This window comes from Trachypithecus francoisi, unplaced genomic scaffold (genome assembly GCF_009764315.1).
Source record: "Trachypithecus francoisi isolate TF-2019V2 unplaced genomic scaffold, Tfra_2.0 Contig00320, whole genome shotgun sequence".
Lineage (NCBI taxonomy): Eukaryota > Metazoa > Chordata > Mammalia > Primates > Cercopithecidae > Trachypithecus > Trachypithecus francoisi.
Window position 1 is genome coordinate 182 of NW_022680567.1, and position 122,293 is coordinate 122,474.

Sequence of the window (122,293 nt, forward strand, 5' to 3'; positions counted from 1 at the left end):
TCCTGGGTTCCTTTGGAGTATTAGGAGAAAATTTGGCATATATTTTGAGTGAAATGGGAGGCAACTAGAAGTTTTTAACCAAAAGAGTGACATAATGTGACATGTTTTAATAGGTTCACTGGGTAAAGCATTGACGAAAAGAGGATTAAACATGGAGAAACAGAAAGACCTATTAGCAGTCTATTACACTACTCTAGATGGCCAATCAGATGATAGTGGAGTGGCTTGGACATGAAAGATGTGCTGGGTTTCTGGATATTTGTGAAGTTAGACCTGATGAGATCTGTCAACATCTTAGCTATGGAGTGTCAGAGATGGGGGTCGGGGGAGGGAGAGAGAGAGAAGGTGTGAGTCAAGAGGACACCAGGCAGAGCATTTGCAAGAGTTGTTATTAATGGAACAACAAGACTACATAAGGGGCAGGCAGGAGGAAGAACATCAGTAACCAGATTTTGGACCTGATAAATTTGACATACCTAATAGCTAATCAAGGAGAGATGTCAAGTAGACAGGCTGATATACAGGTCTGAAATTAAGGAGAGAATGGGCTGGAATATAAATTTGAAAATCATTAGCATATACAAGCTGGTAAAAGTCAGAAGATAAAAGCTCAAGAACTGAGCCCTGGGTCACTTTAATCTGTGAAAGGTAGAAGACGAGGAGATGTAACCAAAACAGGCTAAGATGGATGGACTAGAAAGTCAGGAGGAAAATCTAGGCCAGAGAGTGAGATTCTGAGAGCCAGTGAAGAAAGTGCAAGTATTGTTGATAGGTTACATAAAACCAGATCTAAAAAATTATATCTAGATGTGTCACAGTGAAAAATCAGTGACAACATGGAGAATAACAATTCTGGAGAGTGGTGAGAGTGAAAATTATGGCAGTGAGTTCAAGAGTGAATGGAAAGGAAACTTGAGTCCATGAGTACAAGCAGTTTAATTTTAAGGACATCATGCCCACGTGGCATTATCATGCATGATCTAATTTTCTTCTTGTTAAACTGTATTTTTCAATCCTTTCATAATGATTAAGGATTAATTACGTGGTGTGTTTTAACACCTTAATAGTTTTTAAAAATTATATATATATGGCATTTTAAAAGCCAGACAAAGGTAATAAATAACATCATAAAATTATAGAACTAGAAACCCCTTGAACACTTCTATATTATAAAGCTGGTTATCATTTTGCTCATGCTTATAAATAAAGACCACAGAAAGGCTAAAGGGCAGTATTTCCTACCTGAGAAAAATCACCCAACTCAGATATTTTGCACTCACCAAATATACAAAATGGTTGGTCATATTAAAATATTAAATTCTATGAGATGAAAAAAGATGAAAATTCAAATAATTTTATTTTGTCAACGGAATTTTTGTAAATTATATCATAGGAAGTCACTGTGGTCAAATATGGTGCCGTGCATGCTGAAATGTCTTTTAAAAGGATAATGGCAGGCATTCAGAGTGCCTCTCGACAGGAGGTTCACTGCATTAGCAGCACCCTGGTTTGGCACAGGAGTCAGCAAATCAGTACTTGTGAGCAAATTCAGCCCACTGCCTGTTTTTGTAAGTACAGTTTTCTTGGAACACAGTGCCACCTATTCATTTATTGTCTGTGAAAGATGTCAGAGAACTTCTGGTCCAGAAAGCCTAAAATAGTTACTATCTGGCTCTTTACAGGAAAAAACTGGTCAACTCCTGACTCGGCAGATCAAAGATCCTTTGATATAGTTTAACAAGTTTTACCAATGCGCTGAATATTTACATGGAGTACAGATCCCCATGTGCAATCCCTTGGGAATATTCAGATTATTCTGAGAATTCAATATTTGAGCACTCATGCATTGAGAACAAAAAAGCAAATGTCGTAACTAGCAATTTTGTGGGTAACGTAAAGTGCCAAGGTAGCATGTAGTTTCCTTTTGCAACTCAATAGATATTACAAGTATTAAGAAATTACAGGCTGGGCACAGTGGCTCACGCCTGTAATCCCAGCACTTTGGGAGGCTGAGGCGGGCAGATCACGAGGTCAGGAGATCGAGACCATCCTGGCTAACATGGTGAAACCCCATCTCTACTAAAAATACAAAAAATTAGCCGGGCATGGTGGCAGACGCCTGTAGTCCCAGCTACTTGGGAGGCTGAGGTGGAAGAATGGCATGAACCTGGGAGGCGGAGCTTGCAGTGAGCCGAGATCGCACCACTGCACTCCCGCCTGGGCAACAGAGAGATTCTCCGTCTCAAAAAAACAAGAAATTACAATATGATAATCTAACAAAATTTACTTAAGATGTGTTATCAAACTAAATGTTTTAAATATATTTTACTGATGAAATAATCAGTATACTATAGCTCCTACCTCATTTTTAAAAGAGAGTTTCAAACTACATTATTTAATGAGTATGACAATTTAGCCATTTCCTCATTAATGGGATTTTAGACTGTCTCCAGTTTTTTGATATGACAATGCTATAATGAAAATTCTTAACATATGTAAGCATGTAACATATATTAATATCCTTAACAACTTTTGTCATACTTGAGATGTTTTATAAACATGTTACAAACACACACATAGAAATACATAAGACATATATGCATGTGTGTGTATGTATGTCTATATGCATGTAGCCTATATATATAACATACAATAGGCCAACGTATATATATAACATACAGTAGGGCAACATACACACACACACACACAGATACACATATCAGAATATATATGTTGGCCTTCTGTATGTTATATATAACATGTAATAAATGTCCATAACTTGTGTGTATGTGTAAAGTCATATTTCCTGCAGGATCCAGTCTCAGAAGTAAAGCTGATATGTTAAAGGAATGACATATTTGAAATTTTGACACATGCTACTAAATTACCCTTCAATAAAGATTTACCAAATAAGTGTACGAGAGAACTTTTTTTTCCCACATTTGCCCACACTAGTTATTTTTTAATAAAATACCAATATGCTTGGAAAAACTGTATCTAATTGCTTGTTAATTTGCATTTTTCTGATTACCACATAAGACAGAATATCCCTAGTGAAAGTATAAAATTCATTAACCATGCATATTACCTGAAATTAGAATTCATGTGATAGTATAATAACAATAATCTATCAAACATTGCTATAAGCTTACCTATTATACTCTTCACTCTTCTGCCTGGGAAACTGATGATTATCAGGTTTTCTGCCTCTTCTTTCTTAAATTAATTCATCATCATCATCATCATTGTCACTGTTATCAGCATGTAGGTTTCTTGCCACTTCCATTTTCTTATTTCTGCACTTTCTCATTTTTTCTGCAAGCTGCAATGGAAGTTTGATACTGAGAATAATTGTCATTATTTTAACCAACAGAAAGAACTTTTTTGTCTTCATTCATTTTGTAACTTCAGTCTGTCATAAGTCATTAAAATACCTTCTGCTTGCTTTCATTTTATCATTATTAATATAAGTTATAGTGTGATTTTTCCTTTGAAAGTCATATAAAGTCTGATTTATTTCTGTTTGAGTGAATACAACACAATTTTCCAAACTTTCAAAAAGGGCCCGTTCCAAATTTGTGCTGTTGTTCCCATCCACTCTTTGCTGTCTAATGTAAATTTCACCCTCTTGTGACGAGCAGAAGCAGAGAAATAAAAGGACAAAGCCCTGAAATCTGTCCTCTTCTATCTTTACCTCCAGGAGTTTACACTGAATGGCCAGATTTAGAGGATGTGACATTGTGGGGCTTCAGGAACAGAAAGGAAGCTTTTCCCTCTCTGGGGTAAGCTTTCCCCACTGTCTTTTATCTTTCTTTTTTCATTCAGATCCTAGGACTTCAAAACTGTGAAGGTGCCTGCTGAAATACAGGAAGCAAAATTCGAAACCACAGAAGCAGCAGAGTGAAACTGCTGAGGTGCTAGTAGAGTTCTGGAAAATGAGATGCTTTCCAAATGTCACATTCACTAACCATGACATTTTATAGCTGAGGAATAGACAGTGAAAGTAATTATTTATTTCAGCTGCTTTATCAAAAAAGATTAAATGACTCATCCAAAGCTTCTAAAGTGGCATTTCCTAGCATTTTATGGTACAAAAACCAATAATGCTATTTCATAATGCTGAGTCACATAAATTACCTGATACATTCATCAAATTAAATCACAAGAATTCAAAGTATCACTCTGGGAAAGTAACTTACTGCCTCAGCAGGTGCTGAGAGGCCTCATCTACTTTTACTTTTAAAGGTGGGTATCACCAGATTTTTGTCTTTCTTTAAAACTCGATGTACAGACATCAGGTTTCTACTCTGGAGTCAAAAACTAAATTTTTGGCTGAGAATCTATGGTACTTGTATGATAAAGTTATACATCCAAAAACGTATACTCTATTAAATAAAATCACATTATAATCTGATTTGACAGAAACATGTAAAAGTGGTAATTAAAAAATAGATATATCTATATACATTTGTTTTCAAACATATTTAAGGTGGTCATAATGAAATTATAAGGCCCAACATATTGAGTGAAATGAATCAACTTGCACACCTGAAAGCAAAACATACAATATACTGATTCCTCTGAGTATAAATATTTGTTCCAACTCTCAAGGAGAGATAAATTTTTATGTCACTGCTTCTTTCCCATTGATTTCCAACTTTATTAAGTAAGTGCAATTCATCTTCAATAGGGAAAAATTAGATCCTAGAGCTCATTACATTGTTTAAGCAATTTCCTGCATGCTTACCCTAGTTCACAAGTATCCATATCCATGGCATATGAATAGATGAGTTTCCCTGTCCCTTTGCCCCTTGGAAAATTGATAGATAGACTTGGGTTGATTAAGAAACAAAGACTGGCCTGTAATCCCAGCACTTTGGGAGGCCGAGACGGGCGGATCACGAGGTCAGGAGATCGAGACCATCCTGGCGAACACAGTGAAACCCCGTCTCTACTAAAAATACAAAAAACTAGCCGGGTCGGGAGGCTGAGGCAGGAGAATGGCGGGAACCCGGGAGGCGGAGCTTGCAGTGAGCTGAGATCCGGCCACTGCCTCCAGTCCCGGCGACAGAGCGAGACTCCGCCTCAAAAAAAAAAAAAAAAAAGAAAGAAACAAAGACTGTAGAATGTTCTCCTGAGCTTCTATCATTTACATAGAAAAATAATCTATTTCCACACACAATTATGTATTTAGTAGCCCCATTTTACACAAGAGCTTTTCATAAGTAAAAAAGTAAAATGCACCAGATAAGTGATCAAGAGAAAAAAACACGTAGCAGCAAGTGAGCCTCTAAGTCTTTCTCAAGTTGAACTTTTTCTTTCTTCGAAGTCAGGAACTCTAGTTTTAATATGCCTACTTCATTCTTCAGTCTTTGGATATTGTGCTGTAACTGTTCTTCCAGATGTACTTTTGATGCTCTGTCACTGTGTGGTGGAGAGGAATGCACATTTTCTAATCCAAGTTCTATTCTTTTATAGTTATTTGCACTGCAATTATGATATAATGGTTTCTGGAACAAGTTCTGTATTGGTTTTGTATTATTATAAACGTCTGTTAACAAGAGAAGCACCATGCCTTTTTGTTTACTCACATGCTCCATTTCTCTGGAGGAGGTAAGCCACAAATCTAAAAGACTTTTTGGATCACTACACTGAGGCAGCGTATTTCTGATGTCCTATTTGCAATTAGTGTTATTTTGGTTATTTTTTTCATCATGTGCCTGTAACACTCTTGGTCTTCTTTTATTTCAGTGATAACCACTTCTGGGTTCCTCGCTTTTGTACTTTCTGGGTCATTATAAAAATTCTCCTGGTCTGTGTTGAAAATATATACAGTGTCTGGTTTGTTATTATTTTCACAGCATATTTCATTTTCATTTTTAAAATAAAAATCAGAAGGTGACTGGCAAGCATATTCCAAGGACCCAGAGTAGAAATGAAAAGGAAAGATATTTATGAGACTGAACTATTTTTGTTCAGAAAATATCTGCAATACTACACATAGGATGCATAGGATGCATACTACTCTAGATGCATTTTTTCCTAACAGTCATGTATATTATTTGTCAAATTAGAGGGTATATTCTTTACATTTCTTCTTCCTGTAGTGGCTCTTCCTCTGAACAACAGAAGCTTTGGATTCCTCACAAATTTCATTCAAACTCTCCTTCAACTCTATTGTGATGAAGTTTCAAAGTTTTTTCCACCCTCATTTGCCTGGTTTGACCCATGCTTTCTCCTATTTTGGCACACAAAGGAGTCCTGCATATAGAGATATATGCTGTCTATTATAGTACTTGTTCAATTCTATTTGTAGAGACATTTTTTGCAGATGCAAACTGGAAGATTAATTTGTTAGTTTTATTTGTCAGATGTCTTTTCTGTCAGGGTGCATGTTTTAAAGGTAACTGTCATTAAATAATCAAGTATGGAAAAATAAAAGATAAAAAATAATAAAACTTTAACTGTTAAACTTCTTAATCTATGTTTATCTACTCCTAATCACTGGATGGTAATTAGTAAGTTAAAAATAATTTGCATTAGCCTAAAATAGGGGAAACATATCAACCATCAACATTAACTTTGTAACTGTTTGAACTAAAATTAATTCGTTATGTGTTTAATTTACCAAAAATGAATTAAAAGGTGATTTGCAGTATTACAAAGGCATCCTTCACTTAGGAACATTTTATCTCAGTGTACCTGAAATAGTGATACTCAACAAACAGTGCATACTTGAGTGCTTTTTTCCAAAGATTACTAACTGGTGAGTAGGCAATCAAAATTGACACTAACCAGAAAACAAAGCCAAATTCTTACCATTTAATTCAAATCACATACTATAAAATGATAGTGTTATATACCTGTTCTGCATAGACTATGGTCTTAAGTCAAGTTTCAATATATTCTAAGGTCCACTAATAACAGGTTAAAAAATTTTTAACAATAGATACAGATTTGCTCTATGAAATAAGTTAGAAAGTTACTGTTTGTACCCTCACACCAAAGCTCCCATTCTGCAAGTCTGGTTCTCCTGACAGGCAGTTAGATTGACTTTATGACCGCATTCTCTCTCTGAACATAGATACTAAAGTCAATTAAAAATCACGAGCCAGGCGTGGTGGCTCACAATTGTAATCCCAGCGTTTTGGGAGGCCGAGGCAGGTGGATCATGAGGTCAGGAGTTCAAGACCAGCCTGGCCAACCTGGTGAAACCCCATCTCTACTAAAGATACAAAAAATTAGCTGGGAATAGTTGTGCACACCTATAATCCCGGTTACTCGGGAGGCTGAGGCAGGAGAATTGCTTGAACCCGGGAGGTGGAGGTTGCAGTGAGCCAAGATCCAGCCACTGCACTCCAGCCAGGGCCACAAGGTGAGACTCTGTCTCAAAAAAAAAAAAAAAAAAAATCACACTGGAGAATACATTTTTCATCACAGTATTAGTGACCCATATATAAAGTTGCAAATTTTGACCCATTAGCAATGATTACTCCTTTACATGAACCCAAGTCAGCAGCCATCAGTGTTAAATTGTTCATAATTTTGATTGCTTACAATTATAATTCAATATTTGATGTTACCTTTTTTATTATTTAGGATGTTATAAAAATGAACAGCAAACAACATTCAGGAACTTTTGGCTTCATTTCCAAGGGAAAAGATTAGCTGTAAATCACTATAGATTCTGAGAATATTTTCAGTTTTACAGCCAATTAAAATGTTTTCAAATTAAATATTAAATTATAATCAACTGATTCTAAAAGGACAGTCCACGGGTAATTTCATTTGAAGTGTGCTAAGTTACCAAAGCAAGGAAAACCAGAAATTTGAAATTAAATTTTTACATACCTGTAGCTGGTTGTTTTCACATCCTTGAAGCCTGTCTTGCTCTCCGTCTGATGTCATTTTTAGTCTTGTTCCGCTCAAAAAGCTGTACATTTCATTAAAATGAACTACTTAGAACAGTTAGATAAAAGCTATAGTCTCTATAAACATGAACAAAAAAACATATTTTTCTTTTATAAAATGAGAATTTAAAGCTTAATCTTCTTTAAAAAATACTTTTAATTCTCCAAAACTTCAACAAACCACTTGGCAAGACACTAGATGTCACTAGAGTCAAGCCATACATTCATCTCATAGATTCACTCACAATTTCATCCACCCAACATCAGTGAACAAAACCACCAGAAACAAAAAAAATTAAAAACCCAAAAGAAACAGATAAAGTAATACTGTATATTTTCCTTCACTTTATAATAGTACCTTTGTAACAACACACTAAGCCTGTTATTTAGTACTAATCATTTCCAATATGACTTTCTCTTTACCCCTTCATCAATGTACACTCCGTTCTTTATATCTGAAATGTTGTCCTCTACTATTCTGACAAATTTCTATTCATCTTTTTTGTTTTGTTTTGTTTTGAGACAGAGTCTCACTCTGTCGCCCAGGCTGGAGGGCAGTGGCGCGATCTCGGCTCACTGCAAGCTCCGCCTCCCGGATTCCTGCCTCAGCCTCCCGAGGAGCTGGGACCACAGACGCCCGCCACCTTGCCCGGCTAGTTTTTTCTATTTTTTAGTGGAGACGGGGTTTTCACCGTGTTAGCCAGGATGGTCTCAATCTCCTGACCTCGTGATCCACCTGCCTCAGCCTCCCAAAGTGCTAGGATTACAGGTGTGAGCCACCGCGCCCGGCTTCTCTTCATCTTATAGGTCAAACACATCTATGTGATGTCTTCCTTGATTCTATCTTTCCCCAGATACAAGTTTTATGTAATGTAAATTTCATAAGACATGCAGTTAAGGTGTCAAAAGTGAGATTATATTCCAACTGACTATAACTACATTACAAAAGCGCACATACTCCAATTGTTATCCATTTTTCTGTCCAGAATATCCTCCTTTTAAACTTTCACAGGGCTTGCTTTTCCTCAGCCTCTAACAGGAAGCTTAAATGGCACACAGAAAGATCTCTGACTACACAATTCAATTCCCACTCCCATCCCAATCCTAACTACAGACTTCCTCCATTTTCTGTCATTGAACATTTTCTGTTTTCTTTATAGGAAGCACTTATAGTGACTTAGGCGTTTGTTGTTTCCTTGTTTTTGTGTTCCTACTACTCTAGGATAAGCCCCCATCTTGTGTATTCAGTGTCTTACTGCCTAGCACACAGTCCGTACACAATGACAGAAATTTATTCCAGGTCAAAACATTTAAAATCTTATTAGGAGGTCCTGGGTGCCAAATCACCCTATTCCCGTAGGATGTCACCAGTAATAGACCACTAAAACTTACCCTACTCCAATCTGGAAATCCACATACCTATGTTATACTTTCTCATTGTTCTCTTGTCAGTACTGACTACTTGACAGTACTCACTAAAGGTTAAAAAAAAAAAAAAGACTCGCAGTATGTATTAAGGCACTGAATCCCACTGTGCTTCATTTTGTCCCATATTTGCATACACACATTCCAGTTTACAAAATGTTTTCACATTTCTTGCCACATTTGTTCATTACATATACCTAAGAGCTAGATATCAGTACCATCTTTATGAAAAAGGGCACTGACATTCAAATAAGTTAAATAATTTTTCCCAAGGTTCCATAGCTAGTAAGTGACAGGGCCAGGACACTAACGTATCTTTTGACTTCCAGTCAGTGCTGGTACCACTATGCACCAGCTGCTTCTACCTAAGAGGTGAGGCCATTCCCATCTCTTTCCACAGTTGTGGCCTTAGGATACATCATTGTTATTTTCTACTTATGTTACCACAAGCATGACTGCCACAAAGAAACTCAAAGCATTCTACTGTTAAAAATAATTAAAACACTATTAAACCAAATTGTTGTTTTTATACTTCCACACGTAGACTATTTCCCATGCTTTTCCTTCTCATAAAATGTTCCTTGCAGATCTACACTGATGACCCAAACATATCAATACTTTCAAGTCCTAGGCACTATCTTTTCAAGTCCAAGTTCTAAAAAAACCCCTACAGCTTAGACTCTTTATCTCTGCATCTCATTAGGATATTTACACATCCAGATATACCATAGAATTGTCCACTTGCTCCTAGGTTGACCTGGAATAATTCTTTAGTTTTTAGACAAACTCATCTTCAGAACCTGAAGTGATTCCCTGTATTTTCTTTTTTCATTATACTATGCCAGCTTCTTAAATGAATTCTGCAAATTAGCAGAATTGTACTATGCACCAGTAAATCCACTTAGCACATAATTATTGTATTCATTATACACTGAAATGTGAGAAAATAATTCCTTTATGGGAGTACACACAGGTGAGAAAGTAAAGCCCAAGCATCCCATTGTATGATTTAATATCCCTCGATACTCACAATGACAGTAGACAGTACCTTAGAACTGCAGGATGATCCCCTATCTTCCTCTTCTCCTGATCCTGCTGATGACTTATCTATAAAATGTTATTCACAGATGCATTCAGGAGACTATGAGTTACTGTAAATTTCAAATACACAAAGTCTATCTCCATTGACGAATATTTAAATAAAATAAAAATAATAGAAAAAAATAACTTCAGGTTTGATATAGTTTCAGAAAAAAGGAGTTTGTAATATGAGAAAAATAGCAAAAACAATATTATATTTGGGTCTACAACTTTCTGTGTTTTTTCTTTTTTCTTTTCTTTTTTTTTTTTTTTTTGAGACAGGGTCTTGCTCTGTCACCTAGAATGGAGTGCAGTGATGGGATTACAGGTCACTGCAGCCTCAACCTCTTCAGTTGAAGTGGTCCTCTCTCCTCAGCCTCCCAAGTAGTTGGGACTACCGGACTGTGCTACCACACTCAGCCAATTTTTGCAGTTTTTTTTAAAACAGAGACTGGGTTCTGCCATGTTACCCAGGCAAGTCTCAGACTCCTGGGCTCAAGGGATCTGCCTACTTTGACCTCCCAAAGTGTTGAGATTACAGGCATGAGCTGCCACACTTGGATTTTTTTGTTTAATAATAGCATTTAAGCCAATACTTTTTTGGAAATATTCACTAACTTACCACCTCTAATTTTTGTACACAAAAAACAAAATTATTATAATTTGTTTGCTTTCATGGAGCACTTTAAATAATACCATTTCTATTTTTGCTAGTTGATGGTTTTGTTGCTTCCTCCTATTAAAAAAAAAAAAAAACAACTTCAGAAAACATTGTATTTCTTTATTCCCTGCACCTATAAAATCATGGCATATCCTGAGAGAAGCCGAAAATATAAACAAAAGACAGATTCCACCCTCTATTCAAGTGGGGATATGTGAAAAGAAACAAGAACAGAAACATATAACACTAGGTCTACAATTCAAATGAATAAAATATGGTGAGGGCATAAAGAGAGTAGTCATAGACTGCTAATTCCACTCTTACCCGCTTCCATTAAGGTTCACCAGCTCGTTCCATTCTCATCCTCTTCCACGGGGATCACTAGACCCACTCTCCTTTTCTATTATTCAAACACTCACCGACAGGATGATACACAAGAGGACTAGGCTTTGAATGAAGGAATTTCAGTTTGAATCTCATTTTTGCTACAAAGTGTACCCAAAGAAATCATTTACTCTCTTTTGAGTTTCAGATTCTTCACCTGAACAACCACTTGACCCAGACGTTCAACACAGATAGAAATACTAAAGAATATTTTGGTTGGTCTCTAAGATCCCTTAAAAATCCTGAAATTCTATGTGCTTTTGATTCTGTCTGTTGAAAAATGAAGAATATTTAGCTGGCATGAGCACAGTAATAGAAGAAAAAACCACCAAGAAAAGCAGAGAAGAAACAAACAAACAAAAAAAATCAAGAAAAGAATACAGAAAACTCAAGGAAAAAAAAGGACTCCAGAGAAAAAGAAAAAGCTTCATGGAACTAGGCAAGCTACTTGCCTAAAGGGAAAACCACATCGAGAAGTCAGAAAGGAGAGAAATCAATTAACATTTCCTTTGAATGTGAGCAAAATAAAATTAACATAACATAGTCTATATGCAGATCACCTGCAGCAAACTAGTCCTCTCCAGGACTTGCCTGATGTTGCTTATGGAAAACCTAGGGCCCTGTAGCCCAGCTGAGTGAGATCTGCCCTAAAAACGTTGATGGTAACAATAAGGTGCTGGTTACCACTGCAATTGTCAAGTACGTTAGGACAAATTGCTGAACTAACCAAGCTTCTAAGAAGGACTCTAAAGAGTGTTAACGTAAAACAAAATGTGACTTTCTGAACTGATCTGATTTGGACCCGTACCTTGATCCCATTGCTGCACAGGTCTCAAGAGAAGTGATCTGGGGGCCAGGCAGGCTCATGTTCAAATCTTGGGTTGGCTACTTGTTAATTATGGGATCACGGGCTCATTACGCAACCTCTCTGAATCGTGGTTGCCTAATTATTTAAAATGAGTGGAAAAAAAAAGAAGAGTGAGATAATATGCTGACACTCACACCTGGCTCATGCGCCAGCAGGAGGAGGGTGCCCTGCAGAGACTGCAGGAGAATGGGGAGGACTTCTCCTTGCCCTGGCTGTTCCTCCCTCGCTTCCACTGAGGCCCTTGGTACAGAACCCAAAGCTTCCTACTCACCCAAGGACCGGCCGGGCAAGTCCCGCAGGCTCCTACTCCCCCTTCCTGGCCCCCGGAAGTGCTGCTGCTGCCACCACTAGCGCAGATGTCAATACCACCATCGCTGCTGTTGCCCTCAATGCACTAGCCCACCCCACAAAGCTCCTACCACCTACCCACCACCGCTGCCGGCTGTCCTCATACCACTCTGGCACGCTGCGGTCTCCGTAGCCGCCACCAACCACAGCAAGGCGAGTGGCAGCCCCAGGCCATCGGCAGGCTCCGGCCTCCAGTAGGCGACTCTTCCTCCACCTGGCACGGAGCAGCTGGGCAGGCAAAGCCAAAAAATCCTAGAGAAGAAGGCAGGGAGTGGTAGCGTTAGAGCCTCACCTTCTCATGCTGGCGCGGGTGGCAGGGGCCAGTCTCGGGGAAGGCGCTCATATTCCCCCCTCCACAGTCCAGCCTCTCTTTTCGGCCCAAGCTGGCCAGGAACTGGGGCCTGGAAACACCACATTGCCTGGCTCCCCAGTCCACAGGAACCGCTGGGCCCACCAGGGCGACGCTCCTCCGGGAGCAGAGCCAGCAGGGACTCAGACCCAGCCGGCCCTCCCACCCAAGTGCAGCTTCCCGATCCTGATGCCTCCACCCACAGGGCCGTGTCCCCCTGTGGTGGCTGCTACTCCGCGTCCAGCGTGCCTGGGGGTCACAGGCGGTCTCCGCAGCACAGAGCGGGAGCCAGAACTAGCGGGCCTCGCTGTGCGCAGGGTTCCGGAGGAAATGCTGCGCGCGCTGCGCTCCAGCAGGAGCCGGCGGAGTCGCCCTCTAGAGTCCGGAGTCCGGGGAGAGGAGGAAGCCTCCTACCTTGGAGACCGCGGCTGTTGCTGCAACCTCTGCCGCCAGAGCAGGGCAGCCCCTGCCAGCGCCCCTAACCCACCGCCCGCTGTTGGCCCGGGGATGGTGCCCTTCACACCCCCGCTTCGCCACTGCAGTGTAGCACCCAGTCACGCGCCTAACCCGTGCCCGCCTCGGACACTGCAGCACCAATGACTCCCCCAACCTGCCCGCTGCCGTGAGCCATGCAGCCACAGATTGGATCCCCAGCCAACCCCCTGCCGCGGGCAGTGACACCCCGGAGAGCGCTGCAACCTGCTCCCGGCCGTGAATAGTTCAGCCACGGATCTTTAAGGCCCCCAACCCGTTCCCCACAGCGGGCATTACAGCCCCAGATAGCGGAGAGCACCCCCAACCATCCCCCAGCCGTGGGGAACGACGCCCTGGAGAGCGCACCCAACCCCGCTGCCGGCAGTGTAGCCCCCGACAGCAGCCCTAACCCATACCCCGCTGCAGGCAGTGTAGCCCCCGACAGCAGCCCTAACCCATACCCCGCTGCAGGCAGTGTAGCCCCCGACAGCAGCCCTAACCCAACCCCGCTGCCGGCAGTGTAGCCCCCGACAGCACCCCTAACCCAACCCCGCTGCCGGCAGTGTAGCCCCCGACAGCACCCCTAACCCAACCCCGCTGCCGCAGTGTAGCCCCCGACAGCAGCCCTAACCCAACCCCGCTGCAGGCAGTGTAGCCCCCGACAGCAGCCCTAACCCAACCCCGCTGCCGGCAGTGTAGCCCCCGACAGCAGCCCTAACCCAACCCCGCTGCAGGCAGTGTAGCCCCCGACAGCAGCCCTAACCCAACCCCGCTGCAGGCAGTGTAGCCCCCGACAGCAGCCCTAACCCAATCCCGCTGCCGGCAGTGTAGCCCCCGACAGCAGCCCTAACCCAACCCCGCTGCCGGCAGTGTAGCCCCCGACAGCACCCCTAACCCAACCCCGCTGCCGGCAGTGTAGCCCCCGACAGCACCCCTAACCCAACCCCGCTGCTGGCAGTGTAGCCCCCGACAGCACCCCTAACCCATACCCCGCTGCAGGCAGTGTAGCCCCCGACAGCACCCCTAACCCAACCCCGCTGCAGGCAGTGTAGCCCCCGACAGCAGCCCTAACCCATACCCCGCTGCAGGCAGTGTAGCCCCCGACAGCACCCCTAACCCAACCCCGCTGCCGGCAGTGTAGCACCCGATAGCACCCCTAACCCATACGCCGCTGCAGGCAGTGTAGCCCCCGATAGCGCACCAAACCCGACCCCTACACCACCGGCAGCGCAGCAGCTGATAGCGCCCCTAATTCGCCCCCACTGACCGCAGGGCAGCCCCCGACGGGTCCCACAACCCACCCCACCACCCCGCCTACGCCCCGCGGGGTTCACCCCCAAACCAGCCCCTTGCCGCGGACAGTGTAGCCCCCAGTAGCACACCCAACCAGCCCTCTATCATCGGGTTTAACCAGGATTTCCAGTACTGTGTTAAATAACAGTGGTGGCAGTGGCATCCTTATCATGTTCCAGATCTTAGAGGAAAAGCTTTCCATTTTCCCCATTCCGTGTGATTCTAGCTGTGGGTCTCTCTCGCCTGGTTTTTATTATGGTGAGGGCTGTTTCTTCCCTACCTGGTTTTTTGAGGATTTATAGCATGAAGGGATGTTTAATTTCATCAAATGCTTTTTTAGTTTCAATGGACACGATCATGCGGTTTTTGTCCTTTATTCAGTTGACGCGGGTGTATCACACTGATTGTGTGTTGAATGGCCCTTGCATCCCAGGGATATGTCCCACTCGGTCATGATGAATTATCTTTTTAATGTATTGTTTTGAATTTGAATCAAATGTAATGAATTTGATGTGCTGGTATTTTGTTGAGGATTTTTGCACCAATATTAGAGATAATGGCCTGTAGCTTCCTTTTTTGATGTCTTTGTCTGATTTTGGTAATAATGGCCTCAGAATAAGTTTGGAAGTACTCCCTCCTGCTTTTAAAATAGTTTGAGTAGGGTTGGTACTGGGTCTTCAGATGTTTGGTGGGAAGCCATCAGCAGTGAAGCCATCAGATTCTGGGCTTTTCTTTACTGGGAGACTTTTTCTGATGGCCTTGATGTCATTACTTGTTACTGATCTGTTCTGGTCGTGGATGTTTTCGTGGTTCAACCTAGGTAGGCTGTATGCCTTCGGCCTGGCCCTGCTCGACCTGCCCTACCGTTACCTGGGCTGTCGCGGCCCTGCCCTGCCCTGGCCCTACCCTTGCAGTGGCCCTTCACTGGCCCAGGTCCTGGCCCTGCCTCTGCCCTGGACCTTCCCTCAATCTGTGCTCGCCCTGCCTTGGCTCTGGCCCCGCCCCTTGTCCTGACCCTGGTCCTGCCAATGGTCATGGTCCTAGTCCTATTAGGGCCCTGACCTGGCCTTGGTCATATCCTGGCCCTGATTTATCCCGGCCCTGCCTTGGCCCATTGCTGCCCGGGCCCCACCATGGCCCTGCCTGTTCTGCTCTCCCCTGGCACTGACCTCGCTCTGCCATGGCCGAGTGGTGCCCCTGCCCTGCCTTACCCTGCCCTGGTTGTGCCTTGGCCCTGCCTGGCAGCTGGTCCCTCCCTGGATCTGCCCTGACCCTGCCTTGGCTTTTGTGCTACCCTCACTATGGCCTGGCTCTAACCCTGTCCTGGCCAAGCCCGGGCCCTGGCCCTGCCATAACGCTGGTTCTGGCCCTACCCTTATCCAGGCCCTGCCCCTGCCACTGCCCTGGCCCTGCCAAGGACCTGCCCTGACTCTGCCATGGCCCTGGCCCTGCTCTGCCTGACCCAGACTCTTTCCTGGCTCTGCCCTGGCCCTAGCCTTTCCTCGGCCCTGAACTGACCCTGATCAGCCCCTGGTCTTGCCACCACTCTGCCCTGCCGTGCTCTGGCTGTGTCATCACCTGCCCTGACCCTGCCCTTACCCTACTCTGGCTTTGACCCTACCCTGCTCCTAACTTGGCCCTCACCCTAGCCTTGGCGAGGCCCTGCTCTGGATCTGGCCCTAACCCAGGCCTGGCCCTGGCCCTGGCCTTATTCCAGCCTTAGCCCTTTCCCTGAACTGGACTTGGAGGTGTCCTGGCCCTACCTTGGCCTGTCCCTGGCCTGCCCCTGCCATCATCTTCCCCTGTTCTGCCCTGTCCCGGCACTGACCCAGCCATGCCATTGCCCTGCCCTACCCTGCCTTGGCTGCGCCCTGGCTTGGCTCTGGCTCTGGCCCCGCCCTGGACGTGCCCTGACACTGCCTCCGCCCTGGCACTGGCCTGGCTCTGCCTTGGTCTCGGCCCTGCCCTCTCTGTGGACCAGCTCTGGTCCTGTCCTGTACTGGCCATAGCATGCCCTGCGCTGACTCAGCCCTGGCTCAGCCCCGGCTTGCCCTTTCCCTGGTCCTGCCATATTTCTGGCCCTGTCTCTACCCTGGCCTTGCCCATGAGCCTTACCCTACTCTTGCCCTTCCCCTGTTCTGGCCGTGCCCTGGTCCTAACCCAGCCCTTGGCCCTGTCCTGGCCCTGGCCCTTCCCTGCTTGAAACCTTACTGTAGCTCTGCCCTGGCCCTGACCCTGACATGCCTGGCCCTACCCTTGCCTTGCACTGCTCTGGCCCTTCCCCTGATTCTGGCCCTGTCACTGTCCTAGCCCGAGCCCTGTCTCTGATCTTGCCAGGGCCCAGACCCTGCCTTGGCCCTGACCCTGCCTTGGCCCTGCCCTGACCCTGTCCTGGACCCTGGTTGTGCCATGAACCTGCATTGTTCTTGCCCGTGTTTTGCTCCTGCCCCAAATCTGGTCCTGCCCTGGCCATTTTCTGGCCCTGCCGTGGTCTTGGCAATGTCCTGGCCCTGCCCTGGCCCTCTGCTTTGACCCAGCCCTGGCCCTACCTGGGCCCTCACCCTAGGCTTGCCTGGCCCTATTTCTTGTCCTGCCCTATTTCTGGCCCTGTCCCTACCCTGGCCTTGCCCATGAGCCTTACCCTGCCCTAGTATGGCCCTGCCCTGTTTTTCGCCAGGCTCTATGCCACTCCAGCCCTGCCCTGGCCCTGCCCTTCCCTTGGCCCTGCCCTGGCCTTTTCCTACCCTGGCCTTGGCTTTGCCTTGTCCTGGTCCTGGTCCTGGTTCTGCCCTGGTCCTGCTGTGGTTCTGGCCCCTCCTTGGACCTGCCTTGCCCTGGCCCTGCCTTGGCCCTGTGCTATCCTAGTCCTGCCCTGGCCCTGACCTTGCCCTGGCCCTACCTTCACCCTACCCAACCCTGCCCTACCCTGGCCTGGCCCTGCCCTGGCCCTGTCTTTGGACTGCCCTTGTTCTGGGTCCTCCTGGCCATTCTTTTTCCATGGTCCTTCTCTGGCCTTGACCTTGCCCTGGCCCCTTTCTGATCCTGCCATATTTCTGTTTCTGCCCTGTCCATGTCCTGGACCTGACTCTGGCCCTGGACTTCCCTGTCCCTGCCCTGACATCCCCTGGCCCAGTCCTTCCTCTACAATAGCCCTGCCCTGTCTTGGCCCTGTGTGACCCTAGCGTTGCCTGGCCCTCCACTGGCCCTGGTCCTGCCATGGCCCTGGCCCTCACCCTGCCTTGTCCCAAGCCCTTGTGGTGCCATATCCCTGCCCTGACCTTGGTTCTGCCCTGCTTCTGGCCCTGGCCTTGGTCCTGTCATGTCCCTGGCTGTGACCCTGCCTCTAGTTTTATTTTCCTGGCCATGACCCTGCCCTGGTTCTGGTCCTGCCCTGGTCCAGCCCTGACTGGGCACGGCACTACCCTGGCCCTGCCCTGCCTAAGGCTGCCAATGCTGGGGCCCTGCCTTGGCCCTGGTCCTGACCTGGCTCTGGCTCTGTCCTGCTTCTGGCCCTGTCCTGGACCTGGCATTTCCTTGGCCCTGGCCCTGTTCTGGCTCCTACCTCCCTGGCCTTTCCTAGTCCCTTTGCTACCCTGGCCTTGTCACACGTGGCCCTGCCTCTTCCTTGGCCCTGCTCTGGACACGGCCTAGGCCTTCAGCCTAGCCCTGCTCTGCCCCTGCCCTGGACCTGCCCTACCATTACCTGGCCTGTCTTGGCCCTGCCCTGCCCTGGCCCTGCCCTTGCACTGGCCCTTCCGTGGCCCAGGCCCTGGCCTTGCCTCTGCCCTGGACCTTCCCTGAACCTTTGCTGACCCTGTCTTGGCTCTGGCCCTGCCCCTTGTGCTGACTCTAGTCCTGCCAATGGCCATTGTCCTGGTCCTGTCCTGGCCCTGATTTGTCCTGGCCCTGCCTTGGCCCGTTCCTGCCCTGGCCCCACCATGGCCCTGCGTGTTCTGCCTTCTCCTGGTGCTGACCTTGCCTGCCATGGCCCAGTGGTGCCGCTGCCTTGCGTTACCATGTCCTGGTTGTGCCCTGGCCCCGCCTGGCGCTGGGCCCTCCCTGGACCTGCCCTGACCCTGCCTTGGCTTTTGTCCTGCCCTCACGATGGCCTGGCTCTGGCCTAGTCTTGGCCCAGCCTGAGCCCTGGCCCTGGCTGACCCTGGTCCTGCCATATCCCTGCCCCTGCCGTTACCCAGGCCGTCCCTGCTGCTGCCCTGGCCCTGTCCTGGAACCTGACCCTGACAAGGACCTGTCCTGACTCTGCCACGGCCCTGGTCCGCTCTGCCTTGGTCCTGGCCCTGACCCAGACGCTTTTCTGGCTCTGCCTTGTCCCTGGTCTTTCCCCGGCCCTGAGCTGGCCCTGAGCTGCCCCTGGTCTTGGCAACATCCTGCCCTGCCGTGCCCTGTGTCATCACCCTGCCCTGGTCCTGCTGTTGCCCTGCTCTGGCCCTGGCCCCGGCCCTGGCCTTTGTCTTCCCATAGTTCTGGCCCTGGCCCTTAACTGGACTTGAAGGTGTCCTGGCCCTGCCTTGCGGTTCCCTCCCTTGCCCCTACCATCACCTTGCCCTGTTCTGCCCTGTCCCGGCACTGACCCGGCCATGCCATTGCCTTGCCCTACCCTGCCTTGGCCGTTCCCTGGCTCAGCTGTGGCCTTAGCCCCGCCATGGACATGCCCTGACACTGCCTCAGCCCTGGCATTAGCCTGGCCCTGCCTTGGCATCAGCCCTGCCTTCTCTATGGAGCAGCTCTGGTCCTGTCCTGCGCTGGCCATACCATTCCGTGGCTCAGCCCTGGCTTTGGCTTTGCCCCTGGTCCTGCCATATCCCTGGCCCTGTCCCTACCCTGGCCCTGGCCCTGACCCTTAACCCTTCTCAGGCCCTTCCCTGGCCCTGCCCCTGTTTTGGTCCTTCCATGGCCCAGCCCTGGCCCTGCCGTGGCACCGCCCTGGCCCTGCCCTGGCCCTGCCCTGGCCCTGTCCTGGCCCTGCCCTGGCCCTGTCCTGGCCCTAGCCCTTCCCTGCTTGAGATCTTGCCCTGGTTCTGCCCTGGCCCTCACTCTTTCTTGACTTTGAACTGCCTGGCCTTGCCCTGGCCTTGCATTGCTCTGTCTCTTGCCCTGAATCTGGCCCTGCCACTGTCCTAGCCCCAGCCCTGTCTCTGGTTTTATCATGGCCCAGAGCCTGCCCTGACCCTGTCCTGGGTCCTGGCTGTGCCATGATTCTGCACTGTCTTTGCCCTTGTTTTGCCCCTGCCCTGAAAGTGTTCCTGCCCCTGCCTCGGCCACGGCCACGGCCCTGGTCCTGCCCTGGCTGTTCTCTGGCCCTGCCCAGGCCTTGGCACTGCCCTGGCCCTGCCCTGCCTTGGCCCCCTGCTTCCCTGGCCTTACCCTCCCTGCCCTGGCCCTGACTTGGCCCTACCCTAGCTTTGACCCTGCTCTGGCTTTACCTTGGCCCTCACCCTAGCCTTGGCTTGGCCCTGTCTTGGACCAGCCATAGCACAGACCTGGCTGTGGCTCTGGCCCTGCCGTGGCCCTATCCGAGACCCTGGCCCTGCGAGGTACCCGTCCTGGCCCTGCTCTGGGCCTAGCTTTGCCCCTGGTCCTTAGATGACCCTGCCCTTGCCCTTTCCCTGGCACTGGCCTTGGACATGACTGTGGTCCTAACCCTGGCCCTGCCCTGGAGCTGCCACTGTTTTGGCCCTGCCCTGGCCCTATACCTACCCTGCTCCTGGCCCTGGCCCTGCCCCCAGCCATAAACCTGCCCTGGTTGACCCTGTCTGCTCTTCACCCTGTTACCCTGGGCCTGATCTGCCCTGCCCTGCCCTGACCCCGCCTTGGCTGGAGCATGGTGGGTGCACAGCTATTCCACGGGAATCCTGGGCATGGCAGGGCCCCCACACCTGCCGCGTTTCCTGGGCCCGTGCACTCTGGGTTTGTGCTGCAGAGACTGCTTGTGACCCCCAGGTACGGAGCAGTGGACACCATGGGGGACAGTGTCCTGTGAGTGGAGGCGTCAGGAACAGGAACTGGCAGTTGGGTGCAGGGAGCTGGCTGGGTCTGAGTTTCTGTTGCTCCTGCTCCCCGAGAAGCGCAGCCTGGGTGGGCCCAGTGATTCCTGTGGAGTGGGGAGCCTGGCACTGTGGTGTCTCCAGCACCCACTCCAGGCCCCATTTCCTGGCCAGCTTGGACCAAAAGGAGAGGCTGGATTTTGGAGGGTGGGTGTGAGTACCTTTGCTGAAACCAGGCCCTGCCACCCAGTGGCCAGCATGACAAGGTGAGGCTCTGATGCTACCATCCCTTGCATCCTCCTCTAGCCTTTTCTGGCTTTGCCTGCCCAGCTGCTCCATCCCAGGAGGAGGAGGAGCCTCCTGTCACACGCTGGAGGCTGGAGCCTGCGACACCATGGCTAGCCTTGCTGTGGGTTGGTGGTGGCAACAGAGACTGCAGCACGCTGGAGCAGTAGGAGGGCGGCTGCAATAGGAGGGTGGCTGGCTGCAGCCAGGGCGGGAGCAGGGCTGCAGCGGTGGCCAGGCTCTGGTGGTGGCCAGGTGGTAGGAGCCTTGTAGGGAGGACCGATGCATTGAGGGCAACAGCAGCGGTGGTTGTATTGGCATCGTGCTACTGATGGCAGCAGCAGCAAGTCTGGGGCCAGGAAGGGGTTGTAGGAGCTCTGCAGGGCTGGCCCGGCCTGGTCTGGGGTGGGCAGGAAGCTGCGGGTGCTGTATCTCAGACCTCTGTGGCAGCTGTGGAGGCGCATCTAGGGCAAGGAGTCCTTCCCCTTCTCTTGCAGGATCTGTAGGGCGCCCTCCTCCTGCTGGCACCTGAGCCAGGCGGGAGTGGCAGTATTATCTCACTCTTAAAATTTAGGGGATGACTATTTGTGTATTTATCTGCTTGTCTTTTGTTGATAGTCTTGTATGTTTTCAAATTTCATTTTCTTAATGTTTTATGACTTTTGTGACCTAACATATGGTCTGTGCTTGAGAATGGCCCATGTGCTGAGGAAAATAATGTGTGCTCCGCAGCTCTTAGAGGCTGAAATACTCTGTAAATATGTATTTGATCGCTTTGGTCTATAATTCAGATTAAGTTCATTGTTTCTTAATTTTCTGTGTGGAAGATCTGTTCAGTGCTGAAAGTGGGGCACTGATGTGCCCAGGTATTATTATATGGAGTTCTAGCTCTCTAACTATAGTAATATTTTCTTTATCTATCTAGGTGCTTTGGTGTTGAGGGCATATATATTTACAATCGTTATGTCTTCTTGCTAAATTGACCCCTTTGTCATTATCTAGTGGCATTCTTTGTCTTTTCTAATAGTTGTTGTAAAGTTTATTTTGTCTAACATAAGTATAGTTATTTCTGCTCTCTCTCTTCTTTTTTTTTTTTTTTTTTTTGGTTTCCATTGGCAGGGAATCTTTTCCATTCCCTTATTTTCAGACTATGTGTGTCTTTGGAGGTTAAGTGTGTTTTTTGTAGGCAACAGATAAATGGGTCTTATTTTTTTTATCTATTCTGCCACGTATGTCTTTTGATTGGCGAGTTCAGTCCATTTACATCTGTTGTTATTATGGATAAGTGAGGGCTTGCTCTTACTATCTTGTTTTTTGGTTGCTTTGTGGCCTTCTCTTCCCTTTTGTTCCTTCCTGTCTTCCTTTTAGTGAAAGTGATTTTCCCTAATATGCTTTTAGCACTGGGTTTGACACATGAAATCATAAGAGGAAATACTGGAACACTATTGATATTATTAGTCTCGCAGCTCCTGAAACCATCTCCAGCAATCTTTCTCTGCCCCTGAACATGGAGTAAGGGCCTGGGTGCCCCTTATTCAAAGCAATGTAGACTCTGAGAACCAATCATTTCTGGGCACTGTTTGTACCAAGTGCTTTTATGCCAAATCTAACTTGGGCAATATAGTTTCAGACTGTTTTCTGTGTGAAATTTAACGTATTCTTCTCTCATTCAACACTGTTCTTATAGACTCTGCGTAGGGGAATTCTGGGCCGGTAAAGGTAGTGCGGCCTAGGCACAGTTCTATCTGGTTTTCCCTGAACACCTTAAAGAAACTCCAGTGGGGTCAGGTCCGCGATGCTAGCATAATTGCTGAAGTTCCTCTGTCTCTTCGAACTTCCCTCCAGGACATTCCCTCCGTGAGCCTCTCTCCCCTTCCTCACCGTCTGGTTTGCTCTGATGCCTACACCTGCCGTGCTTCTGGACGTCTGCGACAATCCTGCTGCGAAGGTCTCAGGTACAGAACTTAGTCTTACGTGGAAGAAAACACAGGGCTTCCCAAAGGTCTTACTGCAGATTTAAACTGTAATGGTGTTAGAAGTATAAATACTACAAACTTAGAAAAGGCCACATCGTAAAGGATAATGATTTAAACATTTAAGATACTAATATCTTTGCTATGGACATTCAAGCCAACCACTGTCTTGTGCTAGTGGTTCTAGTCCATTTTCAAACTGCAAACACAGAGAAGCAGCCACGGGAAGGTTGCCTTTGAAGATCCTCCAAAGAACATCCCGCGATAGAAGGCCTGATGGAGACTGCCAGTGAACAACAAGGCCTCTGCCATGCTGTGGCTCTGGGTGAACATCTGGATGCCGTCTCACATGCAGCCGAGAAGCCGAAATGTAATACTCCTATCTGCAAAGCTGAAGAAATGTGGACTATTTAAATAAACTTCTAAATGATGAGTTCTCTAAGTTTGCAGCATTTATACTTCTGATTTCGGACACACTATAGATAGCTCAATACTGAGCTATATATCCAACCCAAAAGGTCAGAAGAAGAATCCCGAATAACACAAAGAAGTGAAAAAAATAAGAAAGATAAAAACAGATTTATAAACTAGAAAGCAAATAAACAATAGGGGAAAACAGTACTCTGAAAATCCTAATAAAATAGGTTGAATAATAGGCAAGTGTGTTCAAAAAAAATATGTGGGAATATAAGCACAGGTACCTATGTCTTAAGATAACACTTTAATTAAGAATAATATTTTAATTTTTAAAAATGCCCCTTATTCAAAACCAATGTAGACTCTGAGATCCAATCATTTGTGTGCGCTGTTTGTACCAAGTGCTTTTATGCCAAATCTAACTTGGTCAATGTAGTTTCAGACCGTTTTCTCTGAGAAATTTAACATATTGTTCCCTCATTCAATACTGTGCTTACAGACTCTGTGCAGGGGAATTCTGGGCCAGTAAAGGTAGTGCGGCCTAGAGCTTGGCACTGCCTCAGTCACTCCCTATCGCCTCCCCCACAAACAAAAGAAATGCAGATGAGAACTAGACCAGGACAGATCTGGACTCCAAAGAATGACAGGACACCTGCAGGAGAAGCCCATCACAGGTGGGAGAGGAGAGGAACGAGGACGGTCTTGCCAGGCAGAGCTGGGGTCAGTTCACCCACACAAGAGATGGCCCCTGGACCCTGGAGGATTTTTCCCCATGCTCATGGGTGGGTGAGGGGCTGCACAGGGCTGGGCCTGTGAACTCTCCAAAGTGACAGGTTGAAGCTCCCTCCCAGGACCAGGCCCCGTGCGGCATCAGCCCTGAGAAGAAGCTGCTGGGGAGAGTCCCTGCGGTGCAGACGAGTTGCCACTGGGAAGAGAGGGCTCAGAGTGGGCGGGGGACAAAGCGGAGGTCTGAGGAAGGAAGGGAGCACTTGGGAACCAGTGAAAGCCACAGCGGAGGGGCCTCCAGAGCTGCGATGCTGGAAGAGCTCCCTACCCTAACGTCAGGGAAACAAACGTCCCCTGCAAAGGAGCAAGAGAAAAGGGCTGTGCCTCAATCCAACACCAACTGTGGCTGGTGAGAAAGAGTAAGGGGCGGGCTTGTGGCCTTTGAGACTGTCCACGTTTGCCAGAAAGACATGCTCACCAATGGGTGGAAACCATAATCCAGTGTTTCAAAATGAAGTAACATAAATTCAGAAAAAATAGAAGACCTGAATGAACAATAAAAATCAGAATTAGAAAACTCAGAAATGAGTTAGCATTCAGGAAATTAGCGAAAAAGTAAAACATGGTTTCAGAAGGGATGACTCAGTCAGAAGGACAGTAAAGGCACAAGTGCCACAGATACGGCAAGGCAAGGGGTCGCCTTACTGACTGGGCTCATCGACCCAGGTCAGCAGAACAAGGAGGCTGTTGCCACCCAGCCAGGCGGGAAGAATATGTGGGTGCTCAGGGGATCATCCCTCTTTGGTGCTTGGTGCCTCATGTGAATGACAAAGAGGCAAAGCTGCAGCCAGGACCTGAAGAGAGCTTGAAACCAGGACCTTGGGCCCCTCAGCTTCAGAGTCTAGCTGACCCCACCAGGGCTGCTGGCCAAGGGAGAAGGGATCTCGTAATGGTGCCAGAGGGATGGGTGATGAGTCTCACTTTGGCCTTGAAACCAGCTGCAGGTGGGCCTGTAGCTCCTTTCCCTCTGCTCTTCCCTTGCAAGAGAGGTAAGGCCTCACAAGCTTACTGTAGAAGTCAGTGTCCAAGAGTAGACAGCGATGGGTAATGCAATCTCCTAGGATTCCCTCTGGACTCCCACATGCCCATGGCTGGCCCTGTCCCTCAAAGGCAAAAACCCCCAGCCTGCAGGGAGGTGCCTCGTGAAAGGTTAAGTCCTTGCCCGGGGGATGGCCATGACAATGGCTTGCTGGTATGGGATCCAAACACCCCTGGCTTAGCTTGGAATAAAGGGAAGGCTACCCCAGCTCCAGGGCTCAGTGGCAACTGCAGCTTCTCTCTGCCTGGTCCTGCCTTCCTCCGTGACCTGTATAACCTGTGATCACTGCCCGAAAATGACCTCATGTGACTGTGTCTCAGAGTTTATCTCTAGAGAACCCAATCTAAGGTAGCAGCAGGCTGCTTGGCCGGGGTGGGCGGCCTTTGAGCCTTAGCATGTTGTGCAGAGCCTGATGTGCAGAGCCTGATGATCCCTGATGGTGTCAGATAAAGGAGGCTTGAGGAGGGTGAGAGACCCCTTTGCCCAGGTCTCCCAGCCCTACAGTGCTGGGCCAGGACCAGAAGCCAGGCTCTGGCATTCTCTGTGTGATTTCCAGTCCGCACACGCAGTTCTGGAAGGAATGCCTTCTTTGGCCAGCACTCTTTCCTGCAATATGTTCCTCTCTTAACGCATCTGGAGGCTTTTGCCTTACACCCTGCAAATTGTTTTCTTGAGGAATATTTCAATTCTGGTATCCTCTAATCTGTACGTTTTCTTCTCACGAGCATTTTCCTATGCCTCATCTTTTCTACATGAGCTACAATTTGCTTTCTGGAAATTTCTTGTTGACTTTTTTTTTTAAAGAAAGAACTCACAACCAGATATGCACCGCGATTCTTTCTGCTGTTGGGAAATTAGACCTTCGTGCAAGAGTTCCACTAAGTGGTTTGAGTTTATTGTTGCAGTGACGAAAGCAGTTTATCTCCGCAGGGGGAAGCGTGCTGGCTTTCACCGTGTAAGAATAAATATGCACTAATTAATTCTGTACAAGACACAACATCATTTGAAGTCTGCTACTTTTTTAAAGCTCCATATTCACTGTAATAGTTTCCTTTTTGGAAATTATTTATTCATTGTTTTCTGTTTAGACGAGGAAAACAAAACAGAACCAGCAAGAAGTGGATTCTTATTTCAGTTGATTAAAAAAATACTGTACACTGTATCAAAACAATCCGTTTTCTATTTCATGCAAAAAAGCAAAACAAGGAGTATTCTTAAAATGACTTTGCAGGATGTGCTTTATTTTAAGTCAGCCCTGAACCCAAACTACACAGGATCAATTTTTGACATATTCTAGTCCATTCAATGATTCTTCTCAGAAACTGTATCTTAATATGGAATGAAAACTACATTGCAATCATACATTTTTCATGCTACATTGTTATTTAATGAAGAGGTTGTATTACCAATAATAATAATTTAAGAAAAGGCCATTTTTATTTTTATTTATTTTTCTTTTATTATACTTTAAGTTCTAGGGTACATGTGCATAACGTTTATATCATGTATAACTCCCCAATGCAATCCCTCCCTCCTCCCCCTCCCCATGATAGGCCCCAGTGTGTGATGTTCCCCTTCCCGAGTCCAAGTGATCTCATTGTTCAGTTCCCACCTATGAGTGAGAACATGCGGTGTTTGGTTTTCTCTTCTTGTGATAGTTTGCTAGAATGATGGTTTCCAGCTGCATCCATGTCCCTACAAAGGACGCAAACTCATCCTTTTTGATGGCTGCATAGTATTCCATGGTGTATATGTGCCACATTTTCTTAATCCAGTCTGTCACAGATGGACATTTGGGTTGATTCCAAGTCTTTGCTATTGTGAATAGTGCCGCAATAAACATACGTGTGCATGTGTCTTTGTAGTAGAGTAATTTATAATCCTTTGAGTATATACCCAGTAGTGGGATGGCTGGGTCATATGGTACATCTAGTTCTAGATCGAAAAGGCCATTTTTATTTCCCCAAGCTCAATATACATATTTCTTTCATAATTATGAACTTAAAAAACCCGTCTCAGATGTAAAAATGTGAATTGGAATATGTAAACTCTTTGATAGACCTGAAAAACAGGAAGGAAAATGTCACATACTGGAAAAACCCTTGCCTTAAACCATGGAAATGGGAAAAAGCACGTTGAGGGGCGGGGAAGGCAGCAGAGCGGTCCTGACCTCAGTTCTTAAAGAGTTACAAAGTATTCCAGGTCCCTCTGGGCCGGCCTTTTTACTCTTCTGCCTCACGTCTGTTTGCACAGGAGACCGCAGCCCTCCAGAACGGTTCCCTTCATTGAAGCCGGTCACTGCTGGACCACAACGAAGCAGGTGTCCACACCATTTGTTTTGCTGCTTTTTTTTTTTTCTTCCTGAGAAGTCGGTCACTGGTGTTTAATGGAAAGGTATCTTATTAGTCCGTGGTTAAGATAAGGCAGTAAGAGTATCACTAATGTTATGTTTTTGCTTAGAATGAGGCTGATCCTTCCACTGGCGTCTTCATGGGCAATTAGTTCCCTCTCTTTTGCCCCTAGAAACACAGTAGGAGCTGTCTGCTCCCTATTGCTGTTGCATATTCTGAGTGTGTTGAAGGCTCATCTAGTCTCATCACAGCAGCTTTCCCAGTGGGGATGGAGCGCTGTATATTGCATTGTAGCATCTCTCCAGGAAGGGCACGGGCCCACAGAGGAAAGCATAGGCATCTTTCCATCTGACTCCTCTTCTGTTTCTCTTAGGGACGGGGCCCATACATGATTCCTTCACATGGTCAATCAGAATGCAAGACACTGTTGACTAAAACATAAAGCAAGTAGCCCTGATTTCAGAGAAATGGAGTTACAAATAACATTTTCAACAGTGCCTTAACTTGCAAGGTAGCTTTTACTGCAAAAGGATGTCAGTTCCTTTTGTCTACCTCTCAGAAGAGAAACAAACCATTTCCATCGAACTAGAAATGCTTAGCTCTTATGAGAATATTGTGCTTTTTAAAAAAATTCAAATGTTAACATTATCTGCAGTCTGTGTTCTAAGGTTTCAATTTGTTTTCTCTCTAGTCCATTTGATCATTGTCTCTGGTGAGCGATACAGGAATATTAATTTGGCATAGAGATCTTCTTCTAGTTCCAGTTCTCCTGTCTCTCGAACTAAAAAAATATCTGTGCACAACTTCAAAATTCGATCCACATTTGGAAGCTCTTCAAACATGATGGAGCCGGGCGCGGTGGCTCAAGCCTGTAATCCCAGCACTTTGGGAGGCCGAGACGGGCGGATCACGAGGTCAGGAGATCAAGGCCATCCTGGCTAGCATGGTGAAACCCCGTCTCTACTAAAAAAAACACAAAAAACTAGCCGGGCAAGGTGGCGGGCGCCTGTAGTCCCAGCTACTCGGGAGGCTGAGGCAGGAGAATGGCGTGAACCCGGGAGGCGGAGCTTGCAGTGAGCCGAGATTGCGCCACTGCACTCCAGTCTGGGCGACAGAGCGAGACTCCGCCTCAAAAAAAAAAAAAAAACATGATGGAGTGAGAAATCCCACTGAAGAATTCTCGGACAAATTTCCCAATCACAAGCACAACGGAAGCATATAATCCCATAATACTGAAGAAAAACAGTGAGTGGAAATTGCATATAGCAGTTAAATATAGTTAATAAAGCATGTCTAAAAGAAAAAAATATTATTTTGTCTCAAATTCCATAGAAGAAATAAGCATATCAAATCTCACATTTTTTCCCTTTCGTTAAAAAGTTGACTTTTTATAATAGAATTATTATAAATAGAAAATAGAATTATGTATTACAGAACTGTTACACTTGAAAAATAAAAGTCCTTTACAATCTCACATTCTGGAAATAATCAATGCTAACCATTTCATGTATGAATTTCAGGTGGTTTTATTGCATACATTAAATGCATAAATCATATATTTGGTAGAAATGTGATTATATATGATTTTCTGTGGCAGGCTCCTTTCTTTTTAGCAATACTGTCTCTCAGATTAATTTTTTATCAAATTCTGGGTGAAAATCATTTCTTATGAGGCTAACTTTGAGAAATATAATACTTTATATTTGTGTCTTGTGGGGATGTGCATGTCCTAGGATTTAAGCATCAGAACATGATGCGATGGTTCAGAAGTTCAAAAGTGGGATGTCTGATAGATCAATCTGCTAAGGATTAGAAGGAAATCTAAGCAGAAAAGTGGTATTTCCATGCCAGTTTCTAAATGTAAACACCGGATTGCATTAAACTGTGCCGTAACAGGAAGACGTGGAGTGAAGAAGCCATATGCCTGGGCTGTGTGAGTCACACTGGGCATTTTCATCTCTTTGGGACTCTGGTGCCTAATTTTTTGAAATGATGGGCCAAGGACGTGTGCATTTTAATATTGCAGCTCTAAAATTAGTGAATTCTAAGAAGAGAAAAGGTTTCCCACTCTCAACTTTCTATGATACAGAAGTAGACTCTTGTAACTGTGAATTGTTCAATGAGTCCTTACCCATAGCCAGCCAGGAACCCCAGACTTGGGGGACTGACTTTGTCATTGAAGACCACCAGTTCCAGGGCCTGAGAGTTCGGATTGTATATTCTGTTTCCAGTCAGGTTGAGAACCCACCACTCACTGTTATATTTCGTTGTATTGTCTCTGGACAAAATGATGGTAATATCCATGAAATTATTTTCTAGAAGGGTAGAAACACAAAATCAAGTCAGCATGAGAATTTTAGGATTTAATGCAAAAATGTTTTCAGATGGCAAGATCTGGTGACTAACGGTAGCTCAAGGTTCCAGGATGAAAAGGATGCATGGACGTGCTAAAAGCGGGAATGGACAAGGAAGAGTGGCCCTGGGTATCCAAGTGATTTTTCCTTTTCAGTGAGAGAGGTCAGCTGCTGTTGCTACTTGGGCACGGCAGCGAAACCACAGGGCAAAAGTGGAGGATCCACCACCTGAGCGGCTGAGCTGATAATCCCAAATGACTCTGTAGACACTTAAAAAACCACATCGCTGACTTGTGATCGAATCAACCAGTCCATTCATCTTAGCAGCATTTGCTCAACGTCTCATGGGAAGAAGGCACTCCATTAGGTGCTAAACGGCTCCAAAACTGCATATAACATTGTTCCTTATCTCCATGGGAAAAGACTATGTACATGAGTAGACTTGTGATCGAATCAACCAGTCCATTCATCTTAGCAGCATTTGCTCAATGTCTCATGAGAGGAAGGCACTCCATTAGGTGCTAAAGGGCTCCAAAACTGCATATAACATTGTTCCTTATCTCCATGGGAAAAGACTATGTACATGAGTAGACTTGTGATCGAATCAACCAGTCCATTCATCTTAGCAGCATTTGCTCAATGTCTCATGGGAGGAAGGCACTCCATTAGGTGCTAAAGGGCTCCCAAACTGCATATAACATTGTTCCTTATCTCCATGGGAAAAGACTATGTACATGAGTACAATTTATGAGCACATGACAGCCACCATAGGACCAGCATTGACAAGCTCTGTTGGCTTAGAGAGCCCACTTCTGGATAGCATGCTCCATGGGTGCCTCACAGAGCAGATAACTTCTGAGCTGAGATTTGCCGAGTAAGAACCTCAATAGGTGAAGCTGGGTGAGGAGGGAAGCTCACAGCTCAGCAAATCTCTGAGAACCATAATATCGGGTCAATGATTACTTTTATTGGAGCTTAGGGTAAATGCAAACGAGCTGTAAAAGATACAGTAAGAAGCCTGTAGTGACACTGTACAGGTCTTTTCGAGAAGATTCTACTCCTGCCACCGATACTGGTGCTTCCCCTGAGAAACATGGTGGCGACTATAAACTAAACTCTGTGACGGTGGGAGCCACATCAGCATCATTTCATACTGAGTTCCTAGATCACGGGTGTCCAATCTTTTGGCTTCCCTGGGCCACACTGGAAGAAGAATTGTCTTGGGTCACGCAGGAAATATACTAACACCAAGGACAGCTTATGAGCTAAAAAAAAAACAAAAACAAAAAAATCTCATAATGTTTTAAGAAAGTTTACGGATTTGTGTTGGGCCATATTCAACACTGTCCTGGGTCACAGGCAGCCCATGGGATGCGGGTTCGACAAGCTTGTCCTAGATGGTAGGAATCCAAGAATGGTACTTGACAAAAAATGTCTATGGCATGGAAGGATGAATCAATGAAGAAGAGTAAGGCACAGTATGATCCTGCTAGAGCCAAAGTCCTTTTCAAGGAAGAGGGTGAACCATGCAGAACACACAGGAGCAGGAGGAATGTTGGTTCTGGAGTCGGGAGACAGCTGTAAGGAGGAAACACAGGAGCCTGCAGCACAGTGTCCGCTCAGGAAGAGCTTGTGGAGGGACAGAATTATTTCCTGGGGAATGACTGATTGTTGAGCAATCTGCATGCCCAGATGAAACATTTCTACAATTATTCCTGACTGAAAGGGAAATAGCAAATTTCTTAATGCGTCTTGCAAATACCTTGCAAGAGATACTTATTTACTGCTGAGGAAGAAACGTGTGTGATATGGAGCCTGGTCTTTTGCCCATCCCCAGGGCCCTCCACTGGGCCTCTACCAGGCCAATCTCTGGGTAGCTTTCCAACTCTTCACTTATGTCTGCGTCTTTCTAGCTAAACACAGCAGCACAGAGCCCAGGCTCCAGTGCCTGGCCTATTGCCTAGTACGTAGTGAACGGCCCATGTTGGAGAATGAATGACTGTGTGCCAGATAACTGCACTGGTTTTCCACGTTGTCCAGATCTATACATCTGTTTCTGGTTCAAGTCATGGAATCAAGCAATTCTTGATAATTAATAGAATCCAGAAACATGAATTTATACCATCCAAGTTATATTGGGAACATTAAATCACTAAAGTGCCTCTAGTGATACTTACTAATTCTTGGGCGGAATCAAGTGCATTTCATGCTATCTTTTTACTGTTCTTATTGTGAGGGGCAGACATATTTAACAATGTATGAGGCAGTTTCCTGTCAGTAATCTGGCTGCTAATAGAAACAAGTTTATAATCTGATGAATCAGTACTATAAGAAACTTGGTGTGAATTTAAGTCAATCAAGTTCCGTATCAATGAAAAAGAGAAAATGAAGAATGTGGGTCCCAACTGAATGAGTGACTCCTTTGGGCTAGTGAAGGCAGGCAGAGGTTTTATACGTCTTGTCACACAGGAAGAGATAGCTAAAAAGTAGTCTGATGAAGGCCCAAACACACACTGTTGAAATTGAATAAAACTAGGATTGAAAACAATTCTGAAACAAATTTTTCTCATTCTTACCAGATAAAAGTTGCTTTATAGGTTTTGAGTTAGAATCACTAGGTGCTTTCACATAATATGGATAAATCTTTTCTATGGTCCTGTACATTAAGAAAAAAAAGATATAATTACATTTTAATTGTTTTACCCATCTAAAATTGATTTTTTATTGTTATTGTTGACCTTGTATCACCAAATAATGGTGGAAATTTCATATATCTGTACAATGTGTAGACATCATAATTTATGGGTTCCTATTACAATCAGAACTCTCTGATGTGGAGCAAATTCACTGAGCTTTATCCGGATCTGCATGTAAGTCTGTACAACAAGCTGGGTGATGGCTTACAAACAGCCACAGGCCTTTTCCCAATTCTGCAGCTTGTTTCTGAAGCTAAGGGGCACTCTTTCTTACTAAGATCCTCTAATTCTTAACCATACCATTGAGCACACTTCAAATTTTAATTTTTAGGTTTTCAAACATATCTATAATCAGACTGATATGGTTTGACTGCGTCCCCACCCAAATATCATCTTGAATTGTAGCTCCCATAATCCCCACATGTCATGGCAGGGACTGGTGGGAGATAACTGGATGATGGGGGCAGGTTTTCCTCCATCATCATGCTGTTCTCATGACAGTGAATAAGTCTCATGAAATTTGATGGTTTTATAAAGGTCAGTTCCCCTGTACACGCTCCCTTGCCCACCACCATGCAAGATGTGCCTTTGCTCCTCCTTCGCCTTCCGCCATGATTGTGTGGCCTCCCTAGCCGTGTGGAACTGTGAGTCAATTCAACCTCTTTCCTTTATAAATTACCCAATCTCAGGTAAGTCTTTATTAGCAGTATGAGAATGGACTAATACACAAGTAGACTGCATGAACTGATCTAGAGGGGAGTGAGAGGTGAAGAGAGATGGTGGCCTGGACCTCGAGTGACCTCTGCCTCCCACAAGCCCAGTGCCTTGAATACATTCTTGAGTAGACACGCCTTCTCATCTGGGAAGTGATGGGAAAGGATCTGACAATCTCCAAGGGCCCTTCAACTTTAGTGAGCTGCAAAACGTATCTCAGTCTGAGAATACTTCTAAGGCCTGCACCCTGGTGATCTGTATATTCCATGCATTACAATGGGGCCAGGGCAGTCTGGAAGACAAAACTGAGGGCATCACTGGTGGATGCCTGAACTATTATGTTTAGCAGTTTTAGATCCATATCATTTTTTTCTTGCTAGTTCATATATTAGAATCTAAACATCTCAGCTTGCATCTGTTGGAAGTGGAGTACTTAAGTGGCAGGATAATATTTTGAGATATATAATATTTTTTTCCCAAATTTCCTTTTACCCTTTGTACTCCTTAACCCTGTATGCTCTATCCCCATTCAGAGACCCAGGGGCAGGAATAATAGTAGAAAAGGGTCTCACAGGGTCTTTGCCTGGCTTTTGGTGATTATGCTCAGAGAAGAGCAAGGTTTGTCATCCAGAGATGAGATCAATACTTTTTGGGCCAGGTGGACAGAGAGTGGGAGGAGAATGTGCTTGACACTAGTGGCTCTCTAAGAAGGAACCTTGAGCCCCACCTCCTTCCACTGAGGGTGAACGAGTGAAGTGGGTGCCCACGATCAGGTGGCAGACGCGAATGACAAGAGGCTTGGGTCATTTTAGTGCAGTCCCATGTCACATTCCTGAATAGGGCCCTTAGAGGCACCAAGAGCCCAGTACCTCCAGGGGCGAATGAGGTACCACTGGGCACATATTATATTGGGTCAGGTGAACCCAGGTGGACCTGCCAGAGCTCCCCCACCTCCAAATTGCATGAGAATCAGCATGATGATTTCTAGTGTGCCCCAGAATGGGTCCCAATAGCTGACGGAGACAGCTACTCTGCAGACTGAAGACAGACCTGGAAGAATAATGTCTCTCTCAATGGAAGCCCAGCGGGCCAGCACTTTCCATGCACTGATGAGCTTCCTGGAGCCTGGCACCATACAAACGCTCATTCATTTGTTTTTTATTATTTATTTGTTTATTTATTTTTGAGATGGAGTCTCGCTCTGTTGCCCAGGCTGGAGTGCAGTGGCGCGATCTTGGTTCACTGCAACCTCTGCCTCAAGGGTTCAGGCAATTCTCACGCCTCAGCCTCCCGAGTAGTTGGGATCATAGGTGTGCACCACCACGCTTAGCTAATCTTTGTATTTTCAGTAGAGACAGGGTTGCACCATGTTGGTCAGGCTGGTCTTGAACTCCCGACCTCAGGGCATCCACCTGTCTCAGCCTCCCAAAATGCTGGGATTATAGGCATAAGCCACCATGTCTGGCCCAAACCCTCATTCAGAACAGAGACATAACCCTGGGGACAGTGGACAGAAAACTCCACAGCTGAGATTAAGTTTCTTTAATCTTACAAAATGGGGCCTCCAAATAGAAGTTAACTTGGTGTTACCAAAGAATGAAGTTGCATTCCTCATACACATGAATCTGTAGATGGACATTTTGGACCAGGTGCATATACTTAACAAAGCTCTATTAGTAAGAAAAATAAACTTACACTGGTGTTTTTGAACCTTCTGTGCTGTTGCCTGCAATCATTTTAGCGATATTCTTTCGAGTAATATTTTTAAGAGGAAAAGAAAGCTTATCTGTTGCTATTTCCGATTTTGCACCCAGACTTAAGTTTCTGCGAAGAAAAAAAAAAGCTTAATGTCAATGATTATTCAGAAGTCTGGAAAAGAGATTTACAACATATTTAACTCTTTTTTTTTTTTTTGAGACGGAGTCTCGCTCTGTCGCCCAGGCTGGAGTGCAGTGGCCGGATCTCAGCTCACTACAAGCTCCGTCTTCCGGGTTCACGCCATTCTCCCGCCTCGGCCTCCGGAGTAGCTGGGACTACAGGCGCCCGCCACCTCGCCCGGCTAGTTTTTTTGTATTTTTTAGTAGAGACGGGGTTTCACCGTGTTAGCCAGGATGGTCTCGATCTCCTGACCTCGTGATCCGCCCGTCTCGGCCTCCCAAAGTGCTGGGATTACAGGCTTGAGCCACCGCGCCTGGCCCATATTTAACTCTTAATGTGATTAATGTCACCACGTTTTCATTGGGTCCACAACTGTCAATCCAGACCCTTTCAGTCTGCTTCACCTCAATGCTCAGCTTCTTAGACAACTGAGTTAATAGAGCCCAAGGAGGCCACGAACACTTTTAAAACAGAGTCGAAGGTGAGAAAGAGGAGGAACCTGCTCATCAAAAGAGAACCCATCTTGATGTTTTAATATGAGTTTCTAAAATATTCTTCTATCAACCCAATGATGTTAGTCTCTACGATGATAAACAGACTCCATGTGTTAAAAAGAATATTCAGTCAGAAATTGAATTTTAATTGTTTTGTTGGTTTCTATTTTTTTGGTAGCTCTTTAAAGAAAAGGCTAGAAAGTAAATTTTTGGTAATTTATACAGAGTTGGACATGAGGAATTTGGGACCCTGAAAAGGAGAAAATGGGATTGACAAGAGTTCTTTACATTCTGAACAGCCCCACTTTGAATTTTTTAAAACTATTTCCTTGTAAATTTTAGATGCTAGAAGGCATTCTTCTGTAACTGTCGTGCTTCTTTCTTAATTCTAACGAGTCGGTCTCATGGACCCAAATGAATCTACTACTTGCCTGCCCAAATAAGCTTGCTTAGGGTTCTAAATCTCAAAACTGATGAAAGAACTAAGTTAATCAACTGGTGTATTATGTTGAGGTTCCCAAAACTGCATCACTAAACTATTGGGCTTTGGATGCAGTATTCGGATGTGAGAACTTCTGCTAAGATATGCTCTTTCTACCAACACAAGGAAAAACAAAGCAGGGGCCATGTGCTGGCCACTGGCTCGGGCTGGGCAGAGAGGACTCTCAGGAAGTGTCTCCCTTCAGAGACGGCCAAGCTGCCCTCGCGTCTCACACTTGGGAAGGGGTCAGGTAGGGCTTCCCCAGTATTGGTGGAATGCAAGTGATAATCTGGGCCTCCAGAGGCTGCAATTTCTTTTCCTTTTTCTTTCTTTCCTTTTTTTTTTGAGACGAAATCTTGCTCTGTCACTCAGGTTGGAGTGCAGTGGCATGATCTCAGCTCACTGCAACCTCTGCCTCCCTGGTTCAAGCAATTCTCCTGCCTCAGCCTCCTGAGTAGCTGGGATGACAGGTGTGTGCTACTACCTTCTGGCTAATTTTTGTATTTTTAGTAAAGACGGAGTTTCGCCATGTTGGCCAGGCTGGTCTCAAACTCCTGGCTTCAAGTGATCTGCCCACCTCGGTCTCCCAAAGTGCCAGGATTACAGGTGTGAGCCACCGCAATCAGCCTGAAATTTCTTTATCATTAAGACCAAACTTCACCCTTTCGTGGAAGTTGTAAAATTCACCCAGACTGTTTCATTTTATAAGTCATCACCTTGCCTCTCTTCTCTCTACCTCTGTTTCTTGCTCACAGAACTCACTGCCAGCCTCTCTTTAAAAACTAAAGTTATTATCTAGAATAACCCAACATTAAAATGTGAAATTTATTTGGATTTCAGTTTAAAAGGAGCAGGATATTGATTTTTTTGAGATTTATAGTTACATTCAAATTTTTTTTTGCATTGAAAAAGTTTAGATTTTCTGAAACCACATATTAATTTAAAACAACTTTCAAATCACTTGATGCTCTGCCTTCATTTCTTAGTGTTTATGTGAAAGCACATGGTCAGTTCTCGCTGCATCAGAGCTAGCCTTTCTGTGTCCAGCGGGCATCATTCACTTCCTTTTCCACGGAAGATGATGGACAGCGAAATGTAAGATGCACGAGGAAAATCTAAGTGGAGAGGCTCCCTGTGGTAGATGTATAATAGTAATGTAAGTGATGCACGAGGGAGGTGTTCAGAGTAATACTCTTTTGCATTATAGTAAGAAACATTTGAAATTTAAGTGTTGTTTCACCAATTGTACATTAAGGTAATAAAATACAATGGATTTTGAAATGCAAAAATAAACAACAGCAACAACAACAAACCCCAAAACCAAAAAACTAAAGTTAGCTAAAAACAACAAAAAAGGAAAACTAAGAAGTTCTTAGTCTGGTTAGTGATTCCTAGGCAAGTCATTATTTAATACACAAAAATGTTAGCTTTGGCATTGAAGGTAAGTTCCCAAGGCGGTCATGACAAAGTAAGATCCACATTAATCTAAAGTTTCCATTCTTCCATCCCACCACACCCTCCATCCCCCAACTCCATGTTTAGACTGGGGGAAGGGATAAATTATGCATGGAAATACAGTAACTACCTCTGAATACTCCATGAAAAAACAACAGAGAAGCTACTATTGGGATCCAGGAGTTCGTGTATCATTTTCTGCTTACTGGGTGGGCTGATGGTCCACAAAGAATTTGAGTTTCCTTCCAGTTCTGCTACTGTTATGTCTTCTTTTTCATAATTTTCCAGAAATTGCATAGCACCCTGTATGTGCACAAATGCACATGCATAAATAGATTATACGCATCATGCTGTATAAAGAAAGCAGTTACTCTTCCTTTTAACTGGCAGTATGGAAAAGGTTTCTCCCTTTGAAGGGAATATTTTTATAATGGATGGTCTTGAGTGGTCCATCGCACTCATGTGGCTTCCTTACCCACAGGCATGGGCAGTCTCCCAATCCCAGCGGTTGCTACCATCAATGCAGCTGTGGAATCATTCCAGTTAAACCATAAAGGAAAAACAGATCATTTAGTGTCATTTTTCCTTTCCACTAAAAAGGAAATTTATCACCTATCGGGGAATGTCCCTCTCATGAGGGAGACCAAACTTAACCTGCTCAGGACATCCCAGCCCTCTCTGAAGAACTGCTCATTGTTCCAGATTAGTGTTGACCGTGTGCATTATAGGTGATAATTTACAGAAGAGAGAAGCATCTCCTTCCTATTCACTCTCTTCAATAAAAAAAAACTATTTGTAAGACAAATTTTAATGATGAGGATTATGTGATATTATTAAAAGTGTGGAATATAGACAAGAGAGTAACATCAGCCACCATCCTGCTACCAGAACATCATCACTGTTTTAAGTTTTAGGGGATGTATTTCTTATGTTTTGTAATTTAAAAAATAATAGCCTTTTTAAAATTTATGTTTCAGCTTGAGAAATTGTCATGTCATTTATAGTCTTAGTCTCTGTAATGAATTTTTTAATTACAAAATAAGTTGCTTAGAAAATCTTTGGACAACATGGCACGTAAATAAAATGGAAAGTAGAAGCTCCTTCTCCCATTAGGACCCCTCTAGGGTATCCAGTGCTAATCAAATTCATTTCATACATCTGCCTTAATTTCCTCAACCAGCTCCTGTTTGCTGAGCCTCAAACTGCCTCCACTTCTGCTAATACAGAGAATGCACTCATAAGCCAGTGCCTAGATAGAGCTTTCTCATATTTTGAATTACTTCTTAGGACAGATTCCCAGAGTAGGCCTACTAGTCAAGAGATGAATATATACCACAATTTAAAAAGTTAAACAATTTTTAAAATAGATCAATATTTAAATGTTTATTACCACTAATGTCCAATAACAAAGACATAACTTCTTAGATTCTCAAAGTGAATCTGCTGTATGTAACTGATCAACCCTGAAAAGTCCTTCTTCCCACCACCTCAGGCCATGGCAAAGCATGACACGACAACGAGTGAGCTCCCCTGGATGAGAGGCCTTCAGAGAAATCTACTATAGGGATTTACTTACGGTGTCCCTAGAAAAAGCTTGTATAAATTTATTAAAGTTCTGCTGGTCCATAACTTTCAACTGGCTTTGTTGGGCACTCATTGTGAAAATAGGCTGGAAAACAAAGAGAACAGTGTTGTCAATATTCCCCAGTTCTTCTCTCCATCCTGAGTCAAAAGAAAAACATTTATGTAGGATATTAGCCCATTTATGTAGGATATGTTTATCCCATGACAAATGGCATCCGAGATCTCTTTTTGGAGTCATTATTCCCGTGCTCAAGACCAGAGGGGAACCAGTCTCTCAATGTCTTCGGCACCTCATTTCATACATCACGTGTTTGCTGAGCACTCAGAATATAGACAGGACAGCAGGGTTGGCAGCTCATAACTAAATACCCTACAGGCATCTATCATAAAGGAGTGTGGCGTGGGGCAAGGCTCTGGTAGGCGGGGTGTGCACAGAGATCACCTGATACCCTCCCAGGGTAATTGTGACGGAGACGTCCAGGGGCTGGTTGATGACCCCAGCCACAGATTTGATCAAAGACATGAAGAGAAGAGGAAACCAGACGATGCAGATGAGCAGGACGATGATCATTCCTCCCATGCCATACTTCACCACTTTCTTCTTCTTCTGGCCCCGCGGCTGAGGGTATCTCTGCAACACAGAGTTCAGACAAGGCTCAAGCTCGGGTGCTTTCTCGCAGGCAGCGGGACTGGGGGATGGCGAGTGCTCTGACTGCGGTGCTGGGAACATGGATTTGGCCCTGAATCTTCTCTGTGTGCTCTGACATGGGGACAGCAACCTTGTCCCAATCTCGAAACGAAGTTAGGTAGTGATGTGAAGCTGTCCTGAGGTCGCTCCAGCACCCCCTGGTGCTTCCACAGGGGCCAAGAGGACTTGCGCGGCCTTCTCCCTTCAAGACTGTGGGTGGGTTTTGCTGGTGATGAACTCATGGACCAAGGGATCAAGTATCCGGCCGAATGAACCTTCTGGTTTTAAGGGATTATGCGAGAGAAAGATACTTTACTTTCAATTCCTGAATATTTAAAATCTGTGCCTTTCAATTGACCCTTCCCTGCCCTTGGAGGGTGGAAAAACATGATTTTTACTTTAATTAATGATACGTGTTCTTAAAGACAATGTTGTTCGAGTCCTAAAGTAAGATTTGTATGGGACAGGTGCAGTGGCTCACGCCTGTAATCTCAGCACTTTGGGAGGCTGAGGCGGGCGGATCATGAGGTCAGGAGATCGAGACCATCCTGGCTAACACGGTGAAACCCCGTCTCTACTAAAAATACAAAAAATTAGCCGGGTGAGGTGGCGGCGCCTGTAGTTCCAGCTACTCGGGAGGCTGAGGCAGGAGAATGGTATGAACCCGGGAGGCGGAGCTTGCAGTGAACTGAGATGGTGCCACTGCACTCCAGCCTGGGTGACAGAGCGAGACTCCGCCTCAAAAAAAAAAAAAGATTTGTATGATGAGAAAAGACCCCTCTGGGCGCTGGCTTCAGGGAATGGGGAGGGGCAGGTGCCTGTTGCAGGGGCTCACTCTCCTACAGGAGCCTGTGCACCGGTAAGGCTGGGGGCGCTTCTGTTTGCTTTAATAGAGATTCATGAAGGACCCACTAAGCCCCCTGCTTAGAGACTATGGACAAGGGGAAGTTGGAGCTGTGCTGTCTGGCATTGAAGCTGCTCCTGTTCTACATGTGTGTTCTTACTTCAGTGTTGCTGCTCCATGACCTCTGTCCTTTCAGGGTTACCCCTCAGGCCAAGCTACATGCAGAACATGGGGTCAACCCCACTCCCCGACGTGGCAGTGTTATTTATCTTCAGGAGGGTTCCATTCGTTTCAGCAGATTAAGATAAGGAAAAATAATCTACCATTTACCCATAGGCACTAGCTGCAGATTACAAACCAGGAGAGAGGCCTGGGACTCAGTATAGGACATGACTACAGTGGCTTTTACAACCCATAAACACAGAGACCACAGTACAACAGGCCCCATCACTGTAACGCTGAAATTCCCAGGGAAAGCTGCAGAACACAGCAGGAATCACACAGAGGAGCCTTTTCCGAGGAGGATGTTTTGAGATGAGAAAGAAAGACATTTCATGCCACCCCAGCTAATGTTTGCTGGGTGTGCCTATTGCTCTTATGCAACGGACTCTTCTTTCATATATTAAACTTTTGAGAAGTGCAATAAATAATAGTAATCTAGACATATTTAAACCTTAACATTCAACCTAGCAGAATAAGCAGATATTTGCACTTCAGTTTTCTTTGCACAAAGAGGTTAAATTGTCCATCCCTCTTCAAAAAGTGAGTCAGAAGTAAGCATGAGTCCAAACCACTACCAGCCCCACTTTTCTCTACAACATCACATTCTTTTCTGCTCCCAAAGGAGCCATTTAAGAGTTTTTGGGATATATCAAGCAATATACCATTTTTAACAAATAACTACAATATGATGTCGCCAAAAGAAGAAAGCATCTGGATGCTATTGATGACTATGGCGGCAGTAAGTCTAAAATTCTCAACTCTAGTTGGTTGGAAATCACTGGGACATTTATAGGTTGAGATAGTTTTGCCTCATGCCTTCATTGTGAGCAGAAGCTCACATTCATCTTAAAACCAGCCTATATCTAAGAGAAGTAGACAGGAATAAGGCACATCTCCTGGTTTCTTACCTTCTCCGACTCCCGCCAACACTTCAGGATGAATATGTGGGCATAGATGTCCTCCACACAGATCCAGCTGGACAGGCTCAAGGTCGTGTCTGTCCACACCCAGTCCATCACTGCCCTCAGCTCAGTCAAAAAGGGCACGAGGCGAAACCTGGCAGGAAACACATCTCGTCAGAGAGACATTTGTCGGTGGCCCCCACCACCCTGCTCACCCGGGAGCTCAAGCAGTTCCTTACTGCTTTAACCTCATGACTCAGAAAAAGTTCTCCTGGTGACCCTTCCAGTAAAACCCAACTTGGAACACAAATGCTTTTCATTTTATAAGTGGAATCTATGGATTTGTACTTTTTCATTCTTTTCCCTTTCTCTGATTATCATAACCAACTGGGATCTCACTTTTACATAAGTGTGAAGGTAACTCAGCTTCTTTCATATTTATTTGTTCATGTTACAAGACTCTTGGCCATGGGGTGCTGAATGACTGTGGCTCTGCTGCTGGATGAGTGAAGCAGGGGTGGTGCACCTGGTAGGTTAAAGATGAGGGCAAATGGATGAAGGCAGAGGGAGGAGGAGAGGTTGTGGGGAGCCAGGGCGTGAGGCCCCTCAGCCGCAGGACTTGCTGGAGTACCAACTTGATGGTCTTGGCTCAGCCTCTGTGGTTCAGTTGTGTTCAGAAGGGATTAGCCTGGACTCCTCCAGGCTCTGAAGAATTTTCCTTGTCTCTTGACTGACACAGAGCGTCTCCCAGCCTGGAGAACCTGGGTTCTCCCAGGGCCCTCACAGCAGTGTGGATCGCCACTCAGCAATTCTCCCCTAGGCTGCCTCAGCCCTGTCACGTGAATATAAACCCAATCCCCGGAAGAAACATCAGGCCCAGTCACAGGCTAGCACTGTATGAAACACGACCCTTCCGCGCTTCACAGCATCTGAAGGCGCTCAGCACCTCTTCTGTCTGGGGCTGAGGGGAAGCCAGCAGTGCCACGGACTGTCTCACTTTTTATGCCGTGCTTTAATTTGCGAGAGAACAGAGGGGAGATGCTACCGCTGAACTTGTCACATAAAACAGCACATGTGCTTTGAGTGGTTAACTTACTACATGAGCACACAGGTCATGGCATGCAGGTTGGTGTTTGGCAGAAAGAACGCCCCTCTTCAATGGAGGAACTTACTGAATACAAAAAATTCTAAGGATAATTTGGAATTCCCAAGGTATCTGGAACAGTCCAGGCTCCAAATACTGTGTTCTGTTGTGCCCAGAAGTATATAAATACTTACAGATCATGTATCCCTAGTTTTCCTTCTCAAATATTATCACAGTCATTATGCAGGATCCTAACCCATGTGGATGAATGTAGAACAGCACCTGGACAGGCTCGTGGCCATGAAACACAGAAAGGTGCTTCAAGAGGCAGGCATCTTCCTTTGCCAGCATTGTAACAGTTCCACAATGATTCCCACTGCTGAACTCGTCCTCTCCCCCTTCCTTCCCAGGTGGGAAACAAAACGCCTTTCCACGGCTATTCTTCCCCCATCAGTGACTGTGACAATGCAGAGCGTCCCTACCCTTGGAATAAGAAGAGGTTGACGTAATTGTAGCTCTTGGTGAGGAAGTTCCCCAGGACTCGCGTTGGGTAGCCGCAGCGGATCTGGTAAGCAGACAACCCGAAGTAAACGCACTTTGGGTAATGGGGTGACACAGCTGAGGCGGGATTTGAACTCTGGTTTCTCTGATTTCAAAGCCCTTTTCTTCTCACATAACAATGTCTGTCTCTTGATAGCACCCAATACACTCCCTTGCCCCAGACCCACAGGCACGAGAAAAACGAGGCCACCTGGGGGCTAACTGCAGCCTAGATACATTGTGTTGACAGATACCTCTCTGGGATCTGTTTGAAGAAAAGCTGGATCTCTGGGATGGCTCGGAGTTGCTGCTGGAGCGCTTCCTCCGGACAGCTGTCTGCTGCTCCGGGAAGGTCACATGCACTGACTCCACGGACGCGGCCAGGTTGATGGACTTGAGAGAATCCGAGGAGTCCCTCCTGCCATGACCGAGGGAGAGCTCATCATCTGATTCCTCCTTGTCCATGCCACTTTCCGTCATGTCATCTTCATCCCATAAGCCGTGGCACTGAGAAAGCAAGGACAGGGACAAATGAGGCTACTATTTCAGGTGGAACCCTTGGTATTCTGTCTTACAAAATCTCATCCAACAAACTGTCCTTCAAGATTAGAAGAAAAGGTGATAGGGTTTGGCTGTGCCCCCAGATCTCACCTTGAATTCCCAGGTGTAGTGGGAGAGACCCGGTGGGAGGTAATCGAATTATGGGGGCAGGTCTTTCGCGTGCTGTTCTCATGGGAGTGAATAAGTCTCACGAGATCTGATGGTTACAAAAAGGGGAGTTTCCCTGAACAAGCACTCCTCTCTTTGCCTGCCACAATCCAAGTAAGATGCGACTTGCTCCTCCTTGCCTTCCGCCATGATTGTGAGGCCTCCCCAGCCACGTGGAACTGTAAGTCCATTAAACCTCTTTCTTTTGTAAATTGCCCAGTCTCAGGTATGTCTTTATCAGCAGCATGAAAATGGACTAATACACAAGAAAAGAAAGCTTGTCTAGAGCTTTATGAGGGTCCCAGTGGGGAAGAGATGTGTGGGTGTAGACAGTAAGATTTTAGCTGATAATTAAGATGGAGACAGATAGCTTTTGGCAGATGGACTTAGGATGAAATTATAGTGACTTGACTTATTGGACGGAAAGTCACCCTGATGACCTTGCTGCTGTCGGACGGAGCTCTCCCCTGAACTCTTTGTCTGGCTACGCATTTGCTCCCCAAGACATTGCCTAGTCCCCTCTCTGACTCAAGAACTCCGTGGAGGACAAGAGCTCCAGGCCAATTTGTCAGAAATCAGTCAGTCAAAACCAACTCAGAGAATGATCAATGCACCAGTCACTCAATTGACAGATGATTCTTTTTTTTTTTTTTGAGACGGAGTCTTGCTCTGTCGCCCAGGCTGGAGTGCAGTGGCGTGTTCTCGGCTCACTGCAAGCTCCGCCTCCCGGGTTTACGCCATTCTCCTGCCTCAGCCTCCCAAGTAGCTGGGACTACAGGTGCCCGCCACCTCACCTGGCTAATTTTTTGTATTTTTTTAGTAGAGACGGGGTTTCACCATGTTAGCCAGGATGGTCTCAATCTCCTGACCTCGTGATCCGCCAGTCTCGGCCTCCCAAAGTGCTGGGATTACAGGTGTGAGCCACCACGCCCGGCCTGACAGATGATTCTTAAATATTTATTTGTAAATGTGTTATTCTTAAACATATTCAGTGAATATTCTTATAAACCTAACAAACATTTTAGCTTTTCATAATGGGATTTTTCAGTTTATATGGATTTCTTTCCAATTATTTTAAGAGTTGTTTCCTCTTTGGCCAACATTCATATATTTAGATTATTTCACAACTTTCTTGTAGTATATGTACTTGTTTGCCAATTCTTCTAATTATTTATCAAATATACAGCAATTTGTATTAAATAGGATGGTTTCAAGCACTTTTGAAATTTCTTCAGTTTTAATTGTTTGGTTTTCATGGCAACATTATATGAAAGATTTATTTTCTCAAAAGCTATGGGTTACCTTGTCTTCTTAAAAAAAGATTTATCATTCTAAAAAGTATTTTTATATCTTTAATTAAAATTTTAACATAATGCCATTACCTCAAATCTCATATACATTCACATATTTGAAATTTTCAGAAAAAGAGTAAGAATATCAACAAGAAACACTAAGATTTTATATGTTTTAAATATAAAATTGCAGCAGTTAAGCCATTTGAACATTGATGAAAAGATAGTAAAAGTGCCTAAAGAGTTACAATAATTTTAAACGATACAAAAGAATGCAAAGGTTGCAAGAGAATTCTGAAGTGGTCAAAATTATACCGTCAACTATTAAATACCGAAATTTAAAAAATGAATTTCTAAGACTGAAAAAATAAGGTTAATACATTTATTCATATGTTCATCATAAAAATCAGTATACTAAATAAATTCAAGTAATTAACATATCCATCAAAAGAACGGTGGCTAACTGGTTTCCTCAGATACATAGCTTTAAAAAACCTGCCACAACCCAACGACCCAGCAAAGGCTCCCTCCAAACTGAGGTCTTGGGTACTTTGCAAAGTGATGGAAGCTAGAGTGAGGAGGTTGACCAGAGTACACTCAGATGAAACCGAGTTTGAAATAGTTCACTGAGCTAGGGCAGAAGAAGTTAAATACACCGTTACATATCTATGTGTGCATGTATGTATATGTATGTGTATGTATTAACTTATGCCAAGCCTTGTTCTAAAAAGGATTCTAGGGACTAAGAAAGATACTCCTGGATAAAAGGAATTTACAATATTTTATATAAGACACAAGGTTAAGGCGAGAGAAGGAAAGTAAGGTTGTAACAAGAGGTACATTCATACATAAAATGTATGCTATGCAACAATTTCTATTTATTAGAATTAAGTGGCATATTGACAGGTTTAGTTTATAGTTCACAGCATGTGAGAAGGAAAAACACATGAAGTTGCTCAGAAGAACAGGAGTCCCTGAGGCTGAGGAAGGGCCATGCTGTATAAAGGCCCTCGTCCAGCAGGATCATGAGCGGCCTCCTCCACAATAAGCAGGAGAAAGCACAGCTCTGGGTTCCACTGGGCAAGTTAATATGTGGTCTCCCACCAACAGCTAATGGTTTCATGAAAAGAAACTACCCAATGAAAGCAATTCTGCTAGAAGAAGGAAGGCCGAAGCTGGGATGGAGATGAGACAATATGATCCACGCACATTGTGGCTCTCCGATGCTCTGACTTAAACTGGAGGCAGAATTTAGTGTATCTGGCCTTAGAATACTGCACATCATTCAAGCAATGTTCCACAAAGGGGATTCATGATTATGCATTTAACCCAGGTTGGAAACATGGGAAATATTCTCCCAGATTTATTGTAAGTTCCGTTATTGAGTACCATAAGCGTTGGAAAAAATGTCCACTAAATGAATGTAACTTTTTTCTTTTCTCTTTTAAAAAACAAACAAACAAACAAACAAACAAACAAAAAATATGAGTAGATGCCAACCACCGACCCCTCAGCCTCATCACCAATCCTGATGTCCAGGTCACCTAGGACGATTACGGGGACTGCAACGGCCTACTTGAACTGATTAATTATTAACATGCAGTACCTTCAAAATTGATCGATGAAAGAACAAAGCCAGGAGCTGGATGAGGTCATAAAGGACATAACCTTCCTTCTTCTCCACTCCTATGATGTTTGGGGGGTGGTACGGTTTATCTTTGTTCACCTCCGCGTTCTTATTCCAGGGAAAGAACCCAAATTGGAAGAAATATTTGACTACAATTGCCACCTACACACAGATGACAGAAATTTAGAAAATCACTCCTTCTTTTAGGAATAGATATACCTGTATATGGGAAAGAGCAATACGACAGTTAAGAAAGAGACCTGCATTTCACAGTTTTGATGGTAGGAAAGCACATAATTACGTGGAATAGTAAAGTATCATTCTCGCGGACTCTTGACTTCACAACAGAAGCAGGGCCTGACTGTCGCAGTGTCTTTCACTGTAGGTCTAGCAAGGCCAGTCGGACGCCTCAGGCTCCTGCTTTGATTGGTCATTTCCTCTTCTTTTGAGGTGTTGGCATTTACACTGATTTAATTAGATATTGATGTAATTACACAGCTGTTAAATATGTTACTTAGGGAAACCTGAACAGAACGTACTCGTATCTTTCTGGTTTCTGTACTTCTTTAATTTGCAATCTATAGATGCCTATCACGTGGTTATGATGTATGCAGTTTTCACTTTCCTCCATCATATCTGTATGCCACGTTAGTCTGGGAGCCAGTAAAAAACAGAAATGCATATTTGCTTTCTGTTCATCTTTGTATTCTGGTGTGTAGCAGGGTTCTTGGTTTCTGACATGTGGTTCGTATTATAGAGCAAAGCAACATCAAGAATTCCCACTTACTTCAGTCCTCAGTGCAATGTGACAAGAAAAGGGAGAGCCTCAACTTAACTTATATAGAAATATTTTATTTTTTTTTAGAATGAGGTCTCAATCTGTTGCTCATGGTGGAGTGCAGTGGCACAATCATAGCTCACTGCAACCTCAAACTCCTGGGTGCAATCCTCCCACCTCTGCCTCCCAAGTAGCTTGGACTACAGGTGTTTGTACACCATGCCTGCCTAATGTTTTTAATTTTTTTGTAGAAATGGGGTCTCGCTATGTTGCCCAGGCTTGTCTTGAACTCCTGGCCTCAAGTATCCTCCTGCCTTGGCCTCTTGAAGTGCTGGGGCTATAGCCAGAAATATTTTATTTTTAAGGTGAAAGCTATACAAGAATCTCTTGTTCACTTTTCCACATTCTTGGCACTTCCTTTTACTTCAGCCCTAGGTAAGAAAGGGAATCTGATAAATGTGCTCACATTGTTATAGACTGGCACCCATTCTCTAAACAGGCAGTCATTTACATCCTGAAGTAATGTTACCCTTTATTTTCCTTATGGAAGTAAGATGCATGCTATCAATACTTTAAACCAAATACTTTTGAGATGCTTTACTGTATAGCTTTGTTTTAATTTTGCTACTGAATTACTTATAACCTACAAAACTTCTAGGCCTTGGGTGTGCATCCAGCATGAGCACTGTCATTGAAGAAGTAATTACAGCACTATTGAAAGTGAAAACTTTTCCTTACAAGTCAGGGAAGAAAATCTGTCTCTTCACAAACCTGAGAATACAAAGCACCATGGTCGTCCAGGCACCAAGAATATCGAGCTTTTTTGTTGCTTAAGTCCCTGTATAGTTTTCGTGGGCATTCGTGATCCTGTCTATGTTGAACAGGTCAGGACAGAAAGCAGGAACATAAGAGTGAGCAGAAGCCTCCTCATACCCCACGTGGGATGAAAACGGGCTGGCGTCCACCCTTCAGATGCTAAGTGGGTGCTTATACAATTTTGTGTTGCGACGTATGCATATTTGCTTTTGCGTTTAAAAATGAAAAGTATGTATGATATATTCAAACTATGTCCAAAGTGCCAGACGGTATCATTTAACACAGGGTCCATTCATTGAACCCCCGAGATGCCAGGCCTTGTGCTTGACTCTGCAGAAGCCCGTTAGCATCTCAGTGGTTAATACTGTAGGCCAGGTAACCGGGCTTCAAAAGTGTCCCCACCCCTCACCAGTTGGGCAACTTTGGCCATTTAATCTCATTGATACTGTGTCCTTATCTGTTAAATGGGAATGATGCCAGTATGCACCGTATGTGAGGTGTGACGTGTGAAAAGATTTTTAGAATTGTGAGTGCTACGTAACTGTTGCTGCTGACGATTTGTGTATCTAAGAATGTCTATGGAACTGCACGTTCCATGTGAAACTGGCATCAGGGTAGGCCCACCTCGAGAGAGGGCACAGGGACACAAGGTACGCTTGACGTTGCATAGCCGCCTGAAGCCATCCACAGGGGTCTGCGTCCAGGCCTACCTCGGTATAGACAATGGCCATCATCCAGAATCGGCGGCTGGGCCTGGGGACGGACAGCATGGCCCAGAGGAAGATGAGGATGGGAAGCAGGAGCGTGATCATGGAGGCAGAGACCATGTGGTTGAGGATGATCACGAAGTAGCACACCATCTCCGAGCGGGCCACCAGGGTATTGTACATGGCATAGAAGAGCAGCAGAAATCGAGGCTGCCCCACGTAGAATTTTTCTGACTCTTCAAGCTCATCATCGTGAAACATCCTGTTAGAGTAAACCACATGATAATATGTCTATCTTTTTTTTTTGAGACGGAGTTTTGCTCTTGTTGCCCAGGCTGGTGTGCAATGGCACGATCTTGGCTCACGGTAACCTCTGCCTCTCAGGCTCAAGCAATTCTCCTGCTTCAGCCTCCTGAGTACCTGGGATTACAGGTGCCCACCACCATGCACAGCTAATTTTTTTTTTTTTTGTATTTTTAGTAGAGAGGGGGTTTCGCTATGTTGGCCAGGCTGGTCTTGAACTCCTAACCTCAGGTGATCCACCCGCCTCAGCCTCCCAAAGTGCTGGGATTACAGGCGTGAGCCACCATGCCCAGCCATGCCTGTCTTTAATTTCTCCAAATTACTGATTTTCATTTAGCACCATCCTCCCTGCTGTGTCCCCCACTTCCTATGTCCCCGTTTTTCCTTCAGAGACAACCTAATATCAGACTTTATGATAGAAAGAAATGTCCACACAAGGCTCTGGGTTTTGCTGGTTCTAGAACCAGTCATGGAGTTTGCTTTGTACTTGCAATGCAAGGAGTCTTGGAACTGTCTGTCTCCTCTCAGTGTCTAGGTGAATTTTTTTTCTGTATATGAATTTTTCTGTATACAGAATAAGGGTGTATATTTAAGTGGCGATTCGGGATACGTGTCTGACCTGCTCGCTGGACCCTTACTTGTTCAGCAGCAGCTCGCTGGCCGTCAGCTCGTGCGTCAAGGGAGGTAAGATGCTGGACCCCAGCTTGTCGGTGCGGCTGTCGTCCGGGCTGACTGCCATGTGGTTCTTGCCTGCAGAGTCGTCCTGCGAGCCGAAGGACAGATGCTCGAAGCTCACAGCCTTGCTGTAGGAGGGTGGGGCCTCCACGTCCCCATCCAAGGTGGAGAACTGTGTCAGCTCTTCCTCTGGGGTGAGGCTGGCCTCTTCAGCACCCATGGCTCCCACATCGTACCCGGCGGCCTCGTACTCCTTGGCCTCCCTGGGCTCAGGCACCGTGCTCCCTGCCTCCTCCTCCTGCTCAGCCTCCACCTCCTCAATGGTCTCAGTGGTCCCCTGGCGTGAGTACAGCATGGTGCACTGCGTGGGCTCACTGTTGGGAGAAAGGGTGGGCACAGAGCCCCTGTCTTAGCATCCACACTCCTGGGGCTCTTTCCCATTCCTGAGAGACCTCATCAGAACTCCTAAGGAAATGCCCCAGTTTTTCCCCCTGCATTCCATCTGCTTTGTTCTTTTGGGATAATCACTCCTGTTCTGCAGACACTGCAAGCAGCAGCCTCTCCAATGCAAATGTTGACAGTGCACATCTGCAGACACTGCAAACAGCAGCCTCTCCAGTGCAAATGTTGACAGTGCACACACACAGTTTAGAACCAGAGCCAGTCACGTGGCTCTCAAAGAGCAGAACCCGCCCCCGTAACAAGTGTGGACTATCTGAATTCCCAGCCTCGGGTTCCAGAGTCTGTTTCCATATCAACAAAGTACAGTTTACCCACTGCTCTGTCTGCTTCCGGGGGGGCATCCCTGGAGGGGAGAAGCTCTGAAGGCTTTGACCAAGAGCTAAGTCTTAGCAAATAGCTATTCTACCCTGCATCCTGCACAACAGACCCACCCAGACCATACGAGGGGAATGGGAATGATTACATATTGGCTACCCTGGACAGCTGTGTGCTTGATAAAACATGCCAGCCTTCTTTCATGTTTATTCTTCCTGCTTTTCCATCCTTTGCCTGTTCTGCATTTCTGTGCATCCCGTCTGTGGAATCGCCACCCTCGTCCCAGCTCCCTGCACTGTGCCCAGGGCTTCCCCTTCCGCACGGGGCTCCAGCCACTCTCCCCACGCAAGCTCCCCGCACTGTGCCCAGGGCTTCCCCTTCCGCACGGGGCTCCAGCCACTCTCCCCACGCAAGCTCCCCGCACTGTGCCCAGGGCTTCCCCTTCCGCACGGGGCTCCAGCCACTCTCCCCACGCAAGCTCCCTGCACTGTGCCCAGGGCTTCCCCTTCCGCACGGGGCTCCAGCCACTCTCCCCACGCAAGCTCTCCTCGACCCTTCTCCCTTCCAGCTGCCCACTCCACCCCAGGGCGCGCTTCTGTTCCTTCCTCCCGACAACTTCACTTATTTTCTCCTACCAGTTCCTCTTCGAGTGCTCCTTTTCCAGAAGCTTCTCTACTCTCATCCTCACTTCCTGCCTTTGGCGTTCTGTTCTTTTTTCTCGTATCCTTTGTCTCCTTCTTTTGTTCCTATATTCTTTTAACTTTCCCTGTCAGGTCCGTGCAGACAAGGTTGGCCAATGACAAGAGGGCAGCCAGTGACATTCATGGCTTGCTCTGCCTCAGACACATCCAGCCATGGAGGGGAGAGGGGCAAAATCCACCTGGAGACTGGGACTCCGCCTTGGATGTGGGAGGATGTGTTAGACTCTGAAATATGTACTCTTATCTGAATGGTATGTGTGACCACCTGGGTTCCATAAACACCGAGATTCTCACATGCATAGACTGTACCCATGTTTCTTGTCACAGACACCAGTATGGACATATGGATGAGTGAATGAATGGACGAACCTTGGCACAGCCGTTCACGGCATCCTGTGACTGAAGAACCAGACGGGCCTGAGCTTTTGATGCCCGCTCAGGTGTTCAGAATCCCCAGGGCTGTGTCCCTGAGTGCGCACATCATGGAGGGGCTGCTGAAATGCCAGGCCAAACCCGATTTTTGCTAAGACTTACCTCAATTAGATACACCTCCTAGGAAGGCCATGCCATTGACCCATTGCCCAGGGAACTTCCAGACTACTGGAGCCAACCCCACACCAGGTCTCACGGCTATTAAGACTGTCATCAATCCTAATCATGCTCGCTTTGGTTTGGATCTCCTGTGGCACCAAGGGGCGGAGAGTACCTTCAGAGGTCAAGAAAATGGGCTGGCATGGCAGGCACATGCCCGCCAGAGGACTCTGTCAAATGGCCAAGGCATTCCCATCAATGCCAGTGCCAGCGTACCACAGGGCTGCACGGAGATACACAGCTGCCAGAGAAAAGAAGATGCCCTCTGACTTGCCACTGTGAGCAGTCAAAATGTAACTTGTTTTGGATTGGGCTGTTTTCATGTTAGGAGAAGCACAGTGTAGCTGCTGAGTTCAGTGTCTCCCCCGACCATCCTAAGGCAATTCAAAAAGAGTTTTCGGGTTGTATGCCAATAATTTTATTTCTAAATGAATACTGTTTTAGGGTAGGATTTCAGAGAACTTAAGCCACAGTAATTTTTTCCCCAAAATAAAAGTTATAGGCTACAAAGGTGATGCACTCTGCTGCATAATATTCTTTTTAAAACCAATGGTAAACTATATTCTGACTTTTATGTCAATTAGGCAAATAACATGCAGACTTATTCAATATTCAGTAAAAATGACTACCTATGACAGATTTTTAGTTTTTTCCCTACTGCATGCATCTTTTGATCAAATGATGAGAAGACGTTTTCTACCTTTGCAAACAGAGTTCCCCCTTTGAGTAGTGCCCACAGAAGCTCTCAATCATGGAGGAAACATGCGTATGTCTCCGAAAATGGAAAGTGTGAAATACTGAAAACATGGAGGAGAATGTTTGTGATAAGGATTTTTAAAGAAACTCCTAACAGACAAAAACTAAAGAGCTGTTAGTTTAATATAATGCTGTCCTGAGAACAATTACATCTCAGAGAGGGCAGTGGTTATGCTTCTGTTAGTCATGCAGATTCTTAAAATAAAAATGAAATAAAAACATACATCACAAGAACTTATATTTGCAATGACATAAAGGAGGAAGAGGTGATAAAAATGACAGAACAAAGCATGCACAAGTTAAGCACCTTGATGCTAAACTGCCAATGTCAGCTGATGAGGAGGACATATCCATGCTGAGCATTTTACGGAGCCTAGGCCGAGCACGCTCACTTGTTTTAGGAATTTCTTGTCCATCTAAATCATCAAGGGTGGACTGCCTTGAGAACAGCATGGTTGCTTCAGTGTAGCAGCTAGCAGCGCAAACAGTTACAGAAACAGTGTTAAAACACCAAGTTGTACACATCGGGTTACACACGGATCGACTGACCAACACACTGCCATGCAGCAAACCACACATGACACCAACACCACCGACAAGGAGGCCACCGCAGCGGGGCTCGGGCACGGGGAAGGACCTGTGTGCACGACCTGGAAACACACGAGTACTGGATTTTAAAAAGCATACTGGCTAGTGACACATTACAAAATGGCACTTTCTGGGTGGGACTAAGAAATAGAAAAATGATGCGTCCCAATATTTTTCTCACAAAGTGTAATGTATGTAATTATAACTTCATAACAGAGGGCTTTTTTAAATGAAAGAAAATATGCTTTATTTGGAGCTTGCAGTCCTGAGTGAAGAGCATTTATTAACCAATTTGCAAAAGAAATAACTGCTCATATAGAATTTACATAAAATATTTCAATCTTTTTTTTTCTTTCTAAAACACAATCTTCAAAATTAGAGAGGGGAAACTCAGGAATGACAACAAACTGAATTTTGCACCCCATTTTTGGAGTGATATTCAGTTAAGCCAAATGAGATGCTCTGCATGTAGTTGGGATGCTGGTTTAATATGCAGCGGATATAAACCAACATCAGAAATAAAATAAAAGGCTGTAAAGGAAAGCACAAAGGAACCTGAGCAACGGCAGGGTCATTTTGTCTGTTAACTTTTCATTTTGCCTAATTTTTCTTCTGGATCATGTTTTAGGGCTTGGTGGATGCCATGATGCAGAGAACCCACTGCCTAAAATCCTCATCCTCCTGTACCCAAAGGAGCAGTGACTGGTGAGGGAGGATGGCAGATCCAGGCCTAGGATGCTGCTGGGTGAGGATGCTCATGAGAGGAAGCACACAGAGGTGTGACACAGGCATCGTTTCAGTTCCCACACATGGTTCAACCCCAAAGAGGGACAGAGAGCCCAAAGATCCTCTAGAGAAAGCAACTGGAATACTTATCTTCCAACTTGAGTGCTCATGGGCTGGCTGACCCAGGGAACAGAAACAGACCCTTAGAGATATAGGATTCCTGATTTCCAGGCTGAACGTGGTAGGCTGAATACTGCCATCAAGTGAACTCACTAGGAGAGTGGTAGGTGCCTGGCCTGCACAGCCATATACTGTCAGTCAAGGATCCTGAGGCAGGATGGAAGCTGTTCAGGATGCAGTGACCACTGCCAGCCTGGGAGGAGCGAATTTGAGTTATTCACTCACGGAACCTGTTAAAAGAGTTTTTCAGGTCCCATATGCTGGAGCACAAGCCATAACTGCTCCAGTGGGGCCGGCCATGGGGCTGTGCATGTCACAGCTACGTGGCCAAGACAGGGGCAGGCAGTGAGGGCGATAAGCCTGTGAGCAACAAAAATACTCTCTAATAAGGGCATGGAGGCTGGTTTTGCTTTGTTTTGTTTTGTCCCAGCTCCTTTAGATGTCACCATGTCACCATGTCCTGGACAAAATAAGGAGACAATGACAGGATAAATAGAACAGCATTGGATGAACACAGCGAGGATGAGGATGCTGACATTAACTGGCTGTTGGGTTTTAGACGAATCAGTGCCCCTTTCTGGGGCCCTAATTTTATGTTTCTGCATGAGGGGACTTTGCACTTCGGTATTTCATTTAATATTTACAGAGATGTAACCCCATAGCCTGTGCAGTCGCCTGCAGCTTTGCTCAGGTTTTCCTCATGGGAACTGATGGTTCTAATTCAAAAGCCCTGTTTATCTTGTTAACTCTTGGATGGAGTTCTCAGAACCTACAAAATCCCACCCAGGTGGGTTCCCTGTAGGACAACTAATACGTCATCCAACCCAGGACAGTTTAAAAGTGAATAGGAAGGGGAGGAAATGTATACAAATAGGCCCAGACAGCAGGCCCAAGGGGATGGCTGCCATCACCTGCCTGATGGGCCCCCACTGCGAGCACCCCAGGAACACATGGCAACCCCTCAGAGGACATATTTAAAATATTAACCGCCTCCTACCTGGGAATGCCCCTCAGAATGTTAACTAATGTTTTCTGTAGCAATTTAAGCTAATATAGTTTCTAGGAAGGTAGATGTTATCTGATTACCTAAAGCAACCATTAAAAAATGTTTGCCATTTTACGTCTGGATTTGAAAGAAAGCGTGACTCTTCTCTAAGTCAAAGGGACTACAAATCTACCTGTTAGGATCCCACCCAGACTCCGTCTACTGTCTGCTTGAAGGTAAAATCCATGCCACTGGTCTCGCATCAGGGGCCATGAAGGGCGCTGGCCACACTGGGTGAGCATAACCTCACTGGGGAGTGGCAGCCTCCTGGCCACCAGACCCTTCCCAGTGCAGAACCTCTTCTAGGGAGGGTTACTACCATTCCAGCAATCAGCATGGCTTCCTGGAGACTACAGTGTAGACAAACAATTATTTGGAAATTTGAAAGTTTCTAAAGCCTAGAAATATGGCTCACTGCAGAAAAGGGCAACTGTGGTAACTCCTTTACTGGCAACAAGATCGGCCCTATTCTGTCTCCCCTTTCTTTAGGCTGAGAAACAAAATACAAATACATTAAAACCTAATTCTAAAGGTGCTGGTTTCCTACTAGTTATTGTATTTACTGACTGACCATTTTAAAATTGGGGGGAGGATATTCTGACAGTCTTTGTCAAAAAGCAATTGATGGATTTAAATATCTCCTAACTCACAATTTTTTATCAAGATTGTGGTTTCCTATTTGCAATCTTAGGTCAGATTTAAAGGCAGTTACTTGATTTTATTTTAACCAATTGTTTTTCCTGCTTAATTGTGATTTATAATATTTAATTTCTTAATGGGACATATTGTCCATTGTTACGCAGTTAAATGTCATAAAGATGGGATTCACCTATGTTTACTTTATGAAAAATTTATTTTCTTTTTTTTTTTTGAGACGGAGTCTCGCTCTGTCGCCCAGGCTGGAGTGCAGTGGCTGGATCTCAGCTCACTGCAAGCTCTGCCTCCCAGGTTTACGCCATTCTCCTGCCTCAGCCTCCTGGGTAGCTGGGACTACAGGCGCCTGCCACCTCGCCCCGCTAGTTTTTGTATTTTTTAGTAGAGACGGGGTTTCACCGTATTAGCCAGGATGGTCTCGATCTCCTGACCTCGTGATCCGCCCGTCTCGGCCTCCCAAAGTGCTGGGATTACAGGCTTGAGCCACCGTGCCCGGCTGAAAAATTTATTTTCAATTCACCTTCAAATATTCTCTGAGGCCACTGATTCAGTTTGGTTCTAGAGCATCTGTTTTCAAACCAGGCTCACGTGTGATACTCAGGAGGTCTATAAAATCCTTGAGATGGTGTGAAAAAAATTTTATCTTTGTATGATTTTTCCCTGTGGGAGACTACTTCATGAAATTTCAAAAGAGGTTCATTAAAAAATGTCACCAATTACTGTTAGAGTCATCACAAATTAATGAAAAAAGGCTATTCTATTCATTACCCATTTCACTTGCCACATTTGGAGATTCAGGTAACAAAAAAATCTCTGTGTATTACAAAATGAACCTAGAAGGGAGGTTAAAAAAAGGCATTTGAAAAATTTTACAAATCACATGATGGGGCAGCATATTTTCTTGAAGAAAGATGCAAAGGTGCAGTATTCAAAGTCAATGCTACGCATGTATATGATCGTATTCTTCACTGCGTGGGAGGGAACGATTCCAGTTGAATATGATCATGACTTTCGGTTAAGTTCCCTAGAGCTGTCTGAACCTTTTATTTTAGAATTTAAAAGGAATAAAGACATAGTTTGGATCAGATCCAGTCCATATTGGATATATACAGAGCAGTACAGTCCAAAGCTGAGAGCAGTGGGATGTGTGTGAATGTTACGCGAAAATAAATGAACAAATCAAAGAAACATCATTTGGGACGTGTACATGTAGAGAATCTCAGCATTTCTTTCACTCTATCATACTCTTGTTTTTCGAAAAACGGTTGTTTGATCATGAATAGTTTCTACAGTGGGTAGATTTAGAAATGTTTAGATACCCAATATCCCTTTGTTCACCCTGTAACTAGGAAGCAGCACCCGTCAGCATCTCGAATGCTCACTACATTCGGACAAATCCTAGCTCCCCACCCACCCTGCTGCACAAACCTGTAGGCCGTCCCAGACCTGCCCATGCAGGGTCCCTGTAGGATTAAGGCAGGACCTAGCTGGACTACTTAAGGACTTAGGTAACCTGGGGCTAGACATGGATTTTAAGTTTTAGCATTAAAATGAATTAAGTGCGTTGAATTAAATTAAAGAGAGAATGATTCAGTTTAAATACAATGATCAATAGATTGTTGCAATAAGAATGAATTTAATACTTCTGGAAGCTTCCAAGTAGAACAGTTATAATAGCTTTCAAAAAATAAAAATAAAATTCAAACTGAAGAATGACCTTTGTCTGAATGGAATCTGTCAAAGAAGAAGACAGAAGCTCCCCTTTCAAAATGTTGATTGTGGGAGGTTTCCAGGAAGACACAATGAGACTCTGGTAACACTCACCAGTGGAAGGACATGATATTAAAAGTTCTCTTTGTAACTTTTGATATTACTAATGATTTCAGAAATTAATAATTGAGAAATATGCATATTCTTGGGTAGAAAGAAACTGAAAAATACAGTTCTATGATGACATAGTTTTCTAATAATCAATTATTTTATTCTATGAATTAAAGCTTTAAACTGAATCTCAATTGGGAAATAAATGTTTGACCTTGAAATCATAGTTTCTGTCCTAAACGTTTCTTCTTTCCACAAAAATATACAATAATAGATGAAATATCTGTGTCTTTGAAACTCATCAATAAGCAAAGATTATTAACAAATTAAAAGAAAAATCTAGTCTCTTTTATTATCCCTCAAAAGACTTTAAAAGAATCAGTACCTATTTTAGGGGAGCAGGCAGGGATATATCCATCCACAGTGTTATTTGCACAAACATTACTTCTAAATCAATCTAGGCATGAATGCATATATTTTAAATTAGGCTTAGCATACATCTTATTTTAAAACTTGGATTTTTACAAAATATATGTATATATTTTATTGTGTATCTCTCTCACAAAGATCTTTTCATACCAATAAATACGCATCTGTATCAATAATAATTATTGGGTAGCAAAATAATAGGCATAATTAGAGAGGCTCAAATACAGGAATGCAGCAACAGTTAAACAGCACTTTAGAGTAAAACTTTTTTATTTTTTTTACCCACATCTCCTCACTCAGTCCAATGTCCAGTTGTCTATTTTGGGTTTGGTATCAATACAATGGTCTCAGCTCCCTCTCCTATTTCATCTGGAAATACATCCAGCAATTGTGAAGGACAAATACTTTTCCAGGTCATTAGTGCCTTGCTATGAAGTGTGACTCTAAAGCCATCCAGGAGTTTCTGACCAGCAGCCGGAGACACCAATCTCTACTGTCCTCCCCAGGGCAAGCATTTTAGGAGGTAATGGCCTTATCTCAGTTCTTCCTAGGCTAAACCGTTTAGGGGACTACTCTTATCTTTATAGGCCTCTCCCAGAATCGAGGCCAGGGCTTGGCACAGAATGGCTGATACTCAACATGTTTCATGAAAAAAGTAAAACATGAATGTTCTCAGTGATACAATTCTTTACCTGTGAAAGTGGCTATAAGGTGAAATTCATTCGGTCTAGTTCTTCACCCTAAACAAGGCAATTTTACCTCCTAAGACAGGGACTTCTGTTTTAACTTAGAATCTAGCTCTGCCACCAGCTATCTAGAACACTGTGATGCAAAGAATTCTGAGGCTTTTCTGGGACAGGCAGTAAGCTGGCCTGTGGTGCAGGAAGAGGCAATGAGAGACAGCACACGAGGGTGGTTGAGAGCTTGGGTTCTGAGCTAAACCACATGATTTCGGATTATGGGTCCACTTTTGTATACATCCTAGCTGTGTGACTTTGGGTATGTTTCTTAATCTCTCTGTAACTGAATTCTGTCTTTGCAAAACAGGGATAACAATAGCATGCATCTCACAGGGTCTTAGAGGATAAATTGAGGTAACCCAGGTACAGTGCTTAGTGCTGGCCCCTGGCGAATCCATTAGTACTGTGTCATCTGATAATCCTGTTGTGAAACAATGCATACAATAGTAAACTCAGAGGAGATAGAAGCTAACAGAATACTTTCTGGGAATTTTTATTACAAACCTTCAGGTAACAATTCTGAAGGGAAAGATCCAAGATAGCAACAGAAGCAGAAGACCCTAATGTAGAAGACACTTTGTGGATCAGCTATCTTGAAAGGCAATAAGGATGTAACCCTTGACACAAATAGTAACTTTGGGGTTGGGAGGGATCATTCTTCCTTGCCTCCAGCTTGGAAATCTCTATACTGTGCCTTTGGGTCATACAGATACAGCTAACAGTGTCTTATTGATACCAGCTTGTATCTGGTTCCTTCTAGGCAAGGACAATGTTCCTTATAGTTGTTGTGCAGACGGTGACAGCTGGAAGAGGGTGGGGGTCCATGCACGGTTTTGATTAACTTTCACCTCACACATTCGTTTCTTATATTTGATGACATTCACCTCATTTACCTTCGTCAAAAGTAAACCCATTGTTAGAAAGTGAAATACCTGGAGATACTGTCATGTGAATCTAAACTATCCATCCTGTGGGCTGTCTGTGCACCTGAAGCAGCTCCGGGTCGCTCGTCAATGGTGTCCAGTCCCGACTCTCTGGAAAGGTTCATGATGTGGTTCTGATAGTACATGTGGATGCTCTCCCGAGTCGGAACGTTGCCCTGAGGAGAACGAGACATTGCCACCGTTCCTATGGAGCAGGCGCCTGCCTGTACAGCCGCCCAGCATTTCTCAGCGCAGACAGCTTTCGTACCCATGCATGCCTGGATAAGGATTAGGACCATGCTAGGCAAGTGGGGATTGACGTCGACTCATTTCCTAAGTGGTTTCCAACATTACTAGGTAGATCTAAGTAAGTGTCTTCTTATAGGTAGATAATTTTACTAAATCATGGTAACTTTTCAAGAAATGAACTATTATTTTTAAATACAATCTTTTAAACCATATATTTTGTTGTTCTGCATATGTCCTAAGTTTTCTTATAAAAAAGTTTCAGATCAAACTTTCCAGACTTCAGTGTTCAGGAGGGAGAAAAAGAAAACACCACTTTCTACACTTTCTAGACTAAAACTATAATTCTCTATTAACTATAGGGATATAGAACAAGGCAATGTCTGTACACCTGCAAACTGTGGTGAGGGGAGGGATAGGATGAATAAAGTTGCCCTTCTGTGATGTGTGTATGTGTGTGTGTGTGTGCACGTGTGTGTAGGTGCATGTGCATACACATTTAATTATTTTAATTCTTAGCGTGGAATAGATTTAAATATACAGAAAAGCAAAGCGGTTATGCAACAATTGCCTGGAAAGAAAGGGTTTGTCTTATCCTACCTGGAATTTTGGACATTGACTTTTAATGTCTTCTGAACGTGGGAAGGAGCAAAAAGAATGACACCAGCAGTATTACCTTCTTAATTTCTCTGGTCAGCATGCACCGTTCAATTCTCAGAACTGTAGATATATCAATATGCTCCCTTGAAATGGAGTTCAGCCAAGTGGTGAAACTGTCCACTGTTGCCAGAAATAGGACCCAGGTAAATTTCAAAATATTAAATATCCTCTTGATGATATTGTCTAGGAGAAAGAAAAGCAACAAGATGTTAAAGGAACAAAATACCATTGATTTTGCTTTTGTGTAGAACAGCGATGTTCTACCAAAAATTGGACCTGGCTCTTGCCCTGTGCATCTAAAAGGCATGTGACTCAGAAACTCATCACGCACGGAGGAGAGCTGCCATGCAGGAAGCTCTCGTGGGGCTTTGCACACATGCAGTGGCAGACCACATCAGGATAGAACTTGCAATCTTTAGTGGAAATAGCAAGCGGAGCAGCTCCCTGTGAGCTGACCCTGAACAACATGGCTTTGAACTGCGTGGATTGTTTTCAGTAAAATTACACCAAAAGTGCCTGCCTCTCCTGCTTCCCCTTCCACCTTCTCTCCTCCACCTTTTCTGCGTCTGCCACCCCTGAGACAGCAAAACCAACCCCTCTTCTTCCTCCTCCTCCTCAGCCCACTCGAGGGCAAGACGACGAGGATGAAGAGCTTTATGATGGTCTGCTTCCAGTTACTGAATAGCAACTATATTTTCTCTTCTTTCTGATCTTCTTCATGACATTTTCTCTAGCTTCCTCACACAATATCTGTATATAGTGACATCTGATGTTCTGTGTGAGAATGTTTCCCGCCTGTGCTGTCACTACCTTGGTGACGCCCAAACCTCCTTGCAACTGTGTCACACCTAACAGTCTTCCACGAGGCATGTTTAGGAAGCGAGGAAAGGAGAGGGTATCTTTTGCTGACAAGGAGGCACAGGAAGAGAACGGCCGCCGCTCGAAGCTGAATGAAGCGAGTCGCTGTGGCCACTGAAGAGGCGATGCCACGAGCACCGACGTTTCCCTCCCCACCCCTCCTCACATCCTCTACAAAATCTCAAGCGAGGCATGTATTTCTCACAGTCGTTCAGATCGCGCCTCTAGCCGCTCTGTGTAGACATAAAGGGGAAGCTTGGCTCTGGAGGATGCAAGGCTGGGACTTACACCCATCAACGAACTTTAGCAGCTTCTTGTATTTTCAACACCTATTTTTCTCATTTCACAATTGTTTTATTAGAAAGGATGAAGATAAACGTTATTACTGCATGGTTTTGCTATGGTAGGCCTGATGGTAAGGCTGCAGCCGCTGCACTGGGGACATGAGTCACGTGTGCTTTGTGAACCTGGGTGACGACTCACCAACAGGGAAAGTGAGGACTCGAGTTTAACTACAGGGGCAGTAGGACACAGTGCTTAAGAGCACACACTCTGGATTCAGATTCCTTGGGTTCAAATCCCAACTCTACTCTTTAGCAGTTACATAGGCTTGGTTAATACAACTAAGAGATTAAGTTGGTTAATCTCTCTCTGCCTCAGTTCCCTGTTTTGAGAGGTTAAAGTAGTTAATATACTCCAAATTCTCGAAAAAGTGCCTGAGAAACAAGACACGTGATCTGAAGTGTTAGCTGCTGTTACGGTGTGAGGCTTTGCAGCAGTAAGAGTGTCCAGGTCCACATGTATGTGTGTCCGATGACCTAGAACTGGAAGTCTGGGTTTCAGGACTGGCACAGTGGAGGGCACTAGGTGGCCTTCAGTAAGTCTCCTTTTGTGCCAGCAGAGGGCAGGCTTGGAGGCATTTGTGTGGGGACACAAAGAGCCTGACGCCTGGTCTGCTGATAGATAACTGCACAGGCGCTCCAAAGCAGGCGAAGAAACGGCATGATTAGAGAGGGCCAGAGAGCATCGAGTTCATTTCATTTGGAGGCTTTTGCCTTTTTTCCTTCCTGCATAAAGATACCTTCCTCCCAATCACATACTATGAGGAGCCCAGATGGCACTGTGGCTGCACCGGGAGTTAGAAGACAAGGGTTCTCTCCCTGACTCTTACCTGTGGAACCCAGAACAAGTCACCAACTCACTGAGCCTGGTTTTCCCTCCTAAAATGAAGAGTTTGGCCCTAACCTTCTAGTGTATCTCTAACTTCTCCAGTCCTACTTACCTCTCATTTACCTCCTCCTTTCTGTGTTTTTAAAAAATAATTGCCAGTACTTTTTGTTTGCCTCCATTCTGATGGCTTCCATGGGACATTAAGAATTTGCTCCCTAAAAGCCTCTTTCATAGATGCTTGCCTAAAGGAATTTACAAACTGAAACTAATACAACATTTTATCCAACTGCGTAAAGTCCAGACCTACTTTTAAGAGTCATTTTGCAGCCAGGTGCGGTGGCTCATGCCTGGAATCCCAGCACTTTGGGAGCCCGAGGTGGGCGGATCACGAGGTCAGGAGATCGAGACCTTCCTGGTTAACACGGTGAAACCTTGTCTCTACTAAAAACTTCAAAAAATTAGCCGGGCGAGGTGGCAGGCGCCTGTAGTCCCAGCTACTCGGGAGGCTGAGGCAGGAGAATGGTGTGAGCCCGGGAGGTGGAGCTTGCAGTGAGCTGAGATCCGGCCACTGCACTCCAGCCTGGGCGACAGAGCGAGACTCTGTCTCAAAAAAATAAAAATAAAAAAGGGTCATTTTGCAATCTCAGTGGAGATGAGATTCCAAGGGATACTGATTATTTACTCATAGTCCAGAAAACAGTGTTCAATTCACAATTTTTCAGGCGGCCTTCCATTATATACCATCTGGGCAGGTATCATTTTCAAAGTTCCCACTGCTCATATTTATCGTTATTTTGTTACCTGGTCCGTCAGATTTCTTTTTGATTGGTTCATCCTCCCGATCTTCCCATTCCACGGGACCTGCCAAGTGTGTTCAATAAAGATGAGTTAAATTCCATTTAGGGTAAATTAAATGCCAGTGTTACTCTTCTAGATTAAAAGGAATTTTATAATTAACTCCAGGACATTCTGTCTATTTTAAGAGTTCCTTGGGAAAATCTGCTCGAATTCATAGCTCTTAGATTATTTTACTCCATGCCAGCATAAAAATTATGTAAACCAAGGATGTGTAAACTACATTCGCTGGTGGCTACTGGCCAGTACTGGCAGGCTGACTATTGTCAAATGGCCTGTGAGTTCAGAATGGCTTTTATATTTTTAATAGTTGAAAAATCTAAAGGAGAATAATATTTGGTGCATGTGAAAACGATGTGAAATTCGAATTTAACAGTCATGCCCATTTGTCTGTATATTGTCTATAGCTGCTTTTTCCCTATAATGGCAGGTTTGAGTTGCACACAGACTTCATGAATAGTAAACCTTAAAATATTTACTATCAGCGCCAGGTGCAGAGGCTCATGCCTGTAGCCCCAGCACTTTGGGAGGCTGAGGAGAGAGGACAGCCTGAGCCCAGGAGTTTGAGACCAGCCTGGGCAACATAGTGAGACCTTGTCTCTACAGAAAATCAAAATATTAGCTGGGTGTGGTGGCACGCACCTGTAGTCCCAGCTATTTGAGAGGCTGAGGGTGGGAGGATTGCTTGAACCTGGGAGCCATGATTGTGCCACTGTACTCCAATCTGGGCAAAAGAGTGAGACCTCGTCTTAAATAAATAAATAAATAAATAAATATATTTGCTATGAGGTTCTTTATAGAAAATGTTTGTCATATCTTAAAATGACATTATAGGATTTCATTTCATTTCATATCCTCTTATTTAAGGCTAAAATGATCTAGCAAGTAAAAGGGCAGGATAGTTAGTTAACTTTGAATGTAAGATAAACAAGAAATTTTAAATTTCAGAAAATGTAAACATATACTTAGGAGATTCCTTACAAGCACAAATTGTGTCATGGTAAAGTCTGGGATTCTGGTGTGCCCATCACCAAACGGCAAACATTATACCAACAGGTAATTTTTCAACCCTTAACTCCCCCCTCCCCAACTCTCCCGCATTTGATTATCTCCAGTGTCTATGACTGCCCTCCCTCCGGATGCCCATGTGCACCCACTGTTTAGCTCCCACTGATAAGTGAGAACATGAGGTATTTGACTTTCTGTTTCTGCATTATTTCATTAGGATAATGGCCTCCAGCTCCATCCATGTTGCGCAGAAGATATGACTTCATTCATTTTTATGGCTAAGTAGTATTCCATGACATACACATATATCACATTTTCTTTTTCCAATCCTCCGTTGATGGACAGTTAGGTTGATTACATATTTATGCTATTGTGAATAATGCTGCAATAAACATGTGAGTGCAGGTACCTTTTGGATACAATAATTTTCTTCCCTTTGAATATATATGTAGTAGTGGGACTGCCGAATTGAAGGGTAGTTCTATGTTTAGTTCTTTAAGAAATCTTCATTTTTTTTGAGGTTTTAATTTTATTTATTTGAGTACCAGTGATTGATTCCAAATAAACCTTTTTACAAAAAGGATATAAGGTGGTTTATGGTTACATATGAAATATAACAGGATAACAGGTAGATGAGAAAGTAAAATGAAAAAATCAGGTTAGGAGACACAAAATAGACCCAGGGATGAGGCTAAAACACTTATAATTTGGTGTTGATGCTGTCATCTGATAGGGCATGTTGCTCATACTGTTGCTCTGAGGGAGAGCATCTCGAGAATTTTCAAATAATGATGTGAAGTTTGAGGTACGTATTTTAAGTCTTTGTATTTTTAAAGTATAAGTATGTTCCATGAAATATGTCCAGATTATACTTAAGTTAAACATTGTTTGTTATGTTAAAAACTCAAACGGGGCTTCATATATAGAGAGAAGATATATATGTGTATATATGAATATACTATATATATATATATATATATATATATATATATGAAGCCCAGGAAATATGTAGAGAGAATATATATGTTCTATATATATTCTCTCTCTGTGTGTATATATATATCTCTAATATATATATGTCCTATATATTCTGTGTGTGTGTGTGTGTGTGTGTATATATATATATATATATATTAGAGTCAGGTCTCGCTCTGTTGCCCAGGTTGGACTGCAATGGTGTGATCATAGCTCACTGCAGCCTTGACCTCCAGGGCCCAAGTAATCCTCCCTCCTCAGCCTCCCAAGTAGCTAGGACTACAAGTGTACAACACCACACCTGACTATATTAAGAAAAAATCTTTTTAGAGATGTTTCCCAGGCTGGTCTCAAACTGCTGGCCTCAAGTGATCCTTCTACTGCAGAGTCCCAAGTTGCTGAAATTACAGGCGTGAGCCACAGCTCCTGGCTCAGCTTCCTGCATTTTATCTGGTAACCCTATCTAAGGTCATTCATGATCTGACTCCAGGAATCTTCTCAAACTTATTTTCTGCTATCCTCTTTACTACTGTTGCTCCACATCTGGTCTTGACCAGCTAAGCTGACCTGCTCTTTATATTTTATTTTTTATGCATGGGCTTGCTTTCTTCTGCTAGAATGTCAGGCTGTGTGCAAATACTCCCTTCTTCATGGAGCATTCTCTGAACCCATGCTTGCCTACAAGAAATCCTTTCTCCCTCAGGTCCCACATTATTTTATCTCTACTTTTTAAAATGGAACTTTGCAGTTTTGATATCATTAGGAATTTTTCCCCTATACTTATCTTGCCTACCACCTACAATGAAAGGCTTTAGAACAAATTAGTCTAGTAGGAATTCCAGACCCACTACTCACTGAATGGCTGTGTGACCTCAGGCAAGCTGCTTCATTCTCTGGGACCTTATTTGCTCCTCTGTAGAGCAGGGATAATAAAATGACCCTGTGCTGTTGCAAGGATCGAATTAGTTACTACGGTATACATGAGGCACATATGACAACAGCTGGCACTTCAGAAGAACGGGATCCACATGCTTCATCTGTCTGGAAGACATGACGCCTCGTACCAAGAAAGTGCTGAGTAAATATTCATTAAAAGAGTATCTTTAAATTATTGCTGTCTTTGATTGGTAGGTTAAGAGTGCTGCACGTGCACAATAAATAATCTTCATGACGCAGAGCAACGAGCTATTTTCAAGATGACCAAAGAACAAATTTTTATAACTGACTGAAACATTCCAGAAGGACAAATGTCTGAGAATAGCAAACACAATTTTGAAAAAAAAAAAGGTAGTGAGAGGAGCTTGCCTCACTAAAAATTAAAACAAACTCTATAGCTACTAGACTTAATAGTATGTGGCATTGGCCCAGAGCGAGACAATACAAGGGAAGACCAAAATAGAGTCTGAAAACATACCCGAGAAGAAATGGGAGCCTGACACTGACAAATGAAGCATTTAAATCCAGTAGGAAAAGGATGAATCATCTTAATAAATTGGAATAACATAATTGTCTATCCATCTAAAAGTGAACAAATTAGATCTCCACTTCATAGAATAAAAATTTAAGATGTAGCCAGGTGCGGTGGCTCACGCCTGTAATCCCAGCACTTTGGGAGGCCGAGGTGGGTGGATCACGAGGTCAGGAGATCCAGACCATCCTGGCCAACATGGTGAAACCCCCCCGTCTCTACTAAAATACAAAAAATTAGCCAGGAGTGATGGCGGGCGCCTGTAGTCCCAGCTACTTAGGAGGCTGAGGCAGGAGAATCACTTGAACCCAGGAGGCAGAGGTTGCAATGAGCTGATTTTGTGCCACTGCACTCCAGCCTGGTGACGGAGCAAGACTCAGTCTCAAAAAAAAAAAAAAAAAAAAATTAAGATGTAAGTAAAATTAATAGAAAATCTGGGAAACATCTGCATCATATTTGGGAGGAGAGACTTTCTTTTCTTTCTTTCTGTTTTTTTTTTTCTGAGGCAAAGTCTCACTCTGTCACCCAGACTGGAGTGCAGTGGTGCGGTCTCAGCTCACTGCACTCAGCTCAGCTCCACCACCCGGGTTCAAGTGATTCTCCTGCCTCAGCCTCCCGCGTAGCTGGGATTACAGGCATCTGCCACCACGCCCAGCAAATTTTTTGCATTTTTAGTAGAGACAGGGTTGCACCATATTGGCCAGGCTGGTCTCGAACTCCTGACCTCAGGTGATCCACCTGCCTCAGCCTCCCAAAGTGCTGGGATTACAGGTGTGAGCCACCGCGCCTGACCAAGAGACTTCTTAAAAGCAAGATGGAAACCTAGAAACTGCAAGGGGAAATTTGACACAAGAAAAAAAATAATAATTGCTTAGATCGCAAATACCATAAACTAAAATCAAAATATAAGCCTTGGGTTGGAAAAAATATCTGAAATATACAAAAATGGGATAATCACAAATTGCACTGAAATTGGCACACTGGTCTAAAGTTTATGGAAGAAGTCTGAGCTAGTGTGTTTAAAACCACGAGAGTGGATGAGAACACCTAGGGAGTGAACATAAATGGAGAAGTTTCCATAGACAAGTTCTGGACATGACAGTGTTAAGAGGTCATAGAGATACGGATGACCAGCGAGGTAGGACTAAGCTTGAGTGTGTTTGGAACACCAAGTGGACAGCATGTTTCCAGGATGCACTGATTTTTGTTTTTTTGAGACGGAGTTTTGCTCTTGTTGCCTAGGCTGGAGTGCAATGGCACGATCTTGGCTCACCACAACCTCCACCTCCCTGTTTCAAGTGATTCTCCTACCTCAGCCTCCTGAGTAGCTGGGATTACAGGCATGCACCACCACACCCAGTTAGTTTTGTATTTTCAGTAGAGATGGGGTTTCTCCATGTTTGTCAGGCTGGTCTCGAACTCCCGACCTCAGGTGATCTGCCCACCTCAGCCTCCCAAAGTGCTGGGATTACAGGTGTGAGCCACCGCGCCTGGCTTTCAAGATGTAGTGATTAATTGTATCAGGTGTTGATTGATATGAAGGTCATTGCTGGTCACTGGTGACCTTGATCAGATCAATTTGGATGGAGAGCCAGGAACAGAAGGCTAATTGGAGTGGATATGAGAGAACGGGGAAGAAGGAACTAGAGACTGGGTATAGATGACTTGAGGTATGTGCTGCAATAGAAGCAGATGGAGGGAGATGCAGCAGGGCTGTAGCTGGAGGAGTGTGGGTTCTAGTGAGGGTTTTGTTTTGTTTTTTAAGATGGAGAAATAACAGCATGTGTTTATGCTGATGGAAAGACTCCAGTAGAGAGGAAGAGATTGAGGATGTAGGAGAGAGGAGAAATGCTGGAAGTGAGTTGCTGAGCAGGCAAGGGAGCTCGGCAGCTGGAGGCTCTCCAGGCAGTCTCGGGGGGCAGACGGGATTGGACTGAGTCCTGGAACAGAGTTGGGGTGAGCACCCTGACACTGGCCTTGGACGACCACTGGAAAGATCCCTCAGATAGGGACAAGCCAGAGATTGGCTTGGATTTGCTGAAACTTCCCTCTGCCCCCCAAAAGCAGATTCTAATTTGGATTTCAACAGACGGCTCAGAGGAGAGAGGGCATTCTGGGGGTACTGGCATAAGCATGGGGCCTTCAGACATTCAAACTGACTGAGGCCAAATGGGCAGGAGGATGTGGATAAAGCCAGGTGGGTGGACAGGGGTGGCTATGAGAAGATGCCATTGGCAGAAGTCAGCCCCTGAGGCCTTCTCACCTACCTAATCAGCCCAGGTAGCTGTGGCTGCACTGAACCACCTCCCAGATTAAGTGCTGAGCAGAGATTAGAATCATGAGTAAGAGGCTCAGTCTTTGCCTTCAGGAGCTCAGGCTGAGAGGATTCCAGTAACTACCATCTAGATGGGTGTTTAAAACTCTTGCTTTCGGCTGGGTGCTGTGGTTTATGCGTTTAATTCCAGCACTTTGGGAGGCTGAGGCAGGAGGATCGCTTGAAGCCAGGAGTTGGAGGCTGCAAGGAGCTATGATCATTGCACTGCACTCCACCTTGGGTGACAGAGCAAGCCCCTGTATCAAAAAACAAAAACGAAAACAAAGTGCTTTCCCCTAGCCCAGCATACTTGGGTGAGTCTGCTGGAGGCAATGGATGCTACAGCCAATCAGAGCCCTGGCAGCAGAGTCTGGGCCCACCAACGGCCCAGCAGAGGCAATGTGGAGTACAGGGCCTGCTGGTCCTCTGGTCACACCCACTCATGCTGGTCTCCACATGCTCTTTATATCCCCAGAGGTCGACAGTGTGGGGGATTGGAGTGACCCAGCTGGATGTGACTCCCAAGACAGAATGGTGCTGGACTTGCGGGCTCAGGGGTATGACCAGGCACCCCCCAGCCTGCCTACCAGCCTCCCATCCCTGCATCCTAGGCTGAAGCCCTCAGACCGAGATGGGCCACCGCTGTACCCCTGGTCTCAGCCCTTGGCCTTGCCCCTGGCTCTGGCAGTCCCCCCAGCACTGCAGCCCCAGCCTGAGCAGCAGCCCTTCTCACAAATGCACCTGGGCCACTGTGGACACATGTGTCGCAGTGACAGCACCTACTCTGTAAATAGTACTGGCTGTCAGGCGCGTGGCACCCTGGGATGGCCTCTACCTGGATGGGGACAGAACCCAGGTAGGGGCACCCTGTGGCCTGCAGCCTCCCTGCCTCACATTGCTAAGACTCAAAGGGATGCAGGCCATAGTGCCAGCAAGAGCCCCTGCATGTTGGTGGCCCTGAGGCCAACCAATACGGACCGTGAGCGAGACAAGTGATTCCAGTCCCATTACACCTACAATTCACCCTTCGAGTACCGGGAGCCCATGCCCACGCCTGTGCTCGAGAAGTACTGCGAGGCCTCTGGACAGTTCATCCATCAGGCAGTTGGCATCACTGAGCTGTTCTGGAGAAGTCTGGAACCCATGAACACTTGGGGCTGTCACCGGGAAGCAGCTGCTCACAAGTGCCAAATACGGTCCATTGTGCGCAAAGACATGCGGAAGAAGGGCTGCGTGGAGGAGACTGTGGCGCAGCTGAGCGAAGACCTGCTGTCCCAGACAGTGATGATGGTGGGGAACAGCGGCCCGCACTGGCGATCAACCCGACCGGAGCCCGCCAGGACTGGCTGGAGGGCAAGCTGCGGTATGAAATAGGCCAGGGTATGGGTATGGGGCGGATGGGCAGGCATGAAAGGGGCCTAGGAGCTGGGAGGGGTGGGAAGCAGGGGCCCGAGTAACTCCCCCTTTTGTTTCTCCCCCTTCCCTCCTGAGGTCGGGGCTTTCCCTCCCTGAGCAGCCACCTCTGCCCTCTGGCTCACAAAGGTGGGCCAGAACACGCCCGCCAACGCCCTGGGCGCACCCTCATCTCTCGCTGCTTTCGGGTGTATTTTTCTCTCTCCACTTCCTCTCTGACTTCTCTCGACAGTGGGGGCAAAGCTGGTGAGGCCCTGACAGGCCAGAGGGAGAACCCTCAGAGTCTCACCAGGCCAACCCTTCAGGGTGGATGGAAGGCCAGATCCTGGGAATGGACTTGGCTTGAGGACACGCGGCGCCTGGTTTAGGTGGGGACTGGCCAGGCTGGGCAGGAGCGTGCAGGGCACTAACCACTCTTTCTATCCGTCTGTCCCTCTTCCTCGAGAATCCTGTTGCTCTGGGCAAGAGGCGGTTTTTGCCAGGGGCATCAGCGTGATTGTTCAAAATGATATGGACACCGAGGATGTTGGGCAGGGAGGCATACGTATTCTTGTGCCCGGGCGGGCTGGGGGCAATGTCAGTTCGGGAGAGTTCGTGCCCGTGTGTGGGTGCGTGGGTGAAGGGTGGGGGGCGGATGGGTGGGAGAGGATTCATGTATGTGAGCCACTGTGGATCCTTGGGTGCGAGTTCACTGGAGGAGGGGCTTCACGCTGCGTGGGGCCGGGAGAGCTTGTGTGCAAACCTGAGTTCGGCAGCATGAGGATCGAAGTGTCGCGGCCAGAGCCCCGGCCAAGTGGAGCAGGGCCAGGGCTGGGCTCGCAGGCGGGTCCCCGAACGCCCCGCCCAGCGCGGCCTCCCCTCGCCTTCCCCACAGACATTCACTACCTGCGGGGCGTGAACAACGCGCGCCAGCCGTGGCACAACGCGGAGGACTGGCTGCGGTACGGGCTGCGGCCGGAGAACCCTACGAGGGGGACCTGGCCAGCCACAAGTGGCTCTTCCTGTGGTGCGCTGCGCTGCTCCACTGCACCACGCGGTAGTTCTAGTACACCCTCTGCTGTAGTTCTACTACACCCTCCGCCACGCTCTGCGCATGTCCTTCCGCCAGCTCTGCCAGGACCTGGCGCGCTACGTGCAGCACGCCGACGTGCGCTGGGAGGACGCCGCGCGCTGGGAGGATGGCGGGCGCTGGGAGGACGGCGTGCGCTGGGAGGACGCCGACGTGCGCTGGGAGGACGCCGCGCGCTGGGAGGACGGCGGGCGCTGGGAGGACGCCGCGCGCTGGGAGGACGCCGCGCGCTGGGAGGACGGCGGGCGCTGGGAGGACGGCGGGCGCTGGGAGGACGGCATGCGCTGGGAGGACGGCGTGCGCGCCCAGCGCGGCCAGACACCTCGCCGCCAGGTTGTTTCCAGCAGGGCCAGGTGTACCTGGACGGCATCGCGAGCATTCTGCGACATCACCAGACCATCGATTTCCTGCTGCTGACCTCATTGGGCACGGGGTCCTGTGAGTATGTGGACCGCCTGCGGCCCCATGGGGTGCTGGATAATCCCCGGGTCCCCACTTCATGCAGAACTTGGCACCTTACCGGCAGCAGCTGGAGCACATCATGGCCACCAACCGGCTGGATGAGGCGGAGCTGGGTCGCCTGCTGCCCGAATGATGTAGGTTGAGGGCTGCAGACAGAGGCCCTGGACAGAAGCTCCAGATAAGGCCGCCGGAACAGGAAGCTGTTTGCTCTGTGCTTCCATGGCCTGGGTGTTTGTTGGACGTGTTGGGAGGGCAGCAGCTTTCCTTGAGAAGGAGTGGCAACATCAAAGGGTTTGTGTCCCTTGCTAGCCTCCCTGGGGCCTGGGGACCTGCAGCAGCATGTCTGGCAAACTGAGTCGCCCTCCTGCCTCCAGCTCTCTGTTGAGCAGAGGGAAGGCATGGGGGCAGGAAGGGAGCTGAGTATTGATGGAGATGGGGGTGGTTTGGGAATAGAAACTTGCTTTTGCATGAGGTGGCTTTGGTTGTCCCGGTACTCCAGTCTGTCCCTTCCCTCACCTGGCCCCTTGGTGCTCCTTCAACATTCGTGCTACCTCTCACTGGGTCCTGGTGGGGGTCAGGATCCCCTCTCCTGGGGTGATTGATGGCCTGAGCCTGGGGTCTTGGTAGTAGAGACCCAGCTGGTCTGGGGTGTGCTTTCCAACATTTTGCCTCTCTCACTGGTCATGTATTTATTCCATATTTAGATGGTCTACTCCCTGTGGCTGGGAGCAGCAGCTCCTGAAGGTTCTTTTGCCTCTCTCACTGGTCATGTATTTATTCCATATTTAGATGGTCTACTCCCTGTGGCTGGGAGCAGCAGCTCCTGAAGGTTCCACTGGGGGGAACAAGACACTCCTTCCTGGAAGATACCGATTTTCCTAGCCCCGCTCCCATTACACACTTACACACACACACACACACACACACACAGTGATTCCGAAGATACACACACACACACACACACAGTGATTCCGAAGATACCGATTTTCCTAGCCCCGCTCCCATTACACACACACACACACACACACACACACAGTGATTCAGGCCTTATGAATCAAGCCAAGAGCTCCCTTGGCCCTGTCCCCACCCCCTCCACTGGCCTCTGCTGTTCCTGTCTTTGCCACACCCTCACAGCTGGTCTCTGGCAGAGGCTGGCGCAGTCTAGGAGCAGCTGCAATTGCGCCTGAGGGACAGGCCCTAGAGTTTGGTGGCCCAAGTCCTGAACCCCTCCTGGACCAGGTGAGGTGCAGAGGTGGTTGCTGCTTCCAGTTTCCCTTTAGACTTAGCTGTGTGAGCCCCACTCATACCCTTTGGCCTTCGTTTTCTCATCTGTAAAACTCAGAAACACAGTTGGAAAGTCCTTATTCATTTAGTCAGCGAATAGAATATGTATAGAGCGCCTTTTGTGTAAGTTACTAGTCAGAATCCTCACTGAGCCCCCAGTCCAAAGAGAAGCCAGACAATTAAAACAGTAATAAAAAAAAGAAAAAGAAAAAAGGAAAAAAAAGGGATAAGAAGCCTGACATATAAATAGCATGAATGGATAAGAACAAACAACCCGACAGAACAATGCAGGAAAATGCTAAAAGTTTAAATCTTAGACTTGAAAAGAAAAAATCACGACCAAAATGTGAAATAAAAATGCTCAGTTTAATTAGTTAAGAATTCAACTACATTCAAATGAAAAGAAAAGCCATTTGTCATCCTTAGAAAGAAAAATGATAAAAACAGCAGTAAAATCCTGTGGTGTGAGGCTAAAGAAAACTGGACACTCTTGTCCCTCACATGGAGGAGGGCAAAGTACTAAAACCTTTCAGAAAATATCTATTGAAGTAAAAACAGACGCACTCTAAATCAGTCATCCCACTTTTGAGAATCTGTTCTGTGGAAAATGCATGTTCTTCCTAACGTTTGCTAAGCATTTAAACACACACATACATATTACGACATATAAATGTTTGTGCAATGATATCTATGATGGCATTGTTCATTGTGGCAAAAATCCAGAAGCAACCATATGTCCATTACAGGTGGGAGGACTGAATAAAGTATGCGTGTCTGCACTATAGAATGTTTTGCAGCTATTAAGAAAGAATGATATGATTTTATAAATAATTGCAGAAATGTTCATGACATTGGTAATGAAAATGCAAGAGTAATTTGTAGAGAATGAACTTATTAAAAAAAAGAAATAGGCTGGGCGCGGTGGCTCACTCCTGTAATCCCAGCACTGTGGGAGGCCAACGTGGGCGGATCATGAGGTCAGGAGATCAAGACCATCCAGTTTAACACGGTGAAACCCTGTCTCTACTAAAAATACAAATATTGCTAGGTGTGGTGGTGTGTGCCTGGTCACAGCTACTCAGGAGGCTGAGGCAGGAGAATCGCTTGAACCTGGGAGGCAGAGGTTGCAGTGAGCCAAGATTACACCACTGCACATAGCGAGACTCTGTCTCAAAAAAAAAAAAAAAAAGAAACAAAATACAACAGATGAGCCTTATCTTTAATCATGCCACTTAATCTCCACTTTCTAAAGATTAGTAATGGCTGTTACTAATAAGGTGCATGAACATTCCTCCTGATCTTTCTCTTGCATTCATAAGCTATTATATGCACCCATTAAAAATGCAAAATACTGTCTTGAGGTACTGCTCTGACTTCATTTGTTTCATGATTTCATAATGTGCGTGCCATTTGCAATGTGTTGTTTTTCACTTAATAATGTGTCAGGAATTGTTCTTATACTAGCTCAAAGCTATAGAACTGAGTAACATCCCATAATATACTGGTAACATAATTTATTTAACTCTTCTTCTTCATATGGGCATTTAGGATGTTTCCAAATTTTTTGTTATTAACATAGTGTGTGATGAATACTCTTAGACGTGTGTGTTTGTACATGTGCAGGTGCGGCTATGGGCTAAGCCAACCACCTAGGCGTGGGACTGATCTGTAGTATGATATGTAACATCTGAGCTTTTAGGAGGTAATGACACAGAACTCTTCAAAGTAGATATGCTGCTTCACAACACAACTCATGGTATATGGAAGTATATCGTATCTTCCTACCAGCTCCCAACATTATCCAGTGTTTATTTTCCTGTCAATCTAATGGGTTAAGAAAACAGTATGTCAAAATATTTCATTTGTATTTCTTGTATTACAGTGAGACTGAGCACCTTTTGGTCATTTTTGTTTTCTGGTCTGTGAATTGTTTTTCATACCTTCTCATTGATTGAACTGAATTTTTCTTTTCTTGATTTCTAGCAGTTCTTAACATACACAGAATACTCATATTTAGTCTGATAGATACAATAAAATATTGCTCCTGAGTGAACCACCTGCACTTCAACTTCACTTTTGATGTTTTTTGTTTTGTTTTGTTTTTTTCTGAGACGGAGTCTTGCTCTGGAGTCGCCCTGGCTACAGTGCAGTGGCCGGATCTCAGCTCACTGCAAACTCCGCCTCCCGGGTTCACGCCATTCTCCTGCCTCAGCCTCCCGAGTAGCTGGGACTACAGGGGCCGCCACCTCGCCCGGCTAGTTTTTTGTATTTTTTAGTAGAGACGGGGTTTCACCGTGTTAGCCAGGATGGTCTCGATCTCCTGACCTCGTGATCCACCCGTCTCGGCCTCCCAAAGTGCTGGAATTACAGGCTTGAGCCACCGCGCCCGGCTGATGTTTTTTGTAATAGTTTGAAATATTTTTACCCTTAGATATGTTGATATCATGTTTTCAAATATATTGGTAGAACACTGAATATATGTTCCTTTTGTTTGCTTGTTTCTGAGTATTGTTTAAGTGTGCTTTCGCTTTTTTCTTGATTAGACTGCCAAAGTTTCATCTTTCTTATTGGTTTTTTATTTTTTATTTATTTATTTTTCAGACAGAGTCTCGCTCTGTCGCCCAGGCTGGAGTGCAGTGGTGCCATCTCGGCTCACTGCAAGCTCCGCTTCCCAGGTTCACGCCATTCTCTTGCCTCAGCCTCCTGAGTAGCTGGGCCTACAGGCGCCACCACCACGCCAAGCTAATTTTTTGCATTTTTAGTAGAGACGGGGTTTCACCATGTTAGCCAGGATGGTCTCGATCTCCTGACCTCGTGATCCGCCCGCCTCGGCCTCCCAAAGTGCTGGGATTACAGGCGTGAGCCACCACAGCCAGCCTTAGCTTTTTCTAAGAACAATTTTTAACTTAATGATCAGGTCATGTCCTGTAGTATTTCTTTTTTTTTATTACTTAATATCCATGTAAAAAATTAGTTTTCTTCTACTTTTTTTGGGTTTCATTTGCACCTCTCCTTTTTTCCTACTTAAGAATATATATATATACACACACACTAACTTTGTGCTTTAATTTATTCCAAGTGTCAGAAATGACCAATTAAGGACAAATTGAAACTCTTGGTCTTCTTTAGAATTTAAAAATCTTCATCCCTCAGAAGTTTCTGTCCTTTGCAGACAAGGCTGGGGAGCACAGCCTGAAACCTGCCACACCCACTGCAGCCACCCACCCACACTCACCCTCCTTGGATCCTTTCCGCCTTCGTTTCCGTTCTTCTCTTGCAGACCCTTTTTTCTCTTTGTGTCTCTGTCGGAGTGCTGTCTTAGGATCAGTAATCCAGGCTTGATAAACAAACTGAAGGGAGAAAGTGCAATTATTTTCTGGCCTTTTAATAATTAGAAATAAAAAAAGGGACCTACACCAAGCCTCCCGACTTTTGAAATATTTTTTCCTCCCAACACAAACTAAACATCCCTGTGCTATTTTTATTATCATGAGATTCAATCTGTTTTAGAAAAAGACAACAGATGTTGTAGTAAATGTATTTCATCTGGCATCACGGATCTCATGAGATACACTGTGGGTTTACCATACAAACCATCATTTCTCCCAAGTCCCTACATCTCACCACCATTTGTGATACTTATTACTGATACTTTTGCATAGGTATAAGCTGGAAGCCTCATTCAGTATCAGTAGTTTCTCCCATCACAAATAAACTTGGAGTCAAAACAAAATAACATCTTTAATAGTCTTCTTTACTTTGGGAAAATAGTTTTGTGCATTTGATACTCATCCTTCTGAATAACAGCTATTACCAGTGACTTGAGAAAGCGGTTTGAAGAATGGTTAGTACTTTGCGAGAAAAAAAAATATGACATTAAGGTTAAGGAGTTATTCCAGAATAGCATTAAAGAAACCCTGTGGGGCTTTTGGTTGCCTTTTGTCATTTTCATTCAAGAGCTGAAAACAGCTGCATTAATATATTATAACCGATAACCAGGAAACAGCAATTGTGAACAGCCCCCCACCAAGAGTCTCCCAAATCATGCAGAAAGAACAAAAAGAAAACCTTGATGGAAACAGCCAGCCCTACAGCAACACGGAGTCAGGCAGGCATGCTTCTCATGCACACAAACACCCCGGGGTCTCAGGGAAGCTGCGTTTTTCATGATGATGATAAAGTTAAATAAATGTTTTCTGGGAGCTCTGTAAACCCAGATCTTATTCTATATTATTTTCAGATTTCTGAAATCTTTGAAAAACACAGCATAAGCAAATCAGTGGCATTGTGAAGTCAGTAGAAAGTAAAGAGAGATTCAACTTTTCCATATATGGAAACAGAAGGGTCATAGGTTACTATAATAGACAAACTGTTTCTTTTTTTCTCACTGGTAGAAATCTGAATTTTATGAGAAATTAAAACAAATGCAACATCTGTATTATTTCTGAATAACAAATTCCAGGAGGCAAAAAATTATTTTATGCCAAAAGCATATTTTAAACAATGGGAAGATGAACTGGAATTTTCAGGAGGACTGAATACAGGAATTTTTGGTAGATGTTGATGGGCTGTGTGAATTGGGAATTCTATCAAGATCTTAGAGTTATAGCACATTAATAAGCAAACTTGCCTCAGCACAATATTGGTTGTTTTAAAATCTGGTTATTGAACATAAGAAATTTTCAGATTTAAGAGCAACATGTGGTGACATTTCCTTTAAAAAGTGTTATCACAATATTGTTTTTAGATGATGCACGAATCCCAAAAATAGAAAACAAAAAAGTAATTGAGGATTTGTAAATGTACGAGGCGCACAAGTTGGAGGAATTCTTTTTCTCTGAAGAAAAAGGAAACTGGGAGGAAAAGGAGAGAGGAAAAGGGATGTGAAGGGTGGAATGGAAGACGGCTTGTGGAAAGGGTGGGTGCTATTAACATTTTGGTTTATAAAAGGGCACTCCTGGCTCAACAAAGGACCCCTAAAGAAGAAGCATGTCAGTGCTGCCTCACTGCCATGAGAATTGAGGTATGCAAACCGGGGAAAGCGGAGAGAGGAGGGACTCATAGGGTAATTCCTTATTTGTAGGTAAATTATCTTAACTTTGATGTTTTGAAATAGAAACATTTTACAGTTCCAGGAATTATTAAGAGGGTCAGAAAAATGCTGACAATGAAGAGGAGGGGAAACGTCCCAATCCTTACTGAGTCAAGAAATGGAAGGCTCTTACCGAACTTCCCAATTCTTTTTTTTTTGAAATGGAGTCTGGCTCTGTCACCCGGGCTGGAGTGCAGTGGCATCATCTCAGCTCACTGCAAGCTCCGCCTCCCAGTTCCTGCCATTCTCCTGCCTTAGCCTTCCGAGCAGCTGGGACTGCAGGTGCAGGCCACCACACCCGGCTAATTTTTTGTAGTTTTAGTAAAGACAGGGTTTCACTGTGTTAGCTAGGATGGTCTTGATCTCCTGACCTCCGCCCACCTTGGCCTCCCAAAGTGCTGGGATTACAGGCGTGAGCCACTGTGCCCAGCCAGAACTTCCCAATTCTTACTTTGCAGCTGCACCTGTCAACCAGCTGGATGGGCCTCTCTGGAAAATCAGACACAAGCTCCACGAACCAGGAGTAGAAAAGTACATGGAAATTTATATGAAAGACCTTTGAGCTCTCCAAAGAGCTGCTACCAGTAGCATGCATTCCTGACTTTATCTTAAATTTTACTCTATATATCAGGGGAAAATAGAATTCGTTTTACTAACAACTTATGCGAAAATGCACTTATTCTTTAAGACAGGGAGAGCTAAAATAGGATTCGTTTTACCAACAACTTATGCGAAAATGCACTTATTCTTTAAGACAGGGAGAGCTAAAATAGGATTCATTTTACTAACAACTTATGCGAAAATGCACTTATTCTTTAAGACAGGGAGAGCTAAAATAGGATTCGTTTTACTAACAACCTATGCGAAAATGCACTTATTCTTTAAGACAGGGAGAGCTTTATCAGAGTGGAGATCCTTAACTGAAACTGGTGAAGTTTCATCATCTGTCCTTTGATTCAGGTATGGTCTAGCACCTTCTTTATGTTGTCTGTAAGATACTTTTTTAAAAAAGAAACTAAGATGGGGGATAATTACATTGTTATATTTTATTTAAATAAATTCTTAAAGATGAATTGGGAAAGTCATATGGTAGTCATAGAAAAGAAAAGGAAAAGAATTTGGGGGAAGCAGAAATGGTAAATACTACACTAAAAAACAGGATCCTGGCATTTGAAAAGCAGAAGGAACCTGGAAGTGTGGATGCTGCTACTCAAGGCCCAGCCACGGTTGTGCTTCACATGAGAGCTTGAGGGAAATGCACAATGTGAGGTCCCATAGGATCTGCTGATTCAGAACCTGCATTTAAATAAGATCCCACGGTAAAATGTGTGAAGCACTGGTCTATGTCACTATCGAGCTACTTGGGTAGCAGTGGAGGGACATACAGACCAAAGCATTTTAGTGGCTGCCCCTGACTGAGTTCGGGAGAAAGGACTTTCTATAAAATGTAAGAATAGGAATTCATTATTCATGTTTTTCCGTAACGAAGTGACTACAGCATAGGTAGCTGAATAACTTCAATTGTGCATTAGATTAATCAACAAATAATTTTTGACAGTATAATCAAAAGCCCTAGCACGGATCTGTGGTAGTGAGGAGCCCGCAGACTGCACTGGGTGGATCAGCCCAGGGAGAAGCTGGCTGTACCGAGTGCAGAAACTGGAAGATGGAGACTGAAAGGGACCCGAAAGAGAGATGCAGTAAAAGACATCTTTTATTAACTTATCCAGAATTTTACCAGCTTTCTGAGAAAAATTATCACCTTTTTTACTCATCAGAACTGATGCATGCAACCAGATGTGCCCCTTTTAAAATGAGATGTGACTTAGGCAACACCATGAGAAGGACTGAAAGTCTATCTGTATCTGCATTTTCTCTTTCTACTTTTCGAGTCTCTGGTGTCCACTTAAGAACAAGAGTCAAATAATAAGAACTTTGGCTTCTAAGAACTTGTTTTGGAAAACTTTTTCTAATAGTTTATGTTCCTGTAATTTCTTCATGGTACCATCTATAGAACCGAGAAAATGCAGAGATAGGGCAATAAAGGTATATTTCTCTACAGTTCTACAGAGCAGAGAGTCACACACTACACATCAGTAAAACATCAAATACCTTTGCAGCTCTGATTAAATACTGAAGAATAGTTTTGGGAAGTTTAATGACAGACTTTGGCAAGGCTAAAATGGCTGATGCAAACTTCCCAATAGCTCTCTACAAAGAAGGACAAAGCAAGAGTAATTAGTAGAAAAAACCAAAAACTAGTAATTTAATATATGATGTCACTATGAATTCGTCTCTACAGTTACACCAACTAGGTTAAAAGGTGCCAGTCACTGAAGCTGGAATAAAATGTGCTCTGCTTGTAAGTTAGGAATAAAGAAAATAGTCATCATTGCATATAATCCATCCAACATAGTGAAGATGTTCATGTTCTCTCCTTGGCTGCATGATGAGTGGTGGTTAGAATAAAACTCTTTTGAATAAAAATAAATGAGTTAAGTCATTAGTATTTGATAAGCCCGTTGCAAACATGCGCAAAAACTCGGTCATGAAGAAACAGACATGAAGCAATGGGGTAAGAAAGAAAGCATCAGACCAAGGTGTCTCTATGGAGAGTTCAGTTTTTCAATGTCACTGGGAAAACAAAGCATGGATGGGCCCCACCCACTTGAGAAGGCCTGGGCAAAAAACTGACGGCCTTATCATGGGCATATCATGTGGCTTGATGGACATCATTCTATGTGCCTCATAGGAAAACAAATGGGAAATAACAGCCCTAGTATGTAATTATTGATAAAAGAAATACAGACCAATTTTCATCCTATACGTAACTCTAATGACAAAGCCTCATCTTTAACAAGCATCGATTCACATTCACTCAATATGCTACATTAGGCTGGTGAGCTATAGCTGAGAATGGGACGGCAGGTTCTAAAACAGAAAGCAGGTTCTAAAACAGAAAGGTAGCTAAGCTGAAGAAACCAGAACTGTGCCATGTATTTTTATTACTAGTTCAATATATTCTCAAATCTTTAGCAATACATATGAAATGGTTTTCAAACTTTGAAGCAATATTTAAATGATCATTTGCTCCAAAACAAAGAAAGGATTTTGTTTTATCACCTATCTCACATATTGAAATGTAAGTCCATTCAAGCAATCCAAAGCAATGCCAGAGAAATCTTTTTCACTTCCTGCTTGCAAGAAAAACGTTGAGTTCACCCAACGAAGCTTTATTTTTTGTTTATAGTATCAGAAACTGTTTCAGTGCAAGTGAATGAAAACCTGGTCTGCACACGATTCTTACTTGATACTAATTACAGTGTTGCTGGGAGCAGGCATCATTACAATTTCATTAGAAATAAAGAATGGCAGATGTAAATCAGAAGTTTCGGGGGAGCTATGACATATGAATATGACAGGAGGTGTCTAGGCCTGCAATCAAGGTCTGTCAATAAGAAAAGCTCTTCCAACTAGCAAAGGAATGATTTTCCCCATAGTTACCTGGAATGCTGACCTTCGTGGAGGCTCTTCATCTTCCTTCTTTAATTCTTCCTCTTCCTCCTCTTCACTATCCGTTTCAAACAAATAATAATCTCCACTCCTGACCACTAAGCAAAACAAAATATTCACTTATTTCTTGAAAGACATACAAGGAAATTGGGGGCTTATTAATGAAATGTCCCCTAAAGATACACAAATTGTCCATAAGAGAACCACAATGAGAGATGTTGGCAGAGAGGAAAACACACGAGATGAAGAGAACTCATCTTCGGCTAATGCTACGTGGTGTTGGCATGTTGGCTCTACAGAGTATGAGGCCTTGTCTTTGCCATATAAGAGAATTGGCCACTACAGGGTGGTTCTGGTATGTTCTCCCTTCTTCATTGTAAATTTTACATAGATGAAGCAGATCAACTCTGCAGTAACCAGTTTTGTTACCCTGATGACCAAAATAACTGAACACTATCATTTCAAAATTCAGCAATTTTGGTCTTTAGACAAGGCCAAAGTGAGGTGGAGGATCAGGCTTTGTCTGACTGGGCCCAAACCGTTGCAGATAAGCCAATCAGGACGATTCAGGACCAAGATCAGTGTCACCAACCTCCTCCTTCACTTTATACTGTGCAGACCTGACTTCTCCACATGTAACACAAGGGACAAAACATACATGGCAAAGACATTTCAAAAACAAACAAACAAACAAACAACAAACACCCACACACTGCCATGAGGACGAAATGGGCAGGTAACATTGAAAACAAAATAATACAACACAACGACGACAGTAACAACAAAAACACCACCAGCAACAGCGCTCTGGCTGCTTCTACGTGTCATAGCCCTGAGACAGACTGAGAACGGCAGACAGGGTCCATAGGGTTTACAACTGCTAGGCTTCTGGTCAACAAGGAACTCCCCAGCAGCTTTCTGAAATTTGAGGAGCACTCTACTGACCACAAGACACAAAGCACAAACAGTATGGATCGTCTTTGCCTTGTCTGATGCTTTCGCTACAAGAACATAATGCCTGTGTCAAGAGTTGGGAGCAGAGAAAACTACAATGTACGGAGATTTAAGGAAATTTAATAAATTAAATCTTTATCAGTTTGATCATTATTTTAAGTCTATCAGAGAAAAGAGGCCCAGCATATACATTTCTGATGCTACAAGCAATGTCCCATCATTGCAGGAAAACATATTTTCAAATTATATTCAGGTTTTCAAATGCTCAGGTCTCTTTTGGATGACATATTGTGATGTCTTAAGTTATCTTTCGGGCCTATACATTGTAAGGTAATGGAAAACCTTGGCTTGTTTAAAATTAGTTGCTTGAATATCACTTCACATGGCCAAAAGTTAAGTAATTTTGCCCACGATTTCAGAAGAATCTGAAGCCTCCATTCATGAAGATACAGAGTGGGTGAGTTGGGCCTTATATCCTTGAACAGAAGCACTGTCATTTGTTATTTTCATTTTGAAGAAAGAACCAGGCCCAGAGTACTGGGTCCAGGCCTTAAGAAATAAATGCAATACAACACAAGTGAGAATAAGCAAGAACAAACCAAAGTTACAGCATTACATTTGACAGTGAAAAAGACCATTAAAGTAATGCCTTCACATAAGCCGAGAGATTCGCAGGAAAGTGACGTGGACTCTACATCACGTGGTCGTTTGGGAAAAACACAGACAATTATAAGATTGAGCATTTTACCCTCATTATAAGTTCCAAAATCAACATTAGCTTAAATTGTATTCAATCATACCTTCAATAACTTTTATTCATCTGGACAAGTTCAAAAGGTTTTCATCTCAAGCAGTTGTAACATTGGTTTTATCATTAGAAACCACCAGTATTGGCCGGGCTTGGTGGCTCACGCCTGTAATCCCAGCACTTTGGGAGGCCGAGGTGGGCGGATCATGAGGTCAGAAGATGGAGGCCATCCTGGTTAACATGGTGAAACCCCGTCTCTACTAAAAATACCAAAAAATTAGCTGGGCGCAGTGGCAGGCGCCTGTAATCCCAGCTACTCAGGAGGCTGAGGCAGGAAAATGGCATGAACCCAGGAAGCGGAGGTTGCAGTGAACCGAGATTGCGCCACTGCACTCCAGCCTGGGCGACAGAGCGAGACTCCGTCTCAAAAAAAAAAAAAAAAAAAAACCACCAATATTTATGTGAGCTAGTAGAATTATCCCATAATAAAAAAGAAAACGTAAAAAAGTCTCTTATTTCCTTATAAAATGTTATTGAAATGAAACTAGGAAAATAACAAGAGCATATTTTCATTCGTGCCATCTGTTAAATAGTTAGTAGAAAAGCTCTTATACACTTGTTTGTTAGCTCAGATGGAGAACCTGACTGCAGTCTGTGTCCACATACATATCATGGATGTTGATGTTACTGCTAAATTATTAAATTTGAAATCAACTTTTTAAATTCCACCACTTTTATCCTCAGAACTTGGCCCTCTGTTTCAGATAATTATCAATAAGATGAAGCTTGGTATTAATTGAGGCAGTACTGAACCAATATTGAAACACACAGCATTGGAATGGAAGGTATCATTGAACAGCAATAATGCAATCTTACGTGTGTACATAGGTATGGAAGTAGGAGATTTGTCCCTGTACAGACCATGCTAAGATCTTCACTGCTTACCAATAACATCAAGAACATAGCAACATTTTTGTATTGTCAATAGATTTACACCTGTGTATCCAACTACACTAATTCTTGCACTTGGCTTCTGTAAGAAACAGTTGTTTGAAAACCCAGTAACTCAAAAGATCAAATTAAGGGCTTCAAACAAAGTACTTCCAGATCTAAAGATAAATTCTGGAACTCATCATAGACACAACAATAAAGCACACATTCTTTCCCTTTCATTCTTCATTTGCTTGTAAAAAAGAAATACATTTTGCAGCAAAAAATTTAACACCACAGTCTGAATGATTCCAAACTATGAATTACACACATTTCTGCATTATTGCCTCATAAGGTTTTGTAACAAGGCACATTTAGTTTAACATCAGTCTTTAAGAACTTGATATAATGAGGGTGAAATGAACCAGAAAATCTAAAATCAACAACCTTCATAGGAAGTTCTTTAAATTATTACAACTTGTAAGATAGCTATCAAAGACCATATCCAATTCCTTTGCAAATGCAATTTTTAGATGAGGAAAGGAAAGGCAAGCACAATGACTGCAGTGGGAATTTACCCCAGGTGAAGTGAAAAAACATTCAATATGACACAATTTTGAAATGGATAGGTCTCTCTAAACTAGCAGAGGCCCTTTAAAAACATAAAGACAAGCACAGTTTACTTGTGACTTGATAGAAACAGGCATCTTGTGAACTGCATTACCAGATTGTTAGCGTGACTTATGCCCTGAACAGTAAATAAGAGTCACATTGAACTCCGAATGGAATCTTTTGTCTTTGGACTTGGGGAGAAAATTAAATAAAACTCTTTATAATCTTGTGTTTTTCTTTTTTTTTGTCATAATGTTGAAATTCAATATTTAGGATTAAATTTGATTACATCCAGATATGCCAAGCAAATTTCAAATATTGCTTCATTAAACCAGCTTTCTGATTTAGAAAATTATGTCTTGGGAGAGACAGCCAATGTCAGATCTATGTGAAACCAATAATTAGGTATGGGAAGAAGTTCTAATTTATTTGATTTCCTAGTGATTCTAAATACCCTCCTAGTAGATTCACTCCTACAACTGTGTGATGTTATTTGTCTCAGTGATATTCCTTGTCCGATTAGATTAGCTACAAGTATGGAGACATCGTATAAGATATAAAAGACTGAAGAAGACATTATATGTAACTTGCAAAATAATAATTATTCAATATTCTAAGAAATGTAAAGAGGACTGGATTGGAATCGGTCATTCCACTCTAATGCCATTGACCTATAGTGATATTTCCTTTGCTAAGCAGAGCCAATATAGCCACCAAGCTCCAGAATTCCTCATTCATCTTTATGATCAGGAGGGAAACACACTGCATTCTATGTGGCTATCAGGATCTGCTTTTAAAAATCGTTTTCTGGTTTTTGCTGTTCATTGGTCATCTCTGAGCATCAGGAGTCTTGAATGTTGTGCCGCATTTGGGCATTGGAATTTGGAGTGCCTTTTTGAAACTGGGGAGGAGGCGAAGTAAGAAAGTGAGTGCATTTTAAGTTATCCCTCATCTTTCTATTTAATAAATTGCCAAAAATCCTCAAATGCAAATAAAATCAAAGCTGTGGGAACGACGGGAGGGAAGGCTCACTGGCATCCATGCCTAGTGCCTTATAGAGAGGGTCACTGACACTTTGAATAGAATGATCATCCTTACATCGGAGTCCAAGGTGGAGCTCAAGCTCATTTGTAGTAAGGGTATTTAGCCATAAAATATGCACGTGAATAGGGCTCTAGACCTCAGAATTGGACAATATAATATCCAATTCTTCTTCCCTTGCTGAGCCCAGAAATTGTGCTCTAGAGTCTATAAGCCACATGTTTGGCTTTCTTCAGCCAGCACAGGAATGTCTGTGCTGACGTTCCTGGAAGAATTGGACCTCGGGCTCAAAGACCCACTGACACTGAAATTTTCCTACACTCCGACCCCCTATCAAGTCACAAGGATCAAACCATGCATGGAACACATGGGTCATGGGAATGCCTGAATTCTGGTCAAGGATATAAGGGTTAGAGTTGATGAGGTTGTAAGAGGATCGAGAAAACCTACTGGAAGCATGATCAACCCAAGGCCGCCACCACTGCTTTTTTTTGCCCTTGGCTTTCTGTTTGTCTGCTTCTCCTAAAATAAAATATGTCCAAATATTAATTCGTATAAAGTGAGAAAACAAATTTTGAAAACCACGCTTTAACAACTCAATTGTCAAATCTAGATAAATTGCAAAAGTATATCAGAGGTCAGGTAAGGAACTATATTGAATCTGAAAAATATACATGTATTAACAGTCAATTTCACAAGATAAATACTCATTGTTCTTTTAACAGTATGCTACATTTTCACTTTCTTCTTAGTGACTGAGGGCATATAAAGACATGAAAAAAGAAAGGATTATCTGTCAAAAATACATCCCACATTGAATATTCCATTGAATTAACAGAAAGGAAGCATCCCCCAAATTTTATAGAATCATTTACTGGCAAATAATTTGTTAAAGTACATAAACTACAATAAGTAGAATTTTTTCTTGTGATTATTTTAATGCATAGCTGGAAAATATAAATGTCCTAGTCACGAATAGATACTATGCACTGGGAAAATATCATGCATTATTTCTCCATTCCATTCACATAGAGAAGCATGCAAGCCTCTATAAAAGATCCTTTAAACTTTAATGTAATATAATAAATCTATAATTAGATATAATCAATATATATTTCATGGTAAGTTTCATTTGAGCAGGCAATAATTGAATGATATTTTAGGTACCAATATTCAGGTACCGCATAAAATACACATACATATTTCATTTCCATATAAAATTTATAGAAATAAAAGATAACAAGGCCGGGCGCGGTGGCTCAAGCCTGTAATCCCAGCACTTTGGGAGGCCGAGACGGGCGGATCGCGAGGTCAGGAGATCGAGACCTTCCTGGCTAACACGGTGAAACCCCGTCTCTACTAAAAATACAAAAACTAGCCGGGCGAGGTGTCGGGCGCCTGTAGTCCCAGCTACTCAGGAGGCTGAGGCAAGAGAATGGCGTAAACCCGGGAGGCGGAGCTTGCAGTGAGCTGAGATCTGGCCACTGCACTCCAGCCTGGGTGACAGAGCGAGACTCCGCCTCAAAAAAAAAAAAAAAAAAAAAAAGAAATAAAAGATAACAGTAGACTGTATATCAGAAATATATCCCTTAAAGAAACAAATTAAGCAGGCTGGGCGTGGTGGCTCACGCCTGTAATCCCAGCACTTTGGGAGGCCGAGGCGGGCAGATCACGAGGTCAGGAGATTGAGACCATCTGGGCTAACCCGGTGAAACCCCGTCTCTGCTAAAATACAAAAAAATAAGCTGGGCGTGGTGGCGGATGCCTGTAGTCCCAGCTATTTGGGAGGCTGAGGCAGGAGAATGGTGTGAACCTGGGAGGCGGAGATTGCAGTGAGCCAAGATTGCGCCACTGCCCTCCAGCCTGGGTGACAGAGCGAGACTCCATCTCAAAACAAATAAACAAAACAAAACAAAAAAAGAAACAAATTAAGCAAAATCCTGCGAATCTACTGCAGAAACAGATGGCTGTGGAACAAAAGCTAGGTTATGTGTTTGTTAAAGCTATCTTGCTGAAGAGTAGATACTTGTAAAGTAATTGATTCATCAAATATATACTTTAAGAAACTAATGAATGTATCCATTCACAATGGGAAAATAAAGCTTGCTGAATCAAAAAAGTGTATTGATAATCTTGGCAGAATAAAAAGTAATGTTATTTCACAGTCCTGCTCAATATCAAGCTACTATTCAATGTTAAGGTACTTGAATAAGAGGAAAATGTCTTGACGTACTTTCATCATCCTCTTCAGAGAGTTTTTGCATGTCCTGGCCTTCCCCTGGCTCCTGGGTCAAGCTCAGCATCCTCTCCTTACCCTTTTTATATTTCTGTTGCCTGGCCTTGATGCGATCCATCCTATAAAGTAAAATAACATTAGTAATGCCAAGAACACATTCATTGTTCTCATGTGGTCAGTACTTTGGACTAACGCTGGTATGTATGTAGCTAAATTCATGCACAAATCACTTTGGAATATTTGGGAATTGTACAATGGTTGCTCATTAGCAACAAGTATCCCTTTCTTTTACATACATATTTGTGTGTGTGTGTGTGTGTGTGTGTGTGTGTGTGTGTGTTTGGGTCTGTATTCCCATGTTATTTGGCACTACATAGATGCTAGTCTTAATAATATGATCAATAATGATTATGCTGAAGTTAGGTAAGCTATACTTGATGTCCACTCACATCTTGTATCATAGTCAGCTTGAACATTGCATATTATGAAATACAAGTCCTTTATTCTCCCAAGTTTTGCATTCTTAAACAAATGGAAAGATTTAGCAAAGAGAATTACAGTAATAGACCTCACTTATGGGAAATTAGGAACATATTCTAAACGTGAGTCCAAATTTGTTATTCTTCTAGGCCTGATTTGGATAACTAGAAACACCAGTAAAAACAGTTGTACCATATTGCATTTACATTATAATTTTTTATATATAATTTATATATAATTTATGTCTTTATGAAAATAATCATGCTGTGGAATAATCTAATTTATACTAAGAAATATTTCTGCTTGGGAAAAAGTGCTGGGAAATAAGGTCAGAATGAGATAAAACTGCCTTAGCAAACTTAGGGAACTTTCCCAGTGGGCAAATGGTATCTCCATTTTCTTGGGAAAAGTGTCTAGGCTTATAATTCCATGGCCATCGCCTTTTAAACCTGGTTCCCAAACAGTCCTCAGAGGTTCCATCATTGCTGAAAAATTCACTCTAAGAAGATTATTTTCCATGGAATTCCCAAGTCTCCGGAGTGGAGTCAGTCTACCCTTTGGCTCATCCAGAATGGGATAGTGGGAAAAACCTTAGATGGGATATAAAGAACTCTGGCTTATATTTCTAGTGTTGCCTCTAGTTAATGTTGACTCTAAGTCATCTAATACCAGAGTCATCAGTTTCTTTCCAAAGAGACTGGATGATATTATCTAAAAGTATGCTTCCAAAGCTGACTCCACATTTACCCCCTTAGATGGAATGGATGCTTATATCAAGTACTTGGCACTGAGCAAGACCCTGTCTCGTTTATTAGCTAGTTTAATCTTTACAAAAACCCATGAAGGCAGAATTGTGAGTCCAGAAAACTCAAATTTAGAGAACTTAAATGACCTGTTCAAGGTTCTAAAGTAAGTCACTGAGCTGGCAACTGATCCCTGGTCCTCTGCAAGAGAGCACCCATTTTCACCATCCTGGAGCGATCTGTTAAACTGCTTTCACTTTCAGTCTAGTGGCATGAGCAACTGCCCCCGCACAAGAATAAATAAATAGGAAGTTGTGAAAGTCCATACATATATATTTTTCAGGGGTTTGAGGCTCCCCAAGAGTGGAGCGCCAGCTGAATGTGGTCACACAATCAGGAGACGGAAGGAGGATGAGCATCAGTAGCATCCTTACTGTCGCTTCAGCTGGTCCATGGACTTCTTCTCTTCCTCAATTCTTGCCTTCACAGCTTTTACAATTGTGGCCTGGAAAAGTTCAGCTCCTCTAAAGGGGAAGTGGAAACATGAACAAGTCAGTATTCTTGCCATTGTTGTTCATCTCTTCCTGAAAATTATTACTAAGGGTTAGAAAACGTAACATCTCTTTATGGCAGCTGCTTGGAGTTTCCTGGCTGGGAGTGGGAGTCAACAAGGCCCCTTCTAGAAGCCTTTTCCCACTAGGCTAACAGGGCACAGCCTTCCCCCTGGGAGTGAAGAGGCTGCTCACAAGCCTGGTAGTGAAGATCGGTGAAGAGAAAGTGTTTTGTATTCTCCAAGACACTGAAGCCCACGAGCCTCTTCAAACCCGTCCCACTGAACGTTAGACTTCAGTAAAGCATTCTCACCTGACCTTATTGCAGTTATACCAATGGGAGAAATTTGCAAGAAGGGTACATTCAGATTCATTTTCTACTCAGTGAGCAGAAACTGGGGATTCCTTCAGGGACGATGTGAAGGCCAAGTTCCTGCTCCATCTGCGGGACTTTTAGTCTCTTGTCCCTGATTCTCTTCTTCCTGTCATTCCACTCCCTTCTGTTCTTTCTCACTTTTCAGGTCAGCTTCAGTGTCTCCATAAATCTCCTCAACCTTCTTCATGTTCTCAGCTCTGTCACACTATTACATGCTTCACAATCTCCTCAACCTTCTTCATATTCTCAGCTCTGTCACACTATTACATGCTCACAATCTCCCCAACCTTCTTCACATTCTCAGCGCTGTCACACTATTACATGCTTCACAAATCCCAGATCTGCAGGGGCCTGATGGTGTGCCCGCCCTGTCCTGAGAGGGGCTGTTGGCAGCTGCTGGAAGAAACGCCCACCTGGGCAGACGGTTCTCTGCAGAGCCCCCGACTCCTTGGAGTCTTCTGCTTCTCCACGGTGGCTGTTTCAAACTCTGCTACGCTTTTCTCAAGTCTTGAAGTCTGTGGAGTGGTTTCTCACTCCTAGTAAATGACCTAGCTTCCTGCTTCCCAGAGGGAACACAAACCTTAAGGCAGTAAGTTCCTCAGTCTCCTGCACCATCCCTCCCACAGGAGTCCTGCAGGGACAGTGGAAGAGGTACCGTTCACCTGCCTCGGCCTGCCTTGTGCTCCAGGTCCCTTCCCCACCCCTAGCCTGGGGGACACAAAATTCCTGCTTCTCTGTCTCTTGTTGCTTTTCCAACCTTCCCATCAGTACTGAATTCTGTCCATAAACATGCAAACGTGCTCAAGTCTTGCTAACCTTAAAAAAAAGAAAAAGAAAACTCATACATCCCCACATCCCACATTTTCCTATGCAGGGACTTACATCACTCCCCCTTCACAGTCAGATGTCTTGAGGTCTTGTCTCTAAGCCTTTACAACTCCCACCTCTGCTTGTTGCTGTCTGACTTTGACCCCACTGTCAAGGTCACCAATTTCAATGTTCAGTTGTTATTTGTGTCCTTATATAACCTATCTGATGGACTTCCACTTGGAAAGGATCTTCCTCAGGCTCCTAAGGCAACGTGCTCTCCTAGTTTTCCTTTTTTCTTTGTGGCTTAGGCTGCTTGGTCTTCTTTACAACCTCTTTCTTTGCCCATCTCTCAAACGTGAATGTTCCCCAGGGTTCTCTTCTCATTTTTCACACCCCCTCTCAGCAGCTGCAACTCACCTCCTTCAATTCTATCTGTGCAATGATGGCACTTCATCTACTCTCTTCTCCAAGCCTGTCCATGCATCTGCCCACTGGACTTCCCAACTGGTTGAGTTTCATGTGCCCATGAGACCTACAACTCCAGAGCTGCGGTCAGTCTTCTCTCCCTGTTTGAGTTCCTATATTTAGGACTGGCACCACCGTTCGGCTAAGCCAGAATCCCGGGCACATCACCCTCTATGCTTCCCTTTCTGTCACCATCTCCCTTCCTTCCAAGCAGTTTTCCAGCTGTGCCTATTTTGCCTCTGGAATACCTTTCTCAGTGATCCTATCCTGGTCTAGCTGCTACCTCAACCCTGGATTATCATTGCAGCTGCTTAGCTGTCTTTCTGCCTACGGAGCTGCCTATACCCATCTGTTTTCCATACCACAGAGTGAGCTTCCTGAAATGCAAATACAGTCATACCACTTGCTTGTTTAAACACTGCAAGGCCTTCCTAAGACTGTGGGAGTATTTCTAAAGACATAATCCTGGCTGATAGCCCCCCAGGGACCTGGTCTCTCCTGACCTGGAGCTTATCGCTCACCACTCACTGTTCTCATCTTCCAATCTCAGTGCTGCAGTCACTGTGAGCTTCTGATGGCTACTTCCCTCCGTAGCTTCACTGGGCTGCTTCCCCTGCCTTCTCCTCTGACTAACTCCTCTTCATCCTTCAGCCTGCATTGGGAATGGAAGGCCACCTGGTTCACACCCCTGCGGCTGGTTATATTCCCTTGATATGACCTCATGGCTCCTGGAGTGTCTCCTACCGTCACACCTGCTGTCGTCCGAATGTCTGCATCCCCTACAATTCACATGTGGAAATCCTGACTCCCAAGGTGACGGACAGGAGGTGAGGCCTTTTGGAGTTGACTGAGCGGAAAAGCAGAGCCCTCCTGAATGGGATTACTGTCTTTATAAAAGAAGCGCAAGGGAGGTCTCTTGCCCCTTCCACCAAAATAGGATGCAGTGGGAAGATGGCCATCTATGAGGAAGTGGGCCCCAGGCTGACACTGAATCTGCCCGAACCTTGACGTTGGACTTTCCACCCTCTGGAACTGTAAGAAATAAGTGTCTACTGTTTATAGACCACCTACTTTATGGTATTTTTGTTATGTCTGCCCAAATGGACTGAGACGATACCAGGTGTACTGTAGTAGAATTGCTTGCTCACGTGCCACTTGCCTGCAGGTCTGTGAGCTCTGTGAGGGCAGAGGTGAGCATCACCTCTTTGTAACAGAGTAGGCAGTGGAAAAATGAATGCATGAATGAATGTGAATGCTTTGGACACACTATTATGAGTTCAGTGCTTATTTATCAACCCATGGCTTTTCTTTAACAGGCATGAACTGTACTCTGAACCACAGTTATCGCTCTTACTATAACATGAAGGGCATGATTTCTAAATCATTGTGACAACTTCGGGAAAAAGACACTGGGGAACATTCACATTTGACAGATGGGCAAAGAAAGAGGTTGCAAAAAAGACCTAGAAGCCTGAACCACAAGGGAAAAGGGGAAATTAGGAGAGCACATTGCCTTAGGAGCCTGATGAAGATTGTTTTTAAGTGGAAGTTCATCAGATAGGTTATACAAGGACCTCTACAGACCAAATGTTTTGGGAAAGGCGAACAAGAGGCATTTACCTGCAAAAACACCAGCTGCTTATGTGTGAGTAAAGAAGGTTACAATTGGGATGAAACACTGTATTCTGCTCTGAAAAAAGTGTCCTGGGTATTAGAAAATGATTATAACAATGAATTCCAGGGCAATGCGGTACACAAAGTCATTGTCATCCACGGAATGAGGGTGTGCCAGGAGGCTCCTCTGACTAACTGCAGGTCCCCGACTAGGGCCTCTTTCTATTTCACTCCAAGTTAGGTAACGGAGGCTGACAACTGCCATCATAGAAATGGACCTTGGAAATAAACATTGTGTTTATCATGGCAGGGAAAGAGAACAGACTCTAGAAAAACTGTAGGTAAATATGTTCATCTAAACCTCAAGTCAAATGATAGATATTGGTAATTTCATATAACAGAACCCAGTATCCATCAGCTTATTCACACCAAGACTCTGATGTGACCTAGGCAAGGTCTGAGTTTCGGAGAGGAACAGATGCAGCAGCTGGGGGCCACAGAGCTAGTCGTCAACACCCAGCCCCCGCCTCAGGCCACTTCGCTTTATTACCTCTCCCCAATCTTTTTTCCTAAACTTACAAGAGCAGGCGCAAAAACTGGAAGAATAGAGCCTAGGAGGAAAAACAGGTAGTAATGCAAATTGTGTCAGTGGCTCAGAGAAGAAAAGCAGGCTAGGAGGGGGAGGTAGGTGTAAGATGGACTCAACTCTAGACCCGTGTGGCATAGGTTACTGTTTTGTCTGAGACCAGACTGAGCCACTTTTAGAGAAGTGGTGGGTTCTGAAAGGGCTTCAATTGACCAGTGAGCCTGTGGCCTTCCATGGCAGCCCCATTCCTTGTGAAGCCTGATGGTTACATAGGCTTTCCTGTTACTCTTCTATTTTAAAGGCCTTGTGCTAAATTCTTCTTGGATTGGTTTTGCTGGAAGGGATTCCTTAACTTCTTGTGGGTTCTCGAAGCAAGCTCAGACAGAAATTACAGTGCAATATTATTTCAGGCACGTTTCTTGGGAGAAACCACCTGATTTCATGGTCCGACCCACCTTGACGCCAGAATCTGGGAAGCTTTGATATCAGCCACAACATGTAGGAAATAATAACTCATGAAAACTCTTCTTTGCAGCAGGAGGAAGGCAAAACATATGCTGTCCCAAATGATTCCTGCTTCCCCACTGGGTAGTGTACAGGGTGAATTAGCAGCAGCTGTGGTAACAGTAGAAAAACACAGAATAAAATTAACATCCATTTCCAGTGCTATTTCATACAATCTGGAGTATGGTCAGGCTTGGAAATACAGGCATGAAAGCAGCAGTCTGAGGCTCTGACTTATGAGTTGATTTATCTACAAGGAGGTCACACACTTCCAATCCAATATCAACACTGATTCATAAGGCTGACCATGCCGTGAACCCTTCACACTATACGGCTCAGGAGGGTCCCTTTAACATGGGAGGCCTCCTGAGTATTTCTCTCTCTCAGGAAGAAAGGCACCTCCAACAAGGGCCACAGAGAAGTAATGTCCCAGTGCCAGAGGAAATGCTCTTATACAAAAGCACACACCCATTCTGGGAACGGCTATACCCAGGGGTAACCAGCAGAGTAGTGAACACAGCATGGCTTATTAGAAGGACTATCAACAGTATGCCTTCTCTTAGGTGAAAAACAAAGTCCCAGTGAGGCTTTGGCAAAGGATAGTCTGAAACAGAAACCACATATTAAAAAAAAATGAATCTTTTTAAAGAAGACTGGGTGTGATGGCTCATGCATGTAATCCCAGCACTTTGAGAGACTGAGGCAGGAGGACTGCTTGAGGCCAGGAGTTCAAGACCAACCTGGGCAATATCTCTACAAAAAATTAAAAAATTAGCCAGGCATGGTGGTGCAGCTACTCAGGAGGCAGCTACTGTGGTCCCAGCTGCTCAGGAGGCAGAGGTGGGAGGATCGCTGGAGCCCAGGAGCTCAAGGTTACGGTGAGCTATGATTGTGCCACTGTAGTCCAGCCTGGGTAACAGAGACCCTGTCTGGAAATATTTTTACAAAAATAGATAAATAGATAAATAATAATAAATAAACAGAGAGAGCACTGTGTCCAAGTAGCACCCATTCTGGGTGCCGTGGTATACCACCGTGATGTAGTCCTCGGTTCTGGGGTAAGAGGCAGCGTGGTGGCAATGACACTTCTGCCTTTGTCTTGGCTGGAGTCTAACTCTAGAAATCCTCACGCTCCGCCCAACTGTTTCCCTGAGTTTGAAGCCCTCTGAGTTTCCCGAGGACAAGAGGAGCCTGAAGTCAGAGTTACTTAATGACCTAAGACGTTAAATGGAACAACAGCAGGTTTGAGTGGGCTTCTGGAATCCTTCGTAATCGTGACTCAAAAACTCCGGGGAGTTACTACAGCACGACATCCAATCCCCAGACCTCAGCCTCCAAGTCCTCAGCATTTCAGAAGTTTCAAGAAGACGATCAAAGAGGCTTAGCATAAGGCATCTCATGTTATAGACAATAGAGTCACAATGTACTACAGTTCTATAGCCTCCATCTGGAGATAACCGACCCCGCTTTCATATCTTTATGTGCTTTGGCCCACTTTTAAAATTAGAACAATACAACTATCCTCCTTCTTCTGCCTTTCTGCTTCCACATTTGCTTTTCATACTTACGCATTTGATAGCCTTTGACTGTGCAGGCCAGGCTGAAAGCTTGGATCAACCAACAACTATTGTGCACCAGTGTTCCAATGTATCCACATGCTCCTATCTGAAAAACAAAAGAGGGGGATAATTCTGAAGCTTTGCACCCAGAAAAAAATGTGGTGTCTTATGATCCCAACGTGTGCAAGAATCCACAAGGTCTCAGTGATAATGATTCCAGGAGATGCCAATTGTACCTACAAATTCAGTCACCTTGTGATACTGCTTCAGGAGTAGTAAATTCCTGGGAAAAATTAAACCGAACGAGTGAGTAAAGAAAAGGTCTTTCATGTAATGTTTTCTCTGTACTTGGAAGCACCAGTTTATCAAGAGGAAGTCTTGGACGATCACAGAAATAAATCCCAACTCTGTGATAATGAATGGGTGTGCACTGAACCCTAGGACTTGGACTTTGGTACAGTTATTTTCTTACAAGCAAGACAAATATAACCTATGCTGTTCCCTGGAGGTCATCCCAGACCTCAGCTACAGGGTGTAGCTCTTAGAACAGAACAGAGTATGTGCTTTATGTCTTGTTTGACCAATTCTCTCGGTAAAGAAATTTTTTTTGTAAATTGGCAGGTGGTTATCTCGTAACAATGAATTTTTTGTTACAGTTAAGTTTAAATCCTGAGCTAGAAAATGTTTAAACAAGTATGAATCATTGCAAGGCAATACATAAAGGTGACAGCTACATCGGTGTGTTTCCTGGGAACATGTGAGGGAGGAGAATATCATTAGGATCTGCTCCCACAGTAGCGGTTACTCAGTATGGATTCCCCAGCCCTGGGAATATTCCAGGCCTACACCGTCATATCCTGCTTTTGTTCCTGTTTTCCAGGCTAAGAATGCCTCCCCGCCTTGTCTCCCTGCAGACCCTTCAATCTATTTATGAGGCTCTGATGAGTTCAAATGGCATCACCTCCAGGAAGCTTCTTCCCAGCTTATCTAAGCAAGATATTAGGCATCCTTTTTTCTCGCTTTGTTTCTCAAAAATGTTGTAATAATTATTTAACAGATTGCATCATAATTATTTATAAGTAGGTCTACCTTCCTTTGTAGAATGTGAATTCTTTGAGGGCAAAACCTGAGAACTGTTTATCTCTATTTCTTCAATACATCAAATAGTGCTCAGCAAAAAACACGTCTGCAATATAGGTTTACAGAATGAATGAATGAACGAACTTTGAATCCACACATTTCCCAAGCATGGCTGTGAAATCAGCCTCTGGCAACAGATTCCTCGCCATCAGACTGGCTTCAGAATGAACCAGCGCTCTGTTGTCCTGTGTCATGCTCTCTTCAGCAACTCTCAATGCTACTCCAAATGTAAATTGATGTCAGGGGGGTAAAAGTGACCCATAAAAGTCACTTTCACCATCACCTAAAAGATTAACCTTTCAATGGACTTCAGACAAAATAAATTATCCAAATACCTATTCATGGCTACATAAACGTGGCTTTCCAAGACTTCTAGACACAGTGATACACGTGCCCCCGCCAAAAATCAAGGAGATATCACAACTGAATTGCCTGGTGAGCTCATCCCTAAGCAGCTAGGAAGGAAGAAGCAGAAGATACTTCCTCACTGCTCTCTCAGTGCAACAGCAGTTACAGCCTGGGAGACACAGGCACAGGGATAAACTTTAAGTGAGCGCCAGTCAGAGAGCTATTAACTCCTTCAGCTCAGGAGAGGTTGGTGCTTAATTTCCTGCAGCACTAAATCACTGAAATGGTGTCATTGTGTCCTGATGGGTTGAAGCGACTCTGGAATTACCAGTGGGCAGTGTGAGTGACATGTCATGTTAGGGGAAGAGTTGTGTTCTGAAACACAGCTGCTTCAGAGCAGAGCAGCCAAGCTTCGTCGGGCCCTGGTGTGTGTGTGGTGGGGGGGTTCCCTCAGCCTTACATGGTTCTAGCTGTGTCCTTATACTCAGAGACAGCCAGACAGAAAGCTGCATTTTCTCTTCTATCTACCCACATCTTATGAGTACATAAAACATTCTTCCTGCAATAGCCCATTTCACCTCATTCCCTACCCCACCCAGTATCACAGAGACCCACGCCCATTTTATCTCACACTTCTACAGCTCTTTCTAGATAAGAGGGTTGCTTTTTGCCACCATAATACAGCTTTTGAAAAGATTCAGTGGCTCGAATTCAGCTCTAAACAGGGCCACTTCATAACTCATACTGGGAGTGATGACAAATTGTTCCTCAGAAGAGACAGAATTTTAATTAGTAAAAGACATTTTAGAATTTATTCCTGTGAACACATATCCTTTAGCCATGTGACCTTGAAATGGTGAAAATGAGCCAAAAGGATTCTGTTTCATGTGGCAACAGAGAGGAATAAATGGCTTTTGAATTCTGAATTTGCAGTATCTTATTTGGGGCTTTTAAGAGAGCAACACGACAAGCACTGGGCTTTTAATAATCACCGAGTGGACTGTTTACTCTTACATGGAAACTGTGTTATGCAGCGGGAACCACTTACTGACAGGACATTTTTCATCGTGATCACAAAAACGTTGTACGCGATCAGCCAGTCCCAGTAGCGCAGGATGCTCTTGATGGGTTTCAACAGCAAATCGCCCCCAAAGAGCAGGAAGTAGAAACAGGCCACCAGGTACCCCATGCAAAAGATGCTGATCCTGGTGGTCCCCGTGATGAAGATGATGGTGAGCACGAACCAGAAGAGGTAGCTGAAGACGATCACTTTGGACATGTCTAAGTAAGATCTGGAAAACAAAGCCAACGACAAAAGGATAACAACAACAAAACAAACAAAAGCAAAATCAGGAAAGTCTTTAACAAGGGAAGAAATTCCTGCTCTCTACTGCACCCTGCAAATCAGACTGCGAGTTTTCATTTCATCCTGCTATCTAGGAAACCCTCAAATACTTAGTAATAGACCAATAGATGAGTTGTGGAAACCGTGTGTATGCTTCTCGTCACCTTATTCAGGCCAAATTTCTCACAGACAACAACATTTTCTGCCTACCACTTGAGTATTCAAAATTCTCCTTTCTGTTTCTATGGGAGGCATGAATAATTGTATGGCAAAAGAAATTCCAAGATACAGACGCCTTCTGGCTAGTGAAAGAAATGTTAAGAATGGATGAACTAGAAGTTAAACAAATTTATATTGAACACAAAGGTTTTATTACAGGTGGAAATCTTTCCCTACAGATGGGAGGAGGCGATTCTGAGCAACTATCCACAGCCATGGTGAGGCTTTTTTGTTCTTTCCAATACTCTGTTTTTGGAGGTCCTCGGGCTGAGTCAGGATTCCCTTTGCAGGCCACCCATCCCTGCTACTTTCCTCATGGAAGGTGGAGCCAGCGTTCAGGTGTCAGTCTTGCAACAAGCAGCAGCTCTAGCCTGCGGGTCAATGTCATCTGACAGGAGTCACACCTACAGGCCTAGCCCTAACTGCATTTCTTGATTAGAACTTTTTGGTTTTGGGGGTTTTGCCTTGGTAGTTTCTTTTGGCACATTTGGGAAGAAGCATAGGAGAAACAATTCTGGATTAATTCTTTGATTAATGAATGGGTTCTTGTTTTGTAGGATGTTAGTAAGTAAACTGCTTGATAAAATATGCACCACACTCGAGCCATTCAGCATCATTAGGGGATGATTCTGAGTTGTGCCTTGGCACATTTTTCAGACAAGTAAACTTTTATCCTTTACCCTTTTTAAAGTAAAACGCTTAAATATGTTCATAATTCTTTTTTTTTAAAAATATATAAACCCTTCCTTGACTTCATAATGGAGAGTGAAATGTCAGTATCTCCCTGTATCCCTGGATCATCACAAATAAAGGTAGTGATTTGTATGAGCCTAGGGGCCTTCTGAAGTGTGTGTGGTTTGAATTCAGTGGAATTGGGCTGCTGCCATTTTGAGTGTGTGTGCAGGCCCGTGTGTGACTGTGAGTGTAGCTTATTCTTTCCATAACGTTCCTTCCTTGCCTGCAGCCGTCAATTCCTGCTTCACCAGCCCTGGCCTTCACATCTTGGCGCTGAACCCACTTTGGGTCCTGAATTCATAAAACTAAGCTTGTGAGGAGAACATGGAAAACATCACTCAACATGCTTCAAAGAAGAGCCTTAAGGATTTCTGAATAGAGAGACTGAGCCCTGGTGACAGGTACTGTGGCTAAGGGGCCACCTAACTCTCAGGGCTCTGGCCGCTTTCCAGAGATCCCAGGGTGCTGTGGAGCTGACCCCTGTTGGAGAGGAGAGGGGAGCACGGCTGTGCTTCTGACCAGCAAGCATGTGCGCTGGCTTCCTACTCACTGCTGTGGCATTTGACGGGTCACTTCCTGAGGGGGGTCACTTTGCTGGCAGTCCTCATTGAAAAACAGAACAACAGTTTGAAATAACTAAAGCAAAAATCAGCTTTAAAAATCAATGGCACACAAAAGCTTTCCACTGGAGTTACGATTTAGGTTTTCCATGACTACATTGAAAATACTCATGTTCCCTTTGCAATAGTAAATATTGGGCTGGACTGATTGTTTTCTTAGCATCACAGAGAAGAGGTAAAAATGGAAGTCTTACCTTAGATCAGTGCCTAGTTTAGTACTTAATTCACAAATAGAATGGTCAAGTCTATGTAGCATATTGTTTTAAAGCAAATTCACTTCCTAATTTACTCAGTTTATATTGAGCCTCTTGTGCTATCAAAAGGCACACAAGTGCTTAAACATTGATTTGGGAGCTGGATTGCTTGAGTTCCAATCCCAGTTCTGCTGCTGCCTACGTCTCATCTCGTCACTGCAGTTTCCTCCCCTCCACAATGGGGATAACAACATGACCTCCTTGGGCTGAGGTAAAATGGCTCCATGTGTGCAAAGCCTGGACCAGAGCCTGGCGCAAAGGCAGTAGCAGGTGACTGACAGTTATCTGTATTGGTATATGCATTATGGGCCGAGAACTGTAAGTAGGGGGATGGGGACAAATACAAAAGCAAGTTAGACGTGATCTTCACCCTAAGGCTACACCTTAGAAGTGGGGATAAGACGGGTTCTTCAGATACCGACACCAGGCAGAAGATGATCCACGCCATGTAAACAGGAATCTCTGGAAGACTGGAAGCTGGAGAGTGACTCCATGTGTGGGATCGGCCGGCTCGGGTACCATCAGTGACCTACCTCCACATGGATGGCATGTGTGCCGTGACTACATGAGCCTCTCACTGCAACCTCGTGTGGCTCAATAGGGCAGACACTAATCAGTGAGGATCAGAGGTTAGGAAATTAGTCCCATGACATACAACTAATGAGGGGGTATCAAAAGTCACAGCAGCTTCCTCAGACAGCTGACTACAGCGGGCAGCTGAGTGGAGTTTTAGAGGCACTGAAAGACCGAAGATCTGACTGCACAGGCAGAGTGGGCCTGCCCTCCATGAAGGTGACCTTGGGTGACAAAATCTCAACATGGAAACCCAGGGAATGCAGAAAGGGTGAATGCATGGGAAAGGTCAAGCATGGTTTAAACACAAATACTGTGAGGGAAACACGGCCCAGATTAGCTGTCATGAGGCTGGGCAGAATGGTGGAGGACAGAAAAGCTGCTAGGGAGACCCTGCATGGCCACAGGGGAGACACTGCTCAAGAAGAGCACAGGCACGAGATGGAATCTAGGGAGCCATTCCTCCTTAGTGCCCAGTGAATACAGCAAGTGAGGACGAGGAACAAGGGATGAGGAGGAGAGATGTGAGATGAGGAAGACGAATGGAGGATGAGTATGAGGGATGGGGGATAAGGATGAGGGATGGAGGATGAGGAGGAGGGATGGGGGATGAAGAGGAGGGATGGGGGATAAGGATGAGGGATGGAGGATGAGGAGGAGGGATGGGGGATAAGGATGAGGGATGGAGGATGCAGAGAAGGGATGGGAGATAAGGATAAGGGATGGAGGCTGAAGAGGAGAAATAGGGGATGAGGAGGAAAAATAGAGGATGAGGAGGAGGGATGGAAGATGAGAATGAGAAATGGAAGAGAAGGAGGGATGGGGATAAGGATAAGTGATGGGGATTGAGGATGAGCGATGGAGGATGAGGAGGATAAATAGAGAATGAGGATAACTATGGGGATGAGGATGAGGGATTAAGGATAAGTAGGAGGACTGGAAGATGAGAAGAAAAGATGGGGATAAGGGAAAGGGGATGAGGATGAGCTATGAGGATGAGACTGAGGAATGAAGAATGAGGAAGATGAATGGAGGATGAGAATGAAGGATGAAGAAGGAGGAGGGATAGGGAAAGGATGAGGGATGGGGGACAAGAATGAGCTATGGAAATGAGGATGAGGGATGGAAGATGAGTAGGAGGAGTGGAAGATGAGAAGGAGGGATGAGGATGAGGCAGAGGCAAGAGGGATGAGGAGGAGGGATGGGAGATAAGGATAAACTATGAGGATGAGGATGAGGGATAAAGGATGAGAATGAGGGGTGGAGATGAAGAGGACGGATGCAGGATGAGAAGGAGAAATGGAGGATGAGGAGGAAGGATGGGGATGAGTAGGAGAAATGGGGGATAAGAATGAGCTATGGGGATGTAGATAAAGGATGAAAGTGAGGAGGGATGGAGGAGGAGAAAGATGGAGGGATGGAGGGTGAGGAGGGGGGATGACGGAGAAGGATGGATGCAGGATGAGGAAGAGGAGTGGGGATGAAGAGCTATGAGGATGAGAAGGAGGGATGCAGGATGAGAAGGAGAAATGGAGGATAAGGAGGAGGGATGGGGATAAAGATGAGCCATGGGGATGTGGATGAAGGATGAAAGATTGGGAGGAGGGATGAAAGATTAGGAGGAGGGATGGAGGATGAGGAGGAGGAATGGGGATAAGGATGAGGGATGAAGGATGAGAATGAGGGATGGAGATGAGGAGGAGGGATGCAGGATAAAAAGGAGGAATGTGGATACAAATGAGGGATGGAGGAGGAGAAGAAGGAATGGAAGATGAGGAAGAGGAATGGGAATGAAGATGAGCTATAGGGATGAGAAGGAGGAATGCAGGATGAGAAGAAGAAATGGAGGTGAGGAGGAATGGGGATAAAATGAGCTATGGGGATGTGGTTGAAGGATGAAAGATTAGGAGGAGGAATGGAGGATGAGGAGGAGAAATGGGGAAAAGGAAGAGGGTTGGGGATAAAGCTGACGGATGGAGAACATGGATGAGCTATGTGGATAAGAATGAGGGATAGAGGATGAGGAGGAAGGATGGAGATGAGAGGGAGGAAAGGGGGATGAGGATGTCCTATGGGGATGAGTATGAGGCATGGAGGATAGAGGGCAGCAGGATTAGGAGTAAGAATGGGGATGAGGGATTAAGGATGAGTGGGAGGGATGGAGGATGAGAAGGAGGAATAGATGAGGAGGGATGGGGATAAGAATGAGAGATGGAGGATGAGAATAAGTGATGAAGATGAGGAAGAAGGCTGGAGGGTGAGGAGGAGGGGTGGAGATAAGAATGAGCTATGGAGATGAAGATGAAAAATGGAGATGAGTAGGAGAGACAGAAGACGAGGAGGAGGGATGAGGATGAGGGATGAAAGATAAGGAAGAAAGATGGGGGATGAGGAAGAGGGAGGGAAGATGAGGATGAGCTATGGGGATGCAGAGGAGGAATAAGAGATGAGTGAGAGGACCCTCCACTGGAGAGCTGGTATTATTGGGACAAGTCAGCTTTGGTCTGAACAAGAGGAGGAGAACTGAGGCCATAAAGAGGTGGTTTACACGGACAAAAGCAGGTGCAGTGCTGTAATTCAGAGGCTCAGCCTCCAGGCTGCTGACCCACACTGTCCAGCATTTATTAGCTTCAGTGCATACAATTCAGCACATCTATTTCCAAAGTATAGCAGATAAAGTATAGAGGACCAATGTAATGGAAATACACACATGAAAGTGGCTTTTAGCAAATGTGAAGCTCTTGTTACCTGCAGTGAATAAAATCTGGCACAGGGTTGTGTTGGCTAAAGGAGGCCGCATCAAGGTTCATGCAGATCTCGACATTGTCACCTGCCATGATTCGCACTGCAGCCTTGTTCTCATCCTCAAAAATCTGCCGTTGTAAGGAGGCACACAGAAGCAGCATGAAGTCATCTGGCAAGGCAGAGGTGAGATCATTAAGCCACCTCATCCTCTTCTGATTTACATAATGCAACACACAGTCATCACACAGCAACAGCCACTCCCCAGCTCCTAAGTGAGTTGTGTTTCCAAAGTTCACAGTAAAATTCATCCTGGAGTCCAATGTCAGGGCCAAGTCACACCTTCTCCACCTAGCAGGGCATAGAGTGACCACAGACACTCCAGGAGCTCACATGAGGCGTCTCTGGATTTTGTTTGCACATTAGAGTGTAGTGTTTATTTGCATTTACCTCCCACCAGTTTTAAGGAGGTCACTTGAGCAATTTCCCCATCTTTATCTTTTAATGTGTGGCAGATGCAGATATTCATTTTTCTTTTTCTTTTTCTTTTTTTTTTTGAGACGGAGTGTCGCCCAGGCTGGAGTGCAGTGGCTCGATCTCAGCTTACTGCAAGCTCTGCCTCCCGGGTTCACACCATTCTCCTGCCTCAGCCTCCCATGTAGCTGGGATTATAGGTGCCCGCCACCACGCCTGGCTAATGTTTTGTATTTTTAGTAGAGACGGGGTTTCACTGTGTTAGCCAGGATGGTCTTGATCTCCTGACTTTGTGATCCACCCGCCTCGGCCTCCCAAAGTGCTGGGATTACAGGCGTGAGCCACTGCACCCAGCTTCATTTTTCTTTATCCTTTCCATCCCCCTTTCCATTTGCAACCAAAGATTCTCCCCAGAGCATAAGCCACACTACAGGCGTGGTGAGAGCAGGTGGAGATAGTGGACCAGTGCCAGACAGCACAGAGCAGCCTGAGACAGCTGTCCTCCCAGCAACTGCCACAAAGGGCCTCAGGCCAAGCCTGCCTGGCAGCCTGCACACAAGCTGCTTCCTTGCTTTTTAAATTAAACTTCAACTTGTTTAGGCAGGGCAGTCATTTGCATTTTCTGTAGCACCCAGTACTCTGGTCTTGGGGGGAGCTGCTCTGACCTCTGGATCACCAGCTGCCCTGGGAAGGCCTTGGGGCTGCAGCCCAATTCCAGAGCAACTGAAATCTGGGAAGCATCTCCCAGCATTTGCTGCCCCATGTTCAGGGTTGATTTCTCTGCACTGGGAGCAGAAGCCACAAAGTCAGTAAACACAAAACACGAAGTCTTCCTCTCTGGGCTGTGTTTTGAAAGGTGGCTGCGTAGATATGTGTGTGTGTGTGTGTGTGTGTGTGTGTGTGTGTGTGTGTTTTGGGGGAAGTGAAATTATGCAAGTGAATATGGTATTTCAAACATTGATTTATTAATTTTGCAAGTGTAATAGGGTGAGTAGAAGCCATTAATGACTTGTGATCTTAATGCATAAGATAAGCCTTTACATGATTATGAAGTCTAGTGGAAGACAAAAGGCACTAATGCATAGCACATGAAGAATGATTAGCAGTGAACCCGGATACCAGCATTCCGTGGCCCTGCGGTGGAAACACTTACAGACGAGAAACACAGGGTTGGGCCGCACAATGAAATCGGGGAAGTACAGCCACTTTATGATGTTGTCATTGAAGCTGGCACCCTTGAATCTCCACGGGTAATCTGCAGGGAGGGAAGTGGCGAACAGCACAATCAATACTCTTCTTCACCACTCTTCTCCCAGCCGTCCACTCGGTAATGGCTTCTTCTAAAAGTAGACGGCTCCAGGGAGGGGCAGGCTCACCTCGGCAAGGAGCAGGTGGGATGCCGATGCAGATGAAATACTGGAAGGTGATGATGCACGCCAGGAAGCAGCAGTACTTGGGCCAGATCTCCGCGATGGCTTTCCTTCTGCGTCTATATAAGACAGCGATCAGCCAGCAGGCGTGGATCATGGCATAGAAATCCATTCGCTGGCCAATCACGTTAACTGACATTAGGAAACAGGTCTGTGTAAAGATGAAAAGAGGCAAAAAAAAAAAAAAAATCAGACTTATGGGAAAGGGGACTGGTGATAGGCATCAAGTCTGTAGATGGCAGAGACCCACATCCCTCAGGGCCAGTCTGTCTGCACAGATTCACCAGTGCTTGCTTTTTTGAGTGTCTCTGCGTGAAGACAGAAATACTGTACAGATTACTCCCAAGGGACAAACTGACTAAGTAGCTGTTATAATAACCACTTCAGACAATAAAGAGAACAGCAATTTTCATCTCCTCATGAAACATCACCACTCCTACTTCATTCTGTGAAGGCACAGGCACTATCACAACCATTTTAGGTTAAAACAGTTCATTTTGGCTGCAGCTTATGGTTTCAGAATGCACAAAGAGAAGATTAATATCTATTTATTATTAATTAATTAATTAATTATTTTGAGATGGAATCTTGCTCTGTCACCCAGGCTAGAGTGCACTGGTGCAATCTTGGCTTACTGCAACCTCTGCCTCCCAGGTTCAGACAATTCTCCTGCCTCAGCCTCCCAAATAGCTGGGATTACAGGCGTGCACCACCATGCACGGATAATTTTTGTATTTTTAGTAGAGATGGGGGTTCCACCATGTTGGCCAGGCTGGTCTTGAATTCCTGACCTCAGAAGCTCCACCCACCTTGGCCTCCCAAAGTGCTGGGATTACAGGTGTGAGCCACCGCGCCCAGCCAGAAGATTAATACTTTATTCTTAATAAGAAACCTGTTAACACGGCAACTGATGGCCATGCATTTAGATTGCTCTGGAGATCCAGAGAGGCCAAGGCATTGCTGTGGAGGCGGGTGTTCAGCACCCAATCTTGGAAAACTTTCAGTCAAGCCGGTTAACCATCAGTACAAATACTTTCTGTTCTTCTCAAGGAGACAGCTATCATGCCTGGAGATGTATCGCAAGGTTCCAGTGGCCAACTGGCCAGAAGCAGTTCTTTGAATTTTCATGGAAAAGAGAAATAAAACATGTCAGCAAGGAAACTCACCTCCAGACAGAATTTGTAGAAGAAGTAATTTATGAAATATTTGGCACAATTAATGAGTCCATCATCTAGATGCAGTCTTGTAATGTCATGAAAGATAGTTCTAGACACAGGGGCTGCCAGGTTGTTTCGGCCTCGATAGTATTCCTGATGGCGGTAAATGGTGACTTCAAAGGCCAGGAGAGCCAGCATCAGGAGGTTATTCTACAACGCAGGGAAACACAGCTGTGTCAGCCAGATGCTGTATGATTCGCTAATTTCAAGCAATTCCCACATTCTTTACAACTCCAAGGACAATGTTTTATAAAAGCTCACCTCTCTTAAACAGTTTTGAGCTCAATATTCATTTGCTCTGTCTTATTTATTGTGGCATTATCTCTATGAGAAAATCAGGCTAACTTCCAAAGTAATAGGATCTAGAATCTCCAGACATAAGATGCTGCTGCTCATTCCTGTTTCTCAAAACTACACAACTCACACCAAGGAAGCAATTTCCAGTTATCCAAGGAGGGTAGTTCAGCCTTGTTTGCGACCAGAAGTGCAAAAACAGTACAGAGACATCCTGGAAAACGCACCGAGCTGGAAGAACGGGAAGCAGCTTAGGGGGAAACTTTCGAACACCCCTGAAATCTTGCTACAGAGAGCAATAGATTGAGAAGCATGCTGACAACAGTAATAATAATAATAATAGTGATGATATAATGATTATTCAAGATAATGAAAACAGTTAACATTTATGGAACCATGGGTTCCAGACACGATTCAATCACCCTTTTCAAATACCAATTTGCTTTATCCTCACAACAGCTATTTACAGTGGCTACTAGTACAAAAGATGTCTACCATGTGACGAAAAATCTAGAAGCTACACAAAGAAAATGGGATGCTTAATACATTTAAAAATCCCAGGTGCTGAGTGTAGAGGCTGTACCATTAAATGCATTGCCAGTGTAACATGATTAGGACTGCTCAGATAATCCACAAAAATAAAATGTGAAAAATCTGAAGCATGTTGTTTTCATTATGTTTGTATGGCTGCTTGTACTCAAGTTCCCTTTTATAAATATATGCTTTATTACTTCTAGATGTAATAGATTCTCTTTATTAAAAAACTATAGAGAAACAGAATTTACACAGCAAAAATGTCTTGTAAGGCTATATCCGCTTCTCAGAAATAATCACTATTGAACATTTGGTATACTTTACTCAATATTTTTCTTTGTGTCTAGAAGAGATCATACTATGCACAGTGTTTTGAAATTTGCTTTTTAAAAAACTTAATATATTTTAAACATGCTTCAATTCTAACGCACCCATCGACCTTAATCTTGTAATGGTCTTAAAACGATTGTATAATGTTCCAATGAATGTATTTGTCACATTTTATTCAAGCAATCTCAGACCATTTGGTCATTTTCTCTTTAACGTGCCACAATACTGATTTTAACACTTAGAGTTTGTTGCAAAGGTGATGCCAAATCCCACATGAGAATATGTGGTTACTATCAAATGTGATGTTGAGCGTCTCAGGGAAGAATCCTGAACTATTATATAACGGTGTGGAGGCCCAAACTAAGCACGACAAAGCCATTACCCTTAGGTAGACTAGCAGAGGCGAAGACTTCCGCAGGCCGACCCACTCTGTAGGATCTATAGGAGCACTGTAGAGCAGAGACTTGTTCAACTCATTAAGGGGGATGTTTGTTTGATTTTCATTTGGCTAAAAAGAAAAGAAAATGGAGTAAAAAAATAGCTTCACAGATTAGGAGAGCTCGGGTTATTTATTCTTCAGCTTTGAGCAAATGGACAGTGGTGGGATGGGAGGGGCAGGCCCATCTCGGGGAAGACCTCAGTATGAGAGGAGGCTTAACACAGGGCCAGAGCACAACCAGGGAGAGGTGACTTACAAGCCAGGCCAGGTCAGGCCAAATGTGCTTGGGGATGGTGGTTCCCCAAGCATCTGCCTTGCTTTGCTAAAGGGCAGTCAGGAATATTCCCCTATCACCGAGGCTCACCAAGGAACAGTTAACAGAGAAGTTCTCAGGCTTAATGGTTTGGAGCTGGTACAACATTTTGCAGACGATGATCACACACGTCCAGACCGTGCAGACACTTGAAGCCAGATGGCGCAGCTTGGCGTACGGCAGAGCAAAAGCCCAAGAAATCAAAAATACATAGTTGAACAGAGACACCTGAAAACATACAACCAGAAATGGGGACAAAAATACGTAACATGGCATAACAAACAGGACATCCACAAAACAGGATGACTTGATTTACTCAGTTCAGCAAAAGTGGACTGGATTCCTAGCACGTGCATGGAATTGCCCTTGGTGCTGGGGTACTAAAGTAGGTGAGTTATGGTCTCACCCCTCGGGGACATTACATCTTGTATATCATGTAGCACTGGCTAAGCTATCGATGTGGGCAGGCTCCTGTGAGAGCATCCAGAAGGGTCCTTGGTCCAATGTGGAGGTCAGGAAGCATTTTCAAGAAGAGACAGTGCCTGAACTGAGCCAGGCCAAGAAAGACGAGAGGTGGATTCTTTAGGTAAAGGAGGCATGGGCGAAGGCAGGAAAGCATAAGCTAGTATGGTGGGGACAGGCGACAACAAACAACTGGAAAGTTCAGAGTTGAAAGTGTGAAGTGCAGCAGGAGGTGAGGCTGGAGGTGCAGCTACAGCCAAGTTTTGACGGATCCTTCTTACACCACGCTGTGGTGCAGGAGCCCAGTCTTCAGAAAACGGAGAGCTGTGCAAGGGCACTACACTGGGAGTTTGGAGGTAAGATTTCCTTCCCACTGAGATCAATGTAACTGACGAATGGAGGGTGCACTGTGGGGACTGGATGTGAGGTTAGGTGACCCACTCACATGCTGCTGCAATAGCCCAGGGAAGATGGGGAGGAGGCGCGGGTTCAAGATGGGAGGCAACATTAGCTGGACTCGATGACTGACTGGCTTGGTGGGCCGGTGGGTAGGAGAGAAAGTTCAAGGAGTGACTCCCAGGTTTCCACTTGAGAGCCTGAGCGGATAACAGTGCCATGACTGACACAGCAGTGCTGACAGGGAAGCTGGTCAGAGCAGCAAGTTTGTGAGCTCAGCTTGAACTGTTGACTTTGGACTGCATGCGAGTTCATTGATCAGGCCAGATGTTCTCACATTTCTAGCAATTCTGTAGTGTAGTTAATAGTTCATCGGACAGTATAGAAGGACCACTATCTTCTTCAGGCATGGGAAATGCTCATTTATTCTGAATATTGTGAAAGTAATATTCTAGAAATGTTTAATATTATCAGGTAGAAATAATAGCATGCTCTCATTTGATATAACTAAACATGTACCAAGCATTGTGGGCTAAGCCTTGGGGGCTACAAGAGACATAGTTACCTACTTGGCTTATAAAACTATAAAAGAAGAGGCCGGGCGCAGTGGCTCATGCCTGTAATCCCAGCACTTCGGGAGGCCGAGGTGGGTGGATCATGAGGTCAGGACTTCAAGACCAGCCTGGCCAACATGGTGAAACCCCATCTCTACTAAAAATACAAAAAATTAGCTGGACTCGGTGGCAGGCGCCTGTAATCCCAGCTACTTGGGAGGCTGAGGCAGGAGAATCACTTGAACTCGGAGGGCAGAGGTTGCAGTGAGCCGAGATGATGCCACTGCACTCCCCACCCTGGGTGACAGAGTGAGACTATGTCTCAAAAAAAAAAAAAAAAAGTTTAAAAAACGATGAAAGAAGAAAATGTGGAGACTGTATGACAGTATTTAATTCTGCTATTTGTTACCTGTTATTCTTCTACTCAACTATTTGTCACTGTCCAATGCAAGGAACCTCTCTGAGAACTAAGTGCTGAAATATTAGGGTAGGAAGAGATGCCTGATAGAGTTAACTGAAGATGAAAGAAATACTGTACATGGAAAGGCCCTGCAAACCATAACTCACTCAGAAACATAATCAAAGTTACCTTGTAACAAAACAGATACATTAGCGAACTGACTTCCTCCTTAGCCATCAGCAAGTGTCTCGTCAATTTGGATATTAAAAAGCAAACCCTATTAAAGATGCTGTGAAATTAACTCTGTTATGTCTGTTGCTATGTATCTAAGGCCTTTAGTATAAAGACAGCACTATTTATTCAGAACTTTCAATTTTCTGAGTGATGGGAAAAGGGAAGTAAAGATAGTAATTCTCATTAAATCTTAACCAGGTTCAAGGTGACACATCCTTTGAGGATTCCCTGCCCGCAGGAGGCATGTGGGAGGGACAGATGGAGGCACAAAGGCACTTGGTGGCAGCGTCAGGGGACTGAGACCTGAAGAATAAACAGCAGTTAGACAGGCAAAAGAAAAAGCAGGTGCAAGGCCTTCCAGACTTGGGAGAGCATGGGCTGCCCATCCTTGGAGAAGCAAGTGATTCACTGCGAGAGAAGCGTCATCTGAAACCTGTCAGAGGACTTTAAAACCCACCCGGCATTCTAGACTGTCCAGGGATGGCAAAGGTGAAGTGGTCTGGGCTGGATCATGGGGGTCTTCTACTATGTTACCGTGAGGATGAGAGGCAGCTGCTGCAAGGTTTCAGGTAGAGGGTTCTCATGATCACATCTACCCTGTGGGAGACGATTCTGGCTGCATTGTGGAATACGTGTTGGAAAGAGAAAAGGCTGAGAAAAGCTGGGAATCTGTAAGCGCAATCTAAAGGGGAGTGGAGGCAGAGGGAGTGAGTAGGACCCCTGAAGGTGCTTTGGGGCCACTCAAGAAGTGGGGTCAGGCCCAGCTGTCCCGTAGACACAGGGGCCTGGAGTTCAAAGAGAACAGTGAGTTGACACAGATTTTAGGACTCGCAGCAGGTGGAGGGCAACGGAACCAGAGTCCTGTGCTTGTGAGCTAGTGAGCTCACCCATAACTGTCCAGAACAGAAACAGGCTGTGGACAGAACCCGAGGAACACGCTGAGGAAGCTGCTGGAAAGGGCAGGAGGAGCCCAGGAATGAGACAGGAAGGGTCTGACAAAGCTGTGGGGAGGGGCCGGGAAGGTGAGCTAATGTCCAAAACGAGGAGGGAGAGCTTCAGTGACAAGGAAAGGATCCCGAGTCCTCAGCATCCTAGAGAAGTCAAATTAGAGGAGGACTAAAGAGCCTCTGTGAGGCGAACATTTTTATTTTATCATTTTACGAATAGAAAAACTGGAGCTCAGTGAAGTATCATACTTCATTCCATACAAATAGCAAGCCCAGTGCAAACCTCAGTGCGCCATGCCCTCTCACAGTCCTGTCATCTAAAGAGATCATGCTCTCATCATTTCCCTGATGGTAAGAATCTCATGGAAGGGAAGAAGAGAGGAGGAGGAATAAGAGGAGGAGGAAGAGGAGGAGGAGGAGGAGGAAGAAGGTTAAGGAAGAAGAAGAGGAGGGAGAAAAGGGGAGAGAGAAGGGGAAGCAGAAAAGAGGAGGGGGAAGGGGAAGGAGAATTAGGAGAAGGAGAAGGAGGAGGAGGACAATGACTATGACAAATACCTGGGCTACAACCAACACCTGATGAATTAGAATTTTGGGGAAATAGACACTGGTCCACATACATAACAAGTATCCAGGTGATTCTTACTATCAAGGATTTTGAGAAACAGTTTTATGCCATAATGCTTTCCCAGCAAAGCACTGTACACGGGTTGTCATCCTATCTGAATATAACCTTGTGGGGCATGAGGGCCCTGCCTCGAGGGAAGGGGCCTCTGAGAACCCAAGCCTCCGGGGCCCTGCACTTACCCATCCCTGGCTTCCCTCCCCCAAAGGACTCGGGCTGCAACTATCACCTCCTGGCTGCAACCACCTGCAAGAGATACTCCTCCCTGTGCAGCCAGTGCTCACTGTGGACACCTCTAGCACAGCAGTTATTATCACTTTTAGTTTTATTTGGCAGCCATTCCCATCAGGCTGTGAGCTCAGACAAGTGTGTCTTTCAAGCTACTGCACCAGCACCTAGCACCATGTACACATTCACTTTATTGTGAGTTCTTTTCTTTTTGTTTGAGACGGAGTCTCGCTCTGTTGCCCAGGCTGGAGTGCAGTGGCGTGATCTCCACTCACTGCAAGCTCACGCCATTCTCCTGCCTCAGCCTCCCCAGTAGCTGGGACTACAGGCGCCCGCCACCACGCCTGGCTAATTTTTTGTATTTTTAGTAGAGATGGGGTTTCACTGTGTTAGCCAGGATGGTCTCCATCTCCTGACCTCATGATCAGCCCCTCTCGGCCTCCCAAAGTGCTGGGATTACAGGCGTGAGCCACCTCGCCCGGCCTACTGTGAATTCACAATGAACTTAGTGAGAGCGAAAATATAACAATAATGACGAAACCTCAACTGACAAGAAGGAGAAACCTCAGGTTTGCAAAGTCCTTTTATTCTCTTCTTTCCTTCCTTCCTTCCTTCATTCCTGGAGCTTCTCCAACTGGCCAGGCCCCCGGGGAAGAGCTGAGGTGCTAACAGAAAGTGTGGCCTTTTCCTCAAGATTCACCTGACCTCACAGAGCTGTCTAACAGCCTTTGGAATTAGAAAGTAGCTGTGCATTTCAAAAGGAGAAGAAAATGTTGTATGTATTATATATATATACATTTAAATCTAGATTATTCCAAAGCAGTGTCACTCCTGAATAAGATGTTGATGTAAAATAAATGTTTCACTAACCATTTCTTTTCCAGCAGCTTCTTCTTTTCCAGATTCTTCATGATGATAACTTTGAAAAGGTTTAATATTTGCACCAGAGATGAACCCAAAAGTTGTGAAAACAAGCACCCTTACTGAGGCCTTGGGTAAGGATGTCTTGAACCTAAAGCTGCCACAGCTCCTGAAGAGCTTTCTTTGTGGAGAGGGGCTGTGTCCTGCCTGTCCCCCACCCAGTGCCAAGATGATGGGGCAGGTGGAGATGCAGGGAGGAGAATGTCCTCTGCACACAGCCCCAGTGAGGAGCTAATCACTCAGAGCCCGATGCATACACCTGGAGCTTGGGCACAGAGCTTGGGCACTGGTACCCGTGGGGCCTGAGAGATGAAGAGTTCTGGCTACAGGGTGCGGAGTCTCTCTGTTGGGCTCCCATGTGTGCAAGCAGAGCAAGGCCTGTGTGATGGCAGCTCCTGGGCCTGATGGGAAGGCACAGAGTGCCCAGAGCTGCTCCGAGGCTGCAGGGAAGGCTGTCTGGAAGGGCAGCAGGACTCCACAGAGAAGTCCAGGAGGAGAAGGAGCTGGGCAACCAGGGGCTGGGTGCCGGTGCCAGCCAAGAGTGCCAGTGGGATGCCCCACCGAGGAGCCTCCAGGAGGGCAAGGGCAGGTTTACCCGCCAGCTGCCAGCCCAGAGCATGAGGCCATCATGGGATGGCACAGGCCAAGTCCCAACATCCCCACCCCAGGGGGCCTTGCCCTAAGCCTGTGAGTCTGAGCTCCAGCCTAGGAAAGAATAAAACAAAAGAAAGACTAAAGAGCCTCTGTAAGGTGGATTTTTTTTTTTTTTTTGAGACGGAGTCGCCCAGGCTGGAGTGCAGTGGCCGGATCTCAGCTCACTGCAAGCTCCGCCTCCCGGGTTTACGCCATTCTCCTGCCTCAGCCTCCCGAGTAGCTGGGACTACAGGTGCCCGCCACCTCGCCCGGCTAGTTTTTTGTATTTTTTTAGTAGAGACGGGGTTTCACCATATTCGCCAGGATGGTCTCGATGTCCTGACCTTGTGATCCACCCGTCTCGGCCTCCCAAAGTGCTGGGATTACAGGCTTGAGCCACCGTGCCCGGCCTTTTTTTTTTTTTAAATAAAAAACTTCCTTACAGAAGTTAGGAAGGAAGGAGGTGTGGGTGAGAAAGAAAGGATCAGGTAGGAAAGGAGGATCTTCTACCTGGGGAGGGACTCAAGTCTCAATGATTCTCTGTGACTCCACAATTTTAACTACTGAAGTGAGATTTTGCTCACTTAGGTCACTGTAGGATTTTGTATTTCTTAGGAATGATCAGAAAGTGCGCTGAGTTCAGGGACATGGAGGAAAGTTTCCCTATAGGATGCATTTTAAAGGGACAATCAAGGTCTGAAGAGAAGTCTTTTGATTGCATGTCACCAAATTGATCGCTCAGTGTGCCAATCACATTAGACAGAGCCAGCGATGCACACACTGTCAAGAACCCAGAGACCAAAGCTTCAGGGCCAGAAACCCCCATGCAAGCGAGGTGACGTCACCTACAACACGAGTGGCCGAAACAATCTTACAGCAATGGGATTTGGCAGATGCTAGCAGCAGAAGGAGCAGGATTTCTACGCTTCATGTGTCTCTCACTGGTTTTAAAGTTAAAGGTGAGAGAGATGAAATTAGGAATGAAAATTCTTTTTTTTTTTTTTTTTGAGACGGAGTCTTGCTCTGTCACCCAGGCTGGAGCGCAGTGGCTGGATCTCAGCTCACTGCAAGCTCCGCCTCCCGGGTTCCTGCCATTCTCCTGCCTCAGCCTCCTGAGTAGCTGGGACTACAGGTGCCACCACCTCGCCCGGCTAGTTTTTTGTATTTTTTAGTAGAGACGGGGTTTCACCGTGTTAGCCAGGATGGTCTCGATCTCCTGACCTCGTGATCTGCCCGTCTCGGCCTCCCAAAGTGCTGGGATTACAAGCTTGAGCCACGGCGCCCGGCCAGGAATGAAAATTCTGAAAGTCTGCACAATGTGTCAGTCACAGAGAAGGGAGTGGCGATACTCTATGGAAGGCTGTTTTCCTAAGAGTGTAACAAGGTAACTAGATATTTTGTTTACTTAATGGTCTGTTAACAAGTTTATGTCTGGGGACTCATTAAGGATAATGAAAAAAGTTGTCTGCCTTTTGTTTAGGATCTATAAGAAATTGCATCCTTTAACCCTTTTCTGATGGATGGATTGTACAGCAGGATGGATTTATGACAGCAGATTCTCTGTGTCTGACTCCCATGAATTTCCCATTCCCCCAGTGCCCACTCCCATCATTACACTGTCTGAACACGCCTTCACACCCCACAGCACAGCTTCTCATGCATCAGAAGGCATCTGTACCTCAGATTGGATTTCTTCAGAAATGGTCTTTGTGCATTTTTTGTCAAATGCCTTCTCTTGTTCTTTTCTATTTCTCTTTAATACCCTAGCCCTCAAATTTTTATCTGAATTGTTCAATTCACCTCTACAGTTAAAATGCTTAAACTTTTGCTCTCAATGAATACAAATATTAGGATAGATTTGGGCTCCATTTCATGTATATGCCCCATGACTTAAGAATGCAGCCACTGCCCTAATATCCAGAATCTACAAAGAACTCAAACTTACAAGAAAACAAACAAACAAACAAACAACCCCATCAAAAAGTGGGCAAAGGATATGAACAGACACTTCTCAAAAGAAGACATTTATACAGCCAACAGACACTTGAAAAAATGCTCATCATCACTGGCCATCAGAGAAACGCAAATCAAAACCACAATGAGATACTATTTCACACCAGTTAGAATGGTGATCATTAAAAAGTCAGGAAACAACAGGTGCTGGAGAGGATGTGGAGAAACAGGAACACTTTTACACTGTTGGTGGGACTGTAAACTAGTTCAACCATTGTGGAAAACAGTGTGGTGATTCCTCAAGGATCTAGAATTAGAAATACCATTTGACTCAGTCATGCCATTACTGGGTATATAACCAAAGGATTATAAATCATGTTGCTATAGAGACACATGCACACGTATGTTTATTGTGGCACTATTCACAATAGCAAAAGCTCAGAACCAACCCAAATGTCCATCAATGACAGACTGGATGAAGAAAATGTGGCACATATACACCATGGAACACTATGCAGCCATAAAAACGGATGAATTCATGTCCTTTGTAGGGACATGGATGAAGCTGGAAACCATCATTCTCAGCAAACTATCTCAAGGACAAAAAACCAAACACCGCATGTTCTCACTCATAGGTGGGATCTGAACAATGAGAACACTTGGACACAGGAAGGGGAACATCACACACCAGGGCCTGTTGTGGGGTGGGGGGAAACAGGGGAGTGATAGCATTAGGAGATATATCTAATGTAAATGACGAGTTAATGGGTGCAGCACACCAACATGGCACATGTATACATATGTAACAAACCTGCACATTGTGCATGTGCACCCTAGAACTTAAAGTATAATAATAATAAAAAAAGTACTTAAAGGAATAAAAGTAACTATTTTGAAAATAATTAAAATCCTAAAAAAAAAAAAAAAAGAATGGAGTCGCTGCCCTTTCCCCCACCAATCTCACAGAGAGGGGCTTCTGTTTTCATTCCCACTTGGCAGTGATCCCCTGCCCATTTCAGACGGTTTGTATGAACTGGGGCAGAAGTTCTAGTTTAGACTATAGAGCTCAAATTAAGGCTCATCTCTTAGCTACCTATTTGTGAAACGTTTTAGGTTTGTAGTGTTGTAGCTGTGATATTTTACTGTTATATATGTAACTTTTTAAAGATTACAGGCAGTACTTCCTTGATTAATTTTTAGAGGGTAAAGACTTCTTGAATTGTAACCAACTGAGAAATAGTCCAGGCATACAGAAGTATGCAAACACTATTTGTTGAATAAAAGGAAAGAAAGCTAATTTCTCTGCAGTGAACATTAAATAATCTGTTGGCTGGATGATGACTCTCTTCTTTACAATCAAGGAAACAGAAGTGCAGTACAGGTGCGTGGCTGAAGACTTTGTGTTCTATCTCAAGAAATCCAATAGTAAACAAGGTGAGCTCTACTAAAGATTTTATTAGATTTTGGAAACTGAGCTTTCTCCTTGGTAACGTAAACTGGAATGCTCCTGTTTTCCTTGGAGAATTGAGGGAGATAGATTCCCATAGGTGGGGCAGAAGGGCAGCCTGCTCTCACACACTTCCCTAAGGACCAAATGAAAATAAGTAGTGTTTGTAATATGACCAAGCCAATGAGAAACTCAGCCATGAGCCTCTTTCCTTTTTCTCAGTGCTCCTGGCCCTTGGATTTCTATAAGTGTAAGTACTTATCCTGGAGTCTTGATACCCTGATGGAATGGGGATTACATTAAAAAAATCATGGACAGCTGGCAAAGGAAAATGATGACCTACTGTGCTTCTATTCAGCCTGATGATAGGAGAAATGTTCACTTGCCTCTTTCACGGAAACCCAGATAATGTAAGAGGAAACGATTTTGATGATGTGCAACTCCAAAATCCACCACACGAACACCTGCAGCTTGTGGAAATACTCCAGGAACTTTAAGAAGAGCACAGTGAGGCGGTCAATCACCAGGTGCCATTTGTTCCTTAAATCTGCAAAACAGGAAGTACAGACAAGAGCGTAACCTTTTTTAAACATTATCATTTAAAGCATATCTTGTAACTTTCAGGTTGGAATGAGAGGCTGCAAAGTAATTATAGTGGATGAATTCTAAGAAAACCAAAATCTGGAATAAGGATGATATAAGAATCCCAAGTCATGATGACACAGATATCATAAATTGAGACTTGGAGGGCCAATGTGGCTTTTGTCAACCTTTTGATTAAATTAGTGTAAAGAAGGATTTTGACATTTCCTTTCCTTCCTTCCTTCCTTCCTTCCTTCCTTCTTCCTTCCTTCCTTCTCTCTCTGTCTCTCTCCCTCCTTTCTTTCTCTGACAGCGGTCTTGCACATTGTAGCTCCTCCTTCCTTTCCCTTTCCTTCCTTCCTTCTTTTCTTTCCTTCCTTCCTTCCTTCCTTCCTTCCTTCCTTCCTTCCTTCCTTCTTTCCTTCCCTTCCCTCCCTCCTTTCCTTCCTTTTTCTGACAGTCTTGCTCTGTAGCCCAGGCTGCAGTGCAGTGGCACAATCTCAGCTCACAGCAACCTCTGCCTTTTGGGTTCAAATGATTCTCCTTGAGTAGCTGGAACTACAGGCACATACCACCATGCCCAGCTAATTTTTGTATTTTCAGTAGAAAAAAGGTCTCTTCATGTTGGCCAGGCTGGTCTTGAACGCTTGGCCTCAAATGATCCGCCAGCTTCAGCCTCCCAAAGTGCTGGGAGTACAGGCGTGAGCCCCCATGCCCAGTCCCTTTGGTGTTATTTACTCTGAAGACCAAACTATAATTTCCTAATATTCTAGGAATATTAAATAATCTTAACTCCTTCTAAAGGATATCTTTCTTGCCACAACAGCACTTTTTATGGCCTAAGTGGCCTGTCTCCTCTGACAAGGCTTAACTGGTGAGTGGTAAAGCTCTGTGGTTTCCATGAAAAAGTGAACCAGTCAGAGCGCTGCATGGGCAGGAAGAGCTTGCTCCTTGTCAGAATCAGAAGTGAACTCTAAGCATCAGAATGGCTCAGCCTGTGGTTTTCTGAAACATGGTCAGATTCATTCAAATAATAATTTTTAATCAAATTACTTATTTGATTATTTCTACCTTATGCTAACACAGGAGTCATGCTTCTATCTAGAAGGACTGTGCTGGCTCACTTTATTGACTGAAAGTCACAACAGGACTGTTCTGTAATAACAGAACAAAAGCTTGTTTTTGTAAACAAAAGTTTGTTTGTAAACAAAAGCTCACAGTCTATCTTGGCAGATTACAAGTCCTAAGTATCTCTTTAAGTAGCTTCTTTAACTGGCTTGGGTAGATGCAACAGTTACTGTACCTGGTTTTGAAAGCTAAGTAAGGTTCTAGTTATTGTGAAATATGCTTACAGTAGTTCTCCTTTATCCATGGCTATGATTTCCAAGATTTCAGTTACCTGCAGTCAACCACAGTCCAAAAATATTAAATGGAAAATTCCAGAAATGATTCAGAAGTCTTAAGTTACACACTGTTCTGAGTAGAAGGATGAAATCTCATGCTGTCCCACTCTGTCCTTCCCCTTGGAATGTGAATCCCTTTGTCCAGCAGGGCCATGCTGTCTACACTCCCTGCCCAGTGGTCAGTCACTTAGTAGCTGTCTCAGTTGCAGTAGCTGTCGTAGTAGCTGTCTCACTGTGTTAGTAGCTGTCTCACTGCAGCATTGCCGTGCTGTGTTCAAGTCACTCTTATTTTACTTTCTAACGGCTCCAAGTGAAAGAGTAGTGATGCTGGCAATTTGAATATGCCAGAGAGAAGCCCCAAAATGCTTCCTTTAAGTGAATGGTAACAATTCTCAATTTTATTAATAAGGAAAGAAAAAAATGCACACTGAGGTTGGTAAGCTCTAAGGTAAGAGCAACTGTTCTATCTGTGTAACTGTAAAGAAGGAAAAAGAAATTCACACATAGTGTACACAGGGTTCAGTGCTATCTGAGGTTTTAGCATCTACTGGGAGTCTTAGAACATGTTCCCCAAGGCTAAGGCAGGACTACTGTATTTAGAGAGTGACTCAGACGGTAGTCAATAAAGGTGTAGGTAATAATGAGCATGATTTAGATGTGTAGCTGCCATGTACATGAGGGACTGAGAGAAAAGGGGCTGTGCAATTTTGGGCAGGACCTATTAGTAAAGCTCAAAATCCATCTTGAAGTAGTGTAATAAAATCCTAGACTTAGGTACTTGGCCTCACAGATCTGGGGTCTCCCCTTCACACTGAGGAATTCACAATGCTCAGATATGGAGAGAACATTTCTGGTCCTCTCCTCTGTGTTCTGAGATGAGAGGGGAAAGAAGACCAAGTTTAAGGGGCACAAACCGTTGGAAGGAGTCTTCCTGCTACTTTTTTTATTTTCTAATTTTGTTCAGGACAGTTGACCAGCTAAGACAAGTGCAGCATCTTAAGGTCATAGCCCCAGAACCTCACCCCAGAGATGATGCTCTCTGGGTTGTCCCAGACTTCCTGGAAACAGCTACGTAGACTTTATATTCTCTGTCAGATAACAATTCCTGATCACTGAGGCTGCTCAATGCTCATCAGCCCTGTTAAAACATTATTTCAACTTTAGGAAGGGAAGCAGAAAGAGCCCAAAGAATAAAGAGTGAAACCCCTAAAACAGCAATATTGACAAAAACATCTCTAGGAGTTTGCTTGAAATGATAATTATCCAACTGCTGACTTCTCCTCCAGTGTCCATGTGCTGAGACATCAAATCAGAGCTAGAAATACATTCTTATCAGTTTTCTGGAAAAGAATGGTTTCCTGAGAATGCATTTATAAAGGCAATGTCTACAGCCTTTGAGATTCTGCACAGCCAGTTGTACCTGCATCTGGTAGAAACAGAGAGGCTCTGACTGAGCACATGGTCAACACCACGCCCCGCCAGTGTCT

General features: G+C 44.7%; 1 protein-coding gene, 1 long non-coding RNA gene and 1 pseudogene across 2 annotated transcripts; 1 reads left to right on the forward strand and 2 right to left on the reverse strand.

Moving 5' to 3' along the window:
• Positions 1 to 3,157: 3,157 nt before the first annotated feature.
• Positions 3,158 to 8,183, reverse strand: LOC117083282. The gene is made up of 3 exons (XR_004437028.1): positions 7,852 to 8,183; positions 3,695 to 3,857; positions 3,158 to 3,322 (listed from the first exon to the last, which is right to left on the reverse strand). It is a non-coding gene; the product is annotated as an uncharacterized LOC117083282 (long non-coding RNA).
• A 19,459-nt stretch (positions 8,184 to 27,642) lies between these two features.
• LOC117083290 (piezo-type mechanosensitive ion channel component 2) lies at positions 27,643 to 121,676 on the reverse strand (the record flags this gene model as incomplete). Its single annotated transcript, XM_033210779.1, has 34 exons — positions 27,643 to 28,497; positions 28,806 to 28,880; positions 29,780 to 29,963; positions 32,579 to 32,658; positions 35,108 to 35,236; positions 37,851 to 38,023; positions 39,297 to 39,389; positions 39,747 to 39,935; positions 41,967 to 42,114; positions 43,527 to 43,662; positions 43,839 to 44,091; positions 47,191 to 47,373; positions 49,516 to 49,774; positions 50,454 to 50,864; positions 53,623 to 53,787; positions 60,431 to 60,597; positions 61,344 to 61,510; positions 64,157 to 64,216; positions 77,439 to 77,553; positions 82,800 to 82,906; positions 87,544 to 87,615; positions 89,327 to 89,448; positions 90,987 to 91,076; positions 95,410 to 95,569; positions 97,027 to 97,123; positions 99,554 to 99,797; positions 105,000 to 105,165; positions 106,621 to 106,722; positions 106,844 to 107,048; positions 108,064 to 108,264; positions 109,655 to 109,780; positions 110,076 to 110,252; positions 119,208 to 119,368; positions 121,595 to 121,676. Coding segments are annotated over 34 exons (5,277 nt in total), but the record flags the coding sequence as incomplete, so codon positions are not given.
• On the forward strand, positions 70,507 to 73,094 carry LOC117083285 (annotated as a pseudogene).
• Positions 121,677 to 122,293: the final 617 nt, after the last annotated feature.